Here is a 123,268-nt window from a genome sequence, read left to right on the forward strand (position 1 = left end):
AGACAAGCTTTAAGGAAAACTTAAGAACAGCACAGGAAGTGCATTCCCTATAAAATTTAATATTCGTGTAAGTTAACAAATACAGAACGTTGATCAATTGAGAAAACTGATTGTCTCTCATATAATACCATACGTTGTTTTGCTTGCAATGTCTTGTAGGCCTTCACATACACATGAGTGTTATACTATATGTGAAACATGAATCCTCGTATAAAGGTAACAGGGGTGTTAGTTTCCGACCATATGTGGAACATGGGCATGCTGGCTCGTGGAACGCGCTGCGCTTACTGCATGCGTCAACAATATTAAGAACATAATAACATAGTCATAATATTTGACACCGAAAATATCCCAAAACAATGAGCATAAGCAGTTCAATAAAAAACTTAAACGTATGCTGTATTTCTTCCAATCAGTAGGCACACAGTGCATATAGAATGTCATGATTTATCGTTAGAATTATATTATATCGGGTGATCTCTCTGAAAACAAGAGGTAGACTAGGAGGCAGCTTAGGAGGAAGCCTGCCTCAATGAATGGTCTATCTGATATATAGGTTCTCAGCAAGGACAATAATTACTCTAAATTTTGTGTCATACGTCCAGAAGGAGAAATATTCCCTCTCCAAGAAAACTGCATTTCGAGAATCGTTCAATAAAATGCATTATCTGATAAGAAAATACAGTAAATAAACATATTTATCCTTGATCAGGTACATAACTTTTTTGTACATTTTGTACATTCTTTACTGGTTTCGTACATGCTACAATCTACAATTGACTTTCATCTTACAAACTAAATATCAATAAATGTAAACTTAATGACTGACATTCCGTTACACATCCTAAATTTTTTCAATGATTCGTATTCACAACGTTGTTTTGAAACAGAACGGTATCTCGTAAGATTAATCTTAGCTTCGCCAATACCAGAAAATCCTTCTACAGAAAAGTGATAACTGGGATAAACATTCTATTTGAAAACTTGAAACAGCTAATCAATACATCACTTCAGTACACATCGTTAGGTTTGATGTGCGAGAGAAAATATGCCAGAGAGAAGAAATGCTACGTAACGTGTAATTAATTAGGGCAGAGTCTATCAAAGTAAACTCACATGCATTCTTACATACAATATTCAACAGAATGATTTCTGGCTTTAAATTGTACTCACTACACGCCATTGCAGTCCTACAGGGTCTCTGTACTTCTGCATCATCATTGCTACAGTCTTTCCCGCCATTTCTCGGTGCAGGGCTGTCACACTGTCGATATCTCGTTCGAACCCCCCAGCCACATGACTTGGAGCATGAACTCCACTCAGACCATTTGCTCCAACCTCCGTCTAGTATGAATGGAAGAAGAGAATAAAACCTGCCGATGTATCCTCTCTCCAGCATAATTAAGTTTGACTCCAGCGTAGTCATCAGAGAGGAGATTTGAAAACAGCTTGATAGCCCAAAACGTAAAATAATGTACGTAGTCTTCTATTATTTTGTTCTTAAATTACTCACCTACTACACAGGTTACACTTGCGATATCGTAAGAAGATAGCTTGGATAGCTTGCCCCACTCAGAAAGATGACATGACAGAAGAGATATCTCGTCGCCATCGCAGTGTACGCCACCAACGACAGACGTCAATTTGTCATTAGCTGTGTAGTCTCCAAAAGCTGTCGATTGTAAGCAAAATTTGTCATAGCCCTTTTCATCCAGATAGAACGATAGTGCTTATGAGAACAGCGATATGGAAATTGACATTGGCCCAAGTAAACAATATGTACGTGACAGTTATCACTAATTACATTATTAGCACAGAGCGTAACCGTATACTGCGACAACATAATTCGAGTAACCCGGTGTCACTCAACGTTATATTGCTACTGAAGAAAATGTAGATAAATATAGATTTCACGGTTGTTGCCATCTGTGCGTTCGCTATGATGCTCGTTAAATAAAGATATGGTCACCACAGACAAATTATCTTACTGAATGATAGAATGAATGGAAGTAAAAGTATTAATTGCAAGTGGAGAATCTAACAAGTTTATTAAAAGTCCGTACCTGAGAAAGCTCCGGCAAATCCAATTTGACGACATGACACCGTAGCCGCACTCATATCCCACGATTCGCCATTGATTACTCCCCAGCGTCCAGCAATCACACTGAAAATTTCAATAAACCCTTCTCCTACGCTTGGCGATCCAGATATTCGAACAGGGACTGACGAAAACAAAGCATTAACAACCATATACAATAAAAGAATGTCAGAGGCTTAAAATACGTCAGAGGGGTCTTGAATATCTCTGTAAAGTCAAAATGGCATTTCGTAGATAACTTTAGACTGCGAGAAACATGTGGATCAAATCAGCTCTCTTTTAAAATTGTGTTTGTCGGTTTCTTCTCTTCTCTTCAGTAGGTTAGTATATCATTTAACCAATGGCAATGTATCTATCGATGAGTGTAAAATCCAATATGCTTATCATAAATGCATTGGTATAATAAAATCTCTCTAGTATTCATATTTTAAAGCTCTTCCACTTGCAATAAAGTATGTCAACAATTCCTCAGGTATTACTCGGAACACATAGTGCCGCAGCTACTCATGGAATAGCGTAGTCTTAGGGTTCCTCCTAGAAACCATCACTTTACCCAATTTTCACGCGATCCGTCCACACTTAGAAGTCTAGACATTGACATCAAGATAAGATGTATAACAATTACAAAAAAAGGCAATATCACTCGACAAAACCTATAACTGTTTATCTGATGCGTACAGTTTCTCAGAAGATTACCTGTTTTCAGCTTTAAAGCGAGCTGCTGTTCGCTGTCCCCTTGGCAACCGCTATCTATGTTTTGTGTTCCTCCATATCTGCAGTATCTCTCACGAGATATTACATTTGCCGGTGGTGGTTCAGAATAAACTTCACTCCAAACTGACCATGCTGCAAGTTCAAGCATATGATGACGACAAATAAAGTATATTTCTCAATAGTTTTTTACCGGTTCCATGATGCAGTGCGCGCCAGGGTATACAAATCATACGTTACGCACAGAACTTATTAGCCGTCGGGTACACGCAGGGTATGTTATTTATAGAACTCTATGGATGATTACACACTGGCCAATTTTCGTCACTGATGGTTAGATTACACACGGAGCATTATATGGCATTGCACCTTGTGTCATTCTTCTATGACAATCGGTAGTACAACACAAGTCAGTATGTTTCCGCTGTTTTGAGCATATATACGGTGTTTGATAAAGCCACTGCAATGCATTGTGGAATAACCGGGAAAAATCTATTGGGTAAATACATTTCGAACACAAAAACCGTGTAGCCGTGAAGGTGAGCAGTTCAGTAGTAGTTTGGTGATAATTATCACAACTTTTCATCTTAATTTTGACTTGATGGGCGAGAATTGGCGCATCTTTCGTGATGACATAATTGTTGAAGAGTTTTTGAATAAGACATGCCGTCGGATGAAATCCACGATTTCATGGTTCAAATGGCCTGGTATTTTTTAGTGATGACGAAGAAGAAATACAGGGTTTATTGTACTAATGCGCGCATAGTTACACTGAAAGCGATTAATCCATTGAGCGCCAAAATCAACTTTGTCGCCATTATAAAATATATCTCTGTCAATATTTTTCAGATTTTTGCCACAATTTTGATAAAAAGTGTAGGCAATGAAATGTGATATCCATTTGATCCAAACTTGTTATCAAAATTACAGAAAAATCCATAGAAGTGGAATTGAACACTAATATTTGGTTGGAAAAATTACAGCAATGAAAGGGTTCATATGCCGGAGTGAGACATCTTGCATAGCTGCTATGTGTGGCTTGAATTCGTTCGTAAATCTTATCAATGTATGGTTTTTAAGACACGGCAAAAAACCATCGGTTTGTGTTTCTCATCCTAGGCCTCTTACAACACGAGTAAATGAAGTATACTAGTTTTTTTTTATTATGAAAAGGTTTTCTTGTTATTAATACTTTCCAATTGGCGCAATGGGAACATCAAACCAATAATTTGACACACAACGATAATTCTGACACGCATCAAATTGACGGCGATAACTTCATTATCAAATCTAAGCTTTCGTACATGTGATCAGAGATTTTAACATTTTACATTTTCTTCAGCTCATTGTCATTTTTACAGGAATTTTGTCAAGCAACGCCGAAAGAGGGCTGTCGCAGGCAGTATAGATTTACTCGCACGAGTATTGGCGTCAGATCTGTCGTCAGAATATTTGTCACCAGCGTGAGAAGACCGGACAAGCAGATACTGTACTACATATCTTAAGATATGACAACAATGCATAAACGATTACTACAAAAGCATGCATAACTTACTTGGACAGACACCAACATTGCATTTCAAGTAGTCTCTATCGTGACCTTCACAATGCAAATCGCTATCTGTTGAAGACGATCCTTCGCACAGTCTTTCTCTTTCCTGATATCCGACGCCGCAGGTCACAGGACAGTTGGACCAAGACGTCCATGTACCCCATTCTGGTATGTCTCGTGGTACTTATAAAGAATTAATGGTTAACTTGTGAAATAATTGTGCAATATACATATACATTATTTAAGTTATAATTATATCATATGTACCACAGATTACTTATCTGTTGGCAGAGAAATAAAATTGGTATTTTCATAGACATATATAATATAGTCCCTCTATATTTTTGCATTTTCTCAAAAACTATGAAGCTTTTCAAAGTATTTTAGCTTTTGATTGAGCTTATTATACCTGCATTGAAATATTTTACTCATTCCTTACTTTCAGCAAAATATTTCACATGTTTTGCCAACTGCAAAGCATTTCGAAAACAGGTCACGTACCATTGAATAATGTTTACATAGAAAACCATGGTTAAGAAATTATTTCACGCTAAATTATGCAAATCAGTTATAATCCGGTAGTACATTCTATTGGTTAATGTTGTCGCCGGCTCCTGAGCAACAATAAATATAGAAGTGGATTGTATATATTTGTGGAAAATAAGTATTTCGATTGGAAGAACTGTATTTATTTGGAACATATGGAGTCAGGATTTTTATCCAAGAGAAAATAATATCTCGGCACGGACGAAACAAAAAACTGTGACTACGATGAAAGTGGTACTGGCGAAATCTACGGTAAAGCCGTCCTCTTCTGCAAGATTTGTTTCGACCAAAGACGTCAACACTCCAGTCGGGAAGCAAAACAAAAATCCAAAACTAATCCAACACGTGACGGAGCACATCGACATGCGATAGTGTAGTACCAGTGTCGGCGATGGCACAGACAAATGTCTGTGGCCAGCAACACGAGCGATAGATCCAAAGATCACCCCCCCCGCGGGCCATCTCCACAGATCGGCTCCTGAAAACAGCGCGGCGGTCAGTACTTCGTAACCCTAGCAATGGTGTTGCCAGCAAGTTCAAAAGTAGTTACCCTGGCTATTTTCCAATACTCAAATCATCGGAGGAGTCTTTAGCTTCACAGTCAACATCGCGGCCACAGGAAAAAACTCTTCACCACGTCTTTCTTCGCCAGATGCTGTCCATACACCGCCCGTCTTCCAACCGCCGCATGCGTGCACTTCAGCAGTGCCGCATTCTGAGTCTGATTATGAGATCTAAGACTCAATTATATTTCGCTCTCAATTTTGAATTTTTAGTCATTCGAATATTTATCACACTTGACCTTGTTACTCCCTAATCCCAATTTTGTTCAAATGTATTAAAATATTAAAATATTTCAGATTTCTGTCCTTAAACGTGTTTGCTTGTGTCTGTTTCTGTTGTCTTAGTCGAAATGGAAATATAGTGATAGAGTGAACTCGGTACGCTGCATCAAAATATTTGCATATGAATAGTAGAAAGTTTCCTTTAATTAGCCAAAGATTCAGCTCACAGCTGATGAAAAGTTCATTGGCAGCATATCAATGCGCACAGTAAAGAATCTATATGCAATCAGGCCATGGCGCGAGGAGCTGGGGTTTTTTTTCACGGTGATCGACAAAATTTTGGAACATTTGTAATAATAACAGAACCCCACGGCCTTGAAAGGTGCTCTGTGGCGTCCCGAAGGTATTTCCGTCGGGATACGATGTATTCTTCCAAGACACTTTTCCTCGATTCGCTCGAAAAAGTACTGGCGGTTGAATACCCCTTATCCCTTGGGAAATACCTTAGGAACGCCACAGAGCGCACTCCAAGGCTATTGGGTTCTGTCATATTACAAAGCGCACAATTTGGTATATACAGATCATTAATGTCATCAAAACTGCTATTATCATTTTACCTCTACTCTTCCAATCACACTACCGGATATCCCAATGTATCCAAGACACCTTGAACTACATACTTAACAATGTAATCAACATATCTCTAAATGACGTACCAGGTGTTTCACACGTGTCTCCATAAAAATCCTCTTCTGCACGACATATGCAAGTAAGCTGACTTGGGGTTGATACACACCAGCCATTGTTTTCACAAGGCTCGTTTGAGCACGATTCCATTAAATTGTCCTGAAATATATGTATTCATAAAAGCTTACTTTTAGTGGATTAAAGTTAGTAAGCTTTTGGCTTTAATTACTTTACAAAGGTGTTCAATTTTGTATACAATGCAACATGTACCACTGAACGTGTATTAGCAAAATTCTAACCTATGGAATAATGTAAGATGACGTATCTACAATGTAAGAGCAAAATTAGTTTAGTTCCGGCAGTTTTCATGAATTCATGGAGGACGTTAACATTTCTTTCCTGTCGTGTCCGAGAAAACAGCATGACGGCTTGACCTACGACTTTCAATCGCCGTGGAGTTGTTTCACATCAAGGTCCAAGGAACTAGCCTTGACACAGACGAGCATGGTATCAGTATTATGGGGTCGTGATATTTAATGTCACAGGTATTACATACCTTGGTCGGAAAGACTGTTTCGAAGTCGTCCTTCAATGCAAACATCGAACCTGGGTGATATTCAGTGTCTCGAAGAGTGTTGTGCAAATAACACATACGATAAAATTCGATGTAGCTTACTGCTTTGCACGATTTGTAGTGACGCATACACTGACTAAAACACATCAGGGGATTGTAAGACAGCGACACTCTGTGACCAGACGTCTCGCCAATGTAATTTCTTGTGAAATCACTCCAGTCATATCCGAGTAATGAAAAGGACAGCGCGAATTTAAAGTCCAGAACGAGAAAGAGATGAAGTAAAACACACGTCGACATTACTCCTTATGTAAGAATTACTGGTGGACGAAGACGACATCTAACCGTTGTTTTCAATAGTCAGACTAAAGGGCAAGTATATATTGCATTTATCAAAAGACTTCTTGTACATTTAATAGTAATGTTTACATAATCTAGGGAAAAGTAGAAACGCTTGACTGCAAAGCAATTATAAATAAATTTCGAAAAAAACTAATTAACAGTTAATACACTGGGTAACAATGCAGTAGGTCCCAAGACATTCTCCAATATTTGATTGATGCACATGAATAAGAAATAGGCATAATTGTATGATGGAATATTTTACATATTGTTTACTTGTGCAATTTTCATTATTTGCTCAAAAGTGTCAGCGAGTTTGAGCCACAGGGTTGCCATCAAGAAAGAAAATATTCTGTCAAACTAGTTCTACGACAAACACTTTCTACCTTCTTTAAAACATTTTCTACATATTAGAGCAATGAAAGTGCGATTTGACATGACGAGGCTGTATTAGCACAGACTTCCAGACAAATACTCAAACAAACAGAATTTGATACGAAATAAATTAAGATTATGTTGTTAACCACGCAGTACTGCCCCAAGACCTCAGTAAAAAGGCAAATATATGCTTTGAATTATTCAGTTATTTAAAATATTCAAAATATATTAATGCTTCAATGCCATCAATTTCGTTTTTGTTTGCGGACTTAAGGTTTGACAAAGCAACGTTCTAATCAACTAAGTGTTGGGGATGCGAATCCAAATGTGATCGAACAAGCATAGTAAGAGGTAGACATCTTAGCAGTGCGTCCCAGGGATCTCTTGATCTGTTAGTATTATCTTTCGTGTGCAGAGTACGGTAACTTACATCGATGGTTTTTCCGACAGGATTTACTCCTGTATAACCATTTTTGTAACGTTCGGGCATTTGCGATAATTTATGATCTTTTAGTAAAAGTGACGTATTGACTTGGTTGTTGCATAACATGTGAACCCAGTGACGTCATAATCATTGATCATTGATAAGTATCCGTGTGCGTGTATTGGAGGGATAGTATGAAAAAAAGAGAGTAGATTTCATTCAAACCAGAGCTTTAGTTCTCAGATGCACTTAATCATTAGAACTTCGAGCAATCCACGTTAGATCAGAAGTCAAATCACTCATTTTAAATTTAGAAGAGAGGTTGAAATGATACCAGAAATTTCATATCTACTCTTGACCGTTTATTCTTGAGCTATTTCTGCCCCCCCCCCCCTCTATTTTGTGGCTCAGAGTACTAGACAGCATTTCCTAGAGGAGCCCACCTACTATTGAACAAAGGGGACACAACAACACGGGGCAGTAAATGGTTAATAATCATTGAACTCATCAGCCTACATTCATAACATTGTGTGCGTACTATTTTTCTAACAGATGTGATAAACTAATCTTTAAAAGAACATGATACGCAAAGAAAGTGATAATATAAATCAAGATAATTCTTGTTGATGTTTAGTAAAACACCGAAAATATAAATCTTCATCAAATGTATAGTTTAATCTTATTATAATGTAAATTAACGACAATGTCTGTGTTAATTACAATAAAGTGTTTAAATAAAGATGAGAGGACAATTACAAAAAATTACTACAGTGCAAATCAGGAACAAAAGTCAACTACGAAATTGTAGATGCTGTCTCCATATAGCAGTTGTTTTGGCAGCGATGGATATGAAAATTTAATGGTGTATCAGAAATTTCATTCTCCTAAAATTCTCCTAAGAATATACGATGAAAATCTAGGTGTTTTATGTTAAACGACACCAATTTACATATCTCGTTTAAAGACACTAAAATTTAATGTCCTTTTTAAACACCATGCGCAATCGACCAATGATATCATAGGGAAGAATTTCAAGCGACTTGGTGTCTGAAACCTGTAAGACAAGTGACTTAACATTTTGCAAGCATACTCAGCACTGACTGTATGCACGTTAGACACAAAAGATAGCAGTAGGGGTGAGAAAAATATGAGTAGTGGCCTTGGACGCACTGCTATGAAGTCATACTTGTTATGTCAGAGGTACGATCAGATTTAAATGTAATCATACAGAAAACACAATATTGGTTAGAACAATATATTGCCACACTAAAAATATACTGAAGACAACAACAAAATTTATCGCATTGAAACATTACTTATATAGAAGGGGAAATGATTCGAGTAAAAGTGCTGTACACAGTGAATAATAATAAGTTTATCGGGGATTTTTTCCTTGTGGGCCTTACATATCTGTGTAAACCCTTTTTCGTTAATTTTATGAAATGAGACCATTCCAATCCCAAAGACAACATTTAGACTTAAAAACCAACTAAAGTGGTTATAATTTTCAAGTCGTACAGAGAGAGAGAGAGAGAGAGAGAGAGAGAGAGAGAGAGAGAGAGAGAGAGAGAGAGAATTTCATTCAAATTCAGTCATGAGTTCTCGGATACATTAATAATTAGAACTTCACATCAATCAACGTTAGATCGAAAGAACTGAAAAGCTTGCATTATATACGTTTTCCGTCAGGAGTACATGCTAATACGTGTCAAACAATACCTTGCGAAGTTTTTAAGGCTGTAAATATGAAACTGTCTTCGCGCATTATTTGGTCTTTCTGGGCTCTCATCGGTCCAAAAATGTTTAAGTACAGAAGAAGTCATCGGAACTAGGACAATCTAAGTTATTACTTTACCAGGTACGAAGGTCGCCATCATAGGTCGACAACAGATGTCACATACAGACAAATAAGGTCACCGATGTGCCTAAATGTTTCAAACATACTGAAGTAATTCACCACAATGAGAGTAAATATGGCAGTTTGCATAACATTTATGAGTGTAGAACGTTTTATCACAGAACACTTTTACATTAATGAATGGCATTAAGAGACAATACGCAGAAAACATTTTAAAAGGCGTTTAACAAAATATTTATGCATATGCCAAGTAAAACCTTCAAAAGTTACAAATTTACAGATAATGATGTACTAAATAAGGGTAAGGGCGGACGTACTGCCTGATTTGTGGCTGGGATTATGTTTTAGACTGAATCATGTGATCATGCCCAGCTGATAACAGTTGATATACAGCACAAAGAAAATCGATACTTATGAGAGATCTGTGTTTTTAAAACACGCCTCTAAACAAATCGACGTGTTCAGTAAAAGTAACATTTGTTGCACTAAATTATCACAGAAATGTATATAAAAATGATCGTGGTTTCGAGCCTCATGGAACTCGACTCTCTTGGTCGTTTCACAGAATGGTTCCAGTGTAATTATTTTGACTAGTAATGTAACTGATTGTGTCGCCAAATATATATCTGAGTTTAATAGGGAATTTGTGTCATTTATTATATACTACATCTCCCACATTCAACGTAAACTAGCTAACATACTAGTTAGAGTCCCAAAAATGTAGCTACAGCCATTGGGAAAGGCATTCGATGATTTACAAACAAACGTTGAGTGAAAGAATATAAAATAACAGAGAAAAGATACAAAACTATATTATGAAATGAAGAAATGATTTAAGGAATCTGGCTTACTAAAACCATTGGAAATGCAAATTTAAACTGTGAATGTATCGTAATAAGATGCCTAAGCGTTCAAGGTTATCAAATTAGGAGTTAAGACATATCATGACCAAACCCAAATATGTTGAAAAATGGTGTAAGAGCTGGCTGGAAAAATACAGCACAAGCTACAATGATCAAAATATGTCGTCAAATTTCTTCGATGTCGGTTACTTAACATGTAAGGATAAATACGGATGTCATAAAAATGTATATGAAAGAAACTCACTAAAATGATTCAATTTTTCCATTCCACTAAAATAATGAACAATCTGAATACATGCTTGCCCGAACATAACCTTGATTTGAAACTTTCATCGAAAGTTTGGGCTTGGTGCTTGCCCTAGCACGGGGCAATTTCGCGGTACATTTCACAATACAAACTATGACAAAAAGTGATTGAAGTACTGTAAGTATGCTTTATTCAAATGCTTTATGTAAACAGATTGGCACAGCTTGGACAATGTAACGTTTAGTAAACTTTACACTTATCAAAGTAGTATGCGGAACAGCAAAGGCAATCGGCGAAATTCATTATTGGAGTGCTCTATCCCATGTATTTATAGCTCCGTAGCACAAGCTCCATTCTTGTAACAAAGGTGCAAGAAAAGTGATGTTATATTCCTTACTGGTTCCATGATGCTTTTCGCGCAGTGTCCATTGGCTACTGATAACATTTGTGGCCAGTGGTACCCTGACCGATGTATTCGTCGTCAATCAAAGCACAAGCTATCAAACTTGTTTGGCTCCATGAATTTTGTAACTTGACAGTGTGATACAATGTGTATACAACGACAACACATCTTCAAGCAGAGTTTTAGGTAGAATGCTCTTCGAAGACAGAATATTCGGACTCTCAAACTTTCATAATATTCTTTTGACCTACCACTTCTGGAGGCTCATTTTTACGCTTATGGAGGATGTGAAGTTTTCAGTGGCTTAGTTTTGTGGAATTTCCTTTTTCCTTTTGGAGATAACACGGGGAATAATTTTCATTTAACTTTCATTATCTCGGTAAATATCGGATAATTTTTTCTCAAGTAAAAAAGTTTGCATGTTGACCTTCGATTTTTACTTTTGAAATTGAACGAGAATGGTTGAAAGTTTGCTTGAAGGAAGTTTGAGCAAAAGCTTAGGTCCTTTATATCGAGTCGCATACTACCTAAAAGGGTCCCAGCATTGCATTGTGGGATAAACGGAAGAAGCATACTGCTGAATATTGAAAGGTGATGTTGAAGTATAATTACACGTATGTTTTTTTTCTACTAATTACTCTGCAAAAAAAAATCATGTTTTATTTTAATTTGTTGAACGCTTGGTCGCTCACAGACAAATTCGATTCTTGTTTCACATTCCTTATCATTAAGCCCATAACTTGACATTTCGCCGCAATCTTCATTGCCAAAGGGAGAACCACCATTATTAGGGTTGCCCGATGACCAACTAATTGCACTGGGATTGTACGCACTGCCATCAGCCCACCTATAATCTCCTTCGTTCTGCAAATGATAAAATGAAACCACATTTATTGATCGATACTTTCCCGTTCATTCTTTCAAGAACACGTGTTTTATAGACTATCCTTCATTTGAATTTGAATTCATTGCCATTTGGACAACATTTACAGAAAATTTAATGATAAACCTGCCAGTAAAAAATATCGTAAATTTTTGTAAACTATGCACCACTTTGTACAAACACACAAAACATTCTACGGCCTGGAATAGGATAGCTGAAGTAAAGCTTTAATAAATATGGTTGTTCCCGTTACTTGGTTATATTATTCCCGTAAATTTGAGAGAGGGAAGACTAACAAATCACGAAAAGTAATAATATATGTGTATAATGTGCACATATTTCAATTATAAATACACAAAAATATTTTCTTAAAGATAATTACATACATCGTATCATCTAGTGTTACCGGGATTTGACAAGAGACTCGTGATATTGATACTTAAGGTAGAACGCGCCTCGTTGATCGATATTCGGACTCTCAAACTTTCACAATTTTTTTCTAATCTACCACTTGTGGGGATTCATTTTAAAGCTTTTGGTGAAAGAAACGTTTCAATGGCTTAGTTTTTCGAAATTCGAAAACATAATTTCCTCCATAGATTTAACACCAGGATAGCGGCAATTTTGAATCATTAATATCGGTAAATCTTGGGTTATTTGTTCTCCAATACCAAAATTTGCACGGTGACTCGATTTTTATTATCGATTTTGAAAGAGAATGGTTGAAAGATACTTTACGGAAATTTTGAGCAAAAGTTTAAGTCTTTTACTTTCTAGGCGCATATTACCTTAATCAGGTATATTGTATTCGTACATGACTCAGTTAACATACCGCTTGATCGTTCAGCCCAATCCACACATGGACAAAAACTTCTTGAATGAGTTAAATTCATCGAGATCTTCTATTTCGACGAGATCCGACAGACTACCTCTGTTTCGACAATAATTTTTCGCATCATCCCATGTTTTAGAGGTTTTACTATAGTAGTAGCACTTTGATTGAAAAGCATGGGTATCGCATCGACACTCATAAGATCCCTTTGAGTTGATACACTGCTCTGTGCAGTTATTCAGTCCGCTGTCGGAGCACTCGTCCAGATCTGCGTAAAGGACAAAAACAATTTATCACACATATATCACGACTTACCTCTTAACTCACATGTTATAACCCTTATGCCAACTGAAGGACTCGGCAAGAGATTAAATGTGTAAAAGTGATCCCTTATATCTTCATCGACTAATTGCATAATGTCAAGGCTTTCAAGAGAAAAACATGTTCATACCAGTTAAATTTGATGACTTGTCATGATGCATTTTTTAACGACAGTGACCTTATGTTTTGTCACAGTCCCACAATAGAATGTGGCTTTTGTGATTTGTGCAGCGAACCCGTAGTGTGAGCAGCTGCAAGTTGTTCTGCATCATATCGATGTGTTCTCACCTTGGCATGGGTTCGCAGAACTCCATGTTCCATCGACGCATGTTGATGTCAACACCTTCGATATATAGCCATGATGACATTGGAAAGTTACAACAGACATATGAGTGGTTACATCGTCAAATACGTCTCCATGGGCAATATTGTAAGTAGAGCAATCTACGAAAACAATGCGCAAGACAGGCTTTACGGAAAAGTTGAGAGCAGCACAGGGAGTGCATTCCCTGTAAAATTTAATATTCATGTAACTTAACAAATACTAAAATTGATCAATCGAGAAAACTGATAGTCTCTCATACAATACCATACGTTGTTATGCTTGAAATGTATGGAAGTCCTTTAAATACACGTGAGTGTTATGCTATATGTGAAAACATGAATCCTCGTATAAAGGTAACAGAGTGGTTAGTTTCCCACAATATATAGAACAAGCTAAGGGCATGCTGACTCATGGAGTGCACTGCGCTTAGTGAATGCGTCAACCAATATTAAGAACGTAATTACATAGTTACAATATTTGGCTGTGAAAATTGACAAAATATCCCGACATAATGAGCATAACGAGTTTTGATAAAAGTCAACTAAAACATATGCTGTATTTCTTCCAATCTTAGACATAAAGTAAACATAGGCGGCCATGATTTATCGTTTGAATTATATTATTCCTATAATATCTCTGTTTGTCGCTCGAAACAAGAGGTAGGCTAGGAGGCAGCCTGCCTCCGCATCGCATTACAGTCGATCAACTACCTTCATTAGTCCGGCAATACAAATGAATGGTCTGATATATAGGTTCTTAGCAAGGACAATGATTCCTTTTAGTTTTGTGTCCTCGGACAATAAGGAGAAATATCCTCTCTACAAGAAAATAACATTTCGAAAATCGTTCAATAAATCCATTATCTGATAAGAGAATTCCATAATTACACATATTTATCCTGATCATTGCTTTACTCTTGGTTGTTTATATTCGTCCTACAATCTACAATTGGTTTTCGGCTTACAAACTACAATCTCGATAGATTCAAACTTGGTGACTAACACTACTTCACACATCCAAACTTTTGTCGAGAAGTCGTATTGACAACGTTGTTCTGAAACAGGACGGGTTCCCGTGACGTTAACTTCGCTCATACTAAAAATCCTCTTACAGAAAAGTGATAATTGCGGTAAACAGTCTATTGAAAGCCCAGAAACATATCATTAATGAAGCTCTTCAGCACACATCGTTATGTTTGCTGTGTGAGAGAAAATATTCCAGACAGCAGAAATGCTACGAAATATTTACACTTAAATTAATTGTGACAGATTCCTTTCAAGTAAATTCGCGTGCATTCTTAAATACACTGAAATTCCTACATTCATTTAACAAAAAGATTTCTGGCATTAGATTGTACCCACCACACTCCCTTGTACCGGTAGTCCTGCAGGGTCTGTGTTCCTCTGCATCATCATTGCTACAGTCTTTCCCGCCATTTCTCGGTGCAGGGCTGTCACACTGTCGATATCTCGTTCGAACCCCCCAGCCACATGTCTTGGAGCATGAACTCCACTTAGACCATTTGCTCCAACCTCCGTCTAGTAATAATGGAAACAGAGAGTAAAATCATACCGATGTATTCTATCTCAAGCATCAGTTAGTTAGACTCCAGCATATTCTTAATAGAGAAGAGATCTGAAACAGCTTGATAATCTGGAGAAGATATTTGAAAGCAGCTTGACAATCAATCTGGAAAGTAAGAGCGTATAGTCTTCTTTTATTCCGTTCTTAAACTACCCACCTACCACACAGGTTACACTTGCGATGTCGTCAGACGATAGTATGAACACCTTGCCCCACTCAGAAAGATGACACGACAGAAGAGATCTCTCATCGCCATTGCAGTGTACGCCACCAACGACAGACGTCAGTTCATCATTTGATGTGTAATTTCCAAAAGCTGTCGATTGCAACCAAAATTTGTTATAGCCCTAACCATCCAAATAAAACGAAATTACTTACGAGAACAGCGATATGGAAATTGAAATTCACCTATTCAAGAGTCCGCACGTGGTTACACAAAGTAATCCCTGATTACATAATTAACATAGAGTGTAGCCATGTGTATGTAGTGTCACTTTATATAACACGTAGTGCGACAACACACTTGAGTGATCAGGTGTCACTCAAAGTTATAATGCTACTGAAGCAAATGCAGGTCAACATCGATTTCAGAGTTTTTGTCATCTGTGGGTTCGCGCTATTATGTTTGTTAAAGATATATTCTTAAAATGGTCACCAGTGACAAATTAACTCTCACTAAATAATGGAATGAATAGGAGAAGCTGATGAGGAATGTGAGGACTGTCATCACGAAGAACACAAATAATTGCATTTTCAGATTCTAGCAAGTTTATCAAAAGTCCATACCTGAGAAAGCTCCGGCAAATCCAAGTTGACGGCATGACACATTAGCTGTACTCATATCCCACCAATCACCATTGATTACTCCCCAGCGTCCAGTAATCGCACTGAAAATTTCAATGAAACCTTCTCCTAGGCTTGACGATCCAGATATTCGAACAGGCACTGTCAAAAGGAAAACGTTTAACGACCACATACAGTAGAAAAATAGCAGGTTGCTTAAAATAGCAGGTTGCTTAAAATAGCAGATTGCTTAAAAGGATCTGAATATTTCCTTACAAATAGCATTCAGTAGGTAACTTTGGGCTTTGAGAAACGTTTCATTAAGAGTGCCCGTAGCTCACTTATAAGGTTCCCGGTGTTAGGCTCTTTTCTTTAGAGAAACTGTGAACATATTGAATAGCTTAGAAAATCCTTTTACTAATGATATTGTATCTACCAACGCGTAAATCCTTTTTCCAATGGTATTGTATCTATCGACGGGTATAAGCCAAGATTCGCTCACCGTTAATGCATTGGTACCATGTAATCGCCCTTGTATTCATATTTTAAAGCTCTTCCATTTGCAAAACAGGTGGTCAATAATTCCTTAGGTGTTACATGGAATATATAGTGAGGAAGCTTAGGGTTTCTTGAAACCGACACTTTACGAACATTTCACGCAATCCGTCCATAATTCAGGTCAAGTAATGACGTTGACATCAAGATGACATGTATAATAATTACAAACAAGACAATGTCACTCGACAAAACCTGTGACTGTTTATCTGATGCATACAGTTTCTCAGCAGATTACCTGTTTTCAGCTTTGAAGTGAGCTGCTGTTCGCTGTCCCCTTGGCAACCGCTATCTATGTTTTGTGTTCCTCCATATATGCAGTATCTCTCACGAGATATTACATTTGCCGATTGTGGTTCAAAATAAACTTCACTCCACATTGACCATGCTGCAATTGCAACCATATGATAAAATAAACAACGTTTTACTAAGCGATGACCACAAATGAAGTATATTTCTCAATTGGGTAAATAAATTTCGAACACAAGAAACATACACAGTGAAAGTGCGCAGTTCCATAGTAGTCTAGTGATATTTATCACACCTTTTCATCACACTTAATTTTGATTTGATGAGCGAGGATTGGCGAATCTTTAGTGATGAAATAATCGTTGAAGAGTCTTTTAATAAGACATTTTGTCTTAATGGTTCCGATGGCCCTGTAATTTTTAGTGACGACAAGAAAGGAATAGAGGGTAGACTTTTCGTCGGATGGCATGGAAAATATTCTTTCAAATAGCACAGAGCGATAAATATGTTGGCTTGTAACATATAGTATGATTGCTGTGTATGCTTTGATTTCGTCGGTCAATATTATCAATAAACGGTATTAAAGCCATGACCAAAAGCTAAAGGTTGGTGTTTCTCAATCTAGGTCTGTAACAAAACAACGAAGTGAACTATTGTTGCATTATATGATCGGTTTTCTTGTTTTCACACTGTCCAGCTACCGAATGAAAACATCAAGACAGATGTTTTCGCACAACGATAAAACGTATTAAATTGACTGCGATAATTTTACTGTTCAAATCTACACTGTTCGTAGACGTGGTGAGAGACATTCATAAATAATGTTACATTTACTTCAGCTCATCGTCATTTGTAAAGGAAATTTGTAATGCGAACGCCGGAAAAGGACTGACGCTGACAGTCTATAGGTTCACTCATGCCAGTATGCATGAGGCCCAGTAGTAAAATCAAAATATTTGACACTAGAGTGCATGGACTGAACAAAACAGATACTGTACCTTATATATTTAGATCTCACAACAAAGCATAAATGCTTACTACAGAAGTATACATATCTTACTTGGACAGACGTCGACATTACATTTTCTGTAGTCTCTATTGTGACCATCACAATAGAAATGATTATCTGTTGTAGACAATTCTCCACATACTCTTTCTCTTTCCTGGTATCCCACACCACAGATCACAGGACAGTTTGACCACGACGTCCATGTTCCCCATTCTGGTATATCTCTTGCTACTTGTAAAGAATAAATGGTTCACTTATAATATAATTATGCAATATACATATATTACATATGCAATAATTACAAAACGCACAATTTGATTTATTCAAATATTTAATGTCATCAAAATTGACATTTTCATTTTACCTCCACTCTTTGAATTACACTACAGGTTATTTCCAATTTATCCAAGACACCTTGAAGTATATACTTAATAATGTAATCAACATAATGACAAACCGGATGTTTCACACTTGTCTCCATAAAAATCCTCTTCTGCACGACATACGCAAGTAAATTGACTTGGAGTTGATACACACCAGCCGTTGTTTTTACAAGGTTCCTCTGAGCACGATTCCATTAACTTGTTCTGGAATATTCACAAAAAGCTTACTTTTACTGGATTAAATTAAGTCAGCATAAGGCTTTTTACGTACTTTACAAGAGTGTTTAATTTTGTGAATGATAGAAAGTCTACAACTAAAAATGTATAAGCATAAAATCTAACCAATGGTAATAAGATTAGACGACGTATCCACCATGAATGAATCGATTTATCTGTCTCCAGTTTCCATAAAGTAACGGAGGCTTTATTTTTACATTTCTTTCGTGTTGGTGTTTGAAAAAACAGCATGGCGGCTTGATTTACGACTTTCGATCGCCGTGGAGTTGTTTCATATGAAAGTCCAAGGAACTATGCTTGCCACAGACGAGAATGGTCTAAGAAATATGAAGGCTAGATATTACATACCTTGGTCGGAAAGATTGTTTCAAAGTCATCCTTCAATGCAAACATCGCACCTGGGTGATAATCAGGGTCTCGAAGAGTGTTGTGCAAATGACACATACGATTGAATTCGATGTAGCTTACTGCTTTGCATGATTTGTAGTGACGCATACACTGAGTAAAACACATCAGGGGATTGTACGATAGCGACACTCTGTGCCCAGACGTCTCGCCAATGTAATTTCTCGTGAAACCACTCCATTCATATCCGAGTAATGAAAAGGACAGCGCGAATTTAAAGTCCAGAACGAGAAAGAGATGAAGTAACACACACGTTGACATTACTCCTTATGTAAGAATTACTGGTGGACGAAGACGACACCTAACCATTGTTTTCAATGGTTAGACTAAAGGGCAAATATATATTGCATCAAATTGACTTCTTGTACATTTAATAGTAACGTTTACATAATCTAGGGAATAGTAAAAACGCTTGACTGCAAAGCAATTACATTAAATAATATTTGAAAACTCTAATTAACTGTTAATACACTGGGTAACAATGCAGTAGGTCCCAAGACATTCTCCAATATTTGATTGATGCACATGAATAAGAAATAGGCATAATTGTATGATGGAATATTTTACATATTATTTACTTGTGCAATTTTCATTATTTGCTCAAAAGTGTCAGCGAGTTTGAGCCACAGGGTTGCTATCAAGAAAGAAAATATTCTGTCAAACTAGTTCTACGACAAACACTTTCTACCTTCTTTAAAACATTTTCTACATATTAGAGCAATGAAAGTGCGATTTGACATGACAAGGCTGTATTAGCACAGACTTCCAGACAAATACTCAAACAAACAGAATTTGATACGAAATAAATTAAGATTATGTTGTTAACCACGCAGTACTGCCCAAAGACCTCAGTAAAAAAGGCAAATATATGCTTTGAATTTTTCAGTCATTTAAAATATTCAAAATATATTCATGCTTCAATGCCATCAATTTCGTTTTTGTTTGCAGACTTAAGGTTTGACAAAGCAACGTTCTAATCAACTAAGTGTTGGGGATGCGAATCCAAATGTGATCGACCCAGCATAGTAAGAGGTACACATCTTAGCAGTGCGTCCCAGGGATCTGTTGATCTGTTAGTATTATCTTTCGTGTGCAGAGTATGGTAACTTACATCGATGGTTTTTCCGATAGGCTTTACTCCTGTGTAACCATTTTGTAACGTTCGGGCATTTGCGATAATTTATGATCTTTTAGTAAAAGTGACGTATTGACTTGGTTGCTGTAAAACATGTAAACCCAGTGACGTCATAATTATTGATCATTGATACGTATCCGTGTGCGTGTATTGGAGGGATAGTACCGGTATCACTCATTTTAAATTTAGAAGAGAGGTTAAAATGATACCAGAAATTTCATTTCTACTCTTGACCGTTTATTCTTGAGCTATTTCTGCCCCCCTCTATTTTGTGGCTCAGAGTACTAGACAGTATTTCCTAGAGGAGCCCACCTGCTATTGAACAAAGGGACGCACAACAACACAGGGCAGTAAATGGTTAATAACCATTGAAACTATTTTTCTAACAGATGTGATAAACTAATCTTTAAAAGAACATGATACGCAAAGAAAGTGATAATATAAATCAAGATACTTCATTTTGATATTAAGTAAATCTTCATCAAATGTATAGTTTAATCTTATTTTAATGTTAATTAACGACAATGTCTGTGTTAATTACAATGAAGTGTTTAAATAAAGATGAGAGGACAATTACAAAAATTACTACAGTGCAAATCAGGAACAAAAGTCAACTACGAAATTGTAGGTGCTGTCTCCATATAGCAGTTGTTTTGGCAGCGATGGATATGAAAATTTAATGGTGTATCAGAAATTTCATTCTCCTAAAATTTCTCCTAAGAATATACGATGAAAATCTAGGTGTTTTATGTTAAACGACACCAATTTACATATCTCGTTTAAAGACACTAAAATTTAATGTCCTTTTTAAACACCAGCGCAATCGACCAATGATATCATAGGGAAGAATTTCAAGCGACTTGGTGTCTGAAACCTGTAAGACAAGTGACTTAACATTTTGCAAGCATACTCAGCACTGACTGTATGCACGTTAGACACAAAAGATAGCAGTAGGGGTGAGAAAAATATGAGTAGTGGCCTTGGACGCACTGCTATGAAGTCATACTTGTTATGTCAGAGGTACGATCAGATTTAAATGTAATCATACAGAAAACACAATATTGGTTAGAACAATATATTGCCACACTAAAAATATACTGAAGACAACAACAAAATTTATCGCATTGAAACATTACTTATATAGAAGGGGAAATGATTCGAGTAAGGAGTAAAAGTGCTGTACACAGTGAATAATAATAAGTTTATCGGGGATTTTTCCTTGTGGGCCTTACATATCTGTGTAAACCCTTTTTCGTTAATTTTATGAAATGAGACCATTCCAATCCCAAAGACAACATTTAGACTTAAAACCAACTAAAGTGGTTATAATTTTGAAGTCGTACAGAGAGAGAGAGATGAGAGAGAGAGAGAGAGAGAGAGAGGAGAGAGAGAGAGAGAGGAGAGAGAGAGAGAGAGAGAGAGAGAGAATTCATTCAAATTCAGTCATGAGTTCTCGGATACATTAATAATTAGAACTTCACATCAATCAACGTTAGATCGAAAGAACTGAAAAGCTTGCATTATATACGTTTTCCGTCAGGAGTACATGCTAATACGTGTCAAACAATACCTTGCGAAGTTTTTAAGGCTGTAAATATGAAACTGTCTTCGCGCATTATTTGGTCTTTCTGGGCTCTCATGGTCCAAAAATGTTTAAGTACAGAAGAAGTCATCGGAACTAGGACAATCTAAGTTATTACTTTACCAGGTACGAAGGTCGCCATCATAGGTCGACAACAGATGTCACATACAGACAAATAAGGTCACCGATGTGCCTAAATGTTTCAAACATACTGAAGTAATTCACCACAATGAGAGTAAATATGGCAGTTTGCATAACATTTGTGAGTGTAGAACTTTATATCACAGAACACTTTTACATTAATGAATGGCATTAAGAGACAATACGCAGAAACATTTTAAAAGGCGTTTAACAAAATATTTATGCATATGCCAAGTAAAACCTTCAAAAGTTACAAATTTACAGATAATGATGTACTAAATAAGGGTAAGGGCGGACGTACTGTTTGATTTGTGGCTGTGACTTATATTTTAGACTGAATCATGTGATCATGCCCAGCTGATAACAGTCTATATATAGTAGTTAGAAAAGTGATACTTATGAGAGATCTGTGTTTTTAAAACACGCCTTTCAACAAATCGACGTGTTCAGTAAAATACCATTTGTTGCAAGAAATTATCAAAGAAATGTATATAAAAATGATCGTGGTTTCGAGCCTCATGGAACTCGACTCTCTTGGTCGTTTCACAGAATGGTTCCAGTGTAATTATTTTGACTAGTAATGTAACTGATTGTGTCGCCAAATATATATCTGAGTTTAATAGGGAATTTGTGTCATTTATTATATACTACATCTCCCACATTCAACGTAAACTAGCTAACATACTAGTTAGAGTCCCAAAAATGTAGCTACAGCCATTGGGAAAGGCATTCGATGATTTACAAACAAACGTTGAGTGAAAGAATATAAAATAACAGAGAAAAGATACAAAACTATATTATGAAATGAAGAAATGATTTAAGGAATCTGGCTTACTAAAACCATTGGAAATGCAAATTTAAACTGTGAATGTATCGTAATAAGATGCCTAAGCGTTCAAGGTTATCAAATTAGGAGTTGAGACATATCATGACCAAACCCAAATATGTTGAAAAATGGTGTAAGAGCTGGCTGGAAAAATACAGCACAGGCTACTATGATCAAAATATGTCGTCAAATTTCTTCGATGTCGGTTACTTAACATGTAAGGATAAATACGGATGTCATAAAAATGTATATGAAAGAAACTCACAAAAATGATTCAATTTTTCCATTCCACTAAAATAATGAACAATCTGAATACATGCTTGCCCGAACATAACCTTGATTTGAAACTTTCATCGAAAGTTTGGGCTTGGTGCTTGCCCTAGCACGGGGCAATTTCGCGGTACATTTCACAATACAAACTATGACAAAAAGTGATTGAAGTACTGTAAGTATGCTTTATTCAAATGCTTTATGTAAACAGATTGGCACAGCTTGGACAATGTAACGTTTAGTAAACTTTACACTTATCAAAGTAGTATGCGGAACAGCAAAGGCAATCGGCGAAATTCATTATTGGAGTGCTCTATCCCATGTATTTATAGCTCCATAGCACAAGCTCCATTCTTGTAACAATTGTGCGAGAAAAGTTATGTAATTATAGTCCTTACTGGTTCCATGATGCTTTTCGCGCAGTGTCCGTTGGCAACTGATAACATTTGTGGCCATTTCTACCCTGGCCGATGTATTCGTCGTCAATCAAAGCACAAGCTATCAAACTTGTTTTGGCTCCATGAAGTGCGTAACTTGACAGTGTGATACAATGTGTATACAACGACAAAACATCTTCAAGCACAGTTTTAGGTTGAATGCGTTTCGGAGATAGAATATTCGGACTCTCAAACTTTTATAATATTCTTTTGACCTACCACTTCTGGAGGCTCATTTTTACGCTTATGGAGGATGTGAAGTTTTCAATGGCTTAGTTTTGTGGAATTTTCTCCTTCCTTTTGGAAATAACACGGGGAATAATTTTCATTTAACTTTCATTATCTCGGTAAATATCGGATAATTTTTTCTCAAGTAAAAAAGTTTGCATGTTGACCTTCGATTTTTACTTTTGAAATTGAACGAGAATGGTTGAAAGTTTGCTTGAAGGAAGTTTGAGCAAAAGCTTAGGTCCTTTATATCGAGTCGCATACTACCTAAAAGGGTCCCAGCATTGCATTGTGGGATAAACGGAAGAAGCATACTGCTGAATATTGAAAGGTGATGTTGAAGTATAATTACACGTATGTTTTTTTTCTACTAATTACTCTGCAAAAAAAAATCATGTTTTAATTTTAATTTGTTGAACGCTTGGTCGCTCACAAACAAATTCAATTCTTGTTTCACATTCCTTATCATTAAGCCCATAACTTGACATTTCACCGCAATCTTCATTGCCAAAGGGAGAACCACCATTATTAGGGTTGCCCGATGACCAACTAATTGCACTGGGATTGTACGCACTGCCATCAGCCCACCTATAATCTCCTTCGTTCTGCAAATGATAAAATGAAACCACATTTATTGATCGATACTTTCCCGTTCATTCTTTCAAGAACACGTGTTTTATAGACTATCCTTCATTTGAATTTGAATTCATTGCCATTTGGACAACATTTACAGAAAATTTAATGATAAACCTGCCAGTAAAAAATATCGTAAATTTTTGTAAACTATGCACCACTTTGTACAAACACACAAAAACATTCTACGGCCTGGAATAGGATAGCTGAAGTAAAGCTTTAATAAATATGGTTGTTCCCGTTACTTGGTTATATTATTCCCGTAAATTTGAGAGAGGGAAGACTAACAAATCACGAAAAGTAATAATATATGTGTATAATGTGCACATATTTCAATTATAAATACACAAAAATATTTTCTTAAAGATAATTACATACATCGTATCATCTAGTGTTACCGGGATTTGACAAGAGACTCGTGATATTGATACTTAAGGTAGAACGCGCCTCGTTGATCGATATTCGGACTCTCAAACTTTCACAATTCTTTTCTAATCTACCACTTGTGGGGATTCATTTTAAAGCTTTTGGTGAAAGAAACGTTTCAATGGCTTAGTTTTTCGAAATTCGAAAACATAATTTCCTCCATAGATTTAACACCAGGATAGCGGCAATTTTGAATCATTAATATCGGTAAATCTTGGGTTATTTGTTTCTCCAATACCAAAATTTGCACGGTGACTCGATTTTTATTATCGATTTTTTGAAAGAGAATGGTTGAAAGATACTTTACGGAAATTTTGAGCAAAAGTTTATTTATAAGTCTTTTACTTTCTAGGCGCATATTACCTTAATCAGGTATATTGTATTCGTACATGACTCAGTTAACATACCGCTTGATCGTTCAGCCCAATCCACACATGGACAAAAACTTCTTGAATGAAGTTAAATTCATCGAGATCTTCTATTTCGACGAGATCCGACAGACTACCTCTGTTTCGACAATAATTTTTCGCATCATCCCATGTTTTAGAGGTTTTACTATAGTAGTAGCACTTTGATTGAAAAGCATGGGTATCGCATCGACACTCATAAGATCCCTTTGAGTTGATACACTGCTCTGTGCAGTTATTCAGTCCGCTGTCGGAGCACTCGTCCAGATCTGCGTAAAGGACAAAAACAATTTATCACACATATATCACGACTTACCTCTTAACTCACATGTTATAACCCTTATGCCAACTGAAGGACTCGGCAAGAGATTAAATGTGTAAAAGTGATCCCTTATATCTTCATCGACTAATTGCATAATGTCAAGGCTTTCAAGAGAAAAACATGTTCATACCAGTTAAATTTGATGACTTGTCATGATGCATTTTTTAACGACAGTGACCTTATGTCTTGTCACAGTTCCACAATTATAGAATGTGGCTTTTGTGATTTGTGCAGCGAACCCGTAGTGTGAGCAGCTGCAAGTTGTTCTGCATCATATCGCGATATCGATGTGTTCTCACCTTGGCATGGGTTCGCAGAACTCCATGTTCCATCGACGCATGTTGATGTCAACACCTTCGATATATAGCCATGATGACATTGGAAAGTTACAACAGACATATGAGTGGTTACATCGTCAAATACGTCTCCATGGGCAATATTGTAAGTAGAGCAATCTACGAAAACAATGCGCAAGACAGGCTTTACGGAAAAGTTGAGAGCAGCACAGGGAGTGCATTCCCTGTAAAATTTAATATTCATGTAACTTAACAAATACTAAAATTGATCAATCGAGAAAACTGATAGTCTCTCATACAATACCATACGTTGTTATGCTTGAAATGTATGGAAGTCCTTCAAATACACATGAGTGTTATACTATAAGTGAAAACATGAATCCTCGTATAAAGGTAACAGAGTGGTTAGTTTCCCACAATATATAGAACAAGCTAAGGGCATGCTGACTCATGGAGTGCACTGCGCTTAGTGAATGCGTCAACCAATATTAAGAACGTAATTACATAGTTACAATATTTGGCTGTGAAAATTGACAAAATATCCCAACATAATGAGCATAACGAGTTTTGATAAAAGTCAACTAAAACATATGCTGTATTTCTTCCAATCTTAGACATAAAGTAAACATAGGCGGCCATGATTTATCGTTTGAATTATATTATTCCTATAATATCTCTGTTTGTCGCTCGAAACAAGAGGTAGGCTAGGAGGCAGCCTGCCTCCGCATCGCATTACAGTCGATCAACTACCTTCATTAGTCCGGCAATACAAATGAATGGTGTCTGATATATAGGTTCTTAGCAAGGACAATGATTCCTTTTAGTTTTGTGTCCTCGGACAATAAGGAGAAATATCCTCTCTACAAGAAAATAACATTTCGAAAATCGTTCAATAAATCCATTATCTGATAAGAGAATTCCATAATTACACATATTTATCCTGATCATTGCTTTACTCTTGGTTGTTTATATTCGTCCTACAATCTACAATTGGTTTTCGGCTTACAAACTACAATCTCGATAGATTCAAACTTGGTGACTAACACTACTTCACACATCCAAACTTTTGTCGAGAAGTCGTATTGACAACGTTGTTCTGAAACAGGACGGGTTCCCGTGACGTTAACTTCGCTCATACTAAAAATCCTCTTACAGAAAAGTGATAATTGCGGTAAACAGTCTATTGAAAGCCCAGAAACATATCATTAATGAAGCTCTTCAGCACACATCGTTATGTTTGCTGTGTGAGAGAAAATATTCCAGACAGCAGAAATGCTACGAAATATTTACACTTAAATTAATTGTGACAGATTCCTTTCAAGTAAATTCGCGTGCATTCTTAAATACACTGAAATTCCTACATTCATTTAACAAAAAGATTTCTGGCATTAGATTGTACCCACCACACTCCCTTGTACCGGTAGTCCTGCAGGGTCTGTGTTCCTCTGCATCATCATTGCTACAGTCTTTCCCGCCATTTCTCGGTGCGGGCTGTCACACTGTCGATATCTCGTTCGAACCCCCCAGCCACATGACTTGGAGCATGAACTCCACTCAGACCATTTGCTCCAACCACCATCTAGTAATAATGGAAACAGAGAGTAAAATCATACCGATGTATTCTATCTCAAGCATCAGTTAGTTAGACTCCAGCATATTCTTAATAGAGAAGAGATCTGAAACAGCTTGATAATCTGGAGAAGATATTTGAAAGCAGCTTGACAATCAATCTGGAAAGTAAGAGCGTATAGTCTTCTTTTATTCCGTTCTTAAACTACCCACCTACCACACAGGTTACACTTGCGATGTCGTCAGACGATAGTATGAACACCTTGCCCCACTCAGAAAGATGACACGACAGAAGAGATCTCTCATCGCCATTGCAGTGTACGCCACCAACGACAGACGTCAGTTCATCATTTGATGTGTAATTTCCAAAAGCTGTCGATTGCAACCAAAATTTGTTATAGCCCTAACCATCCAAATAAAACGAAATTACTTACGAGAACAGCGATATGGAAATTGAAATTCACCTATTCAAGAGTCCGCACGTGGTTACACAAAGTAATCCCTGATTACATAATTAACATAGAGTGTAGCCATGTGTATGTAGTGTCACTTTATATAACACGTAGTGCGACAACACACTTTGAGTGATCAGGTGTCACTCAAAGTTATAATGCTACTGAAGCAAATGCAGGTCAACATCGATTTCAGAGTTTTTGTCATCTGTGGGTTCGCGCTATTATGTTTGTTAAAGATATATTCTTAAAATGGTCACCAGTGACAAATTAACTCTCACTAAATAATGGAATGAATAGGAGAAGCTGATGAGGAATGTGAGGACTGTCATCACGAAGAACACAAATAATTGCATTTTCAGATTCTAGCAAGTTTATCAAAAGTCCATACCTGAGAAAGCTCCGGCAAATCCAAGTTGACGGCATGACACATTAGCTGTACTCATATCCCACCAATCACCATTGATTACTCCCCAGCGTCCAGTAATCGCACTGAAAATTTCAATGAAACCTTCTCCTAGGCTTGACGATCCAGATATTCGAACAGGCACTGTCAAAAGGAAAACGTTTAACGACCACATACAGTAGAAAAATAGCAGGTTGCTTAAAATAGCAGGTTGCTTAAAATAGCAGATTGCTTAAAAGGATCTGAATATTTCCTTACAAATAGCATTCAGTAGGTAACTTTGGGCTTTGAGAAACGTTTCATTAAGAGTGCCCGTAGCTCACTTATAAGGTTCCCGGTGTTAGGCTCTTTTCTTTAGAGAAACTGTGAACATATTGAATAGCTTAGAAAATCCTTTTACTAATGATATTGTACGTTTTCCTTAGGTGTTACATGGAATATATAGTGAGGAAGCTTAGGGTTTCTTGAAACCGACACTTTACGAACATTTCACGCAATCCGTCCATAATTCAGGTCAAGTAATGACGTTGACATCAAGATGACATGTATAATAATTACAAACAAGACAATGTCACTCGACAAAACCTGTGACTGTTTATCTGATGCATACAGTTTCTCAGCAGATTACCTGTTTTCAGCTTTGAAGTGAGCTGCTGTTCGCTGTCCCCTTGGCAACCGCTATCTATGTTTTGTGTTCCTCCATATCTGCAGTATCTCTCACGAGATATTACATTTGCCGATTGTGGTTCAGAATAAACTTCACTCCACATTGACCATGCTGCAATTGCAACCATATGATAAAATAAACAACGTTTTACTAAGCGATGACCACAAATGAAGTATATTTCTCAATTGGGTAAATACATTTTCGAACACAAGAAACATGCGCAGTGAAAGTGCGCAGTTCCGTAGTAGTCTGGTGATAATTATCACACCTTTTCATCACACTTAATTTTGACTTGATGAGCGAGGATTGGCGAATCTTTAGTGATGAAATAATCGTTGAAGAGTCTTTTAATAAGACATTTTCTTAGATAACATCCATGTTTTAATGGTTCCGATGGCCCTGTATTTTTAGTGACGACAAGAAAGGAATAGAGGGTAGACTTTTCGTCGGATGGCATGGAAAATATTCTTTCAAATAGCACAGAGCGATAAATATGTTGGCTTGTAACATATAGTATGATTGCTGTGTATGCTTTGATTTCGTCGGTCAATATTATCAATAAACGGTATTAAAGCCATGACCAAAAGCTAAAGGTTGGTGTTTCTCAATCTAGGTCTGTAACAAAACAACGAAGCGAACTATTGTTGCATTATATGATCGGTTTTCTTGTTTTCACACTGTCCAGCTACCGAATGAAAACATCAAGACAGATGTTTTCGCACAACGATAAAACGTATTAAATGACTGCGATAATTTTACTGTTCAAATCTACACTGTTCGTAGACGTGTTGAGAGACATTCATAAATAATGTTACATTTACTTCAGCTCATCGTCATTTGTAAAGGAAATTTGTAATGCGAACGCCGGAAAAGGACTGACGCTGACAGTCTATAGGTTCACTCATGCCAGTATGCATGAGGCCCAGTAGTAAAATCAAAATATTTGACACTAGAGTGCATGGACTGAACAAAACAGAGACTGTACCTTATATATTTAGATCTCACAACAAAGCATAAATGCTTACTACAGAAGTATACATATCTTACTTGGACAGACGTCGACATTACATTTTCTGTAGTCTCTATTGTGACCATCACAATAGAAATCATTATCTGTTGTAGACAATTCTCCACATACTCTTTCTCTTTCCTGGTATCCCACACCACAGATCACAGGACAGTTTGACCACGACGTCCATGTTCCCCATTCTGGTATATCTCTTGCTACTTGTAAAGAATAAATGGTTCACTTATAATATAATTATGCAATATACATATATTACATATGCAATAATTACAAAACGCACAATTTGATTTATTCAAATATTTAATGTCATCAAAATTGACATTTTCATTTTACCTCCACTCTTTGAATTACACTACAGGTTATTTCCAATTTATCCAAGACACCTTGAAGTATATACTTAATAATGTAATCAACATAATGACAAACCGGATGTTTCACACTTGTCTCCATAAAAATCCTCTTCTGCACGACATACGCAAGTAAATTGACTTGGAGTTGATACACACCAGCCGTTGTTTTTACAAGGTTCCTCTGAGCACGATTCCATTAACTTGTTCTGGAATATTCACAAAAAGCTTACTTTTACTGGATTTAATTAAGTCAGCATAAGGCTTTTTACGTACTTTACAAGAGTGTTTAATTTTATGAATGATAGAAAGTCTACAACTGAAAATGTATAAGCATAAAATCTAACCAATGGTAATAAGATAAGACAACGTATCCACCATGAATGAATCGATTTATCTGTCTCTAGTTTCCATAAAGTAACGGAGGCTTTATTTTTACATTTCTTTCGTCTTGGTGTTTGAAAAAACAGCATGGCGGCTTGATTTACGACTTTCGATCGCCGTGGAGTTGTTTCATATGAAAGTCCAAGGAACTATGCTTGACACAGACGAGCATGATATTTGTAATATGAAGGCTAGATATTACATACCTTGGTCGGAAAGACTGTTTCAAAGCCATCTTTCATTGCTACCATCGCACCTGGGTGATATTCAGTGTCTCGAAGAGTGTTGTGCAAATAACACATACTATAGAACTCGATGTAGCTTACTACTTTGCATGATTTGTAGTGACGCATACACTGACTAAAACACATCAGGGGATTGTAAGAGTTTGACGTACTGTGACCAGAAATCTTTCCGATGTAATCTCTCGTGAAATCACTCCAACCATGTCCGATTAATGCAAAAGGCAGCGCGAATTGAAAATTCAGAGCGAATGAGAGATAGAGTAGCGCACGCTTTGACATTGTTCAGTGTGTAAGAATTACTGGTGGACGAAAACAACATGTAGCGTTGTTTTGAACGGTCAGACATAATTACAAATAAAGATTGTATTTATCAAACGGCTTCTTGTACGTTTAATAATAATGTGTACATAGTGTAGGAAAAAGTAGAAACGCTTGACTGCAACGCAATTACTCTAAAATAATTTCGAAAAAACTAATTAGCTGTTAATAGTACAAGGTAACAATGCAGTAGGTCCCAAGACAATCTGCAATATTTGATTGATTACACATGATTAAGAAATGGGCATAATAGTATGGAGAATATTGTACATATTATTTACTTGTGCAATTTTTATTATTTGCTCAAAAGTGTCAGCGAGTTTGAGTAACTGGGTTGTTATCAAGAATGAAAATTTACTGTCAAACTAATACTACGACAAGTACTCTGCACCTTCTATAAAAACATTACTTTCTATATCAACGCAAGTGCAATTTGACATGAAATGGCTGTATAAGCACAGACTTAAAAACAAATACACAAACAAAACAGAATTTGATACTAAATAAATTAAGATAATTTTATTAACTGCACCGTATCCCTCAGTACAAAAGGCAAATATATGCTTATGAATTATTCAATTATCGTACCGAAAACATTGAAAACAATGCTTCGATGCCATCAATTTCGTTGTTGTTTTCAGAAGGTTTTAGTTTTAACCAAGCAACGTTCTAATCAACTAAGTGTTGGGGATGCGAATCCAAATGTGATCGAACCAGCAGAGTAAGAGGTAGACATCTTAGTAGTGCGTCCCAGGGATCTGTTGATCTGTTAGTATTATCTTTCGTGCGCAAAGTATGGTAACTTACATCGATGGTTGTCCGATATGCTTTACTCCTGTATTCTATTTTTTAACGTTTGGGCATTGCGATAATTTATGCTCTTTCAGTAAAAGTGACGTATTGACTTGGTCGTTGAACAACGTGTAAACCCAGTGACGTCACAATCATTGACCATTGATAACTATCGGAGTCCGCCTGTTATGGAGCAAACTGATACATAACAACGTAGGGCAGTAACTGATTATTAAACACTGAAACTCCCCAGCCTGCATTCATAATATTGTGTGCGTACTATTTTTCTCAAAGATCTGATTAATAATTTTCAAAAGAACGTAATACTCAAAGAAAGTGATAATATAAAGATATTACATTTGATGTTTACTAAAACAACGAAAATATTAAGCTTCATTAAAAGTTATAATTAATCTTATGTTAATGTAAATTAACAACAATGTCTGTATTAATCACAATGAAGTGTTAACATAGATATGAGTGGACAATTACAAAAAATTACCAAATAGCAAATGCGGAACAAAAGTCAACGACGAAATTGTAGATGCTGTCTTTATATAGCAGTTGATTGGGCAGCGAAGGATTTGAAAATTAAATGTTGTATCAGGAATTTCATTCTCCTAAAATTGTCTTAACTTAGAATATACGATTAAAATCAAAGTTGCTTTATGCTAAACGACACCTATTTACATGTTTGGTTTAAAAAAACCACCGAAATTTAAAGTCCGTTTCAAACACCATGCGATTGACCAATGAGATCATAAGGAAGAATTGCTAACGACTTGGCAAACATTAAATGTCGATCCGTGCTGATTTTAGGATTTCAATCAGTATTTAAGACAGATATAACATTCGTCCATATAACCCAAATCAAGCTTTTAATATATATTGTATAAAATCATTTCAGTCAGGTGATAATATACAGATGACTGAACACACAATATTACATGACATCAATAAATTGCAGAGGAGTTTGAAACTTACACATATAATCTCAAGCGTAAATTTCAAGTAAGTATGGTAAATCTGACGGACGTTATGATTGGTTCTTGTTACATTACAATTAGATTCTGTAGATTTACTGTAACCATTCGTTGCTCAGGGTATGCTCCAAAAACAGCACAGTGGGTTCACAAAATTTCTGGATTTAATTTTGACTAGATGACATGAAAGCTGTGACATCATTGCTTTAGTTGAATGTAGTGAGAGACTCTCTGTGGAAGTAAATCACACAGGTTTGTACCTAATGCACTCTAGATGCATGTCTTTGCAACGGGTTTTGTCTGCTCTAACACAAGCGGTGCCAGCTACTATAGATTTGCGTTTTCTACCAGACCCTGGGCAGACATGAACTAAATCGACTGCGCTATTTCTGTTTCAAGTAATATTCTTTCGAGTTCACTCGGTTTAACCTGAACAGTTATTACACGTTCAACTCCAGTTGACGGCCATGCAGCTCATAGACTAATCTTTTATCATGTCAATACGGCTAGTTTTCAATCGGGTTCGAACCCACAACATACGGCATCAGTCGCCTAGCGGAGAGGCCACAGAGAGAACCGCTCGGCTAAATCCCCACTCTCAAAAAAGATTGGTTCAATAGCCGGCTAAGTTGTTACATTTTTCTGACTGAGACCGCTCCACACGTTGAAGAGTTCGTGAAGCACTCACTCACGCATGCTCACTATCACACATCGCACATACAAACTTTATCGAGGCGAAGAAACGAATTTCATCGCTTTAACTGGGCGTATGATAACCTCGGGGACAATTCTGTCCACCAGCAGAGCTATCAACCCAGGATAGAAAATACGGCTAGTTTTCAATCGGGTTCGAACCCACAACATACGGCATCAGTCGCCTAGACATGCCTTTAGATATCGTTACCACATCAAAGTTAGTTGAACTGTCAATTGTTTTCCAGATTGTTGATAATGTTTGCTGTTGTTATTGTACGATCCTCGTAAGGTGATTGAAAATAAGTTTCTCCTGTTGGTATTGATGGCTTTGGACTCATTCTCTCATCAGTTTTACTGTTTTTTGAATAGCTGGAGATACCCTTTCTGATCCATTCTCAACGAGTTTGGTCGCAATACCAATGGTCGAATACTAACGCATTCTTGTATAGTCTCCGTTTCAAGAGATGATATTGCAAGAGTAATTTTGGGGGATAATATTGATAAACCTTCAACTTCTGATCACGACGCAACATACTATCATTGTCTGAAGTGATTTTCGAGCATATTATTGTCAATCATATTTTAGATACCACAGTAGTTATTATCATATCAGCTAGAATTTAGTTTAGCGTTCATTCAAAGCTGATTGTCATAGTTTCATCTCGCGCTATGGCAGAGCTTCTTCAGAGCTACATTGATTGTTCTGTGGTACCCATCGCCGACAGACTTTTAGATGACATTATCATTAAACTACTCGTTTTTAAGGATGGGGATTTCGCGGTTTTGACTGTGCTGTCTTCACTAGGTGACTAGGTGCCGTGCCTTGATAGTTCGAATCCTACTACTGAATTGATGCCGTACACTGCTTGAAGTTTGACCTGTTTGAATGTCAACTGTTCCAATAATTTCACTCGTTAGCACGTTGGTTTTGAGAATTGTCGTACTGTCTACTTGTTTTGCATATGGAACAGTTTCCTCTGTTGAGACAAGAAGTTCTTTGATTTAGGTCACAATAGAGGTTTAAGCTTCTTGGTTCATCGTTGGCTCCATGCCTGATGTACTCACAAAACCAGTACTCAAACGTCTACCGAAGTGGTTGCATGACCATGATGACTGTCAACAGTGCTTCCTCTTTTCAATTATTTGATGGACGCAGATGTACCTGAATCTGTTGTGTCAGCTGTCTGAGAAGTCTGATGCTGACTTGTAGCAATTTCAACTTGTATTGATGGTACAACAGCTGTTGTTCGGTCCTCTGTCGATACAAACTCACTTTCATACGAAGGGGTTTGTTCAAGCATTGATGTTTGGCTTTGCGATGTTGGGTTTGGCTTGTGTCTCATAGTTTCGTGGATATTGATTTCAGAAGCAGGTGTATTGCTTATCATTTGTGTATATAACATTGTATATTGTTGTACTTCTGTAGATTTTGATACACTTGTTGAGATTGCTCGCATTGTTGCACTATGCTCTTCAGTGTCAGATACGGTTATACTACTTATTGCTTTTATCAGCCCTATGTTGGCATCCTTTGTGAACGTACGATCTACAATGCTTGTCATTGTTCTTGTTTTCTCTGTATTAGATGAACGTTGTTGACCAATTAAGGAGGCCATTGTAGGCTGATTAGTTACAACATCACTGTCTGTCACAGACACAACAGACACTCTTGTTTGGCTCTCTGTTGATAGCAAATTTCTCTCATCTGCAGGAGTGTCCTGGGTATGCTTTGATGCAATTTGGTGTGTCTGTTCTGTTTTGAGAATATTATCAGATGTTCTAGAACTTAACGTTTCTCCAATCCTATTGTCAGATGCATATGTCTCGGAAAACATTTCACTTGATACCAATGTTTCTTTCTCTTGCTGTGTAGACAGTGATAGACCAGCATTAACTGAATGTATTGTTGCACTGCCAATTCCTGTTCCAAATCCAGATGGTTCTTGAACACTTCCAGTCAAATGACTTTGAGATAGCAGCTGAGAATTAGTTGTACCACTTACGTATACTCGTTCTGAAGATGTCATTGCTGAACTTTGAAATGTCACGTCTGATACATGTGGCATGTCAACTGTAAATGAACTCAATGTTTCTCGTACGTTAACTTCTTAATCGGTTGTCGCCTTCTCTCTTTGACTCAGTGAAAATGTTTCTTGCCCTTGCCCTGTAGATGGTGATGCACTTGTTGTGATTGCAAATATACTTTGAATTTGCTTGTCTGTGTAAGATACAGTTGTATACTCTCTGTGATTTGACACCTCTGTGATGAATATCTTTGTAGAGCTAAGATTTTCTTGGCTAAGATCGTCTGCGGTGGTAATGTCAACAGGTGTTATCCCTGAAGAATCAGTTTCTTCAAATGTCTGAGAACATTTAAACTCTTTCTCCTCTGTTCTCTGAGATATTCCAGGAAAAGTCAGCTTTGTTGCCTGAGTTACCGAAGCTTCTATTGCCGTTGATGATGAATCAGCTTCTGCTGATTTCAAAATATTTGCCTGCATAGACATCCCTTGAGTTGATAATGTTATATGGCTTGGAGATAAAACCACTTCAGACGTTTGCAGAATGTCATTTTTCATTGACAAAACATTTCCATTTGTGTTATTGTGGATGTACTTTCATCAGGAATGTTATCTCTTGTCAACAAAGACTTTGGGTCTTCTTGCGTATGATATTGTGAAGACATCTTCTTTCCTCCTTGAGTTATTGCATGACGTGAGTCAGTGCCAAAAGTCTTTGCTGAGGTAAGAGTTTCCAGGTTTGTTGTGAAAAGACTTTCTAGGCTTTCTGTTGACCTCCTTGTCTTCATGACTGGTGTATTCTCAATAGATGTACCTTCAATAAGATTGTGTGTTCTGGTAATGCCACCAGTTGTTGTCTCTGAAGAATAAATATCTTCAAAAGTCTGGGAGGACCTTAACTCTTTCATCTCTGTTCTCAGGGATGTTCCAGGAAAAGTCAGCTTTGCTGCCTGAGTTGCAGGATTTTCTATTGCTGTTGATGGTGGAACACCTTTTGTTGATTTCAACACGTTTGCCTGCATAGACGTCCCTGAAGTTAATATTGTTATATGGCTTGGAGAGAAAACTATTTCAGGCGTTTGCACATTGTCTTTTATCATTGACAAAACATTTCCATTTGTGTTCATTATGGATATACTTATATCAGGAGTGTCATCTCTTCTCAACAAAGATTGTGTGTCTTCTTGCGTGTCATATAATGAAGACACCTTGTTTTCTCCTAGAGTTATTGCATAGTGAGACTTTGTGCCAAAAGTCTTTGCTGAGGTAAGAGTTTCTTGGTTTGTTGTGGACAGAGTTTTTAGGCTTGTTGTTGACCTCCTCGTCTTCATGACTGGTGTATACTCAAAATATGTACCTTCGATAAGATTGTGTGTGCTTGTAATGCCACCAGATGTTGTCTCTGAAGAAAAAATATCTTCAAAAGTCTGGGAAGATTTTAACTCTTTCATCTTTGTTCTCAGAGATGTTCCAGGAAAAGTCAGCTTTTTTGGCGGAGTTGCAGGAGTTTCTATTGCTATTGATGATGAAACTGACACCTTTTGTTGATTTCAAAACGCTTGCCTGCATAGATGTCCCTGGAGTTGATAATGTTATATGGCTTGGAGATAAAACTACTTCAGATGCTTGCACAATATTTGTCATTAGCAATACATTTCCATTTGTGCTCATTTTAGATTTTCTCACATCAGGATTGTTATCGCTTGTCAACAAAGATTTTGTGTCTTCTTGCATATAATATAATGAAGATAACTTGTTTTCTCCAAGAGTTATTGCATAGTGTGACTCTGTGTCAAACGTCTTTTCTGAGGTAAGAGTTTTCAGGTTTATTGTGGAAAGAATTTCTAGGCTTGTTGTTGACCTCCTCGTCTTCATGAATGGTGTATTCTCAATGGATGTATCTTCGATAAGACTGCCTGTGCTGGTAATACCATCAGATGTTGTCTCTGAAGAATAAATATCTTCAAAAGTCTTGGAATCTCTAAACTCTTTCATCTCTGATGTCGGAGATGTTCCAGGAAAGGTCAGCTTTGTTGCCTGAGTTGCAGGAGCTTTTATTGCCGTTGATGATGAAACACCTTTTGTTGATTTCAAAACGTATGCCTGCTTAGACGTCCCTGGCGCTGATATTGTTATATGGCTTGGGGATAAAACTACTTCGGACGTTAGCACAATGTCATTTGTCATTGACAAAACATTTCTATTTATGTTCATTGAGGATGTACTTATATCAGGAATGTTATCTCTTGTCAACAGAGATTTTGTGTCTTCAAAATATAATGAAGACATCTTGTTTTCTCCAAGAGTTATTGCATGATGTGACCCTGTGCCAAAAGAATAATCTCTTAGATTCGATGTTTTCCCTCTTTCTGGTGTTTTCTCAGTACTCGTACTTTGAAATTCTTCCTTTGTGGTTAAACTAACACCAAATGTTGGTTTCTCCGAAATTCCTGTAAATGCAGGGATGAATGTCGACTCATTTGACTCTGTTATTTCTGTTTCAAAGGGTTTAGCAGTTGGAACTGCAACTGAACTATGTGTGTTTGCAAATCCAACATGTGTTGATGATAAAGTAACTGCAGTCATCTGCTTTTTGCTTGATGTCAAATCATTCTCATACTTTAAAGTCTCTTTGTCTGATGTAGATGATCGATCTGTGGATGACATATCGACGGTTGGTACCATATGATTTGTTACTGAAGTGTTTCTTTGCCTTGTGTCAGAAACAGGAATTGTTACAAATTTTACTGCTGTTGGTGATGAAACAACTGCAACATCTTCTGTTGTTTGTGGTTTTGTTGGTATCAAATCACCTGAATTTGTTATTTGTTCTGCATCAGATGTTCTTAAATCACTTTCAGATAACAGCATTTCAGTCACAGAACTTGACGTTTCACTTTCCTGGAAACTAATCTTGGATGTACGAGCGTCATTAGTAGCTTGAAAAGTTGACAAATTGTGCTGCTCATATGGGCCTGCACTTTTAGACTCTCTTCGATGTGACACGGTGCCAAAAATCTTTGAAGGGGTAAGGGTTTCCAGGTTTGTTGTTGACAGAGTTTCTAGGCTTGTTGTTGACCTCCTCGTCTTCATGACTGGTGTATTCCCAATAACTCCACCTTCGCTGTTTGTACTGGTAATGCCAACATATGCAGTCTCTGAAGAATAAATATTTTCAAAAGTCTGGGAAGACTTTAACTCTTTCATCTCTGTTCTCAGAGACGTTCCATGAACGGCCACCTTTGTTCCCCGATTTGTCGGCAATTCTTCTGCTGTCGACGATAAAACAGGTACATTTGATCTCAAAACACTCGCATACATAGACGTCCCTGTAGTTAATATTGCTTTACGATTTGGAGATATAACCTCTTCCGACATTTGCACAATGTTTGTCGTCATTGACAAAGTATTGTCATTTGTGTTGACTGTGGATGTACTTGTCTCAGGAGTTATATCTCTTGTGACAAAAGTTTTTGTATCTTCTTGCATATGATATGATGAAGACATCTTTTTTTCTCTAAAAGTTATTGCATTGTGTCCTTCTGTTACATTAGCTGTAGTAAATTCCCTTAATTGTGTTGACAGATCAGCGCTGGCATTGTCTATGGCAGAATAATCTCTTAGATTCGATATTGCCTCTCTCTCTTGAGTTTTCTCAGTGTTTGTACCTTGAAATCCTTCGTTTGTGGTCAAAATACCGCCAAATGATGGTTTCTTCAAAATTCCTGTGAATGCAGGGATGGATGTCAACTCATTTGACTCTGTTATTTCTGTTTCAAAAGGTTCAGCAGACGTTGGAATAGCAACTGAACTACATGTGTTTGCAACTCCGCCATCGGTTAATGAGAAAGTATCTGTAGCCATCTGCTTTTTGCTTGATGTCAAATCATTCTCATACTTTAAAGTCTCTTTATCTGATGTAGATGATCGATCTGAGGATGACATATCAGCCGTTGGTACCATATGATTTGTTACTGACGTTTTTCTTTGCTCTATGTAAGATACAGGAATTGTCATATATTTTACGGCTGTTGATGATGAAACAACTACTACATCTTCTGTTGTTTTTGTTTGGGTTGGTATCAAATCACCTGAATTTGTTATTTTTTCTACATCAGATGTTCTTAAATCACTTTCAGATAACAGCATTTCAGCCATAGAACTTGACGTTCCACTTTCCTTGAAACCAATCTTGAATGTAAGAGCGTCATTAGTAGCTTGACCAGCTGACAAATCGTGCTGCTCATATGGGCCTGCACTTTTAGACTCTCTTCGATGTGACACAGTGCCAAAAATCTTTGAAGGGGTAAGGGTTTCCAGGTTTGTTGTTGACAGAGTTTCTAGGCTTGTTGTTGACCTCGTCTTCATGACTGGTGTTCCCTCAATAACTCTACCTTCGATGTCTGTGCTAATAATGCCAACATATACAGTCTCTGAAGAATGAATATCTTCAAAAGTCTTGGAAGATGTTAATTCCTTCATCTCTGTTCTGCGAGATGTTCCTTGAAGAGCCCGATTTGCTGTCACTTCTCCTGCCATTGATGATAAAACAGGTTCATTTGACTTCAAAACATTCCCATACATAGACGTCCTTGGAGTTGATAGCGATATATTGCTTGGAGATAAAGCATTTTCCGACTTTTGCACAATGTTTGTCGTCATTGACAAAGTATTGTCATTTGTGTTCACTGTGGATGTACTTATCTCAGGAGTATTCTCTCCTTTCACCAAAGTTTTTGTGTCTTCTTGCGTATAATGTGATGAAAACATCTTTTTTTCTCCAAGAGTTATTGCGTTGTGTCCTTCTGTAACATGAGCGGTAGACGTTTCTCTTGATTTTGTTGACAGCTCTGCGCTGGCATTGTCTATGGCAGAATAATCTCTTAGATTCGATGTTGCCTCTTTCTCTGATGTTTTCTTAGTACTGATACCATCAGATTCTTCCTCTGTGGTTAAAATGCCACCAAATGCTGGTTTCTCCGGAATTCCTGTGAATGCATGGATGAATGTCAACTCATTTGACTCTGTTATCTCGGTTTCAAGAGTTGTAGCAGTCGGGACAGCAACTACACCATATGTTTTTGCAACTCCACTATCTGTTGCTGGTAAAGTAACTGCCGTCATCTGCTTTTTGCTTGATATCAGCTCATTTTCATATTTTAAAGTATCTTTACTTGATATTGATAGTCGATCTGTGGGTGGCATATCAGTGGTGGGTAACATGTGCGTTGTTAGTAAATTATTCTTTTCTCTGTGTCAGATGCAGGAATTGATACAACTTCCACTTCTGCAGATGAAACAACAGTTTCATCTTCTGATGTTCGTGGTTTGGTTGATATCAAATTATCTTCATTTGTATATTGGTTTACAACAAATGTTGTCAAATCATGTCCAGATGACAGCATTTTAGCCACTACACTTGAAGTTCCATGTTGAGCTGATTGCGTCGTAGGTGAGTTGATTTCAAGAGTTTCAGTTCCAAGCCTTTCAGTTTCATATCCATTATTTAACTCAGATATTTGGGACGGCTCTTTGCTGCCAGTTTCCAGGGCAGTAACATCTATTGGATTTGTCGGATGTCCTTCTGGTATACTCTCAACAGCTTTACTTGCAATTTTCCCCCCTGAACTAGCAATAAAATCAGGCGTATCCTTTATGATATTTACAGTAATTCCTGTGGATTCTTGGATAGACATGAGTCTACTCGAATCTATTGTTTCTGTTCCAAACGATGCAGTGGTGATATCAATAATTGAAGATTGCTTAGTTACACCTTCAACACTTGATGATGAAGTAATAGCTTTTGTTGTTTTCTGTTCGGTAGATGTCATCTCATTTTCGTCTATGGTAGTTTCTACTTCTAATGTTGATCTGCTTTTTGATCCTTCCATATGCAGAACTTCAGCTGAATGTGAACTTTGAATTTGTTGGTGGTTGGCGTTTTCATACGTAGCCATTTGAGTAAATATTTGACTTCTTTGAGCAGTGTTTTGTTCGTATTTTATTGATGATAATGATGATAACGATGATGATGATGATGATGATGATGATGATGATGATGATGATGATGCCATTGAAGTGGTTTCAGCTGAGACTGAGGTATTTTGTTTTTCTGTATCAATTTCTGAGCTCTTCCTGGTAGTGGTTGAAATGTCCATTCTAATACTGTACGTAGAAGCAGCATCATTCGCGTTCATAGACTTGAGGACTGATGAAAGTAAAGAGTCTGTAATCAATGGTGATTTCGTTTGATGAGATTTGTTTGCAGACGATTTCTCCATATTTTTAGTTTCTGTGGGTGATTGAGCATCTGTAAATCGATTGGACTCTGTAATTTCTGTTCCATGATCTGTTGCTGTCAGATCAGTATCTTCATGTAGCGCTGATGATGACATTATCCCCATCGTTACTTGCTCTTCTATGAATGTAAATCCGTCTTTGTATGTAGAGCTTTCTACAACCGAGTTTGTTGATACTGTGTCGGATTGCTCTTCAGAAGCAAGTGCCATATTTTTAACTGATGTTGTGCCTAAAACGTCTCGGATGTTAATCCCCGATGTATGTTGAGCTGTCGGCAATTGACTTGTAGATAACATTTCCTGCTCTTGCGATGTAAACAATGAAGAGGATACATAGGATTCAACCATTTTTGTACTTTGTTCATTTGCATTATATGAAGAAAGGTCCCTTCTTGATGTTGATAGCTGTATTTTTACAGTGTCGATATGTTTTGGAAGAGTTATGGTTTTTGACATTAAGTCACTCTGAATGCTTGTAATTGCAACATTTGACTCAGCTGTATTAATATGAGCACTTGACTCTACACTAGTACCAACTCCAGTGGTCTTGTAAATGGATGAAATTTTACTCAACTCAGTCATCTCTGTTTCAACAGACTTCGCTGACCCAGATACCGTTGATGCCTGAGTTGTGGTAACTTTTTGTGTTACAGCTATTGGTGCGATATTACTGAAGGGGGAATTTTCAATGCCATTGGAACCTACTGTAGATGTGGGTATGCCATTATTCATTTGACCAAAAGACAATGTTCTGCTAGGTAAATTTGTAATGATTTCAAACAACGTTTTACCATTTTCCTCCTTTTCAGATGCTGTTCGTTTTGAAATGTCATTGCTTACTGTCTCTGTTGCAATATCTCCAGGCTTCATTGTAGATATTGTGTTTGTTGAACTTTTGATTCCTGTATTTGCATTCATTTTTTCAGTAGCAGGAACTTGAGCTGTAGTTTCAGATTCAGTGGATGATTTTATCGTTTTGAACTGGCTGGAATCTTCAGTTTCTGTGTCAGAGAATTCGTCCGAAGGAACAAATGTGTTAGTTTGAGTTTCTGATCCCCTTACTTCTTTTGATGGCAAGTTGTCTTCTGTTGTATCGTGTGTAGCAGGTTTCTGAAAGGCAGTCGTTGGATGACTTTTGGGCATTTGCAATTTTGTTGTTTGTGTTGCATCAGCTGTAGTTGAAGTCATTATTTCTGGGGAGGGCATTGCATTTGTTGGTGGTCCAGTTGTCTTTTTATTTGTTGACATGTTTTCGACTTCCTCAAATGGGAAAGCAGTGATTTCCATCCTTATAGAAAGCAGGTCAGTATTGGCAGTCTCTATTTTTGTAACTTCTTCTCGACGCCTCGTCAACTCGGTTTCTGAGTCGCTCTCACCACCAGTATCCACAACTTTCCACTCCGTCGTATATGTAGCATCTATTCCTTTCTCTGAAAATTCAATTGCTTTTGACTGTCGAGGCGATTTGAATTGACTTGACAGTTTTCTTGCTTTTTGCTGAGATGTCGCCATGAAGTTATTTATCGTTGCTGGAGCTGTAAAAATTTTAACTTCTTCTGATGACAAAACTACGGCCGATGAACTCTCCTTTCTTGAGTTAAAATGAGTTTCATATGTAGAAGTTCGTCCAGTAACAATATTTGATGGTTGACTTTTTGATATCAACTTACTTGCCTGTTCACAAATAGGTGTTTTGCCGAATTCGGTTTTCGGGGAATCAGGTGATGCCTCATTTGGGGATATAGTTGTGTGTTTTGTGTTTTGTGGAGATACTAATAAATATGAAGTGATTTCATTCTTATTTGTATTTTGTTCTTGTGTGTTAAGACTAGTGCTTTCCTCTGAGAGAGTTGATGGCCTCGCACTCACAGTCATTCTGGTGGTTATGAATGGTAACCCTGTTCTATATTCTGAATCAGGTGTGATCGGATTTTCTGTAGTAGGTGATATTTCCTTTGTGGCAGTAACAAAAGAAGTGGATTTCTCTGTAGTTTGGGTTGTTATGGCTGAAGGAGGTGTGATGTGACTAGCTTCTATTATCCATGTTTTACGAGAATTGGCACTCTGAGCCACCGTTCTGACTTCAGTTGTTGCTTCTTCAATTCCAGTTGCTGGTGCAATTGTGACAGATGACTCTGAATATAATTTAGTTGTTCCAAGTTCAGTTGACTGCATGGTTTCAGCTCTAGCTGCATTTTCGTTTTCTGGTGTGTAAGTCAAAGGCTTAAGCTTTTGAGTTGTAAAATCACTCGTTGACCAGGTTCCTGGTGCATGTTGACTAAAATCCAAATATGTGATGGTTCTAAGCTTAGCTGTACTCTCTTTTTCTGCTTCAAAATTGGCATGATCATCTATCGGTGTTGCTAACTCCATAGTAGCACCCAGAGACACTCTTGTGGAACCATCTTCCTGAGTGTTTGTGGATTCATTATCTGGTACAGTCTCAACGACCGAATTTGGATCTGCGTTTTCTGTGATAGCAATAGGAACAAATGACTTGCCTCTGGTATGACTTCCCGAGAATAGTTGATTGGATGGAAATGAACTAGACTCATTTGTGTGTCTTCCAAAGGATTCTCCCAAAGGAGTTTGAGCTGTTCCAACACCCCATTCTGTCAATAAAGCACCAACTGATGACAGTGTTCTCTTACTTGATGCCACATAACCGTCATTAGTAGACATTTCGACAGCAGAGTTTGTTAATGGAATTTCAGGGGTCATTTCTGTTTCCTGTACCTTATTTCTTGTCCGTGAAATTAAAATATCGTTGGTGTTAATTTCAGATGCACTTTTCGTGATTACTCTTAAATCTGAGGATGAAATTCCATGGCCTTGCACTTTAGAGGACGACGACGATGTTGATGATAATGATGTACTTTTAAACGTTTCACTATTGTGTCGTTCGAAATTGTGTTCAGTGGTATCTCCTCTTGGTCTTGATTGTTCTATGCCTACCGTCTCCATTGTGGCTATACCCTTTTGGCTATCCGAAGGTAAAATGCTAGAATGACTCTCAATGCCAGTACTTGCATTTCTTTTGTCTGTAAAAGTAATTAATTAATTAATTAATCAATTAAGCAGGTGGAAGCAAATTTGTATGCTAAGGTATCAGTTGCTTTTGAGGGCAGGAGGGCGAATAAAACGAAAAGTTCCTTGTGCAAGAGCATAAAGCTATTGGACATGCCATTCTGCATGCTGACAGTCCCCAACTGTTAGCCATCAATCGTATAGTGCATCCTTGTTCTCCTTGAATATACTCAACTTTTAATAACTGACATGTTTATATTGCACTTACACGACGCCGCTGCTTTTCCACAGGGTTTAATTTCTTCTCTAGCATCATCATTACAACTTTCCCCGCCATTACTTGGTACAGGGTTGTTACAATGCCGATGCCTTGAACGAACTCCCCAGCCACATGACTTTGAACAGGCACTCCAACCAGACCATTTGCCCCAGCCACCATCTACGTATGACACATACAAAAAGTGATATGTGACATAAATATGAGAGAGAGAGAGAGAGAGAGAGAGAGAGAGAGAGAGAGAGAGAGAGAGAGATGGCGCCATCGTACATAACTGTGTCTTTACTATAATTAGGAAAAATACGATGTAAGAAGAAAGCTGCACCAGTTGCACCAAAACAAAGTTTGAATAAAAGCATTTCATTCTATCGTTAGAATATTGCTCACCTACGATGCAAGTTGCACTTGCGATCTCATTGGGTGTTAATACAGATAACTTTCCCCACTCAGATATTTGGCACGACAGAAGAGACATCTCATCACCATTGCAGGTTACGTCACCGAAAACAGGCATCAACACGTCATAAGCTCTGTATTCACCAAAGGCTGTCGGTCAAATTTTTAAAAAAGCTTTGTTGAAATTTGCATATCTTACTGCCTTTGCATGTTATACTAATAGAACATATTCTTGAGAACAAAATGGTATGCACAAGCATATTTAGTTACGTACCTGTAACAGCCCCAACAAATCCAAGTTGACGACAGGACATGTTAGCAGCATTTATGTCCCATGTCTGATTGTTAATTACACCCCAGCGTCCATTTTTCTCTCTGAAAATTTCAATGAAACCTTCAGCCACCTTCCTCGATCCCGACATTCGAACACGTAGAACTGTCGAAAATAAATTCATTGAAAAGATGGTACGAGGTGTTTTCAAACCATACCATGCATACAAATTCTTACAAACAGTATCTTTGAAGATTATTTATGGTATGAAGTACCAACTCTCACTAGAATATGTCATGTGCATTATAGCAGCCAAAGTATTCAGTGTTGTGTCACCTACAGTTAGTGATTTCGAATACTTGTCTATTATAAAAAATTGCTTAAATTTCAGAACACGCCACCCGGTATTAGTCGTTAATATGCGCAACTCTAAATGCTATTCCGTGCAGTTAGTTGTAATCAAATGATTAATGATTATTCCACGTTACCTTTGCAGCTTAGCGTTCTTCCGTGCCTGCATCGTCCGATCTGTGATGTTAAAACGGTGGGAGGTCGCAGGGAAGACTGCTCGTCCCAGCGTGACCAAGCTGAAAATGTACAAAGTGTACAAGCATGTATATACTGAAACACTTGATTTTATATCGGAAGCCCATAATTCAAACTTACCGCCAATCAAATAGATATACCTATTTTGGCATTTGCATCAATTTATAAGCTAGAATACTATTCACATCGTAAACTATATTTATTTCAAATTATGGAGTTTCCTCTCACTATAAAAGTGAATTAGCAACCATGAACTGTTGTAAATTTAATGTTTTTGAAGATTGATATTTCACAAAATTGGTCAAGATTTTCCTATCTACCATTCCTTTCAGTTGGTGTAAAAAGTTTCACATTTCAGATGTAATGCTTCCTTTTCTTTTCAACCATCGTATAGCTGGATTTGTGCTGTGAAACATAAAATTAAAAGTGGTCACATTTGGTATAGGATCGTTGCGACCTACATTGTATTGATTTAATACTTCTAGTGTATCTCATCAATTTTTAGCTCACGTGTTCACACACTTGCGCTAATGTCGTAGCGATGGCTGTCTGTCTGTCCGCGTGTGTGTGTGTGTGTGTGAGTGTGTGTCTGTCTCTCTGTCTGTCTGTCTGTCTCTCTGTCTGTCTGTTTACACGATAACTCAAAAACGCCTAAATGTATTCAAGTCAGATTTTGGTTAATGTGGCTTGCATATTAATGAAGTTATGCAATATCATTTTTTTCTTATAATGGTTTCCTATAGAGACGGTAATGGCAGTGTCGACATATATCGAGAAATACTGCAAAAAATTACATGAAACTTTTGACAGATGACAATCTCAGAACATTATGATGATACTGTGAGTGTAATATCAATTTTTTTGCTCATTTGCATATTTAATGAACTTTTGCTATTAGTGATATAACTCCGAAATTCCTTCACAAAATTTGATGATACCCAATACAAATATTGATCTGATAGATATCTAGCTGAACTGAGAAGCATTGGGCAGTGTTAATATATAGCCGATTTGCATATTTTATGAAGTTTTGTAATAAGTCATATAACTTCGAGATGACTCCACCAACTTTGATGAAATCTGCTGCAGTTACTGATCCGACAAATATCTGACTGTGTTGAGAAGTATTTAGTAGTGTGCTGTTAATTGGGGTTAATTTGCATATTTTATGAACTTTGCAATTAGTGATCTAACCCTGAAATGAAGGCATCAAATTTGATGAAACGTGCTACAGATGTTGGTCTGCTAGATATCTAATTGTCTCATGAAGAATTGAGCAGTGTCAAGTTAATATACAGCTCATTTAAAAATTAAATGAAGTTTTGTAATTAGTGATTTAACTCCGAGAGTACTGTGCGAAAGGTGATGAATTCTGCTATATATAATGATCTTACAGATATATGATTGTTCTGTGAAGCGTACTACTATGTAAGGAACCTGTTGTAAACCACGTGAGCACATTCAGTTCACATCTGGTAGGGGCGTATTGTAGATGAACTATCATGATGAGATTCTCCGTTTAAGAACGTGGATGCGAAATAAAATGCAAGAAAAGGGTTTGGCATCTGAACAAAAATCTGTTGCTTACTTGGACATACTTCTATCTTACATTTCCTGTAGTCTTTACCACGACCTCCACAATGTAAATCATCAACTGCCAAAGACGATTCTTCACAAAGTCTGTATCTTTCCTGGTATCCAACACCACAAGTTACAGAACAATCTGACCAGGACGCCCATGTTCCCCACTCGGGTAGATCATGTGACACTTTTGAAGAAGAGGAAATGGTAAACTCATGTAGACATCCTATGTTTACTGTTGTTTACAGGTTGTGAAATGTGACAGGGACTTGATTCATTTACAGAGTGAAGTAAAATTATCGTTTTTATCTTGGCGTCTACTGGTTCCGCCAACTTGTAAATGTCTTCAATTTTACAAAATCATCACAATACATATTTCGAAGGCTGATATACCGATTTTATGTATTTTTTATCATTACCTAAAATTTGAAGGGAAAGTAGAGCTGTTCGCAAGTGCCCTCTCGGAGAATGCGGAGAATATGTCTTCCCACTGAATTATGGGGCCCACTGCCCTCCAGTATTTACGGTCTGTCCTCTCCCCACTCTCCCAACAACCATTCAAGCTCCCCACTGCCCTCGCCCCGTCGCCCATTGGATGAATGTATTCAGTTCAATCATTTCCCCCTAAGTTTCGAAGCCCCCATTGTAACTCCTACCCCCTAAATAATTTATCGCCCTTTTTAGAAAGCAACCTTTAACCTCATTTCCATAAGTATGCACATCTTTAAGGTAAACGGTTTGTGGCTCTGACCACTTGTAAAATGGCGTCGAAATTTTCTCCCCTTCCACTGTCAACATTGACTTTTTCTCCGAGCCCGCTGATTAGTTTTCAATTTTTCCCCACCCGCTGAAAAACTGCGTACGAACACCTTTTCACGCGAACAGTTTCGTTGGCGGCACATGTGTCTATGGCTTTATGTTGAAGGAAACAAGCAAACATATGACTGTGTTTGATATACCTGGTGTTTCACACGTTTCTCCATAAAACCCTTCTTCTGCCCGACATACACAAGTAAACTGATTCGGGCTTGGAATACACCAACCGTTATGTTTACAGGGTCCATGTGCACATAATCCAATGGCCATGTCCTGAAAACAGTGTAGCAGATTCTTGTCAGGAAAATCTGTGGTGCCGAAAATATGTGTTTGTACTCGATATCAATGTTGAATAGGTGACCTTTATGAAATGAAAGCGGGATACGATGAAGCGGCCATTCTATCAATGAAATTACTTGATCAAAGAGTGATATAACCATTTCTAACACGTATTCATAAATTCATGGTGTCTTTGTTCTTGCAGATGTGTAAATATCCAAGAACCTACCTTACTCAACATAACTGTTTCTCATTGCTCAATGACGTAATTGCTGAATCAATTTTATTGGTTTAAATGAGTGGAGCGAGATACACAGCTAGAATAACCAGAAACAGTTCATGTTTACCCTTTAGTGCTTTAACTTTTCCCGCCAAAATTTCAGTGCAACATTTTACCAATGCGTACAAATTTTTTCGTACCTTTTTAATTTGGGAGCAAATGGACAAAGCATTTCATTAGCTGCAGTTTTTATCAAATATTTGGCAAAAATCAGAAAAGAGTTGACTAGGGTATAATGTATAAAGGCGAGAAAGATTGACTTTGGCGCTCAAAGGGTTAAAATAGTCACATACATACATACCTCATTTTGAAAGAATGTTGCAAAGTCATCCTTCAGTGCTACCATCGCACCTGGACGATATACGATGTCTCCGAGGGTTTCGTGCACGTAGCATATACGGTAGAATTCGATGTAACTGATTGCCATACAAGAGTGGTAGCGATGCATACACTCCCGAAAGCACACCAACGGTAAATAGCAGTTTGAAATGCTGTAAGAGAATGTCTCGCCGATGTGATCTTTGATAAAGGCATTCGATTCATATGCGAAAGGTGAACCATACACTGCACATTGGGAAAAAAGAACGAATGAGAAATGTAAGAATGGATATTTAGGCATGATTCTGTCGTCATAAACTGAGCATGCCCTTGATTCATATGCACCTTCTTAACTACTGTTTGAGAAGTTATCGATAATATTTGATAATTAGGCCAAGTTTGTATAAACAAAGATTGTCCTTTGACAAGACCAAGTGAGTTTACATCGAAGTTCCGTAGCAACGCTAATGTAAATTTTTGAATTTACAACGATGAGGTGCGTTCCAAAGACTGAACTTTCCAGTGACTGAAAGAAAACAAAACTGTCGAGTCCCTAGATATTACTTATTATTATTAATCATCGGAATTAAAAAAACATGTAGATCAAATACAAATGAGGCGAAAAGTATAGAATGCCTGTTTAATGAATTAGAAATGTGAAATCTCTCGTTTCCTGAACCCAACATAAACATTGTTTGTAACAGAAGTAAAGTTCTGATTGGATAAAAATTAATTCAAGACAGAGCAACCCCAAGGGAGCTTTTCCTAACTCAGTTTTACAATATTCTCTGGTCTACTGCCTGTATGGACTAAATTATAAGCTCTTTTAGTAAGCAATAGGTTTGGTCATCTTTGTAGAGTCTGAAGAATATTTTTCACATAGAATAAACACAACGCATAGAGCCATTTGACTTTCAAATACCAGTAAATTTTTACGGAATTTTTTTCTCCTCATCCAAGTTTTTTTCCATTTGACCCCTGATTTTTACTCTTGATAATGAAAGAAAGTGGTTTCCTCAATGAATGTTCACCTCAATGACTGTTTGAAAGAAAGTTTTAATCTTCCTGTTTTGAGACTCGTTTCTCATTCCAACACTTTTACAAACAGCATTATAGTGTTCAAAAGCACAAGTTATTTAAGGTCGTCAGTCACACAGCTGTTTGATTGGATAACCTCAGAAAACTGGTTTATAAAAGAATCGTTTTCTACCCTGTTCAAAGTGATTTCTTGGTATGATTGCATTTCGTGGAAAGTTGGTGGCTGTCTTATGGTCCTCAGAATTGTCAAGGCCCCCTTGGAACACCCACCTTTTTGTGGCTCCCAATTTTCTCTTCCCGTCCCCTGTCCTTCATTGTGCTCTTTTTCTGATAATATTTTAACCCAAAGTGAAAACCAACATTTTGGGCCTAATTTGAAATGCATAACGCGTTTACTCTTGAACTTCACAGAGCATTTCACCATCACCATCATCATTCTATTGTCATATTTTAAACCTTACAGTAACAGTACAACTCGATCAAATTCTGCAAAGTACAATGACAATATGGGGCCAGAAATATAGCTATGCGCTGGTCGAGCCAAGCCCCAGTAACTCTCATGTACATTGCATTATCAAAACCTATTTATTTGCTATTGATCAATGAATGATAGAAGAACTTCTATAGAGAGCGCAAAAGGTTACTGCGACTGTACACAGAGACTCATAAAACTAGGTAATTACTACATCTTGAATTCGTTTGACCTTTGACTTCGATCAGCTACCTCAGCACAGTAATGCAGCGCAAGATATTCTTGTAAGAGGTTTTGTGAATTTACACCTGAATGTTTGATTTTTAAAAGAATTCGGCAATGAGTTCCATAGTTTTGCACCTGTGTAAGAGACTGAAGATTTGCCTGCAGATGTATACATTCTAGGCAATACTAAATTCGTGTCCAACATTTGTTAATTTGATGGCCTGAAAGCATGTTCATCCGACTGTGAAAGAAGATGTCTCTCATATAACATCTTTATATTCTGACATTCAATTTGACGTCATGAATAAATTTCCCCTGTGTTTAGTCACGTGGCACAGGAAAAAGCAAGCAATTAGTAAGTGCATCGTTCTTCTTCTTCGAATACGTCATCCATTCTTCTTTCACCAGTTAATTTGATAGAGCGTTATCTGAGTTTTGTCAGTTACTCAGAACAGAAATTGGCTGACTTTGTATAGGCGTACCTTTAAAGTCAAATTTTCGATTCCTTTATACCGTCTATGAACGTCGTATGGAGCTGACAGTTTCAAATCCAGCGATTTTGCATTTGTAAATTTGAAACAGACAGAAGATAATACCGAACAAAACATGCATAACAAACAATGGTTTACAATGGTTTTTGTAATGTTTGAGCATTTTCGAGATAATAATATTGTTTGTGTTGACATGACGACTGAGCAACATACAATTCTGGTGACGACATAATCATTCGGAATTTCAGAGAGAGAGAGAGAGAGAGAGAGAGAGAGAGAGAGAGAGAGAGAGAGAGAGAGAGAGGTTAATTAGATTAAATTCCGAAAGTTAATTGCTTTTGAAAAAATACTAGTGTGAGTGTAAATAAGATTATGGGAACAAAATCTGCAATTTACATCATTGGAAAAAAATTGACATTCTTTTTATCTCCTGTAAATTAATAAATAAATAAATAGATGAATAAATAAATAAATAAATAAATAAATAATGAAATAATGAAATAAATAAATAAATAAAAATGAGTATTTAGGATTGGACCAATACCGGTCAAGAGAAGGTGCATCGTTGTATTGTACCTGCGCAAGGCCTGAGATAAGTCGAGGTCAGCGGGTGGTAAGGGACGGACCATTAGATTGTGGGAGGTGGGGTGGTCTCAATCAGATTGTGAATATTTTTGTAATATTGTAAATATTTGAATTTTTTTTTAAATGAGTCATGATTGGTAATCTTTTTACAGTAATTTCAGATTTATTATTTTTTGCGTTCTGGTTTTATTTTATTTATTTTGCAAACTAGTCTGAAGGTTTTCCCTAATGGTTTGCTTTAAATTTTTTTCTGTTTTTGACCACCCCTCCCAAGAAGCAATGGTCCATCCCTAAGTACAATGAGGACTCAAGCAAAAAAGATACCTGTGTTATTATATAACAGCATCGTTCGTTATGCCTGTGTTATTATATAACAACATCGTTCGTCAATTGTCGTTCGGTACAAAGTCGAGATTAGCGCAGCAGCCTGACAGCTCCACAAGACACGTACTACAATCATTCCAAGGTTTGTCTTTCGAACTAAAGCTCAAACCTAGCCCCAAGAGTATGGCGAGAGTGGCCGGCTTGGCTACGCCGTCTCCCAACTCCCATACTCGTAGGGCTAGCGCAAACAAGCGCAAAAAAAAAAACTATCTGAAGAAACGCAGCTGTCTGTGGAAGGGTAGCCTGTGTTTATGCGGGTCATCAAAGGTCATCCCCACCACAGATGGCCCGGTTGACCTTTTGATGACCGGTCTGTGGGGTTGACGGTTTGAAGACCCGCATGCACCGCCACAGATAGCTGCGTTTCCAAAGCTTACCCAAAACGAGCTGCTTCAAGACCGCCCAGTCTATAGCCAAGGCCGCAGTGCGGTAAGTACACAATGTTGCAGTATAGGCCTAAAATAATATTTGGGCTTTGGTCAAGAAGTAACTGACGGGTTTAGCGTGCATTGGCTGTGTATCCATAGCTGTGTCGATGGTTTTCTAACCTGGTCTCTGTCTTTCGTGCTGATCATCACTTCGACTTCTTTTTCGCCAATCCACAACAGCAACGGTGGCATAGCCTCAACAAATATAGCCCACGGGCCGTGGGTCGGCATCTTCTGTTGTGTTGGCTGTGTATAAGCGCCGATGCCGCTGAGCTAGTGTGGAACACAGGCGTACGGAATGTTTCCTAGATCGTCGTCGGATGGGAAGTGACGGACACTGCATGCACCGTGAGGCCGAAGGCCGAACCTCGGTACTGTATTGTTATACAGTACCGAGGTTCGGCCTTCGGTCCTCACGGTGCATGCAGTGTCCGTCACTTCCCATCCGACGACGATCTAGGAAACATTCCGTACGCCTGTGGTGTGGAACTACATCGTTGTGGGTTTTGTCGGTGTCAAAGGAGTGATCCAGACATCTGGCCTTGACCATTTCTTCGGTCATTTGAGGGTTACGTTAGTCTTGCTTATGCAATGTGGTGCTGTGGGAGTCAATCACGGTACAAAAGTCTACATGAAGCTTAGCTGTACACTAACAATATCAAGAGCTAGGTGCACATACGTGGTAGCCTACCGTTTCCGTAGTCATAGCGTACAATTTGTGACATAACAAGGTTTCAGTATATACATAAATCACGTCTCAACAGGCCACTTTTTACATGTAGGAGTTTCCCGTCTGTATGATGATGCCTCGATGCGTATGGCTTCCCCGTACAATCTGAACTACAAACTCATCAGATCCTTGTGTAAGCCAAATTGATCTGGTCGTTGTCTGTATTGTTGTTTATGTTTATATCAGTCGTATTGTTGTTGTTGTTGTTGACCAATAAAATTCAACGAACATAACTATTGTGCTGTTGTTGTTTCAAACCACAGGTAGGCCTATAGGGACCGTGTTCAAACGTAAGGTAGACGTCATAAGAAACAGTATTATACTGTGTACTATAAGGGAGCGTTCAGTTATTATGGCCGGGGGTGGGCCGGCAAATTCTTCCTGCGCATCAGTCAAAATAAGTGAACCCCCCTACCCATTGTACCAAAAAATTGATGAACCCCCCCCTTTCAAGATGACAAAAATTTCATGACCCCCCCCCCCCCCCCATTGCTTGAGTAAAGCTGCACACACAAACACCTGGGGGTATGGAGCAATAAAATCCCCCCAAAAAAGAGCTTAGATTTTTTCAAATGACCTTCCTTACAAACTCAAAAGGTGTTAATGCTCAGATTTCCCTTCTAACTTGCTATAATTTGAAATTACCCCTCAAAGGGGTTGGACAGAAATTACTGGTGGATCGCAATATTTTTGCGCAAGCGTGTGTGTACAAATTTTGATATGGCTTTAATTAAAATCAGCTGTTGATAATGTTGATTCACCATACGTGGTATACAATATTTTCTCATACATGTATGAGAAATCTATGTAATACTTTTTCAATGCAAAACTATATCTGTGCATGTATAGATATTTGACAATTTACATAAATGTACTTAAATGAAATAGGGTTGTTACAACTGGCATGTGGACAAAGAGTTTGACCTTAGAATTTCACCAACAATGTTCATCCACTATACATGGGAGTCAATGATAAAATTGTGAATAATTTTTTCAATGAAAAACTTGGTATACTTGTGCATATACAGATGTTCAATAATTAACATAATTTTACTTGATAGAAAATGATGGTTAAAGGTGCATATTATGTGTAAAAGAAATCTGATTATGGAACTTCACTGAAAATGTTCATCCACTATACATGGGAGTCTATGAGGAAAGTATGAATAATTTTTTTCCAATACAAAAATAGGTAAACCCATGTATTTATGTACTCTCGATTATTGATATCAATGTACTTGATTAGATTAGGGTGGTAACAAATGGATGTGTTCGCCAGAAATTGGATTTTGGAATTATACCAAAATGCGGTAGATTCACTGTACATGGGAGTCTATGAGGAAATGAATAATTTTTTTCCAATACAAAACTATCAAAATCTGTGTATTTATAGACATTTGATAATTCATTTTAAAGTACTTAGTTAGCCTAGGATGGTTAAAGGTTGATATGTGTGCAAGAAATTGGATTTGGAATTTCACCGAAATGTTGATTCACTATACATTGGAGTCTATGAGAAAACTAAGAATAATTTTTTTACAATGCTGAACTAAATTAATTTGTGCTTTTATAAGTGTTTGATAATTGATACAAATGTACTTGATTCAAATAGGGTATTTAAAAGTTCAGATGTGGACAACAATTATGATATTGGGATTTCACCTAAAAGTATTATTTAACTTTTCATGGTACCCTCAGTACAGGTAACTGTTAAGTAATTTCCCTGACAAAACTTGCTATACTCTAATATGTAAGTAATAGGAATTGTTCATCGCCCTCAGTGCAGTGAGCTTGATTTACAATAAGACAAGCCTCAGAGTTGTCAAGTCAAGATGTTCATGTGACAGATAATTATACTTTTGTTCAGATTACAGGTGAATAACTTCAGAGAATGAAATCATGCACTAAATCATTTTTATCTCCCAGAATATTTCTTAACACTGAAACTGCTTTTTGACAGGACGGATACTTATGAAAATTAAGTGACCCCCCCCCCCTCTGAGTTGTTTGAAAAATACATGACCCCCCCCCCCTTTGCAGTTTCAAATTTGAGGTGACCCCCCGCCCCCCTGGATTTTGCCGCCCACCCCCGGCCATAATAACTGAACGCTCCCTAAGGATGCCATCATTATTTGACCCGATGCAACTCGCTCCCAGCGTACACTCTTCATTTGCTGCGGATCCGTAGCCCTACCACTCCCTTTGCTGGTTGTGTTAGGGGAGTGGGGACCAGCAAAGGGAGTGGTAGGGCTACGGATCCGCAGCAAACTCTTCATATACTTTACACGCATCACGTGTTCATCGTTCAATTCACGAACATTGCTCAGTGGGAGATTAGGCGGCAGACTCTAGCATGCACCCAAGTGGACTAACTGCAAGTTCAACGGTTTGTTTATCAAAATTTATAACGTTCGAGATATGATAAACTTGACAGAGTGCATAGTCCATATAAAGCCCTTGATTGTAAAACTGGGTATAAACTGAAATGCGGACCTATCATCAAATGTTTGCGTTGGTCTGGCATATGTCAATTTTAGACGATAAATCTGTCACTTCTGATGGTCAAGATATTTAACGTTCCCATGACTACTGTGGTATATATATGCTAGAGTTTGATCTATGTGATAAAGGCGACAGATGATGGTTTCGAGACTTAGCTATGGAAACTTGTGATGGATTCTTTTCTCGACAGTCAAGTTCAAAACTGCTTAGACTCAAGTTTAGTGTGCAGGGGTCATCGGCAAAATGTATATCTTATCTTTGGACTAGAAAAATTAAAAAAAAATTAAAGCTCTTGGAGTAATAAAAAAGTTCACCATCTTAGCTTTTCGAAAATCAAAAATTATCTTTTTCCCTATAGAATTAACACAAGGACTGCGGCCATTTTGAATTTCAAATATCGAGAAATGTTGGGATCTTTGTTTCTCATGTACCAAACTTTGCGAGGTGACCCCTTCATTTTATTCTTGATTTGGCAAGACAATGGTTGAAAGTATAATTTAGGAAAGTTTGAGCAAAAGTGAAAGTCTTTCACTTTGGAGGTGTCGTACGTCAAATCTGCTACATGCTGACTTGGTACGCCTGCGCATCATCTCCATATTGCATGTATTGTGTTGATCTTGACATATTGCCTGGAGGATAATGAGTAGGAAAGAGGTATCAGCAGCTTAGGAGCCGATACTTTGCAATATTAACAAAAAAACAGTGACACAACATCAACAACAACAACAACAATAATATTAATACTCAATAAATATATTCTTTTCCAGCTCCAAGATGTTAAGGTGGGGGATCTTGTCTTGTGCAGGCATAAATAAAAGGTTTATTCCAGAAGTTAAAAAGTGTCCTAGGAGTAAGTTAATCGGCATGGCAAGTCGAAGTCTGGAAAAAGCTCAAGTTGCAGCCAAGGAATGGGATATTCCCAAAGCATATGGAAGTTATGAAGAATTGTTATTAGATAAAGAAATTAATGCAGTGTACATTCCATTGCCCAATTCCATGCATGCAGAGTGGGCGATCAGAGCTGCTCAGAATGGAAAACATTGCTTGGTGGAGAAACCAATCGCTACTAAGGTAGGAAACAACTTTACAAACTTACAGCAACTGCCGTAAGAATTCATATACCAAAGTAAATCCTATCAAAATTACTAAGTCTTCATCAGTAATTAGTATAAGAATAACTTTATCATAAAAAAAATTGAAAATCGTCTCTCTTTCTTCTATATTTGCATTTTTGATTTGAGATTAATTGCTGTCATATTCTTTGACACATCTTGCAGGTTTCTGACGTTGAGAAGCTACAAAAAGTAGCCAAAAACAACAATGTAACAATTGTTGAAGCTTATGTATACCTACATCACCCACAATTCCAAGCAATAAAAGACAAAATCCAATCAGGTAAAGGGTTTACAATACAAATTACCACATCTTAGTTATCATACAATTGCACCAAATATGTAGCCCTACAACTCCCTTGCCTGTACGTTGCACTCCCAATCGACATAGATATAGTCAAAGGAGCAGTCAAAGATTAAAGGGTGAATAGATCCGCCAGAGCAAACAATGGGATATGATGGCGGCCATTTTGAATTTCAAATATCGGCAAATGTTTGGTCATTTGTTTCTCTTGCGCCAATTTTAGCACGGTGATCACTGATCTTTGTTGTTTATTTGGTTAGAGAAAGGTTGAAAGTTTCATTCGGTAAAGTTTTAGAAGTTTAAGTGTTTCACATCCGAGACGCAAACTGTTCAGTGTAATTTCCATTCTGTGATACCATCAGTCGATGGCACATTTACTGCTTCAAAATAAATTTTCCGGGGTATGGAGATGCTAATGGTAAAAACCATTATGTGACAGAACAAATGTGTACGTATTATGCCGTTTCATTGCCGGTCATGGAGGTTAGAGATCGTATGGGATCGAGGAGGTTCACGGAGTTAAATTTAGAAACGTATACCGCAAATATTTTGACTCCCTTATTTGCGAATTGATATCATCAGCAAGTCTTTCTGTGGCATTCAAATACTGAAAGTTTACATTTAGAAATACTGACATTTTGACGTATGATGAAAGAGATAAGAATTTACCGAGTATTTCAAAGAGAACAAAAAATGAGAGCTTAGTTTCCTTTGGGTGACAAATTTTCAGATCGTGGCAACTTAAATCTCAGGGTGGGAGTACACTTCAGACGCATATGACTGAATATGATGAAATTTAGGTATTAGGTCAAAGAACGTTAATGTATACTTTGATAAAATGAACGAAACTTGAGTTTGTAACTTTGTTTTGAAAGTTTGTGTGACAGAAAATTCCTGTATGATTAAATGTGTTATTGCATTTTCACATTACATAGTCTCATCATAAAGTTGAATATTTTCTTTTTATTAGTTGAAAATATGATGCAAGGTGGAGTGAACAACAAACAAATTTTTAATCCATTTATAAATTATCATAACTGTCTATGATGGCATTTATGTATAATGGTTAGTTTAGCAAAGCTGAGCTGGCCACTATATAATGACTGTAAACTAATCTGCATTTTGCTGCCATCATGTTTCAGGCTGCATTGGTGATGTCACACATATGTCTGGTAGCTTTGATATGGATGTCAGACAAATTCCTGATGCTCTTATGCTGAAAGCAAATTTGGAGAGTGGATCTCTGTGGTTATTAGGCTGTTATCCAGTTAGTTTCATGATTGCTCTGATGGGATGTGCACCTCAGACAGTTACTGCCTTCAAACAACAAACCGAAAGGTATAATTGATTATCCTTCTTTATTCTCTCTCTCTTGATCTATCTACCTATCTCTCTATCTATTTATCTATCTATCTGTCTTTCTATCTATCTGCCTATGTCTGTCTGTCTATCTATCTATTTATCTATCTATCTATCTATCTATCTATCTATCTATTGATCTGTCCACCTATTCATCCATCAATCAGTCTATCCGTCCGTCCGTCCATCCATGCTACCCATCCATTACCTATCTATTTACCTATCTATCTATCTCTATCTATCTATCCATCTCTATCTATCTATCTATCTGTGAGATATATATACAGAGCAGAGTTTTGAAAATTGCGATTGCAAGGCTTTATTCACTAGTAAACGTAGTCATCATGATGCGAGCAGAATAATTATCAAACATTGCATGATGAAGTTTTTAGTTGATGTACAGAAAACAGTTTCTATAATTTTGATTGTTATTGTTTGTCAAAATGTGTTTTACTTATGTAAAAACTGACCTAGGTCACATGATTGATATGACCCAATCACGTTCTTGTCGTTTTTGTAGTGGTGTGGATGCAACATTCCATTCTCTGATGCAATTTTCCAATGGAGTACAAGGATGCATATCGTGCAGTGGTGTCACGTCCAACCATTCCCATTTTGAAATTGCTGGAAACCGAGGCAGGCTACGATCCAACAAAGAGCGGTGTTTTCATCCAGACACGGGAGATATAAAAAATTCCTATGAGTTGCAAATCAGTGGCAACAAAGCTGAGGAAATCCACGTGAAAAATGTAAACGCCTTTGAGGCTGAAATTTTGGCATTTGAAGACACCGTTCTGGATGGCAAAGTGCCGATAGTTCCACTTGATTTAAGCAGGAAAATTGTAGCAACTTTGGCAGCAATGCATGAATCGGCTAATCAGAATGGAGCACCGCTTCCTGTAAAATTGTAACCCGGATGAGTTTAAAACTATAGGGTTCCCAATTTTTCGAATTTAGCTCATTCGAAGAAAAATATTAGTTGCTCATTTAAGGATTACAATAGATACATGCATTTTACATTCTGAAGTGAATAAATGTGGTAGGCGAATAAATGTTGTGAATGTCTCTTTGAATTTACGTAAAATAAACTTTCTCAATTTTTGCCAGGTTTGATTAGTTAAATAGGCCAGTATCTGTAAGTTTTGATGATTTTTTTCATGAATTTTGCTTTGTATGTCAACCGCAAGTTTTTTCCCACTTCCCAAGAATGTTTAAACACCATCTCATTCAACTTCTCAACACAGCATGTATATAATGAACGGTTGCTGTTTACATTATTATAAATTATTTTCCAGATCATAATTCACTTGTCAACTATAACAATGTAGTCTATACATACAGGATTACATAGTTGACATGTTGAATACTGTATATCTCAGCATCAGGGTATGACAAGAAACTGGAAAAATTATCAAAGATAAATAGGTCAGATAAGGAACATGTAATTTTAATATTATGCATTGTACACGAAAGTAGGACAGGTGCTGTGCTTCTTAATTTCTTTCCACCCAAGCAAATTGTCAAACAGTACCCGTGATTACTGACGTTGAAATCATTCGGAAACATAAATTTGTACAGATCTTTAAATCTGCTTTTAACATTCCTGCTTTTTCAAGGTTGTTGGACTTCCAAGGTCATGCCATTGAAGGAAAAAATGAACCATGGTAATACTGAAAGGGATGGGGTCGTCTGAACTCAGTTATCAAAGGTCGTATAGGACCCATAAGACCAGTGTCAATACTATATCCAAAGTACATTGACGATTGATGAAAGTTAAAACATGTTTGTCATATTAAATGTACGTTGTAAATTGAAATTTTGAAGCTGTGTTGTCGTGATGCATCTAGATATCGTGCATGAAATTTTAATATAATACATTGTACAATACAAAGTCGCAAAGATGCAGTTCCGACGACACCCTGCCGTTAAACTGTGTGTCACAGAACACAAAGTCCTTGAAAGTTCTAGAGTCACGAAGCCTCCAGGAAGTCCTTGAAAATAAAATGGAAACCTGGAAACTCCAGGAAAATTGACAAGCCGTCCACGATTTTCAAAAGCCATTGAATGATCGGTCATGATATCCTTCGAGACGATAATGTAAAATTATCAAAATGGTAAGGTACCTTGAAAGTGGTATTTTGGATCTCAAAACGTCATTGGAAATTGTTGTAATTTTTGCATATGTGGCAAAAGTCTACCGGTCCAAGAAGAAGCAGCCGGTATTAACTTACGGCCCTGCCGTGCAGAGCTATTAAATCATGTCCGATATATGGGGTGATTTTCTTTTAACATAAGTTATTTTGGTGACAGCCAGTATCCCCTTCAATTTTTTCTGTGCCTTCAAAACTTTAGTCCGAAATAAAGTGAAATAAATAAACTTGGCTTGCTCGTATCTGTCTTGTAGACACGAGACACTTTTTGGGACATGTCGAATTACAGGAACCGCCGTAGTTGACGGGGCTTTTAGTGTAGTGCTGCAAACGCAGTCCTATCTGTGTGAAACGCTGTCAACTACGGCGGTGCCTGTGTGTCGAATATTGTCACAAGCTGTCTGCGAAATGTTCAAGATAACCCATGCAATTTGATTTCACTATGTGGCACCCCCGAGTAGCACCCAGAAAAAAATTATTATTATTATTATTATACTTTATTGTCCTAAAAAGGATAATCACCTTACAGCTCAGAGGATAAAAATAACGACCTGACAGACATAAAAAACAAAAACAAAACAAAACACAGACTAAGTCAGAAAACACACGAAAAAAAATACACTTCAGAGATTGAGTCTCTTAATGGCTGTTGGAACAAAGCTCTTGCTGTACCTTAATTTGTTACACTTCAAGCAGCGAAATCTCCTTCCTGAAGGCAATAATTCAAAAGAGGAATACAAAGGATGGTTTCTTCAGCAGTGATTGATCGTGCTTCGCGCAGTATTGCACTATCCGTAGCACTGAAAGGGACGGGAGTGGGTCTACCAATTACTTAGCAGCAGTTTGCTGTCAAATACAAAATTCACGAACACGTTACATGTGTGTTAATGCTTGGTGAATTCTGAACAAAGATACAGCGTTATCCGGTTTTGGAAACAATCTCCATGTGCGCGTATACTGTAAATATCGGCGATTCAATTAACTCCACCCTTGCGGTCAAAGGTCAACCTCGTCCACCTGACTCAGTCACATGACCTAGTTCATCGAACAGTACCCGGTACCCGAGCCTGAGCAGCCGATCCAACAAGGAGTGCTTGAGAGAGCGAAACTGAAAGCTTTTCACAATGGATGGCGGTACTGACTTTCGGATACTTAATCTGAATTGCTGGTAAGTCCGACCATCGGGGAAAAGCTAGAAAACGGATAAATCCAGTGCTTTTCACCGTGTCCAGTGAGTGAATCACAGCGCGATGTGCATGATCGGACTTTACCAATACGTTTGAGTTCAGGGACGTGAGGAGGCACACAGTTCACACCACCGGTTCATTCAATCACAGTCCGGTGGAGGAACTGTGATTCAATGTAAAATTCATAAACGAGACGTTGATACGACAATGTAGTTTGAGTTGTTTTGATTGAAATGCCTTGTCCTCGCTCTCATGGCAGAGCCCTAGCTGCAAAAACTGTACCTCTAGGGTGAGGCGGTAGGTGAGTTTTGGTTTTTGCGACCTCGCTCACCAGTAGAGCGAGGTCGCAAAAACCAAAACTCACCGACCGCCTCACCCTAGAGCTACAATTTTGCAGCTAGGCAGAGCCCATTTGACCATTGTCTCATTGGAGTCGACTTCATGTGACCATGGAGGTAGAAAGTCTTTCTACCTCCATCATTTGAGTCGAGGCGTTGATTATCACTATCCTGGAATTCACACGTTGTGATTGTTGATATCATGGCAGTAATAGCAAGATCCCCAATCCTGAGGCAAAAGTCAGACGTTATAGTGTTCTTCATTTTCTAGTTTGGGTATTTGCTTCGTCAAACAAAGTGCAAAGATTGTAACATATCTAGCTGTGGGTCCATAGCTGTGGTGGTTACAGACGAGATTCCTGCCTTTTAAGGGCTGGTTTTGACTTTTACGAGTTTATGTATTTATAGGGGCATACCATATTTAAATCTGAGTAAGCTACGGAAGGAGAGGATGTTGGATATTGCTGAAGAATTAGCCAAAGGAGCTTGTGATGTTGTGTGCTTACAAGAGGTAAATATAAATCTATTCTCTCCAATTCCCTGTATTCAAAGAATTATGAGTCCCGAAAAATATATGTGATACACCACAATTGTTGGTGAAATTGTGCCATGAAATTTCCAGAATTTCTGCAACTGATTTCAAATAACCCAGATACATGTATATTGTTTGTAGGGTGTGTAATGAAAAGAATCTGAAATTTACAGAGTTTTCCAATAAGGGATTTTTAGGGGTGGGCTACACCTCTGCTCTTGGAGCAATCTATTCCTATGGTAATAACTGTACAAGAGAATACATTTTCACAACAAACAAATATGCATATTATGTATTGTTATGTAAATTGACTGCCCCTCTATTTTTCCAAGTGGAGCTGTGGAGAACACTGAACAGTGGAACCCAGTGTGATGAACAATTGAATTTCATTTGTTCATTATACGGGATTCCATCAGTGCGATGAGACCTCTACCACATTGCAACAACCGTGATTCAGTAATCGCACTCCAGAATTATCCATATTTCTATTGTAGTAGTTTCATAGAGGTATAATATTCGTTATTATTTCCAGATCTGGAGTGTTTCTGACTTTGAAAGACTGAGAACAGCTTGCATGGGAAAGTACCCGTACAGCCATTATTTTCACAGGTAACTTTACAAATCTTGTAAATTTTGATATTCATGACCTTTGACCTCTTAAAGAACTGCAGACTCTGGCTGCGATGAGCAATATACAGAAAAGTAAGTCATTTAAAATTTTGTTGTACAAACATGTGTAATTAGATTCACTAATACTGCAACATTGAAGCAGGAGAGGAGGCATCATGCCCCTGTGGGTAGGTACAAATTCCTTGATGGCAGGATTGGGAGTTTGAGACCCAGCAATGGCCAGAGCAGTGAATTAACTATCAGAGGATAGGACACAAGATATTGTCTAGCCCATGAGCAAGGCACTTTACTCCTCATTGTTTTATTGAGTAGTTGGTGATGGGTATCTTACCCTATAAATGGGCTGCTAGTGCTACCTATTGGATGGTATAGTGGGTGATGGGTACCTTATTCTGTAAATGGGCTATCACCCATTGTATAGCTATAGTTGGTGATGGGTACCTCATGCCATAAATGGGCTGTTACCCATTGTATGGGTAGAGTGGGTGATGGGTATCCCATCCAATAAATGGTCTTTCGCCCACTGGATGATAGAGTCAATAAAAGTAATGAAAGACTGTATAACTAAATATTGTGAATTTAATACATATTTCTTTCATACGAAAGTATTTTGTATCTTTGTTTGACAGTGGTGTTATAGGCAGTGGTCTGTGTGTTTTTTCGAAATCTCCCATCGTCGGCGCATTTTATCATCATTACTCCGTGAATGGGTATCCACATCGGATCTTTCACGGTGACTGGTTTGGTGGCAAAATGGTGGGACTCTGTCAGATACTGCATCATGGACTCACCATCAATGTTTACGTGACTCATGTAAGTCTGATTCAAGATTCTAAAATGTTACTTTCCTTTCTGTAATGTGATGCAGTTAAGTCCTGTAGACAAAATGCCTTCAAAATGATAACAATATTACAGTATTGTTATTGGTCTGTTATTAGTGCGTCTATACAAGTAAAATGCACTGTTATTGTTTACATTTGAATTCTAATCCGGACCAGAATTCACTCGCCAGCAATAACTGCAGTTTACACATGTACAGGCCGAGTTGAGAAGTTGAATAATATGTATAGGGTAAGGAACTGTAATTTACATTGAGAACACAATTAGTGAAAAAATCATCAAAAGTTACCACTGCTATCCAGTGAATAGATGTGGTAATTTTCCAGATTGAATACAGCAAGGAAAATTACAATGTAAAGCTTTGCCACTTCTTTCTATTACAGAGATTATTTTCATTGTAATGCCAGTCATTTTCTTTGTCAATATGACTTATCATATAAATGTGCTATTGTGAAGTTAGTGAAAGCTGTTCAAATCATTTTTGGCTGCGCTTAACCCCCTCCCCCTTCTCCCCATTGTTTGGTCCGAACCCATTGTTATCCATGGTGATTTTCGACCTGTTTACAGGAGATTGGGGGTCCAATAGTGTAAGCTGTGAAAACACCTTTCACTGTTTTTTGTCTGTCTCTGGTTTGCAAATTATGAAATCATTGTCAAAACGTTGGGCATGTATTCCTCCACACCAATTTATAATCAATGCTTTGATCTTGCTCATAAATTAATGAACTCAAACATCTGTAAACACAATGTTACACAAAAAAAGAAACAATGCACTATAATGGCCATGGACAACACCCTCAATGTGACAAATCTTGCAGTCTGTTGACAGCATTGAACTCCAATTACCATGGCCTAGAGGTGCTGAACATTACAGTACCAGTCCCTTGATTTCATCATAATATTTGCATTTTGTCACCCAGTTCCATGCAGAGTATAACCATACCGACAAACCTTACCATGGCCATCGGTTGGTACAAGCCTTTGAAATGTGTCAGTTCATTGAACACACCGGACAGACAAGCCATGTGAATGTTATAGCTGGAGACTTCAATACAGAACCAGAAGAGATTGGTTACAAATTGATCACAAAATTACTTGAAATGAAAGATTCGTGGACCACACAGACCTGTATACAGGTTGGTAGTCATTCTCTCATGTTGTCAGCAGTGAAAATGCGTTACGAGTTTCTGTGGATACAATTTTGACAACCTTCATGGCCAATCGTTTTTAGCTCCTTTCATTGAGTGCTTTGTACTGCAAGACCAAGTATTTTTTCAGGGCTTTTGACAGCTATCTAGCTGTCTTTCTCAATTTCATTGACTGGCACCATTGTGTACGCGTGATTGTAAAATATCCCAGATTCAAAGCAGTTGATAGAGTCCACCGTTGCACTTCAGCATATACCTGATTGTTCTTACATACTAGTAGCTAGTTCGGTAACTCTTATCTTAAACTTATCTGATTTATGGTCCAAAATATTTGCATTATCTACCATGAAATTTTAAAGAATCTTACATCAGAAAAACAAATCTAACATCGAACTGAAAAGTTAGATTGTATCAACTGCCTTGAATGTGGGACAGTATTGTAACTCCACACATGCCAGGGTATTGTCAATCAACGCCATTGAAATAGATAGCTTTGTAGTCGTCAAAGCTCTGTAGGAGAAAATGAACACTTTGGTAGTGTAGTACAAAGTACTTGGTAACAATAACAGAGGACTATATTCTCACATTCCTGGCCACTGGGAGTGTGGGATCGACGGTGTGGGAAAAATCGATCCCACACTCCAATGTGGGATGGATTTTTCAGAAATCAGAAATCTAAAAAATATTACACAAGCTATGATTGATTGGATGATAAACAGCTTTTTCGTTCCACGGGCAAGATATCATCCAATAGCACGATGAGTAACATACTGACCGGAAGTAAAGTAAGCGGGTCAGAGTATGGAGGCAGACGACAGCATTGTCGCGATTTCAGATAATGTTATACATCATTGGTGACAGGCTCACAAAAAATGGCTAGATTACTCTCCATCATTGTATACTGTGGAGCTATTTGCATCTAAAAGGATGTTGGATCTAATAGGGATATTTTCATTTGAAAACAAGTGATTAAACTCATAGAGTGTTTTTCATTGATAACTCACAGAGCTTGCAGCTGGAAAAGCATATCATGTAAATTATCACAAGTTCAAGTTGTTGGTCTTCCGTTTCAGTGAATGGGAGACTGTGAATGTGCTACTGAACCAAATCAACTTTTTGTAATATTTTTGTTTATCCTCCTACTTAATATCCAATGTTGAAAGTGGTATCGTCTTTCTTGTAACGTTTCTTTAAAATACATCCCATACTGATACCCACAGTCAATATTTAACCCAGACATTATGGGCAGATAGTACAAAGTTGAGGAAAACACAATGTTTTGAAGGAGAAAATCTCCAAGTCAAGCTCCTCACAACTGTGTCTCATTTTAAGTAGGCTATATTATTAAGGTTGTCGCACTGATTTATACTATTCTAAGGAGTAGACAAGGCCCACTGCAGTCAGAAAATACCCATATACTCAAGTTCAGATTATGACAGTGTCACAACTAAACATAAAATCTTGGGAACTTAAAATGTATTTGGATATTTGGAGACCAGCTTTTCCAAAAATATATTTTGTTTATTTTGCAAGTTCCTGGCTGAAGTGCAAAGTAAAATATAATGTTTAAAATATACCACAAAATGACATTGCCACTTCAATATGCAATCAATGTCAATTGTACAGTTTGAAATGGCACTGATTTGTAGAGGGCAATATTTATTCACATTTGACCCTTGACCTTTGACTTTCAGGATGCATGTGATGGCAGCACCAGTGACGTTCCTTCCAATTCTTTTACCAAGCCATCTGCTTCAATACGTTTCCCAAAAGGCAAACGAATTGACTACGTCATGTACCAAGTTAACGATGAATGCGACATTGAATGTCTGGAAAGCAGTGTTACAATGGGCAGGGTACCAGGTAAAGACTACAATTTTTCTGATCACGAAGCCGTGGATGCCAAATTAAAAATTCATAAAAAGGAAAAGAAGCCATTACCAGGTAAGAATAGTCTCTCAGGTTTTTCATCACGTTGATCATAAGATTAGGTTTGTTACTAAGTATAGCATTGCTCACTACCAATGGAAATTCCAACAGATTTGTCTTGTTTTCTCTGCTTATTGATAGAACTTGTAATCATTGTCTGTGCTTGATGCATGATTTTTCCAGTTGCCTCATAAAATTGGTCGTGAAAGAGTACTTTTTACATATATTAATATGAATCTTACTGTAAATCTGTGTCCAAGCCAGGAAATTGACTGAAATTCTCTCTCATATGGGCAATAAATAACAGTTTTAAAAGTACGTATATGATACTTTATAGATAATAATCATTTTTATTTACACAAGATATAATTTTGCAGACAGATAAATTCCTAGGATAAGTAATGAGAGTCTTTTTAATTTTGCAGAATTTGATGAAAAGTCAAGCAGCGAATGTATCCAAGTTTTAGAAGATGTGATTGGTGACATCAAAACTGGACACGATAATTTGAAAACCGTCCAATTATGGACAAGGATAGGTTTGATAATATCCCTGTCATTGTGCCTGCTCTGGTTTATACCACATTTTGATAAGATTAAGCTGGTTGCTTTGGTATTAGCAACGCTGGGGGTATCATACATGTTTGTCATGGCAACAGTGGGAATAAGGATGGAGAGGAAGGCATATACAGAGTGTATTAATAACATGACATTGAAACTTAATAGTTTGAAACGTGAAAGAAAATCTTGATACCTTTAATTACCGTACTTGTGTGACTATAACCCACCTCTATAAGCTTCTCCATAACAATATAGATAACTGTGTTAGTTAAGCTGGGAAGTTGTTGGTGAGTTTTGCGGACTTTTGGCTATCGTTGTCTATCAGTACTAATGTGATTGTGGCATGCCAGTTCATGAGATTGTGAGAATATGAATCTTGTAAGTATATTTCTTGCCTTGTACAATTTCTTTGGATGTAAGTTGATTTTTGAAAGCGATCGAAAAGTTCTGGGGCATTAAGTAATTTTACATAAATTAATCTTGTATGGCAGATAACATGGGTTGCTGGAATATAAGCCCCCCCCCCCAACTACTTAACTGCAGTTTTGTGTTGCCAAACTAGGGGGTTATACTTGGACAAGTAAAATATGCATAAATGAGACACATTATATCGCTTAATTTGCAAATGATAGATGACAAAGACAAGATGCTGAAAATCTTATTTAGTCCACAAGCTTGAAAGTGAATCTACAAAACAGCATATCAACAAAGAGTGTAAATATCTGTCCGAGAGGTACATTCTACCCGACGATAATAGACATTCAAAGTTGATACCATGACAACTCTTTATACTATACTCTTGATTCAAAAAATAATGATTTTCTATTCCTTTTGACCAAAAACCTGTTCATGTCTACTATACAAGACAGGATCAGAAATTTCCTCCCGTCAAAAGTTATGTTGTCAGTGCTAATGTTTCCATTGTATAGTTTCAGTTCAGAGTCGATTTTTCCTAATATAGGAAAAAAGTGTATCTGCAGTAACAGCAATTTACTGAATTATTTTCATGTGATAAATCATAGCTACAAACTCTGAAATCTTTTGTTGAATTTAACTTTTTCATTCATTCATTCATTCATTCATTCAGATAATTTTCAACTTTCTCAGAGAACCAGAGTTTTCAGCTTTGAGTTTATATTGTTAATTTTCATCTGTGTCAAAAGTGACTTATTTTATTGTACTCGTGAAGTGTGCATATAATTCCAATACTGTCATCAGATTATTTATCATTCTATGTTTTCAAGACAAGTGTGAAAGAATTGCCTTTAATAACAGCTTTTCTTAAATATACCAGTAAGCTGAACAAAATAGGTTTGCAATGCTCAATTCATAAGATGTAGGCATTTTAATATAGTTTAATATAAATTATTAATTTCACTATTGATAACAATGTGTGACATTGCGAGCAATTGTATATGTTTCATTCTGAGAATTCTATGTGATTATGCGTGCATTTGATACAGCATTTATTTTGTGTCAAATGATGAAATCATTGAACATGTAAGATTTCTTTGTTTGTCCTTTTTAAAGTAGCTTGACAATATTTTTTATTTCTCATGCAAAAGCCTTTGACCAGATGGGTGTGCCAGAGTAAAGTAAAAAAGTCCTTTAAAAAGCCACATTTCATAGTTGACTGGAATTTGGAACTCTGCAGTGTTAATTACATGTTCAATTCATTTAAGCTTGCATTTTAACCTGCTCAACCCCAATCCCTGCGTACAGGACCACACTCACCCTTCCTGACCTTGGGATTGGGCCAAGCCATGTTAGTGATAGGGTTCAACAAGTATTGCTTGAGTATGAAGCTATTTTGCTGAAAATAACCAGCCTTCCTGTCAACGCTGTTTTGAAAATTAAACGTATAGAGCACTAAAGTATACTCATTCCTGCAGTGAATGATGCTTGCATCTTTTTCTGGACAGAGCCTAAAAGTAAGTCAGCACCATAAGAAACAAAAGAAATAGACTTCTCTAAGTGTTGAACTGAATCAATTAAATGAGAATATTCTGCTGTATGTTTGGTAACATGTGTTTGTTTATATTATGTGTCATTGATTGATTCATTGATTCGTTGATTTCAATGATGCCCTAATTTGGCATTGAACGGGTGTCAATAACGGTGAATATTCAAAATTGTGCTCCAACTTTGATGCGTTTTTATGGGAATTAATAATTTCCCAAACTCCAGTATTTTGTAATTCTGTGCAATATGTGGCTGAGGAATTCAAGTGTAAATCTTTGAAATTCATATAAATAAATGTTATTATCCAAGTGAGGAATTTCAATGAGTCTATTTATTTACTTTTTTCGATTGCCGTGTGAAATCTTCGCATGTGAGCATCATTGTGCTTATTTAGGTAGCATTTCTTCTATTTCTCCACATTGTGAAATGTTGTCTTTTGTACCATGTAGAAGACTTCCATTTGACTCTCTCTCTCTCTCTCTCTCTCTCTCTCTCTCTCTCTCTCTCTCTCGTGTCGTCTTGCTTTGTTGCTTCTCTGAGCTCTTGTTTTCTCTTTGTCGAGAGAAACAAATGTTCCTTCAGTATGGTCAAGAGAGGGCGTATTTCCCTTCGAGGTTCGTTCTTGTTGGCGCTCTCGTTTATTTCGAGATAGGACGAGAATTGCAACGCCATTTTGGAAATCTAGTGTACAACGTGAGTTGCCAAAATGAAAGACGTCGCCGGGTATCTGAGCCAACAGCAAAGCCAAGCTAGTGCTGAAGTCGCTGCAGAGTGGGCTAAAACAGAGGACTTATACAACAAAAAGTGAGTAGGTCGATGTTATCTGGTGGTTGAAATCTGGTCTTTATTCACGGCTATCAGCCTTGACAAAGCTCCAGTCTTGTCTCCAGAATTGCAGACTCCAGTCAATCACTTGTACACACACAGTCAGTAGAGGGACTGTGACTTGTAGTAGTATAAATCTGAAAAGTCACTAAAATAAAGTTACGCTCTGGTAAGCGAAGACGTTTTAAGTGGTTATGGTAGTTTACTGTTTCGTTTAGTTCATTGGCAGCTAAACATAAGTTTCCATTGAAAAGTACGTTACCCCATCGGTCATGTACCGGTATTAATAATACAGTTTAGAGATACATATATATTTGAGGTATCTCTAGAGTTGATACTTGTGTTATATTGAGTGTTGTATTTTGGCGATCATTTGTGTCGGAGCCCCACAATACAACACTAGCATACTGGTACGCATACCTTGTCAAAGCTTACTCTTTTGGTATGTTATGGACCAAAATTTCAAGCTTTCATTGAAATCTACTGGCCACGTATGTCCAAATTGTTATTAAATTCTCCTGCAATGTCTGTCCATGTGAAAGAAGGACTATTAAAATTTGAACATTTCAACACCGTAGTTCGGCGCAAACTAGCTGCAAAATTGTAGCGCTACGGTGAGGTGGTCGGTGATTTTTGGTTTTTGCGACTTCGTCACATAGCGCTACAATGCCGATGGCCTGTAGAGCAGGGTTTCATAAGTTTTGAAGTAGGGGCAAGAACGGAAAAGTAGGCGGCTTGCAGCTGCCATGACCACAAAGTGGTCGTCGTTGGGGGAGGGTCTGGGAGGGGGTGTTCCCCCTTCCGGCCGAAGGCCGGAAACCCTGAAAAATGAGCTAAAATTCACGTTTTACAGCTCGCAGTCACTTGAATTTCTAGTATTTTCAGGAGAATTGTCAGCAGTGTTCCAGGGCAATTTGTGTTCATATCATAAAGCCATTTTCCTGGGAGATTAGGCCTAAATATGATAATTCATAATTAAAAATGATAAAATGTGGTAATGTTGACGATATTTTGAACAAAGAAAACTGAAGTCTTTAGAGCCTCTATGCTTTTAGGAGGTAAACTATAATAATTCACTATTATTAATGATATAAATTTGATATGTAGATGATATTATACTGTGTTACATCTAGACATGGCGATAGGGGATTCCCCCTCTGTTGAAATGTTGGCACCCCCAATTTATTTGTCAAGGGGGACCACTCCCCCCAATGAAATGGTGCCAGTCACACCTTAGAGGTACAAGTAGAACACATGAACTAGTGAAATGCCCCCGAAATTTTCTTGTAAAGGGGAATCCCCCATCCCGTTGTGATGCCATCCTGGATGAAACACTCACATTTTAAGCACAGTAAATGAGAAACTTTTCATTAATGTATAATGTTATGCTTAAAATTAAGAACCATGATGTTTGGTATGAAAATCTGCAGATGAAGAACTTTTATACCACTGGGGAGGTAAAAAGGATAATTTATATAACAATAATGATAAAAATGACAATCATTGCCATATTTTGCAAATAGAATCAAAGACCCTCAAGGTTATTTGACTATATGGGTAAGCAAAGTAAGAACCTTGATATAGGATATGAAAATTTGTACGTTCAGAAACTCACATTTGATTTAAGCTGATGACCATTTTTGAAGTAAATTTAGAAGTTTGATCGTATTTTAACCACTCTGGGCGACATTCTTATTGGCTTCGATAGACCAAAAGCAGTACATATCATACGTCCAGCTGGTTCTATACCTTCACATTTAGGCTACCACCGCTGTGCAACGCACGTCGGCTTATTAAAATTCGAACTGTGATCGGGAAGTTTTTTCGTGAGAAAAAAATCAGGTCATTGCCTTCGAAAACAGTTTAAATCCACGTAATTATCCTTCTCTTGTTTCTTGGTCCATTTCAAAACCAAGGATCGTACAGCGAAGCCTGGCCTTGCGATCGCTTCCGTCTTCATTTGTTCATCGACTATTTTGAGTCGAGCTAACGACGGCCGGCAGGTGTAGTATGCCCGTTTTCATTGGCGTATATAAAAGTCACCACATAGGAATCGGCAAATTCAGGTAGCTAATAGAATCGTCCGTTGCAATTCCGATTTTTATTGCGGCAGTATACGCAAGACCGTGCTCCATCATAGTACAAGGCGATCATAGTAGTCGCTCGTCTTCTAAATTTTGTTTCACATAAAAGCCGTTAACGTTGAAAAGTTTGATTACACAGCTTGTGAAACCTGTGCGTATCATTCCAGAAGGTAAACAATATTTAGCTATGAAAGATTTCAAATTTCCGAAAAAGTAGCTGGCGAAATCGTGAGAGTAACCGGTCAATTTCGCCGGCTGCCGGCTCTTAATGAAACCCCTGTAGAGGTGAAAATAAGCGCACCCCGCTGGACTAGGCGTGTTGATGTGAAATGCTACATGTTTACTGCATTTGGTCGTACCGATTATCACAAATGAAGACTCAACACTATACTACATTAAACCTTGTCATTTATGGGGTTTGGAATTTGTTCAAACATGTCGATCGCGTTCCATACACATTGGGCGTGCGTTGGGCATCGGTGTTTCTCGGAGCCTCCATTACCGGAAATGGTAATCACGTCAACACGCCTTGTGTCCAATGGGGTGCGCTTATTTTCACCTCTACAGGGCCATCGGCATTGTAGCGCTACTGGTGAGCGAAGTCGCAAAAACCAAAAATCACCGACCGCCTCACCGTAGAGCTACAATTTTGCAGCTAGGCGCAAACCAATGTTGTCAATGGTGACACTTGAATATTCATATATTTTTGTAATGAGAGTCGGGAACACCGTAGTAAAGTGTAGTATAATAAACGAGGCAATTCAACCGGTCTTCAATCTTCAAGTGGTCTTTACTTTTAAACCAACATAATTTCAGCTGAACTTAAGTCTTCCTTTTCATCAACTCAGCCTATAGCAGGCTTTTTTTTCCTGCTCTGTCCAAATGTACATCTGGAGAACGAGACTTGTGCATCTCCGAACATAGAGTAAAAATAAATATCACATGAAGATTGGAGACCAGCTGAACTGCCTCGTTTTGTACTACACGTGATACAATATGGTTATGTTTACATGTAATTTTGCCTGAACAGATTAAAGTGTTGATCCTTTTACAGTGAGAGTGTTGGAAAATTGTGTCGCCAAAATCTTAAAAGTGAATCCTCATTATGATTTCATTTCAGATTGTGGCATCAGCTGACACTTCATCTTCTCCAGTTTGTCAAGAATCCATGCTTTGAGCGTGGTGATGGACTTTTACAGGTAAACAATCTCCAGCTTCCAAGAACTACAAATATGTTGCATGTTTCCAGCTGTTTGGTGTTTTTGATGAGGTCTGCAGAACTTCCACAACCCTTTTGCCAGTTGAGACAAAAAAATTTAAAGGGCTACTACAAGGTTAATTTGGCAATCAAACTGGCGAACAAAGGCATTATCAACACCCCGTTGATTCCAACTAATAGCACTGTACAGTGTGTCACTGTTTACGTCCAAGAGACACTGTCTGTCAGGACAATCTATTAAATCCATCATGCAAATTACCCCATCAGACAGTTACCAAAGAAACCTTTTTCAACAAAAAAATCAACCTTATTAGTTGGTATTTTCATGAGTATAATACATTATTAAACTGTTTGTCAATAACATACTGCATACCCACACATTTGTGTATGTACCATTTTTGTTTCCCCAAATGGGAAATATCATTAGGACCTCCAGTAACTTGACTAGGGAACTGAGGTGAATTTTACGGAGGTATCAACCATAACAAAAATGCTGTTATTACTGATTCAACGTCTGACAACCCTTCACTAGATTCATGTTGTATTTAGTTGTACAGTAGAACCATTGCTTTTCCCTGCTACTATCATCATTCATTGACCTATTCTGACTGTAACTTACCATGACAATATTTTTTAAACCTGTTACTGCTGTTGACCCAAATATGTCATCATTGACAGCAAGTAATTCCATAGGCATTTAGCAAATTTTTGCTACACAGGCAACTCGGACTGGACTCTTTGACGGAAACTAATGAAAAAATTTTACCTCCATTTCTCAATATTGAAAGTTTGTCGGACATTTACGCAACATTATTAGTCAATTGATATGTTTGTTCACAGTTCAGTTGTCTATCTTTTAATTTTTAGACAGTGCATCTTTGATTGATATGATTTTTTTCTCAACCCTTATTTTCAGCTGTATGAGAATTTTTTGTCAGATTTTGAACATCGCATCAATCCACTGTCATTGACAGAAATACTCATTCATGTAATCAAACAAATTAAAGGTGAGTAAAACTGCTTATGTATAAATTGACAACAGACTAAGTAGGAAATTCACCCCTTTTGCCACTATGGTTTTGCCCAAAACCCATTGTTATCAATGATGATTGTGGACCTGTTTACAGGGAATTGGGGGTGAACAGGTTAAGTTTTGTGAAATTCCATCAGAAACAGCTCTTGAAAAGATCATTTCAGTTATTTGATAATGCAAATGTTGAAAATTCACTTTGTGAGTTGATGGTGTATGAAAAGAGGATCTCAAAATGAGTTTGTTTTCTGATGGAAAATTGATTGACTTATTTTATCAAGTAATTTTTAGGGTTTCTTACCCAAAGGTTTTGACAATTTACAAGTAATTTACAATGTGTGATGCAATTTGTCAAAATTATTTCATTATTTTTTGTAACTGATGTGAATGTATTGTGTTTTCACAGATACTGATGAAGCAATTGCATTCCTTGAAAAGACAAAGGAAAAGGTGATTAACAATATTTAATTAGAAATTACGATGTGATAATCAGTCTTAAGTTGTAGCAGTGGTAATCTTCTGGAGATGTTTTCAGTGTGTCAGTTTTATGAGAAAATGTCAGTTTCTGTCTCAGTGTATATTGCACTGGTGTCAGGTTTAGATGAAGGGATTGAAATTAATTTTGTGAGTAATAATACCCCAAGCAGTACTTTATAAATTATGTACCCAAAGGAGACATTTTTAACCCTTTGAGCGCTGCAATTTTCTCCCGCCAAAATTTAAATGCAAAATTTTACCAATTTTGATGAGTTTTTCTTAAACTTTTTAATAATTTTGGACCAAATGGACATCACATTTCATTTGCTACAGTTTTTTCTCAAAATTTTGGCAAAAATCTGAGAAAAATTGACTGTTTTTTTCTTTATGAAGGGGACAAAAGTGGACTTTGGCACTCAAAGGGTTGAATGTGTAACATTTCTTAACCATTGAAGTCAATTTAGAAATTGCTGTAAATCTACCCTTTGCTAGTGTGTGCAATATATAAAATTTGTTTGAGTCAGAGAGATTGTTAAATGTCAGTGTTGATGGGATGGAACAGTCATAAGGGTATAGACCAGTTTAGTATAAAAGAGATTTTGCATGCATGTTGCTCTAAATGACTGGTTTCAATTCTCACCACAGGTGAAAAGTAATGCTGTCGCTGCCATACTCTGCATGACAACAGTTGCTAGGATACAACTGACAAAGGGAAGCTTAGATGAATGCAAGGTATGTGATAGTATTGCACCATAATTTTCTGAATGACTGTCTTAGATTTTATATGCGCCTTGAAAGTGAAAGTTTGAGTTTTGCTCAAACTTTCCTCGAGGAAACTTGAAGCATTCCCTTTTCAAAATTGAGAATAAAAGTTAGGGGTTACTATGCAAACTTTCAGACCAGAGAAACCAAGTACCTAAAGTTTACCAATACTTGAAATCTGAAATACCATAACCTTTCTTTTACACCTTTGTAGTTTAACCCTGTCTTCACAATGGTCTGACCGAATCCCGTTGTTTCCTATTGTAAAATCAGACCTCTACACAGAAAAGTAGGGGGTAAAGAAGGAAGGGGCTAAATCACGAAGTTAGCGTATATGATAATAGCTTGAACTGCTTCCTATTGCGTCTCCAACATGTGTTTGCACAGGTGATAATAAAACAAGCTGGTGAGATGCTAGAGGAGCTAGATGGGGTAACTGAAGTCCACAGCAGATACTACGACGTAAGCAGTGATTATTTCAAAGTCATTGGATCACACGCCGATTATTATCGTGATGCACTCCGATTTCTCGGATGTGTCAACATTGAAGAAATTTTATGTGAGTATTGACACTTTTGATTCAGAATGCGGAATGAAAGTGATTTGCTCATACATTTCGACCAATTATTAGGCTTCTAGGAAAATGTGTCTGTTTGAATATTTTCAGCAAAATGAAAGCCCTTCAAATTGATACAGTTTTTGACAGTTTAAACATTTTATAGATGTGAGCTTATGCATGATAAGGCTGTAAACTAAAGCAATCCTGGCTCACTATTTGTAATTTTCATGAAAGGAAACAAAAATCTGAAAATATGTTTTCTTCATAGAACACAAAGATTTGCTGCATTTTAAATTTTAAATCTCAAAAACTTTCAGTTGTATTATTTTGCTTCCCAAATAAAAGAGTATCTATTTAGATTGGGATATTGAAGACAAATGCTACCGTAATGACAATGGCAACATTTCTATGAAAAGGTCTGGAAATCTTTGTTGCCTGACAATAATTCTTCCATTTTGTTGGTCAGAATTTAAGTGTTGTAAAATCCTTAGAATGAATACATGTAAATTACATCTTGTCATTTCACTGCCAGTGGCAACTTAACCTTTGAACTCTAAGCCACTTTCATTGTCAAGTCCAAAGAAAGTGGAATGGACAAAGTACAGGTTAGTAGTTGTCAATGAATGATTAATTTTGTAAATTTTTTTTCACAATTACTAATGAAAACTTGCCTTTGATTGTTTCTCACAGCTGAAGAACAAAAACAAAGAGCATTTAACCTAGGCTTAGCTGCATTACTCGGTGAAGGTGTATATAACTTTGGTGAACTGGTAAGTATTACAGTGAATTATTGTCAGTGAAGTCAGGAAGGCTAGAAAGCTTTCTGCCAGTAATTGAGTTATCAAATCTGCAAGTCCCAAATTTAGACTTACATGTAGATGATAAAGAGGATTCCATTACAGATAAAAATTGTAATTTAAACCCAAATTAAACAGGTGTATATAATCTAAAGTAGTTTTCTATTAGAATCAGATTTCTCACGATTTCATTTTAACATCATTCTTTTCAAGTATAATGATAATCTTAATGTTAACCTGACAAATTAAAATGTTATAAAAGGATCCCAGTGACACAAAATGAAATCACAACCACCTGAATCAAAGAAAATCCCCTGATGGCAATGCTATCGAGTTAAAGAGACCCTAGCTGTAACCTTTGATGAATTCTATTTTCCCTATTTTTTGATGTCAACAACAGTTTTTTATTCCACTCCAAAATGCATGTCAACTCTTCCTGCACAGTGTATAGACACCATTGTCATTGTTGACAAGGGAATTCTGCTCAGGACTAGAATTCAGATCTGAATAACAGTGCATTTTACACATATAGAGGCTATGTTGACAAGCTAGATAATAGGTGTTTCAACATGCTTTGGTGAGAAGAACAAGAACTCACAACTGACATACAAAACAAAAAATAGTTAAAAATTTATCAAAAGTTACAACTTGTTACCTAGTGTAACTTTTACTTTTTATTTCAAATAACCAACAGATATGTTAAAAACGTCAACAAAATCACAACACTATTGTAAGATTGACTTCAGTATATATGGATGATGTAGAAAACATTCATGTCACATTCATTTATTGTTGTTTGCAATGCTGTGTGTGTATCAGAAGGTGTGTTAAACTTCATCTATTGTTTGCATATGTGTACTTTGTATTTTCAGTTAGCGCATCCTATATTGCATTCTCTCAAGGACACAGAAAAGCAGTGGTTAGTCGATTTATTGTATGCATTCAACAGTGGTAACTTACAGAAATATGAATCTTTGAAATCTCAGTGGAAGCAACAGGTATGTGAAATGAGAAATATTCCAGCACTGCTGTGATACAAGGCTTTGTTCACCCTCAAATACTGCAAAACTGAGGACAAAATTCCTAGGAAAATTCTGAATATGGATTGACTTTGAGTGTATGAACCCTGAATATTGTGTGTTTGTGTGTACATCATTGTGCCATTGTCGATTTGAAAAACAGAACTCTAGTGGAATACTTTATCTGCAATACTGTAAATTTGTCTGTTGAAGAGTCATTGTAAAAATGTATAGAGCAAATAATGACTTGTGCTCCTCATCCGCGTTGACCCAAAGTTGGTATTCTTTTATCTTGAATGAAGTGGAATGTCTGTTTTCCATATGTTTGCAAAGAATAACCTGCAAATGCAATACAGTGTAAACAGAACTGTGACCACACACACACATGGCTATGAAGATTTTTAGTAAATAAATTATACGGAGAATTATGAATAGCGCGATGTGTTATTTCATGCAGGGCTTTTGAAATTTCATGTATTATTATTAATGGATATCTCAATATGTTCAAAATACTTAGTCATTCATATAGCTCACATTATACCAAGATAAATTATGAATATTTTGTCAAGAATATCTAAAGTGTGTGACTTAGCATTTATTGTCTCTCTGATACAGTAATCTTTATTGGGTTTTTTTGCCAGCCTGACCTTGCGACCAGCGAGGGCAGTCTTCGTCAGAAGATCTCCCTACTCTGCCTGATGGAAATGACGTTTACCAGACCTGCCAATCACAGAAATTTATCCTTTGAAGCTATTGCTAAAGAAGCAAGACTGCCGATAAATGAGGTCAGACATCTGTCATCTCTCTTCATTCTTTGAATTTAATTGCCAACTTTACAGTGCCCTGGTTTTACACATACAGATGCCCAGTGTTGTATGAGTCCAGAAGTCTACTGCTTGTTATCAAAACCAGCAATATAAATGTGCACCAGTATTCGTCTTAACCCTTTGAGCGCCAAAGTCAACTTTTGTCACCTACATAACATGTACTCCAGTCAAATTTTTTTCAGATTTTGCCAAAATTTTGATGAAAACCTGTAGCCAATGAAATGTGATGTCCGTTTTGTACTAAATAATAAAAAAAATTACAGAAAAATTCCTAAAAATTGTTAAAATGTTGCACTACAATTTTTATGGGAAAAATTACAGCACTCAAAGGGTTGACATGTCAGTCATTTTGATAAGCATAGAGTTGTACAGTACATTTTGTAAAGATAAAAAATGGTACACATGTGCATGTTTATGTCCGCTATTTACGAAATACTCCACTTTGAACAGACAAAATGAGGTATCTTTGTTTCTTCGTATACCAACAGGTTGAACACTTGGTGATGAAGGCATTGTCTCTTGGTTTAGTGAAAGGATCCATTGATGAAGTCGATAAGAAAGTTCACATGACATGGGTGCAACCAAGAGTCTTAGATTTACAACAGGTAAGCTCAGTGACAAATCCAGTATTTAGTGCAAGGATGAACATGCCCCGTTCATGCTTTATGTGACAAGACTGTCAGAACAACCACTTTTCCTGTTGTCCATGATGTTAACCCTGATCCTGCCAAGTTCATATGTCCACTATCAGGTCAAGCTGGTTACAACCAGTGAGGCAACATAGGTCTCATATGTTGTATTTTAACAAAGTTCTGAATATTGGAAGGCCTGCATGAATACATTGCTACTGTAAATATAACTTTTGGTGACCAAACCTGCTGCAAAGTACAATATACCATTCCAAGTAGATGAAAGTTCATATAGATTTGGCTCAATGCTGCTATTTACTGACTGGGCAAACGGGGAAGTGTTACTGTCTGGCAGGATTAGGATTGAGGTAGCATGCATCTTGAAACTGAAAGATTTAAATTTTTGCTCAAACTTTCCTCTAGGAATTTAAGCCATCCTATGTTAAAATCCAGAATTACAATCTGATGACACCCAGGGATGTAGAAAATTTTCGTTACACGTGGTATAGTATAGGGAGTAAGTGGTGTGTGAGCGCACAAAGTTTGTGCAAAATGTCTTGATTTTTGACTGAACATTAATTTTTACAGCTGGAAATTTTAGCAAACAGACGGTTGTTATTGCCGACTGCCGGCTATTTTCTACATCCTGCGTGCCCTGCAAATTTTGGTGCTACAGAAAGAAATGTCCTAAATTTTACCGATATTTGAAATACAAATGGTTGCATAGGAATACTATGTCATTCTGATGGGAAAAAATGAGATTTTCAGCTTTCATCAAAAGCAAAGTGGCAAATACTTTATTTACTCCAAAAATTTCAAAATGTGTCTAGGTAAACAGTAGACCATAAAGTATTGTTATCTGTCCCTGAGGCATATTGTACCTTAAACATTAATGTAAACACATTCCTTTATATTTGTCATCTAACATTGTGACCATTGTATTTTACAAAACCCAAAAAGTAAAAGGTTATTGCCAGGATAGTTGTTGAAAGAATACTTGTGTTCTTGTATGTCCAGTGTAAACTAATCAAGTTGATATTTTCGCCATCCACAGATTGCTAGTATGCAGCAGAGATTAGAACACTGGTGTACAGAAGTGAAGAACATGAAAGTTATGGTTGAGGACAAAGCTCAAGACATTCTCACATAAGGCTTGATGAAAAGACAATGAATAATTCATATAATTTGATGAGTTGCTTTTCACAATGTTCATATTTTGTGAATATAAGAACCAAGAACTTGTGTGACCAACGATGACACAGAACATCTTCAGAGACTTACAAAATGTTTCTAGATTTTCACTTTATCCAAAAAGTTCTGGTCAAGAGAAGATGGAATCATTGATATTCTGAAATAGAAAGTCTGTAGGGTAAATACCTTTATTTCTCGTATCATATTTTTTTCCGTACTCAATTTTTTTTATTCAAGTCCATTCTAATTGTATATTCAACTATTGAATAAATGTCCAAAGCTCTTCAGCATCCTGTTCGTCGTTGATGAATATTTTATGTCAGTGCGTGCTGCAGTTGTGAGCATATGCTGTAAAGAACATGAAATGCAATACATGGTTGCCTGTTGTCTCCAATAGGGAAACCTAGTATTTGAAGTGACCAGTACTGACAAAATCACTTTCAGAAATGGACATTAACGATACATTGTCAGACGACATTTGTTCGGCATATCATCTGTACATCATTTGTCTGAAAGAGTCCTTGCATTTTAAAAGACTTCGGGTAGGGACCCTGTATTCAGTGCTGTTTGATGTCATCATGTACTGTCCAACATCTTTCTGAACATTGCTGAGCAGTGAAAATTTAGAACATCAATAAAATTCACTTGCTCAGCTGTCACATGAAGTTAACAGGCATTTGACAGTGTAAGAAATTTCATTGGAAATGCCAATTTGTACAAAAGGGACAATCCATCCATCCGTCCAACACATTTATATAGCACCTGATATCCAAAGTTGCACAATGTTCAGTGGTGCTCTGAGTGATAATTGAAGAAAGACATAATTTTTAAATGTGTTGACATTGAGAGAGGTTTTCATGCCCAAGGGTAGAGTGTTCCAATGATGAAGTATCTGTGAAAATATTTGGTTGCATCTAAAGAACACAGCCCAATCTCCATTATGAAAACAATTTGTTTCTTAGGGGGCCTTCCCATAGCTTTGTGAAGCATCTGGACCCTTCAGAAATGTGTTGATTCACAATATTACTTTGAGAGAGCCGAGTAATCTTCAGGTTTACACGATAACAAAAAACAGACCACCTTCCCCTGATGGATGTCTTATGAGAAAAATAAGCAAAATTTCCTGGAGAAATGCAATCAGAGAGCCTTGTAAGTGTGATAGGTCAAGTGTACGTCCAAATTCCAGCTGTTTGGTCCAGCTGTTTTAGTGACCCTGTTCATCTATCATCAATATTCGGATCCACAAGACCCTGCTGGTACGTTTATAACTGTATACACATAGCAATTGAACATACTAGAGTAATCAGTTTAGACATGAACTGGCCATCATGACTTACGATTAAATATATTACAGGAGTGTGAGAATTTGAGCCAATATTTGTACGAAATGTTTAAAAGAACACAAAGAATAAAAAGATAGGAAATTAAACTTGAACATTACATGAAGTGGTTATTTTAAAAAAGATAATTTTATTGACAACTACTTGTTAAGAAAAAAATGCTATTGCACTGATTTTGATCATAGATACTTCAATTAAAATTTACAAAAAGGATTTGGTACTGCACTAGTAAATTATATTTGTCATTTACATTATAAAGAGTTACTGATGAATTATTGCATAAGTCACTGAAGTTTGAAAACTTACCATGTTACATATATATACCTTCCAAGCAAAAACTGAAAGGGAAGTATCGAAAAAACTTGCCGCTCTGAAGATCTGTATTATAAAATTTTTAGTATCTCAAATAATTTCTCATCCAAATCATTAGGTATTCATATGCTGATATAAAGCTAAATAAGCAGTAACTTTTGATTAAGTTTATGAAATAACTTTGTTCTGTTTGAAAATACAGTTTCATGCTCCACTTCTGAAATCACACAGAAATGCATGTTGTTCATGTTGACCACACAGACAGCATGTATGTAATGTTCACTGTTATATTGACAACTTAAGGTAGTATGCGCCTCCAAAGTGAGAGACTTAAACTTTTACTCAAACTTTCCTCAAGGAATGTTTCAACCATACTCTTTCAAATCAAGAATAAAAATCAAGGATCACCGAGCAAAATTTGGTACAACAGAAACAATTACCCAAGATTTGAAATTCAAAATGGCCACCATCTCTTTGTTAACTCTGTGGAGAAAAATTAATTTTCGAATTTTGAAAAACTAGGATGGTGAAATTTTGCTTACTCCAAGAGCTGTGAAATGAGCCCTTATAAGTGGTGGATCAGAAAAGAATTGTAAAAATTTGAGAGTCTGTATATCTCCCCCGAGGCACATTCTACCTTAATTTCAGATCAGACTGGAATTCAGTTGTCAATGACCACACTGCATATTGTTCACAAGCCATTGCTTTAAAGGGAACTTTTTTGTTTTTTGACTGACTTCAAAAATACAGACAGACAGAGCAAATAACAACACAAACAAACAAACAAACAAATGCAAGTGGAGAGAAAGAAAACAAAGCTGATTGAAGGGGAAAAAAACAGAACACAAAAATCAAAGCAAGACTGGGCAGAAAAAAGGGGAACTGCAAAAAAATGAAGGCAAATATTTAATGTTTTTCAACATCCTTTAGGGAAAGAACCGAATGTTCTTGTTTTCCAGAATAAAAAATTGTCAATCTTTTATTTAAAAATACAGTTTTGTCCCTTTTAAAAAATACCTGTCTTTCCAAAACAAACAGAAATTTAAGTACAATTACTATTGTTAATACCGACAGCGGTAGTTTGATGCCATTCAAATCCTGACATATTACATACAGTAGTTTGACTGTTCAAAAGCATTTGGTGTATGTGGTTTCACTATGAAAACAGACAAACGAAAATTGCTTGACGCTCAAAACTACAATAAGCAGTGAGAAGAATCAAGTACAAATGAATATTAATATTACAGTATGCTGCTGATTTGAAGTATGTAGCTTTTGGTGCTAACCAACAACAAATTGTGGATATTTTGAAATGCTCAAGGATGAAAGATAAACTACAAGTGGTTTCATTAGATTATTAGACATGCAGTTTTAAATTTCTTCAGGCAAGTACATGTACAGTAATGACAGACTTTGCAAATTCACAACATATCAAGCAATTCTACTACAGCATAGAAAAACTGGTTTATTGTGAACCCCTTTTGATACATATATAATATCATAAAATGATTTAACCCATTCACCCCCATGGTTTGGCCCAAACCTATTGTTATCAATGGTGATTGTGGACCTTTTACAGTGAAAGGGGGTGAACAGGTTAAAGCAGTGAGCGGAACGAAATCTAAAACCTGCAGTCTTGAAATTTATAGACAATGTACAATTTATCGGCACCAAAGTAATTCAACTTTGAAAGGAACTCTGAAAGCGATAAAAAAACTTCACGAAGGGGAGTTGTCTTTTTCGTCAGCACACGAGTTCAAGCTGAATTATCATGAGGGTGTTGAATTTGTATGTGCTATCCCAGAATGCATCGGTCAATCTTTACAGTGACCTTGAAGCCAAGTATTGCTGTAAAGACTTTGTGATATGAATGTGATCACTTTTCAGGCAGTAATGGACTACATCATAGATGCAATATGTATCATAGAGTCTGTCTTTTCTGTTCATGCCCTGAGGTTTGATCCCTGTTTCAACCCTGTTTGACCTAATCCTGCTGGTTTCTATGGTAGTGTTGAACCCCTACACTGGGAATATGGAGGGGAAAAGGGTTAATCTTGGTACTTTTTAGAGTGTTTTACACAGCATGCATCATATGTATGAATATACAAATCAAACAACACTCTGAAGAAAAGTGACTGCATTGCATCACTTGATACTGGCGATGCAGCACAACTCCCACCGTATTCTACACAGACAGAAGTGACTTTAATGGGTTATATGCAACTTCAGAATCAGATATTTTGTGACATAATTTCACATACATTGCCAGTAAAGTTGATACATCCAGGAATTTTATCAAAACTACTGCGACCTTGCATTGTATACAAACTTGCTGCACTCTAGACTTTGAAGGTTGAGAAATACCAGAACTTTGACAGGAAATTAGTTGCATTCTGGGATAGCATGATGGATCAGCTATCTACAGATACATATTCATATTCATGCAGTCCTTCACATTTTTAAGTTCCAGCTCTTTGCAGTTTCTACCTTGGTCTTCCCCAAATAGTCAGGTTTTCTTTCTGACTTCTTGCTTTGAACAGCATCGGCGGTGATACTATGACCGGTTCATCTTTCTTTTTTCGGCCTTTTTTCACCTTTGCTGGTTTTGTTTTTGGAACTGCGATTGGTTGCCATGGCACTGGGTTGTAGTAGTTTGGAATCGGGTATGCTGCCGAGTCATAGTAACCTGAAAGTCATGACAACACACACATAAAAAAATTAGAGTGATGAGCTGGTCACTAATATCTTTTCTTGGATTCTCAGTAATTATACTAGCTTTCTTTTGGTAAGTAAACATAGTCATAGTCCAAAACAGAAGTACTTTTATTGGAGCTGTGTCTGAAATGACATACTCAATAACATTCCTTATCCCCAACAAATGTGTTTTCAGAGATCTACAGCAAAATACAACTGAAATTCAGTTACAGAAAAGTCTGCATGCAAGAAATCAATGATTTCTTAATGTTTTGTGATGAAAGAAATTATACATTGATGCTGTTCAGATACCTACTCGGGTTTGTAGCTGTGGTATTAGGTCAGTGTTTTTTGTAATGTCAGTGAGCCAGCACATGAAATACTGTCATTTTTATTCAAGTCCAACTGGTACCGGTATATCAATGCAATGTCTGGCGAAAGTAGATATGTTACTGATTGACAAGCATAAAGTTAGCTTCATCCTCATCTTCAGAAGTCAGGAGAAATGATTCTGAGTATGTTGCTGCAGCGTCAGCTTCACTGGCGTCAGATTTGACTATTCCCAACTCTGTCAGATGGAAATACATGTAGGCAGTGTTTTTGTTAAGGCCAGTACCCTGGTAAATGTTACCACGGTTCCCCAGTCATTTTACCGGCGTTCCCCTTGGTATATCAATGCAATCAGATTTGGGGACAGCAGAAATGTTACAAGGGTTCCTCAATCATTTACCAATATTCCAAAACCTTAGCAAAAACACTAGCAGATGTGAAAGCTAGTCTAAAAATGTACTATATCACTGAAAATATGCTCCTGATAAAATATTACATGCAAACCAATTTTTACTAATCAACAAACAATTCTGAAAGTTTTGGGCAAATTTCATCATTTATCCTTCATCGGGTAGAGAGGCATCAGTATTCTTCAGACATGACAGTGAAGATGATGCTGAGTAGCGTCATTTTCAGCACCAGCTACAAAGGTCATTTAAAGCTGAGGATGAAGATGACACACTGATCTTTCAAAGTCATAACCCCTAGTTGTGATCTCTGACTTTGGCAAACACGCACAGTCCCTAGCTGTGTTCTCTGACTTTGGCAAGTACACACAGTCCCTAGCCACACTCTCTGGAAACACACAGAGTGTGAATACACAATTACCTGTCAGAGTACCGCCTGTATAGCCAAAACTACTTTTCTGTGGTTTTGGACGACTAGCTGCCTTCTCTTTCCATTCCTTGTATTTTCCTTCAGCTTTCTTCTTCTTTTCTTCTTTTTCCTGTTCCTTCCTTGCCTCTTCTTCTTTTTCCTTCTGTTTTCTCTCCTTCTCCTGCTCTTTCTTCTTGTTAATCCACTCTTCAAATTTTTCCTGGAAGCAAATTCAACAGGACAGCGCTAAGAAATTTCTCTCCTAAAATTCACACATCAAACATAATTTGCAAGTCACTCTACAAATCTTACAAATCGGTATGTAAAATTTAGCTAAAAGGATATGCTCTTTGCTCTATTGCTCTCCTACAAGAGTGCAAAATTGCTGAAAATTTGCTATGTGGTAAATATTAAGGTATAAATGCACCTTGGGTACAGATTTTCAGACTCTCTCACTTTTACAATATTCTTTTGGCCTACCATTGCAGGGGCTCATTCTGAAGCTATATGAAGTGAAGTTTTCAATGGCTTAGTTTTGTGAAAATCAGGATTTTTTCCCCCGTAGAGATAACAAGGAGATAGTGGCCATTTTGAATTTCAAATATTGGTAAATGATGACAGTGACAATCAATTTTTATTGATTTTAAAAGAAAATGGTTAAAAAAAAGCTTGAGCAAAAGATTTTTAAGTCTTGTTTTTTGAGATGTGAACTACCTCACAGTGCTTGAAGAAATTACCCAAAGTTCTTTTTGATTTGTATAATTTAAGGTTACTTTTCTGATATCTTTTTCAGTTCTGCATAAGGAATAATGTAAAGCATCAGAATAATTGTTAAATAATATCTAGTACATGTAACTTGGATATTTCAGTCAAAGATTCCAAATAACCATTAAACAACTATAAAAGCCACATTCTGTAGGTACTACAAATGCCATACTTTTGGCCATCGAGTTATGAGGAACTGAAGGAGTCACTCTCCGAGAAAACCTGGCGTGAAAAGATTTCTTTTGTCATTTCCACTGGAAAAAATCAAATCCTTTTATTTCATAAAACAGGTGCAACTAGTCTCCCTACTTTCCATCACATTATTCTGTATTGGCTGAAGACACAATCAGTTCAAAATTTTACAAAATGTTATCTCCTCGCTTAATCATGCATAATTTTCCAAATCACTTAAAATGAGAATTGATAAGAATGGTTTGCTTAAAAGTACGTTTTCAGATTTTTTACAACTAGTCTATGAATTTGTCTACGCATGGGAGACATGGTAGACTTCTCTGAGGAATCTCTGAGGATACAAATAATAATGAATTATGGGAAATCTACAGTACTGTGTACCTTAAAACACTGGCAATATTTCCTGAATCTGAACATCTGGAACAATTTTAGAAATGACATTCTTACATGGTACAATGTGAATTTGGAACATTATGTTTCAATGATACGTACATTGGGGTTGCATTGTACTACACTGAGACCAAATGGAGCAAATTTGTCATTATATGTGGAGAGCTACATGTAGTATCTTTCAGATCTACAATAGTATAACAAGGAGATCAAACATCTTCAAAATGTAGTGTACTACCACAGGGTACAGGGGAAAGTCCCCTGGGGTGGAGAGGAAGGTGTTTTTTGTGCAACGATTTACCTTATTTGATTCTATTAATTTTGTCTGTGATATTTCAAATAAAGAGTTCCACTACACACCGTCTGACTGCTTTATATATTACCAACAAGTCCTTATCTCCTCTCCAACTTGTGTATGCACCACTGTAATCTTCTGTCTTTCCGCTGCCGCTCGTTTTTTAGTAAAATACGATCATTTAAGGACTTTTACGAATTTTTTTCATCGGTAGTTCGTAAATATACGATTCTATCCAGCAGCGATATTTCGATCGTATTCATGAATCATGGTATTCAACCTCATTCTACGGACATGTTTAACATCGATAAGGAGCTAGAAGGCCCCCCAGCTTCAAAACAATTCTTTCAATAAAAACACGTGCTACGTATTTTTACATTTGTAAAACACGGCCTGTGATTGGTGTATCTTCCATACTGGGATAGTTACTGACCAATAGTATATATCCAAACAAAGTCAGCATAACTCGACCATATTCAAAATGGCGAGCAAACGTCCGTGTGAAGCAGGCGATGGCCTCTTTCGTTTTGGATTTTCTCAAAGCAAAGTGGCAATGTCAAATGTAGAACAGAGCAACGTAACCGAAGAAAAGAAGCAGAAAAACAGTAAAGAGTGCGACCAGAAGAAAATTGACAGGACAAAAGCTGCCTTCAACGAAACATGGAAGGTCAGTTTAATATCCCACACAGTCACTTGACACGACGCAACGCCGGGCCTGTGTGTCACAACCAGAATCTGGTTGCAACCATAGACCCTAAAAACGTTTTTAGGGTCTATGTTGCAACACACAGATCTCGCGTAGCGGCGGCGTGTTGAGTACCCGCGATCGCCGATGCGATGACTTGTGAATTTCAATCGGAGAATGTTTTTGTGTATTATGTATTTATTATTATGTTGTCACGATAGTCAAGGTTGAATCTCGTGGAAATTTGCTAGATTTTACTGTTATTCTGATTGGAATCGAAAATGTTGGGTCACAGATATTTATATTCTTGGGACGCGATCGGGAAGTTTTCAAATAGTACCAGTGGTTAATTGGGGGATATCGATGAAATCCGCACCGGGAGATTGATTGGGCATTTGCCTTGTGATGGCACTGTCTCGCACAAGGTTATCAATCGGAGCTATACTCATTGCATTTGCAGCCAAAATGCATATCGGAAAATGTGCCTTTATTAAATTAATAAGTATTGGATTTATTTCACAATAAACTTCAGCAAAGGAACAAGCATGATTCCATGCATAATTTCTAATTTCAATTTTTTTATTCCAGTGAGTCAGTGTGTTTACATTTGTGATTCTAGTCCATCCGGACTTGTTGAAGGGTAAATACTGAATTTTCTTTGTGGTGTGTCAAGTTACTAAATTGCTTTGCATGAATGCTGTAGTAGTCTAATGTATGCTAGTTTCAACTTGTAACAATCTTGGTGGTGGTAATGCTAGCTAATGTAGTAATGCAGTGGTCAAACTGAATTGTTTCCTTGTTAAATAATCTAACTCCTGTACACCAGTTCTGTTGTAATTTGCTATCTGTAATTCCTGGCATAGTAGTTTAGATGCTCCTCACCTGTATTGTAAATGTATATGTACATAGTTTGAGATGCTGAAATCATTTTTTGTTTTGTTTCAGGCAACCTTTCCATGGTTGGATTATGACAGAGAAAGGTGTGTCATGCTATGTAAATGGTGTCTTCAGAGTGGAAAGTCAAATACCTTCACCTCAGGGTGTTACTACATCACTAAAGACAATTGTAGGAAACACACCAAAATAAAAGATCATCTTGCATCTTGTGAATCCATGGTATACAAACCCATGTTCACTCAAGCTGTTACAGCTACTTACAAGAAGGAGGAGAACTGCATCTGTGCTGCGATGAAAAACGTGTACTATATGGCAAAGAAGGACCATCCGAATGCTGAACTATCAGATTTAAACTTTCTTTGCTTAAGTCAGGGATGTGATGTATTAAAAGGGCTTAGAGTAGACAGACATACAAATTATGAACATTCAGACTCAGTGCAGGCTTTCCAACAAGCAATGAAAGTTGTCGTTGATGAGCAAATAGTAAATGAAGTAAATGATTCATGTTGTTTTGCAGTACTGATTGATGAAATGTCAGATGTTGGAATGGACAAGACTCTCATAATATATTTGCGATACTTGGTAAATGCAAAAGTTGTTGTTCGTTACTTTGAAGTTGTAGGTCTTGAGGGTTGTACCTCAGATGATATTTTTAACTCCCTCATCAATGTGCTACAAAGCAAGGGGGTTGATATAAAAAATATGTATAGTGCCGGGACAGACGGTGCCTCTGTCATGACAGGCAAACACAAGGGTGTAGCAACTCGACTTCAAAAAGAAGTCAATCCATTTCTCATTGCCATTCATTGTTGTGCCCACAGATTAGCTCTTGCGTCTGCACAGGCCGCCCACAGTGTAAAGTTGATTGACAAATTTGAGCAACATCTTGTTCAGATTTTTAACTACTTCCATTATTCAACAAAACACAAAGCCAGGCTCAGAAACATATTTGGCATTTTAGGTCAGCAAGCAAGGTTGTTTGTTCGGCCATGTGATACTCGTTGGCTGTCAGTGACTGGCTCTGTGGAAGCTGTGATAGCTAATCTGAGGGCAATGATGATTTGTTTGGCTAGTGATGCTGACAGTGGTGAGTCAGCAGCAATAGGACTGCTGAAAATAGTGTCTACCTATGAATTTATGGGAACATTACACCTAATGGGTGATGTTCTATCACATATTGCTAAACTGAGTTTGCAGTTCCAAAGAAGCACTACTGATTTCAGCCTTGTATGTGGTAGTGTGAATGCAGTATGTAGGGTCTTGACAGATATGAAAGAAAATCCTGGTGTCAGGCTTAAAACCTTTATTGATAGTATTCCTTACAAAGAGGGTCAGAGTAAGTTTTACATAAAAACTATTGGTAACAATATCTCTGACAACCTTCAGAATGAATTTGTTGTTGAATTGCCTGAAGGGGAAGATGGTATCATTATCTTTGATAGTCAAGAAAAACGAAAAATATTTGAGAGTAGTAGGCGAAAGTTCATTGATAACTTAGTAGCAAATCTTGAGAGCAGGTTTGAACAGGTTGACTTGATTAAGGCCTTTGGCATTTTGTTCCTTGCCAAATGCCACCAGCCTCTTCCCCTGTATTCAAAGAATATGGTGAAGAGGAAATCACCATTCTGTGTAATTTCTATGGAAAGGATAAAAGTGTAAATGGTAAAACTTATCCTGCAATCATAAATCCTAGGGAACTCCATGAAGAATGGGGTTTGTTGAAGCATGTTTTATCTGACAACCACAGATCAATGACATTCCAGGATGTCTGGTGTATGTTAATGAGGCAAAGTTGCCATGAAATTTACCCAAATATTGTAAGATTGGTAAAAAATTGCATTGATTCTCCCACAAATACTGCTGACTGTGAAAGGGGCTTCTCCAGATATAACCGAATCAAAACAAACTCCAGAGCTAGACTCAAAGTTTCTTCAGTGAGCTACTTGATGACTCTCGCATTAGAAACCCCACCACTGAGAAATATTGAGGATTTCAATTTTGGCAGATCTTTCCAAGTGTGGTGTAGTATGAAACAAAGGCGAATTGTTAGTTCAAACAGAAACTTGCCTTCTGCAGCTGCTGATGGTTGCTCTTCTTGTGTGAATTTGTCAAATACTCTGGAGAAGCTCCTTTCAAGTTTGGATAGGCTGCTAAAATGTGACTTCTATTTAAATGAGGTGGACTAATGAGCTCATGAGATAGATAGCACTGCCATGAAAATAAAGAACATTGTAAATGGACTAGTGTGTGTCTGTGTGCTGTTTTAAAAAACCAAACTAAATTGAAAACAATATATGTTAATTATAATAAATCAAAGATAAAAAAGCAGTTAACAGTTGCATTGTAACAGTAATGGCTTTATTTGGGGAACTTTTGCATTTACTAATAAATTTTGAAATTTACTAAAAGTTTTAAAACCCAATTCTTAAATTTGCTAAAATATTTCAGCAGCCAGAGGAAACACAGTAATTGCTCCGAAAACATTGCAAACTTGCTAATCCACTGTCCGTAATAAGGTAAACCGTTGCACAAAAAACACCTTCCTCCCCACCGCAGGGGACTTTCCCCTGTACCCTGTGGTACTACACAATCCAATGGTTTACATAATTTTGTAGATTACAATGTCTAGCACATTAAACCTATCAGAGACGGTACCTTTGATTTTTCCTCAATTTTGCACTTTTCTTCTTCCTTCAGTTGTTTTTTAAGCTTTTCTTTTCTCATCTGATTCCTGCTCCTAATTCTCTGCTGCACATCTTTCTCTTCTGACCATTCTCTGAATTTCTCATCAGCTCTTGCCAGTAGCTCTTCCTTCGCTTTCTTTTTTTCTTCTTCCTCCTGTCTTTTCCGCTCTTCTTCTCTGAGCTGCTTTCGGATGCGTATCCTCTCCTCCTTTTCTTTACGGATGAGCCACAGTTGCCATGGAGACAAAAGTTCATCATGTGTTGAACCAGTACCTTCTGATTTCTCATCATTATCAAATGTCCTATAGATGGAGATAAATAATCCAAATCAGTGTATGAATAAAGATATTTTGGCATTATTTATTTTCTCAACATGTTTGGACCTTTTAGTATTATTTTCTCTGGAAAGATCATTCTTTAATGAAACAAAGGGACTGTGATCAAATTTGACAATTCTGTAACATTTGTGGTCAAATTGACAACGCAGACCTCATTAGTTTATCACGATGAAACCACTTTCCAATTGTAACTCTGCTCTGAAAGATAATTGTGATTATAGTCTCCTACATTTTAGAATCTCTCAGTAGTTTTGGGATGATACCCCAAACTTACATCTAGTACGGAGTTCTTATTTCTGTAGAAGCCATTTGCTAAGCAGCTTATTTTACTGTGAAAGGACTCGAGCCTCAGAAAACTACATACATCATTGAGGCTGTGCTACATACATGTAGGATGGTGTACACTGTATGACCAGCATCCATGAGACTGAGCTCTATGGCATAGTATATATAAGCATGAAGTGTACATGCACTCCAATGGCATTCATACCCAATACACTACAGGGTCTAATTTAGTGATTGAACTTCAACATTATTTTTCTAGGCTGCAGTCACTCCAGAGTCAAATGAAGTTTTACGGCTTTGAGAGAAAACAAGAGCATGGTGCTTGTAAGTTTGGGAGTACATGTAAATGTATCATACCAGAAATATAGGGAGGATCTACACAAAAATTTAACAATTGTCTGGGTCAATTTCAGACTTTTTGGCAATTTCCATTCACCATTCATATACTAGTTTACTCACACACTGTAATCGAAAATTAAATTCAGGTCCCTACTGAAGTTCAGTTGTCATCTGTATATGTACCAATGGCCATCACACAAACACTACACTAGCTTGGTTGGCATTTGTATGGTGACATATAAAATCGTTTTTCATTGAAAAAGAAGAGTCTTTTGTTGATCATTTAATAGCTTAGATCCCAGTACTGGTACCATAACACTCCTATTGATAAAAGTTTATCATACAGCATCATTAGTATGATATATTGGTATAGTTACATGAAGTTGCACAGGCAACTGCTCAATCTTTTGATATTCAAATTTTGGTACAATTTATTTTGCACCAAATTCTTGAATAAGAATATCATAAAACCCTAAGTAAAGTTTTTTTATGGATTTTTGATATTAAAACTCAGTTACCAGTACATGTAGTATGTTTTAATGAGATTTCAACGGTATATTTTGCGGTGTACTGACAACTCTTACTCAATAATTTGCACATTGTACAGTTGATAAGTACATGCACTGAAGAAAAAGTTATAAATGAACTTTTTCAGGATTTTAAAATTGAAAACTTGATGTACACAATTCGTCTTTCAGGGTTGTTGTACGTGTATGAGCTCTGTTGCCTATACTGTTTTCCTTCTCAATGTCAATGTCACCTTGTGAACTTGACTAAGCAAATATATTTACACAATAGAGATAAAATTATAGATAAATTATATTCCATTGTTCTCTTTGACACTTAAAAGATGACTGTATATTAAATAGAGTGATATTTATTTAACTTCTGTTGTAAACACAACCTTTGCATTGTACTTTGCCCTTTGCCCACCCATATGTGTATCTAGAAATTCAGTCTGTCTCTGTTCTATGTGTGTTATAGGACCTTTGCCTTTCACTGGGTATACATTACTGGCATATCCCAGGGTTCAATGAATAAGCTGTACCGGTACTGACACTACCTTGCACAAGAGATGATGTGATGAGTAATGTAAAATGATTTGATGTACAAGTTTCTGATACACATTACCGAGAAAATGTTTCAACCACATTAGGGGTCTGCGGTTAAAGCTGCAATACAGTAAATTGTTTATTTAATCTATTGGCATTTGTTCCAGCTACCACAATATATCTTGGGGTAACACTAATATGTCATATATATATAATATATTGGACTCTTTTCAGCCTCATGTTTTATCTGATACAAGTTCAACTGGTTCGGGTGATTATTGAGGTTAAGCACTGTGTTTTGTTATGGCCAGTACCTGATAAATTATTGTAGCGTTCCTCAGCCGTGTTTCTTGGGTTCCCCTCATAATATGTAGTTGTATTAGAGGATAATAAAAGTGGTACCGGGGTTCAACACTATTTACATATCTCCCTAAATCTTAGCATATTTTGTCTGGTATATCTTACTTTGTTGAGAAAGTTAACATGCAGGAGATTCAAACGTGTTTAAATCATGAAGCTTTACATGTACAGTAGAGATTCACAGATTTTAAAATAATAGAATCAAAAAATAACTTGTGATTTTTACACGGCATGTTATGTATACATGAAGGTTTCATTTAAACTGTCCTTGAGCAAATAAAGGTAGTTCACTCATGTCGTTGAGATGGCAGTTACAGAATTGGACTGCTGCCAGCATTCTCTTGGCGTGTACCCTGTCTGAGACAGAGAATTACTGCCAAAAAATCGTTTTCTTTTAAAGTATCCATTACTCTGGAGAACACCTACATTTACAATCTAAGGATTTCTACCCAAAGTAGAAATAGTAATAGAGAAGGGAAAGTGGGCGTATCATCAAAATGACATTTGGGTATTTAACAAAGGTCAGTTGCAGACTACATAAGAATTTATACTTGCAAGTTGGAGAAATACATGTTTACATGTACGTAGAGGGTTACGTATAATTTGCAAAATAAAAATTCCACACAACAAGCGTGGAGAGTTATCACCGAACAACTAGACACTGATATAAAATGAATCTTCTATATGCCTCAAACCATGGAGGTACTACCTCCATGCTCAAACGAAGTCACTTTGCGGTTACTCAAATCACGGTCCGGCCTCCACTGGTATCTTTTGCTTTTGCTTGGCGCATAGTGTAAACAAAACGTTTAAATGCTTCACAAACTGCCAGCCAGTGCAGTGTCAATCATCCAAATTGCGATTAGATATTTAAAACGCAAGTAGAAAGAAAGGTGACCGAGTTATTACTGCCGTTTACCTGTCGGATGCTTTGTCGGCTTCGTCATCTGTAAGGCTTCCTGAAGAAATGCTTTCCACGCTGCTGTGAGACAAAACGGATAACAGCGACTTTGTCGACTCGCCTGTAGAATCCAGCGAATACGAACGGGGCGACTTTCTTTCCTCGGTCTCTGCCGACTTTCCTCGGGGACGTCTTTCAGACGAACGTCTCTTGGTCTTGCTCGGGCTCGGCGTTGAATGCGGACGCCCATCAAGTTGTTCGTCCATCTTCATTTATCTGGTATGCGGTTTCAACCGTACAATCCGTTGCCAACCAAATTGGCGTCCTTCCAGGCCCTTGTCAACGACCGCCAGAAAGTCGAACTTGACGTAAACCTTGTCACGTTAGCGAAACACAAATCTGAAGCCGATCACTTGACTCCTTTACAGCCTGAGAACACTTCAATTTATCTAGCGATGTGCAACTCTAATGATAACGGCGACAAACGAGTTCATAAAACAAGGCGCGCTGCGGCGCGGCAATGAATGAGGCAGAATCAAACGAAATATTTTAAAATGGCGCCCATTCAGTTCTCGTGAGAATCAAACGAGGTTTCAGTGTTAAGAAGCGAGGCCGTGATTTATTGGTATTTTTGTTACACCTATCACATCGCGGGATAAAAATGTGAAAATTTGATAAGAAATTAAATTAAATCAGACAAATATTTATATATGTAGAGACAAGTGGACGCTTAGACATGGAATCCATACAGAATGACAAATAGGTTTGACCTCTAACCCATGACCTACAAAGCCAACGAACTTACGATGAGAGCCTTCGTCGTCTGTTCATACGACTGCATGCGACAGCTCTCGATGTTGCTGTTTCGATGGCACCCCTCGCTCTGACGTGGGATTGAACGATTACATAATCGTCACAGGCAGCGACAGACGACCATTCACTTGCTTCGTCTGGACGCTTCCTCGCTGCAAGACCGACAACTTACAAGCCAAGTGCATCAGAATTTTTACACGTAGTTTTGAACATTTATGACCTTACTCAGCATTATGATGTGGGTTTTCTTCATTAGCTGTGTTATTCCAGTCTCTCTCACATTTTGGATTATAAGCCTGCGTATGAACACATTATACGGTAAGTTACCAGTATCACGTTTATTATCCACCAGAATCATCGTTGACCAGATAACAAACAATGCCTGTGATGAGAAACGCCCACTCGTTTTCAAAACATTGGTGCAAAATGATGTCAAATGTTCACACACACAACTGACGACTAGAAAAGGATGGGCACCAATTTTTGCTATACCTGTCAGAATAGTGCAACATTACATCATGGCGGTAAAATGATTTCACCACGCTGTTCCAAACAGCATGCGTGACAAACCTGCACACCTGTGCATATATCAAGTTCGCTCTTTTGGGGAAGATGTACTGGTGCAGTGGTGTTGGTATGCGGGCACTTTATGGACACGGGAGGATTTTGCTTGTAGACTCTATTGTCGTGAGTGTCCGTTATCTTTTTTATATTTTTTTTACGTCGGGGAGAATAATTTTAGTATCCTTTTCAACAAAAAGGTTTTCTTATGCATTTCCATGGATTTACTGTGTATGAATTGACGCACCCACATGGTGTCAATCATTCTCAGTGACGTTGTTTGCAAAACTCTCATGTTCAAGGTCAATGCAAAGTGCAAATTAAATCACAGTCACCTGTGGTCTATTCCACTCTAGGCATATGTACACGTCTATGGGTGCATAGACGAAGAGCAGAATAGACCACAAGTGACTGTGATTAAATTCGACTTGATAGCACCTTCCGACAAAGTATTGTCAAAGGCCAAAGTCTAAGTATATCTTTTGTGGTTCAAAATGAACCAACAATTTATAATAAAGTTTGGTAGTACTTTGAAATGTTACAGTATGTTTTCACAATGTTTATTAACTGTATACAATGAGTGTGCACGGTATGAAGCATCGTCTGGATGAATCTTTGATTTTGAAGTATGGTTTATCGAAATCCAACAAATTAATATCTAAGACTTTCACACTGTACTTTAGGAACCACTTACTTCTTATTGTTTCATTATGCTCAAAGTTCTGAAAAATATGTACAAAGACATGTTTCTGTCTATCCTGTGAGAATTGTATGAAGTGAATTGGTCTCAAACGTTTTGCAAAAACATTGGGAAAGTTACAGATTCATCAAAAGTAGGTAGGACTGACGATAATTGGACCCACACTTGACAATATTACAAATGAACATAATCCTAGGGGGTCCAGTTTCTTCAGAAAGCTGTAGGAGGCCCTTCAGCCTAACCCTCATTGTTGTCACAGAGAGTGGACCCAGTGCTCTTCAGATTCTCCCTAAAGAAAACACTGTTTATTTATATCTCGGGTGTCGTGCCAGCAAAATCTTAGGCCCAATTTATTTATCTTCAATAGCAGACAGCCATTGTAAATGAGTATATACAATATTAACAGTATACTGAGATGGTGACAATTTCAGAAATTAGCCTATTCCTTATTATCAGTGTGCTGTTTTGCAAATTGTGTGACTTATGTTTATTATTTTCTACTTCTTTCACACAGCAAATGCTTATCCAATATCACCATGGCGATATCTTGTAGCCTTATTACTGCCTATTTACCTTGCCAAACATGGTATGGACAGAAAAAGTCTTGACAAGACTGGGGCACTTGCTGGTAAGATCAGTGCACATCAATTTGCTTTTCACAGGACAAATTGTTCCGTACTTGTATATGACCTAGATAGATTATAGAAAACGGGTCAACTGATTATTTTAGAGAACATTCTACTGGTCATGCATCTTATCGCCGTCAGTTCCTTAAATGTACAGTCAAATGAATTCAGACCACGAGTGTCTTTAGGATGTCAATGTATGAAATATTGATTGTAAACAGAATAAGCAGAGCAACTTTTTCTTAAATCTGTGATGTATCTCCTCTGGATATCAAATGTTCTTTAACCCCTTGAGTGCCAAAGTCAATTTTTGTTGCCCTTATAAAATATGCCTCAGTCAATTTTTGTCAGATTTTTGCCAAAATTTCGATGAAAAACTGTGGCCAATGAAATGTTGTGTTCATTTGGTCCAAAATTATCAGAAAAATTAGAGAAAAGTTTATGAAAATTGGTAAAATGTTGCACTAAAATTTTGGTGGGAAAAATACAGCACTCAAAGGGTCAATGTCTGCACATGTAAAGAATAATAGCAATTTTCTAGCTTTTACTTTAAAGATATGGAATTCATTTAGTCTGAACAACGATTATTTATCAGTGCATTTTCAAAATATCGGTACATTGCTTGGTTGTAAGCATTAATGGTAGTACTTTATCCATCTAGACAGTGTCATGTTTATCCAGGTACCAGGCATATCACTTTGCTGTTTAACAAGCATGCATGGTTGAAAAATGTCTGTGCCTTTGTAGTCAGTCATAATAATGTTCATAAATTACAAACAACAGTGAAAAATTACATAACATAATGAATGTACGATTGGAGATTTATGAACTTTTTATTTTAAATAATTTGTACTTATTGATTTTTTTCAAAGTTGTAAATTTACTAACAGATGGGAAAGACCAGGGTAGCACAGCATGTGCAACTGAAAGCTACAGCAGAGCAGTGAAAATGTAGTACAAGTTATTCAAAGCAAGTGAATGTATGTTGGTTTTTGTGTGTTTTCATTCACCCAATAATCCGAAAAGCAAAAGCCTAGATACAGCAAAAGTTACCAATTTCACCCACCACCAAATGAAGCAAGGTGTAAAAGTGTTTTACTATGCTTGAGTCTCAAGCTCACAATCCTGTGATAGTGACTCCAGCACCCTCACCCACTAAGACATGATTCCTAATAGTTTTCATAACAAAGTTATTCATAATATTAATTTTATATCCTTATTTCAGCTCTTGTGGTTGGCTTTGTGATGACCATGAGTAACTATTGTTTCTGTGTGGCATTGTTGACCTTTTTTCTCACGGGGTCAAAGATCACAAAGTTCAAAGCTGAGAAGAAGAAATTAATAGACACTGAATACAAAGAAGGTGAGCAACTTGTGTGTAATTTAGACATTTCAGGTACACAACATAAGGATAAACTCAAGAGATTTGTTTCACAATTAAGCTCAGTAAAAATTATATACCATCTGGTGACATGGTGCCAGAAAACTAAGTACTATACACCACAATAAGCCAATTTCTTCATGATGCCGAAAATATTTGATTCTGATGCAGTGTTGCAACCAGCGACAATGTCCCCAAAACAGAGCCAGCTGTCCCACATTCTCACGTCTTGTGGGTCACCTTGGACCCACTCATAAGTCGACTTTATTTGGTGCCGTCTGCATATAATACTTGTCATGTGTCTGTCACTGACGATGACCTTTGATCCGCTTGGATGATTATGTTGAGGCTTATATTCACATACTCTTAGAGCTGTGATTAGAAGTAATTAAAACGCTGCACTTGCTTCTAGTCCAACTGGGCTCGATCTGATGAGAAGCAGATATGGTATACTGTTACAATTGCTTGAAATTCAGCACAGCAACATGGTCCTGGTACTTGAATTTTGTTTAGTGAAACTAATTTGTTACAAAGTTTGATTGACAACTGATGTACATTATCCCCCAAATTTGCAAAATGTCCCAAAAAATAAACTGTAGACGGACATAATATCCCCTGGTTTAAAATTCCTGGCTGCAACACTGCTGATGAAATCAATGATGATAATGACGCTGATGAAACTGGTGATCCTGATTTTGCTTGTGATGATGATAACAATGATGATAATCATTAAGTCAAGAATTATGAAATAAATTATTATACATGTAATTATAAAATCAAATTTATAATAATGATATTAATAAACAAACAGTAGTAATGAAAATGTAGTTGTGGTGTTTTTGTTGTTGTCAGTATCTTATTTGAAAAGAAATCTTAATATGGTATTGAAAAAAGTTTAGACCTGTTACTTATGAAAAAAAAGTCATAATTCTACTTATTTTATATTCTGTTCTGTCTGTTTGTTTCTTCAGGAGGACAGCGGGATTGGCGCCAAGTTGTGTGTAATGGTGGCATAGCTACAGAGTTAGCCATTATCTTTATGCTTGACAATGGAAGTCGGGAACAGCTATTGGACTTCCAAAATCAATACACAAGTACATGGCTCTGCTTGGCAGTTCTCAGTACCATTGCTTGTAACTGTGGAGATACGTGGGCGTCAGAGATAGGAAGTGTTTTTGGATCTGGCCAACCAAGACATATACTCACTCTGGAAAAAGTGCCCGTCGGTTAGCAGTCTCCATAATTACTTTACAACTGACATCACACATGATCTACTGATTGAAATTACAAACAATCTAATATGTAACACTTGTTTCAGTAAATAACTGCATTCATTCATTCATTCATTCATTCATTCATAAATGGAAAATATATTCATTAATTGTTCTCATAAGCAAATCAAGTGGTAATGAGTCAAATACAGAGTACTCATAATATTTATCAAGAGGTGTTATAAAGATTAGATTTGATAACCACCAAGATCAGGAGTACTGTGTATCAAATTGTCTTCAATTTAGTTTTCATCATATTGGTGCTGTCTACCAGTATTCACTGGCACCAAAGACTATGAGAAACACACATTCATAAAGCTCGTAGAGCAATTCGTCCTAGTGCCCCGCTGAACAAATGGCTTTTTACTGTACTGGTATACCCCGAGAAATTAATTTCGAATAAACTCAACGACAGAGAAATGCTGTTATATATTTATTTGATTTTTTATTTATTATTTATTTATTTATTTATTTATTTAGAAGTTAGTCATTTTGGTATCTAGTTATTTATTTATTTACTTATTTACTTTCTTACTGTCTTACTTACTCACAGGGACCAATGGTGGTATATCTCTAGCTGGTACAGTTGCTAGTTTTATCGGTGGTTTGTGTGTAGGCCTGACATACTATATAACATTGGTGTTCACTCATACCTACCGTGAGTTAGAATACGCTCAAGCACAGTGGCCAGTTGTCATAGCTGGTGGAATGGCTGGACTCATAGGGAGTCTTATTGATTCGCTACTTGGAGCCACATTGCAATATTCAGGTAAGTTAGGTATGCCACTGTTTAAACCTTGAGCCAGACCGAACAAACTATAATGTAAGGTTTGTGTAACATAACATTTAACCCTTTCACCCCCAGTTCCCTGTATACAGGTCCAACTTTACCATAGAAAACAATGGATTTGGGACAAACCATGGTGGTGAAAGGGTTAAGGTAGAGTGCATCTTGGGGACAAATACTCAGACTCTTAATTTTTTCAATACTTTTCTGGTCTACCTCTTTTGAGGGCTCATTTTAAAGCTCTTGGAGTAAGAAAGATTTTAGTCCTAGTTGTTTTCAAAAATACAAGAAGTTTTTCCTCACAGATTTAACATAGGGATGGCAGCAGTTTTTCAATTTTTTATTATTGTTTGGGAAATCTAAGATGATTTGTTTCTCTAGAATCGAACTTTGCACGACGACCCCTGATTTTCCCTATTTATTTTAAGTTTCATTGAGGAAAGTTTGAGTAAAAGTTAAAGTCTTTCACTTGCGAGGCACACACTGCCTTTGGCCTTGAAAAGCTGTTGTGGTAAAACTTATGAAGGCTTTAGAAAAAAGATGAGAAACAAAGAAACACATTGAAAAGGAAGACAACTGAGCAGAAAAAAATGTGACAAAAAAGTCACTATTGTGAGCAGTGCATTTCAGTGTATTATACATTTCTAAACCAGCAAAGTGCATACAATTTATTTACACAAAGTTTCATCTAGCTAGGAAATTCCGTTATTTTCAAGGACTTATGGAAAATGGTCTAGGCCTTTGAAGCTAAAGTAGTGTTCTAGAAGTTCAAACCACCCTAAGTTTTTCAGGCAAAGTGAGCATGCTTTATTTCTCTGACAAATAAAGGGCTAACAAAAGTGATGTTTAATTTTATTGATAGGATATTGCAGTGAGAAGAAAGGTATAGTTGATGTACCATCATCCACTACTAGGAAGATAAGTGGTATACCTATGTTAGACAACAATGGTGTCAACCTGTTTTCAGGACTTATCACAGCCCTCATTATGCCAGACTTTTGCTTTTCCTATTGGCCCAAAGCCTAATGTGCTTATTGCAATGTCATAACTGCATTCAGGTTACAAGTTTCCAAATGTGTAATATGTTTATTTTCATACATGTCCTGAGAAACAATTGATGTACTCTCAGTTTGGTAAACATGGTAACTGTTTCTCAAACCGTCAAGATGCCACCAACTGTCAGGAAAGTACTTGCTTGATAGACACATTGCATCTGGCGCTAGGGGATGTTGAAACGCATTGTAGGCGAGTGGTCAACTTCTGTTGGCAGCCATCTTAACTATCCTTGTGTAGTGCAATTCACTACTTGATACATTCCATAAGAATAGTTTCAGTTAAAAACTATTGCAGACCGTTGAAATTTGAGTTTGTCAATGAATCTTCTCTTTGGCTGTGGTTAGAATGTGAAACGTTTTATGAAAAGAGCATTGTGTGCTTAAATCACATTACAAATTGATGCCAAAGACCACTGTGACATGCTGTGGTTATCTAGGAAGATGTCTAGGACCACCGTGATCAATGACCATTGAGGGCGCTATTTCCATGGTTCATTTCTGTTACAAAGTCATCATGGGCACTACTTCCCCAACTGTTTCAACATTTCAATAAACTGCCTTCATGAAAATTTAGTTAGTGCTCTAACTGATGATGGAATTACACTAGTCCATTTAATGCCTGTCAAAGGGATATTTGACTTTGGATATTCTATAAATTTATAAATAAAGAGTTCAATATGTACTGTCATCCCCAGTGGAGGATAAATTGCAGTTCCCTAACTTTATTTATCTGTAGATCATTACAGCCAACCTTCGAAATAATTTGCACAGTAGGTTGTTGAAATATGTAAATCCTGACTCAAATGTTCATATCTATCTATGGATGTTCAGTGTTGGATAAAATGGATGTTCTGTTGCAAATGCACCTAGCAGTGTATTTCACCAGGGAGGAGGGAGCTGCTGGCCAAGCTGGGGAAATTGATATTCCAAGCTATGTTGAATTGCCCACCACAGGCTACAAACATGTGAAATACTCAAGGGTGAGGGAAAATAGAAACTACATATAGATAATTTAGGACTTGATATCAGTCAAAATTCTGGACAGGTGGGTATTGTGGCAATCCAATTCCCCTATTCCGGGATACGATTTGCAATCAATTTCCTCTGCCGCCCCATACTCCCCCTGGTGGAAAACATTAATAGGTGTATTAAATGGCCCTATTGGGTCAAAGGTTTTGCTGATAGGTGGAAGACGTAAATCACAAATGAGAATTTGTGTAAAAACATCTGCTGTACATAATTAAAATTTGTCCACTGACATTTTCTTCATATAGTTATGATATCCATACACTATGGTCACCTGATAGGATTTTTTATGGCTGACCTTTGGGGTCAAAGGTTACTGTAGCTATTAGACAATTACAGTGTTTTCTGTTATTTATGTTACTGTTGGTAATGAAACACATCAAAATTGTTGAAATTGCCAACTTGAATATCGAAGTGCGGATGTAATATCTTTGTGATGCAGGTGATATATTCATCAAATAACGGATTGAGGTATTTCATGAATAACTTATTTTATTAAATATGCCGTATTTCACCACTGTATACTAGATTTGTAACAGTGGTTCCAATTTGAAATCAGTTTTGTCAATTTCATGTGAAATATATAGTGTGCTTTTTTAAGAGAGAAAATTGCCCAGTAATAGGATCGAATGGTTTGACTTTCCTAAAGTATTCGTTTTTCACTAATCTGAAGAAGCATAATTTCCATATTCAGTTTTGTACCATTTCATCTTTAGAAAACAAGTGAAAGCTTCTGTCACAGCGTATTGTGTGGTGTCTATAAACCGAAAATTTTATGAAGCTTTTTGAAGGATATACATGTAGCTAAGGACCGAACTTAATTAAAGCCAAGAACTCTTGTCATAGGTCCTGTTTGTACATGTAACTCAGGAATATATTTGTTACAATGAGGTCTCACTTTGTCAGTGCAACCAGTTTTGAAATTCTTTTCCAGAATTATTTTTTAAATCATTGACAGATGTTTATCCAGATCACAACTCTGGACAATATTACCTTTCTGTTGACTTTAGAATACTGAGCTTCATGATATGTACTTCCCATTTACATAGGACTAGCCTAATCTCTTGGGGCAGCAAGACAGACAAGCACCAAGAATTTGTATATCTGCCTGAATTATTTTTTGACATATCAGAAAGAAAACGCCTTCAATCTGTTCACCCCAGTTCCCTGTAGAGAGGTCCACACTCACCATTCATAACAATGGGTTTGGGGTAAACCATTGTGGTGAAAGGGTAAAGTGTTATCTTGGTCTGCAGTGTACAGCAAAGGGGGGGGGGGAAGAAGACTTATGACAAGTTTTCTATTTGTTTTAAGTGAGTCAGCAAATTCTGTTTTTCAAGTTTTCTTGGGATTGTCTTTTTGTAACATTTACACATTTCATGTGAGGCTAACCAGTCCACACTTAAAATGATGTGTGGATCATGCCAAATTGCAAAGAAGGAATGGTTTCAAGGCCTGGCCCTCAGAATCTGACATCTCAGTACCTTTCCGATGTTGAGCAAACCCACTCAATAAGTTATAAAGTTCATTGCTAGTATTGTAGGTATTCCATTAGAAGCAAGGAGTGCGCCACCGAAGTTTTGCTGCTGATGTGCAGCCTGCTCTGAAGGTTATTTCTGATTGGTCGATTGTCAATATTAACAGTAACTTACAAAGTATAGTTGTATTATTTAATTATAACAGTAAAATTCAGCCAACCAACTAGATAACAGCTTCCAAGACGCTGCACATCAGCCCAAGTTTTGCCAAGTCATACACTTTAATACTTTTTTAATACCTTCTCGTGTCTATTTATAGACAGAGAAGGTATTAGAGTTGAAAACCAGTATGCTGGTGTCAACTACTTCCGTCTGTCAATACTTCCGTCTGTCAAGATCCGTTGACGTCATGCCATTGTGATGGGTCATATCATAAATTGGTGGGGGTGTTCATGGTTCAGGTTGAGGTGCAGGAGAACGATTTTGAGCTGTGACAAAAATCAAAAGGGACTTAGCATGCTTAGCGGCATAGCCACAGTGTTAAGCCTTTCTCCAAGGTTCTTAGTTGACTACGATCTATTACAGACTACTGAGCTGACGTTATGGGTACTCACTTTGTGTTTGCTCACTCTTTGTGCGCTAGTGTTTGGTACTGAGTTGCGTGGATATCCCCTCATGGCCTCACGTGATATGGGCCTGTTGCATAATCTGCAGATGGTCATATCATATGCCTCTGAGTACTCGAGTCTGAAAACGGTCATTGTGTTTAGCCTGTCGGCATTTTCCTTGCATTTTTTCTCATTAAATTTTGCAAAATATCGGCGAGTACCTCAATATTTCAAGATAACTCTTTCTTCCCAATCGTTTTCTGGAGTTTCAGAGTCATATGAACGAAAATGAGTGAAAGTTTTAGACAGGAAAATCGGACGTCGGCCATGTTCAATGTTTACAGTACAATCAGAAGTTTATGTGGAGGAAATAACTAACAAACACTATTCATGATGCCCGCCCTCTAGAGGCAGACCTTCCTATATGAAGTACCACATTTGATGCTTGTGGAAAGCTTGACCACACAAAGGAGCATTTTAACTTTTAGAAAATGACAAATTGAGTAAGAAGGTATTCTGAAAATGTCAAATACTGAGGAAAAATGCGCAAATATTCAAAATAAACAGGTTAACTGACTGGTCAGCTATAAAAAACAATGAAAATGTTTATGATCAAAAGTTTTTGAGATGCGCACATTTTAACAAATACAGAAATTATTAACATTATAATATAAGACCAAACTATTTTTTCAGGGATGGGACAGGTTGGAAATGAGGGGTGAGAGACAAAGGCACTCCTATTGCTGCATGTGGATGCAGCCACACCATTTCATTTACAGCATACTTATTCACTGTGTTGTGTTCAAGTTCCATATTGTACTGACTGTCATACAATGATAACATAAGCAAAGCAAATCAAATTAGAAAAGGATCAATGCTGTTGTGTGTATTTTGCTGAACATGGCTGATTTTAATATTTCGCCCTATATATTTGGTATCCAGCAAAGGCATATTTTGATGTTAAGTCAAAATTAACACTACATTGCGGACAATATATGTTACCGTTTCTGCATGAACTTTTCTTTTTTAAATTATAGTATAGTAGTACTTTGAACAGATTAACAATTATCGTGATGTCAACCCATAATTTTACATCACAAAGACTGTAATTCTGCCAATTTTTTTTATTTTTCAGTCATTTTATAAATTTTGCACTGAACAAGATGATTGAACAAATTGCAATGTTTGAATTTGTAAACTCAAAGAATAAAAATCCTTTGGTCACAGATTAAATTATTTTTTGAAAAGAAATTTACTCTTAAACACTTTTAGCATATATTCTTTACACGGTCATGTATTTCAAGGAAAATATGCCTATTAAAAACAGTAATTTCTTCACTTTCAATTTTTTTTCAATACTGTGACAATTATCAGCCATGAGGTTTTACAAACACAAGACCAGATAAGCGTTTTTCATCATTTCCACAGGACTCTTTGGAAATCCATTAAAAACAGTTAAAAGTAACTTAAAATGATCACTTGGTATACATTTAATTTACAGATGCCAGGTTGTGTATTTCACATGCACTCACGTCAGTAGGGAAGTGCGTCATTACTATTTTGGACTGTTAATTCTTATTTCTGAATTATTTAACTTTTTTTTCCACATTGAACTATCTTTAGGCAGTTTTATACTGTAGCTTAGAATTTTTTTGATTGATGTATTTAATCATCTTTTGGGTTCTTTGGGTCCATATCCCACTTCATGCCCCTACATCATCAACTATTTACCAGCAACTCCATGCCAACAACCAATTACCTGACCTGGCCACACATTAGAGAAGGTACAGCGTCATTGACGGTATTTTTTAATACTTTAATACTGTGTTTAAAATGTGTCTGTACTCTGTAGCCAAGTGCACAAGATTGCCACTGACAAACATTCAGTTTTTGGAAGTTTAAATACAGGGGGCTTTGGATATTCAAATTGATCAACACATATGTGCCAGGTCAAATGTAGACTACTGGTATTAACCGTTTGAGTGCTGTAATTTTTCCCCACCAAAATTTTAGTGCAGCATTTTACCAATCTTTATGACTTTTTCTGTCTTTGTTTTGATAATTTTGGAGCAAATGGACATCACATTCAATTAGCTGCAGTTTTTGATCAAAATTTTGGCAAAAATCTGACAAAATTTAATTGAGGTATAATTTGTAAAGGCGACAAAAATTGACTTTGGTGCTCAAAGGGTTTAAGGTAGAATGTGCCTCAGAGACAGATATTCAGATTCTAGAACTCTTCCAAATATTCTTTTGGCCTACCACTTGTGGGGGCTCATTTTGAAGCTTATGGAGTAAATAAAGTTTTCACCGGCTTAGTTTTTTGTGAAACTTAGGAATTCACAGGTAGTAAAAGAGGCAGCCATAAACATTGCTTTCGCATATTATCTGTAGAGTGGTTGTTCTCACTAAAATGAATGGTGATAATTTTTGATGAAAAGGTTATGCACTCTGTGAAAGTATAAAATCCTTGGATGACTGATGTTTTGTTTGTTTAAACAACACATAAAGGAAAATGGTGAAAAAGAAGCATGGCTGTCCTTTTTTTCTCCAAGTATTCACAATATCTGGCAATGTACAGCAGTCCAGAATATTACATCTGATTTGTATGATGTTGTTATATTGCAACTTAGAGTCTGAAACTAGGGTTAGTCTCTACTGATTGGCTGTTTTGACGCAATTCAGGGAGGACAATAAGTTTAGCCAACCAAATGACTTAAAGTTTCCAAGACGCTACACATTAGCCAACTAATGTTTTGTCTATATCATTGTTATTTTATCCTGAGGTCATATGAAAACCAATCTTTACTATTGCTGACCTTTGTGAAGACTAGTATAAAATGGTGTATTTTTGTTCATTTTCAAAATTATATCCTTTACTTTGTGTCATTTTCCATTCCGTTCAGTATCTTGCATATAGCTTCACTGTATGACCAAATCATATTGTGTATATTGTGTAATATTTAAAAAACTTGAGAATGAGAAAAAATGAATAACATTTTTTAGATTTCTTTTTTTTTTTTGGCTCAGGACAAGAAAGACAAGTTCTTTAATACTACTTGCATACTATAACTATGCCTACCTGTAGGAAAAATGTATGCATGAAAAATACATTGGTACATGACTTTGATTAATAAAATTCCTCATTTGACAAAAAATTATGGTTTTGTGTGACTTGTTTACTTTCACTGTGATCATCAATTGTGATCTCCATGTAAACTGACATACTGGGAACAGAACATACTCCCTGGGACTGGCTTCACTCCTAAGAAGTCCTTGCTAAGACCTGACAACTTGGCACAAAGAAAATTTGACCATCGACAGTCGTTTGTGCCATTTTCATTGCTGCAGTAACACTGCACTTGACAAGGCTGGGTCAAGCGCAGGTGTCTGGTGTGCCTTTGGGACTCTCAGTTATATTTTTGGCATTCCCAACTTCAATGCTATGATGCTTGCAAACCCCACACCTAACCCAACGCTATGTGCAAGAGACTATACCAATAATAGAAAAGAAAAGGCACAAGGGACTGTCGAGAGTTTGAAAGAAAATGTACCGTGGCCTGCATATGTCCCCAGTTTGCTCAGCAAGTCCAATTGAATTCAGTGCGCTCAGTTATGATATACGGCGTAATTGGTGAAAAGTCATTAAATATACAAATGAGCTTATTATCAACACGCCACACCCATCAAACTTTCAGCATAAATATGAGCCATTCACCTCAGTACAGTAAAATACTGTGTATCTAGTTTTGACTTGTTGTCCAATCATAGTTATTCATTAAATATGCAAATGTAGGCCTACTATCATATGTCATGCTCATCAAACTGTTAGCAAAAACTAAATCTAAGTATGACAAATGTACCTCAGAACTTCGATCAAATTCAAGGCAGTCAGCTTTGATATTTGGCCAGTAGTGGAAATGCCTTGTGTTTTGCAGCTTAGTTTTTGACATAAATGTCCAGACTGAGAGGACATTAAATTAGTGTCGTTGTATGAAAGTACAAGTATTCAACGGATTGCCCGAAAACCACTTTGTAAAAGAAACCTACTTTTTCAGCACATAATATCCGATTTGAAAAGGCTATGTGGATATCGTGAACTGAAGGTATGCAAACATGACTATACAGTGATTTGTCGATGGATTACTGGTCTGTGAAAACTAACGTCCTAGCCACAGGGGCGAAGTGAACTGGGTAGTTTCGATAGCATGAAATGTGTAGAGTGTTACCTACAGGCAAGACAACTTCTAGTCAAAAGTAAAGGGATCGTTGTGACGTTCACTTTAATATTAGTGCATTTTCCTCGTACCAAGCTTGAATGACATCGGTCAAGGCATGTCTGAATAATTGGCTTAAAGATACAAAAATGCTGGCTAGCGGCCATATAGGATTTCATAGCAAAAGAAAACGGTCATAATTATATTATCCTTGAGTCGCGTTACGTTTGAAAGAGTTATGTTTTCACCTGCCAGAGAGGGCGCTGGACGCAGTGAAGAATGTATTGACAGACGGAGACTTCGAGAAGAATGCACCTTGAATGCATTCATATGATGATCTTTGTAATTAAACAGCTATTTTTATAGTTTTTTTTTCAGACAAGTTGCATTGTAATTTTAACGCATTTACATTATGTAGACTTGTTTTATTTGCGACCATGTTGAAATAAATTTATCTTTTTCAAAAAAAAGACAGACGGAGCCTAAACTGTGGAGACTGGTGAGCAAGCCCGTACACATATTGACACGAACCGTAAAAAAAATTGCCGGAAAGAGAGTACATGTTCACGTGAATGCATGTTTTCCGACCCAAGGGAACGCGTTTTTGTAAAGTGAAGTGATTGATCGAAAAAGTGACTCCATACTTGGATACTGCTCTCATTATAACCAGCGGCTTCATACACAACAGTTGCTTATTCAGATATATTCTGATATAAGTTTCACACGGAGACACGACATTTCAATATAGTACTAGTGTAACACAACACCGTTGAAAACGCCACTTCTCAATTCTATTTATTTCAGTGATAAAGATACCATTTTTAAAGTACGACTAACAAAGAAATACCAGCTGTTAGTTTAAGTTTATCAATATATATAATAGCTCATCTACATGCATTGGAGATATCTAATGGCCGCCACAATCAAATTTTAATATTATATCGTCATCATGGAAAGAAATTGCACAGTATTTAATTCGCTTCTATTACGACAATAAATGGAGTCGAAATAATGTTCTGCATTATAACCACTATAAATGTAATATTTCACTTGAAACAAACGTAAGCTTATATGAAGAAAAAAATGACTATTTTATTTTGCATTATCTATCCTTATCCTAAAATGGCTTGGGTTGAAAGATTGACTCTCAAAAAAGTGATTAAAAACATGATTAGCAAACTTAAAATGCCTGTTATTCAAAATTTAAGAACATTGCCAAACAAAATAGTGGTTTTGTTATATAGCATTTAAAGAACATAATGAGTAAATTTCAGAAAATTTGACCCAGCCAGAGTGTAGTTAAATTCTTTGGAAATTTTGAAATTGGGAGAAAAGAGAAGCCAGAAAATCGGGTGATTTGCATACATTTGCATAAATTAAAACTTCTTTATCTAGCAACTCACGACTGCTGGACAAGCTAAAAGGTGAACAAAATCAATATTTTAATCTTGGGTTAAGAAATTAATTAAAGTTGAATGAATATTTGCAAAAAAGTGATTTTGAGCAAAATACGCTGTGTTGGGTGCAGTGCCCTCTTAATCCAGCCACTACGCCGATTTCACAGAGAAGTTTCACATCGCATCTGTCGCTCTCCCATAAGTCGCACGCTGACAAATTCTTCCGGTCATTGGAGTTATACAGCCGCATCTAATGACGATAAGAGAGATTTTCACATATTAGAGAGCATGTTTTTTTGAAAGAAGGTGCAGTCATCTAAAGTTGCGAACAGATAATTGTAAGAATTGTGTAATATAAACTCAACTATCATATCGAAAAATGAATAACTTACACTGACCTCTTCAACGAGGTTTTCCGAAAACTTGCAGTTCACACAAATATATAGCTCTCGTTTCGCCTGTCTTCATAATTGTAACGTATCTACCAATGGCAGAATCCGATGAGCATTGGCTGATTATTTCTCCTCCACTCCAGTAAACATTTCTCTGATAATTAACACACTCTGTATCGCTTTCAGTGGAGTCACCCGTGCCGACGAGAATTCTTGTGGTTCTGTAGACACCTTCAATAAGGATAGGAAACACTGCGATGTAAATAATGCCTATTATAATCGACCAGACTGACTGTGTTCGAATTCACGCTGTGCACACAACAGCATCTTTCAGGTAGAATGCGCCTCGGTGACAGATATTTGGTCTCTCAAACTTTTACAATTCTTTTTTGATCCACCCACTTGTTGGGGTTCATTTTGAAGCTCTTTGAATAAGAAAAACTTTCCACCGTCTTAGTTTTTCGAAAATCGAATATTTTATTTTCTGTGTAGACAGCACAGGGATGGTGGCCATTTTGAATTTCAAATATCGGTAAATCTTTGATAATTTGTTTCTGTGGTACGAAAATGATCCCCGATTTTTATTCTTGATTTTGAAAGTGAACGATTGAAATATTCCTTGAGAAAAGTCTAAGCAAAAGTTTAAGTCTTTCACTTTCGATACGCATACTACCTTAAAGGGCGGTGGTCGTCGCGCTGCGCATGCTGAGCTGAAAGTCGGTCAGTCTCGTCATCACTCACAAATTCTCATCTACAGCCAAAATTTGATGTGAAATAATTAATAGTCTTCCACCGATATGAATATGAAAAAACATAGAGTAGAACCACACATCTCACAATTTCATTGAATTAGACGTTTAAACAGTGAGCAAGGGTATTAGGCAGCGGATGTAAGACCTCAAATGGATGTGAGCACATCTGATTCAGCGCAAAGAATCGCTTCTACGCTTGGTGATTATTTCACGTCAAAATTTTCCCCGAGAGCTCTCAGTTCTCTACCAAACACCTAGCCACAACATTTATAACCTCATTATAGTATTGACAAAATATGGTGAACCTGCGATTTCAAAGGTTTAACAGGGGGAACATATTATGCAGATGTAGGGGCCAATGTTTTAACACACATATTAGTATTATTACTGGTACTCGAACTCGTGCAAGCACTCTTTACCGCGTATACTGTATGCTGAGCGCTCAATAGCAATTCTCGGTGTCCTATCGGCGGAGGGACCGCTTTTCTGTTGCTATATCACCGAATTGACCAGCTCTATACTGCAAATTTACCAGAGTCTTCGGTGTTTTTCACTTTGTTAGTAACAAAATCAGCGAGGAGAACGCAAACATTTTGGCAGACGACATTTTTGGTATTTATGCCACAACCAATCCGATGCTCTCAAGGTCTCCAAATTTAATTATTATTCACCGTTCAGGGCCCGAGTCTTCCAGTTCAGACTGTTTTCCCTGGCTTTAGCTTATCGGAAGGCTGGATGAAGACTAGACAAATTATAATGCTGAATGTAATACTTACATCCAGCCCAGCTGATTGTACGGGAGCATCTAGATTTGGAGGCAAACACAAGTTTTACACTTGTGACAAGGTAATTTCGGCCTAGGTCAATCTTGAAAGCTGGTTCTTTGACAACACGTCCTGAATCAGTACACGTGTTTGGATCTCCATCCACAAGGTAAGGGTAGGTTTCCTCATCACCCGTTTCTAATCCAATCCCGATTACAGATCGATTAAAGGCGATGTTATCTGCAATGTTACATTTGAAATTCATTAATGATTATACATTAAAGAGCAGTAGAATTCGATACTTGTCACTTCTGAGATAGGCTGCGATGTCACACGTTAACGGTAATGTTCAAAAGTGTCATGAGTGTCATTGTATTGGAAGAGCAAGGCTGTTTGTTTCCTTTTATCGTATAATTATTATGCAACGTAACATAGTTAAAGGGACAAAGTCGGCCATTTTTCATGAATTTTGTTTGATACGAGATACTACTTATATTGTTTGACATGTTGAAAGATACTGAATAAATGGGTGACCATGCATATATTCGACCTAGGTTTTTAGACAAATTAAATGAAACCATCGCAAAAATGAATTAATGGTTATGACCATTAATTCGTTTTCGCAGTGGTTCCATGTATCGTCTTTAAAACCAAGGTCGAATATATGCATGGTCAGCCATTCATTCAGTATCTTTCAACATGTCAAACAATATAAGTAGTATCTCGTATCAAACAAAATTCATGAAAAATGGCCGACTTTGTCCCTTTAGAGTCAAATCCATATTTATGGCTCAATTCAACATCTTATAAGATACTATGTGTATAAATCAAATGACAAAGATGTTTTGCAAGGATATCTGAAGATAGTGTCTCCTCTTTAAAATATTATATAAATTATCTTCTATACTGCTTTTCTAATGATATTTCTCAAAGGTTGCCTGCAATTTTATGAGACAATAAACGTAACAAAGTGTCTTTTTCAAATTTATTGGGATTAAATCACTTGATATATGTGAAACCTGATGTTCATCTTCAAGAGACGGTATTCGAACATTTTCAAACTAAATCAAGAATAAAAACCAGCGATCACCCCGCAAAGTGTGGCACTAGAGAAACGAATTAATTTATCAAAAATTTATCGAAATTTGAAATTTGAAATGGCCGCCACTAGTGTGCTAACGCGGCGGAGAAAAAGATAAATTTTCTATTTTCGAAAAAACTCAAAAAGCGACAGATCAGAAAAGAATTATAAAAATTTCGAGTCCAAATATTTGTCCCACGGGCGCATTCTACCCTAATACGATATTTTGACTATTTCATATTGACCGTCCAACGTAGTCGGCGAACTGATCTCGGCTGAGTCAAAATAATTTTCCTATTTTAAACATAAAAAGTACAGGCACAGTAGGTCAACTTGTCTTACCTTCCATCACAGCTTCTGCGGAAACTTGAAATTCACACAGATATATGGCCCTCAAATCTCCCGTCTTTATAAGAGTAACATATCTACCAAGGACAGAATCCGACGAACATTCGCTTGTGACTGTTCCTCCACTCTCGAAAATATTTGTTGGAAAACTCACACATTCCGTGGCACTTTCAGTGGAGTTGTCCGTGCCAACGAGAATTCTAGCATCAGTGTAGGAACCTGTAATAGAAAAACTTTAATATAAGTGACGCCTCTTACAAAGGACAGACAAGGAAAACTACTAGAGGTCAATATCGATCGGACATACCATCAATTGTAAATTTCCCTTTAATAACGCTAGAATTCGGTATAAACCAATTCAGTTTCCCCGACATGCAAATCGTTTCATGCTGCGAGGGCACATAAACTGATGTATTCAGGCAATAATATTTTTATCACACGCCTCTTCACAGTTCACGCCGTATGACACAGGGCATTCTACAACAATTTTACATCGTTCACACTGCCCGCTAAGTCCCCGGATGTTCCTATTCAAATCAATGCACTGGTTTGCACTCATCGAGGCATGTAATAAATCTCATTATTTCATTTAAAGAGAGGGATCGTCCCATCTGCGTCTGCGTGACTTTCTTGTTGATAAACATTGCCTCTTCCCAGAAAATGGCTGGTAATGGCGAGCAAATGCGAAGCAAAGTCAGCATTTGATGCATATTCACAGTTCACAGCTTTCGTAGCTCTCCAATCATGCAAGAGTTTGCCAAATAAGCTTAAACATTTATTGCGTCCCTTCGTTTGCATGAAATTGCTTCGACTGCTGTCACCAATTTCGTTACAGCAGCCATTTTAAAATTTTGGTAATTTGCAGGAGATATTGGGGATATGTTGTGCATACCAACAGGCCCGTTGTATGAGCCCCCCATACGCACAGCCGACTCTCCCCTTTAACAAGAGGTCAGTGAACAGCAAGGGAAGACATTTGGTGAAAAAAGACCTCAAGGAGTGTTAGCATATTTGATTTCATCTGATTTCAAGCACCTGAGGCATGTCATAAATTCACTTGATGAGTGGTCAATTTTGAAACACTTACACCCAACCTGGCTGATTGTGTCGGAACATCCTGACGAAAACACAAGTTTTACACTTTTAACTAGATAATTTCCACCTAGATCGATCTGGAAAGCTGGATCCTCGACTGCTGGTCCTGAATCAGCACACGTCTTTGGATCCTCATCCACAAGGTAAGGGTAGGTGTCTTCACCACCCGTTTCCAATCCTATCCCAATTACAGATCGATTAAAGGTGACACTGTCTGAAATTTTATAATCATAGTTAATACAACAAAAACATGTCAAAAGTTACAGTTAATGAGGGATACCAATGGAAAATACACTACCATGAGATACACGATTTACCCATTATCAAATTGTCATGTTGAAAGAAATAATAGACACTGGCGTTCGTGAGCTGGGTAGCCTGCTTGATCGATCGATCGTCGCTCGCCCTATAGATTTCTCCGCCCTCTACCATAACTTAATATATTTTTACTAAAATATTTTAGTTGCGGTAGAGGGAAGAGCAACGGGCATGTGATCAATAGATCGAGCAGACGATCGATCGATCAAGCAGACTACCCAGCTCACGAACGCCTGTGATAACAAAATCGTGACCAGTTTTACTTACAAGGTTCTCCGTACACTTCCAACTCACACAGATAAGTTGCCCTCTTTCCCGTCCCCCACTTCGCAATTGTGACAAATCTGCCCACAGTAGAATCCGATGAACAATCCCGACTGATGTCTCGTGCCTTCCTGAAAACATTGGTGGTGAACGTAACACATTCTGTGTCATTTTCCATTGATATACCGTCGCCGACTCGAATTCCTGAATTCCGATAGCTACCTTCAAGACATTAAGATTTAATATATATTAATAACATGTCGGTTTTGATAATATTTTATAATTTGCATATTGAGATGGGTTAGCACGGTTCATAATAACTGCACATACTTCAAGGAAATTGTTACTCACAACAAAACATCTGTCTATTTACCCAATTCTATAAGCCTACCGCAACAGAAGATGAATTTTCTGACGACCAAAGTCAATTCTATGCACGCTGGAAAAGTATCGATAAGTTTATGAATATGTTTTCAATGATAACTCTTGGACACTTCAGGTGCAGCCAACGGAGCTATTCATCGAAAAAGCTATTCCAGGAGCAATATTTGAGGGCAGGGGAAATTGTAATTTTGCTTGGGCAGGGGACATATTTTTAGGTGGCAGGGGAGCAAATTTTAGTTTTTTGTCGGGCAGGGCAGATATCGGTTGGTTGTCCCAGGGAGAGGGCTTTGCGAAAAACGAGGAGAGGGGGAGCTACTTTTAAAAAGGGTCAGGGGAAGTTGAGCCATGGTGTTTCCAGGGGAATTTTTTTCTCAGGGCAGGGGAAAATCGACAGTTTTTTTCATCACAGGGTAGGGTAGCTCCATGTCTGCTGGGGAAACGGAATGACAAAATTTTGGGGGAATTTTTTGCAGGGCAGGAGAAATAGACAAGTTTTTTCCGCCACAGGGCAGGGGGGCTTCAAAAATTGACAGTGGGGAGGGGAACTGGCAACAATAAGTGGGGAGAGGGTAAAAATGAAGTGTGAGTGCGGGAGGGCAAGTCGAAACGTTTTCAGTGGGATGGCAAATTATGAACAGCTAATTAATTACCCTCATGACTTAAAATTAGTCAGTTCACATTACTTTTCATGCACAATATATCTTGTCATAGTAAAGACCCCTTTAAAAGTGCATTGTTCGTTGGCTGCACCTGACACTTACAACCTAACTTGCTGATTGTACGAGAGCAATCATTTGGAAACACAAGCCGTACGCCGGAAACGATAAAATCTTGTCCCAGATCAATCTTCAAAGCCGGATTTGGGGCAGTTGGCCCGGTATCGGCGCACGTGGTCGTATCTCCATCTACGAGGAAAGGGAATGTATCTTCGCCTCCCGGTAACAATCTGATCCCACTGACTGGTCGATTGAGGGCGACATTTCCTGAAATATGGCATAGGATCAGTAGACAACCTTGTTATGATCGCCGGCAAGTAATACAGGTGGCCGAGATAGTGGCTTATTATTAGTCTGGTATTAGGTTTACGTTTGCAAGTAGGAAGACAGATGAACGTCACTTTAATCGTTTTTCTATAGTAAAGGGGAAATGTCATTGAAAATTGTATCTGTATATTTTCATTGTAAGGGACTTTCAGTTTCTTTGGGCTGGGGTGAGGGCGGTGGATTCATGAGGGGGTTGTCATCCTGTTTTTGATTATGGTGATGGGGTCACCATGTTTTTTAAATGCTCAATTTGAGGGAGGGGGTCAGTGCGTTTTCGAATTCAGATACAGTCTTATAATTGCATTATGCACCATTACTGCCAAGAATTGCATCATTTAGTTGCAGTTTTCTGCTAGCCCTTTGGGCGCGTAACTTTGATATTCATTAAAGTTATCTGGATGTTTGCAAATTGAATACTGTTTTTCAAAGCGTAAGAACCATTGTAAAATCTGCAATTTATTTACAAAGGCATTGACAAAACCCGATCCTTTACCGTTTTTCTCTAAGACTGTGAGAGCTCGGTATGAGAAAGCAACATGAACTTATATTTCATAATACATTGATACAGCCTACGGTGAAATATTGTACAGAGGGGAAAATGACATGTTAGCTTTCGTTCTCATTGATGCATCTGAAATGGAAATTATTTTTCTCTCTGTGTCAGGTTTTCATATGTGTTTTCACGAGTAAAGTGGTGGTTAACCAAAGGTGGTTTTTATCATAACTGTGTAAAAGTGAAGGTCCTCTCAGACACCGTGCGTATCAGATTTAGCTACAACATACAAAACTAGCTCCCCAGGGCTTCTTAGGAGATGTAATAGGAACCAGCGAAAAGCAAATGTGTTTTTACTTCAGTCCATGGTTTTGGTAACGGGGTGACTCTACTTCATTAACACTACCGTTAGTGATAGTTTTTTTATAAAGTTTCTGAACCTGTCATTGAGAAGGTAAAGGGGAAAACCAAGATAGAAAAGTTCTGTAACCTTTAGAAGCTATTGCAAGGGCAACTTTGAAAATGCATAGTTATACGGAAAAGAAACTTTTCTACCTAAATTATCATGAAAAGATAGAATTTGCTGGTCTTGTCTTAGTTGTCCTTTAAGGGAGAATAGCTGCCGTTTATGACAATATAACTTCTTTTTTATTTCATGTTTTGTTATATCAAACACAGTGTCTTGTAGACTCTTATCCGTTTCACCCCATGTCCCCTTGTAGAGATCCACCATGATGGTGAAAGGGCTGAAATTATATTGCTATACGCAATGTTAGGTTTGTTGGAATAACATGTATATGTATAAGCTACAAGTTTAGTTTTGTGAAAATCGTGAATTTTATTTCCCCCATTGAGCTCACGAAGCTAGTGGTAGCAGCCATTTTGAATTTCAAATGTCAGTAAACATTAGACAATTTGTTTTTCTTGTACCAAGATTTGAAAGATGATCCCAGACTTTTATTGATGTCGAAAGACAATCATTAAACGTTTGCTCAAGGAAAATTTGAACAAACGTTTAAGCCATTCATTTTCGACGCACGAACTGCCTTACTTCCTCGATTTATGCTAAAAGAGTGTTCCTTCTGTTATTTAACAAACCAGACATAATATTATCACGGTGGAACTTCATCAAGGTTGACTCCTCACGATAATGGGTTCATCTAAGGGTCCCCCCTCCCCCTGGCTAATGTGTTGTAAGCTTACGTCACATCTATAAGAATGTTACCTGGCTAAATTCTCAAAGAAGACTCGATAAGTTTGTTGAGTCAATAATGAGACAGTTTTCGAGTGAAGCCTGGTTAAGCGCAGACTGGCCACACGTCGCTTAGCATTTCTTGGCAGCAGTTACTGGCTGGCCAAGCAGCTATAGGCGTTCACTCCACGATCTACACAACAGCCTACCATTTGACGGGACAGTCCGCTTAAGTATATTCCTTCAATTTATTCTCTTTAAATATTTATTTGCCCACAGACTTGGAAGAAGTCTAGGTTAAGCGTTCAATTCAATTCAAATACTTTATTGTCCGTTAAAAACATGTAGAAATTTGCCTTCAGGATTATCAAATACAGATTAAAAGAGTACAAATTGGACGCTATTATACAGTGAAAAGGTTAAAAACACGCACACAGAAAGCATAGTTAAGTAAGACTTTGTTTTCATTGGTAATCTTTGATTTTTTACTCATGGGTGCCACCAAAACTGTGAATATTTGAAATATTTCTCCCATATTTTGGAATATCCAAATTTGTGATGGTGGTGGAGTGGCTTTATATCTCTCATTTTGCAATATATTACTTAAAATGTATATTTAATCGTCAACTAGATGTGATTGAAAAATGTGAAAACACAGAGAGCACAACTCACCTGTTGAAGAGGCGTTGCAAAGAGCTACTGATAGAATCAATATCAGCGCCTTCATTTTCCCTCAGCTATCCAGGGTCTAGCTGTAGTGACTGACAGTGTATAAATCCCAACCAAACGAAAGCGAATAATTCCAACCGCTGAAAGTAACCCTGTGTAGTCCCCAGAGCTGTTCAAGTGGCATATATGTTGAGTTTACATGTGATTTAATGTACAGGGAGTGCAGTTTCTAAGAATGCTACAAGGATATCGAATTTACGCTGCTCAGCATGAAGGGAAAAAGGGAGTGAGTTCACTTGTACTGTAGAAAAACTGAAAACACGATGAATCATGACAAAATGATCGTATCCGACAAAATAGTGAATTATTCTCGCAAAAATATTTGTGTTTACAGTGTATTCCTTCCTGTCCAGAAGACTAAAACGACTTCAAGTTCAACTGATTTTCTTACCATGGCTGGAAGTGAAACCAGTGCGTGGAAGAAACGTATGTGCTAAAGATTGGCTCATATTTCTGCATCTGGTGTCTGGAATTATTTGATAGTTTAATATGGCGAAAACCAAACGAAATGAAGCAATTGCATGTGCGATTCAAAGTGCAACTTTACACTTGTTGTTATTAAAAGTTCACAACCTCTGACTTTAAAGATCAAATGGTTCTCACGGTTGATGGTTACATACATACATACATACATACATACATACATATGTATATATACAATAGGCATACTAATAAGTAATTTGACTAATGCTGGTGAGAAAGATTCTTGTCTGGATCAAACGATTAAGAACTGCGGAAGACTGAAGAGAATTTCGTAATGTTAAAGAGAGTTAATTAAAATGAAGAGATTAAAAAACAAGTACAGAGAGAATCTTGGTGACATAATTACTCGGAAACTAAAGTGGTCAACTCTGACACCTAAATATTCTAAAGGTAAACCGAGGGAACAATTCAGGAAACTGAAGCCAGGCAACGGAAAGTTCAAGAACAGACATAAGCTAACTTAATATTATATGATTCGAATATATGAAGAGGCAAGTGCTTCGGTGTAAATCAAAAACCCTGAATGCTGTACATGAGAAGGTAAATCAATCTACAGAAAAGAAAGAATCAAAGGAAGAGAAAGGCGCCTGAATATTGAAATTGTGGCAAATCGGATAAAACAACTAGGTAGGCCATACACTGTTCGGAAAATTATAAATTAAAGTCGGGAGAAAACACGTCTAACCTATCGAAAGATAAACACGTGATTGCTTTCTATGGTGGCAGGTAAATGATAGCATGAAGCAGTTGTACAGTGACGACCGTTAAGGTAGAATGCGCCTCAGAGACAGATATTTGGACTCTCAAACTTTTACAATTCTTTTATGATATACCACTTGTGGGGGTTCATTTTAAAGCTCTTGGTGTGAAAAAACTTTCACCTGCTTAGTGTTTCGAAATTCGAAAATTTTATTTTTTTTTCCATAGAGTTAGCACAGGGATGGCGGCCATTTTGAATTTATATATCGGTAAATTTTGAGTCATTTATTTCTCTGGTACCAAAATTTGTGCGGGCACCCCCGATTTTTATTATTGGTTTTGAAAGAGAATGGTTGAAAGATTCCTCAAGGAAAGTTTGTGCAAAAGTTTAAGTCTTTCACTTTCGAGGCGCATACTACCTTAAGGTAAAAATGTGACTGTGGAAAGGTTGTTCTTAGGAATCCATTGAATATTGATGTAGGTAGACTGGCAAGTAAGTCGCCAAAATCAGAATTATCAGGTTTAGAGCATGGGGAACCTAACACATTACACATGTGATGGAGCTCGTACAAGTTTTTA

The 123,268-nt window shown here is 37.2% G+C and overlaps 12 protein-coding genes and 2 long non-coding RNA genes across 17 annotated transcripts in view; 5 read left to right on the forward strand and 9 right to left on the reverse strand.

Moving 5' to 3' along the window:
- LOC139124392 (uncharacterized) overlaps positions 1-2,960 on the reverse strand; it is a 6,986-nt gene extending 4,026 nt beyond the window's left edge. Inside the window, exons 1-4 of the mRNA XM_070690527.1 lie at positions 2,795-2,960; positions 2,064-2,222; positions 1,514-1,672; positions 1,174-1,344 (exon numbers count right to left, since the gene is read on the reverse strand). Of these exons, the coding sequence (XP_070546628.1) occupies positions 1,174-1,344; positions 1,514-1,672; positions 2,064-2,222; positions 2,795-2,960 (655 nt within the window). The remainder of the gene's footprint in view (positions 1-1,173; positions 1,345-1,513; positions 1,673-2,063; positions 2,223-2,794) is intronic.
- A 12,251-nt stretch (positions 2,961-15,211) lies between these two features.
- Positions 15,212-16,358, reverse strand: LOC139114263 (uncharacterized). Its single transcript, XR_011547837.1, has 3 exons — positions 16,200-16,358; positions 15,571-15,729; positions 15,212-15,367 (listed from the first exon to the last, which is right to left on the reverse strand). It is a non-coding gene; the product is annotated as an uncharacterized lncRNA (long non-coding RNA).
- Positions 16,359-20,648: 4,290 nt separating this feature from the next.
- On the reverse strand, positions 20,649-31,132 carry LOC139114269 (uncharacterized). Of its 2 annotated transcripts, XM_070675867.1 has the most exons (8): positions 30,796-31,132; positions 30,285-30,414; positions 29,879-30,055; positions 28,793-28,942; positions 28,150-28,308; positions 27,520-27,678; positions 25,120-25,388; positions 20,649-24,258 (listed from the first exon to the last, which is right to left on the reverse strand). In XM_070675867.1, the coding sequence occupies exons 1-8, from the start codon at positions 31,111-31,113 to the stop codon at positions 24,046-24,048; spliced, it is 1,575 nt and encodes a 524-aa protein (XP_070531968.1). In that variant the 5' UTR covers positions 31,114-31,132; the 3' UTR covers positions 20,649-24,045. The 2 variants fall into 2 exon arrangements, 1 of the variants encoding a protein (XP_070531968.1); XR_011547839.1 differs by lacking the exons at positions 20,649-24,258; positions 27,520-27,678; positions 28,150-28,308; ... (2 more) ...; positions 30,285-30,414; positions 30,796-31,132 and adding an exon at positions 25,741-25,820 and having other exon boundaries at positions 25,305-25,388.
- A 3,630-nt stretch (positions 31,133-34,762) lies between these two features.
- Positions 34,763-35,650, reverse strand: LOC139124401 (uncharacterized). The gene has a single exon (XM_070690538.1). The coding sequence runs from the start codon at positions 35,648-35,650 to the stop codon at positions 34,763-34,765; it is 888 nt and encodes a 295-aa protein (XP_070546639.1).
- Positions 35,651-37,063: 1,413 nt separating this feature from the next.
- On the reverse strand, positions 37,064-40,867 carry LOC139148943 (serine-rich adhesin for platelets-like). Its single transcript, XM_070720410.1, has one exon. The coding sequence runs from the start codon at positions 40,865-40,867 to the stop codon at positions 37,064-37,066; it is 3,804 nt and encodes a 1,267-aa protein (XP_070576511.1).
- An 8-nt stretch (positions 40,868-40,875) lies between these two features.
- LOC139114278 (serine-rich adhesin for platelets-like) lies at positions 40,876-46,075 on the reverse strand. Its single transcript, XM_070675883.1, has 4 exons — positions 45,918-46,075; positions 45,635-45,793; positions 45,239-45,409; positions 40,876-44,984 (listed from the first exon to the last, which is right to left on the reverse strand). The coding sequence occupies exons 1-4, from the start codon at positions 46,063-46,065 to the stop codon at positions 40,876-40,878; spliced, it is 4,587 nt and encodes a 1,528-aa protein (XP_070531984.1). The 5' UTR covers positions 46,066-46,075.
- A 334-nt stretch (positions 46,076-46,409) lies between these two features.
- On the reverse strand, positions 46,410-50,074 carry LOC139147179 (uncharacterized). Its single transcript, XR_011555664.1, has 4 exons — positions 49,718-50,074; positions 49,001-49,130; positions 48,049-48,228; positions 46,410-46,501 (listed from the first exon to the last, which is right to left on the reverse strand). It is a non-coding gene; the product is annotated as an uncharacterized lncRNA (long non-coding RNA).
- Positions 50,075-52,913: 2,839 nt separating this feature from the next.
- LOC139114286 (uncharacterized oxidoreductase ORF334-like) lies at positions 52,914-61,180 on the forward strand. 2 transcript variants are annotated; one of them, XM_070675904.1, is made up of 5 exons: positions 52,914-53,011; positions 57,357-57,660; positions 57,867-57,984; positions 59,148-59,343; positions 59,885-61,180. In XM_070675904.1, exons 2-5 carry the CDS (start codon positions 57,364-57,366, stop codon positions 60,273-60,275), a joined length of 1,002 nt encoding a protein of 333 aa, XP_070532005.1. In that variant the 5' UTR covers positions 52,914-53,011; positions 57,357-57,363; the 3' UTR covers positions 60,276-61,180. The 2 variants fall into 2 exon arrangements, with proteins under 2 accessions (XP_070532005.1, XP_070531996.1); XM_070675895.1 differs by lacking the exon at positions 52,914-53,011 and adding an exon at positions 53,039-53,358.
- A 1,358-nt stretch (positions 61,181-62,538) lies between these two features.
- LOC139114298 (putative neutral sphingomyelinase) lies at positions 62,539-70,950 on the forward strand. The gene is made up of 7 exons (XM_070675918.1): positions 62,539-62,682; positions 63,448-63,550; positions 64,104-64,180; positions 64,831-65,014; positions 65,962-66,177; positions 67,884-68,133; positions 68,544-70,950. Exons 1-7 carry the CDS (start codon positions 62,639-62,641, stop codon positions 68,864-68,866), a joined length of 1,197 nt encoding a protein of 398 aa, XP_070532019.1. The 5' UTR covers positions 62,539-62,638; the 3' UTR covers positions 68,867-70,950.
- A 322-nt stretch (positions 70,951-71,272) lies between these two features.
- LOC139114301 (26S proteasome non-ATPase regulatory subunit 13-like) lies at positions 71,273-82,347 on the forward strand. The gene is made up of 11 exons (XM_070675931.1): positions 71,273-71,442; positions 74,668-74,746; positions 75,683-75,773; positions 76,203-76,246; positions 76,919-77,005; positions 77,423-77,594; positions 78,285-78,364; positions 79,264-79,389; positions 80,052-80,195; positions 80,726-80,842; positions 81,921-82,347. Exons 1-11 carry the CDS (start codon positions 71,345-71,347, stop codon positions 82,014-82,016), a joined length of 1,134 nt encoding a protein of 377 aa, XP_070532032.1. The 5' UTR covers positions 71,273-71,344; the 3' UTR covers positions 82,017-82,347.
- Positions 82,348-83,507: 1,160 nt separating this feature from the next.
- On the reverse strand, positions 83,508-97,294 carry LOC139114318 (coiled-coil domain-containing protein 34-like). The gene is made up of 4 exons (XM_070675965.1): positions 96,751-97,294; positions 93,429-93,759; positions 87,562-87,769; positions 83,508-86,395 (listed from the first exon to the last, which is right to left on the reverse strand). The coding sequence occupies exons 1-4, from the start codon at positions 97,002-97,004 to the stop codon at positions 86,193-86,195; spliced, it is 996 nt and encodes a 331-aa protein (XP_070532066.1). The 5' UTR covers positions 97,005-97,294; the 3' UTR covers positions 83,508-86,192.
- On the forward strand, positions 89,435-92,597 carry LOC139114309 (zinc finger protein 862-like). 2 transcript variants are annotated; one of them, XM_070675941.1, is made up of 3 exons: positions 89,435-89,858; positions 90,465-90,516; positions 90,822-92,597. In XM_070675941.1, exon 3 carries the CDS (start codon positions 90,864-90,866, stop codon positions 92,430-92,432), a length of 1,569 nt encoding a protein of 522 aa, XP_070532042.1. In that variant the 5' UTR covers positions 89,435-89,858; positions 90,465-90,516; positions 90,822-90,863; the 3' UTR covers positions 92,433-92,597. The 2 variants fall into 2 exon arrangements, with proteins under 2 accessions (XP_070532042.1, XP_070532051.1); XM_070675950.1 differs by lacking the exon at positions 89,435-89,858 and having other exon boundaries at positions 89,988-90,516.
- A 212-nt stretch (positions 97,295-97,506) lies between the features above and the next one.
- LOC139114324 (transmembrane protein 19-like) lies at positions 97,507-108,271 on the forward strand. Its single transcript, XM_070675976.1, has 6 exons — positions 97,507-97,863; positions 99,321-99,434; positions 100,658-100,795; positions 101,785-102,039; positions 102,638-102,853; positions 103,734-108,271. The coding sequence occupies exons 1-6, from the start codon at positions 97,761-97,763 to the stop codon at positions 103,895-103,897; spliced, it is 990 nt and encodes a 329-aa protein (XP_070532077.1). The 5' UTR covers positions 97,507-97,760; the 3' UTR covers positions 103,898-108,271.
- A 4,411-nt stretch (positions 108,272-112,682) lies between these two features.
- On the reverse strand, positions 112,683-121,634 carry LOC139114331 (uncharacterized). The gene is made up of 8 exons (XM_070675990.1): positions 121,451-121,634; positions 118,812-119,033; positions 117,670-117,888; positions 117,077-117,298; positions 115,984-116,208; positions 114,573-114,800; positions 113,045-113,275; positions 112,683-112,902 (listed from the first exon to the last, which is right to left on the reverse strand). Exons 1-7 carry the CDS (start codon positions 121,503-121,505, stop codon positions 113,055-113,057), a joined length of 1,392 nt encoding a protein of 463 aa, XP_070532091.1. The 5' UTR covers positions 121,506-121,634; the 3' UTR covers positions 112,683-112,902; positions 113,045-113,054.
- Positions 121,635-123,268: the final 1,634 nt, after the last annotated feature.

The sequence above is a fragment of the Ptychodera flava genome, chromosome 2 (genome assembly GCF_041260155.1).
Source record: "Ptychodera flava strain L36383 chromosome 2, AS_Pfla_20210202, whole genome shotgun sequence".
In the NCBI taxonomy this organism is placed as follows: domain Eukaryota; kingdom Metazoa; phylum Hemichordata; class Enteropneusta; family Ptychoderidae; genus Ptychodera; species Ptychodera flava.

Excerpts from the sequence above, each read along its gene's own strand:
- LOC139114269 (XM_070675867.1), bottom strand. The coding sequence starts at position 31,113 with ATGTCAAAGCGTGCGCTACTCTATCTCTCATTCGCTCTGAATTTTCAA. Across the intron at positions 30,056-30,284 it reads AGACAAGTGTGAAACATCCG|CAAGAGATATACCAGAATGG; the intron begins GTTTGTCATTAT and ends CTTTACAAGTAG. Across the intron at positions 27,679-28,149 it reads ATTTGCCGGAGCTTTCTCAG|CTTTTGGAAATTACACATCA; the intron begins GTATGGACTTTT and ends TGCAATCGACAG.
- LOC139124401 (XM_070690538.1), bottom strand. The coding sequence starts at position 35,650 with ATGACATCTTCAGAACGAGTATACGTAAGTGGTACAACTAATTCTCAG.
- LOC139148943 (XM_070720410.1), bottom strand. The coding sequence starts at position 40,867 with ATGTTACCCACCACTGATATGCCACCCACAGATCGACTATCAATATCA.
- LOC139114278 (XM_070675883.1), bottom strand. The coding sequence starts at position 46,065 with ATGTCGGGATCGAGGAAGGTGGCTGAAGGTTTCATTGAAATTTTCAGA. Across the intron at positions 45,794-45,917 it reads ATTTGTTGGGGCTGTTACAG|CCTTTGGTGAATACAGAGCT; the intron begins GTACGTAACTAA and ends TTTGACCGACAG. Across the intron at positions 45,410-45,634 it reads AAGTGCAACTTGCATCGTAG|ATGGTGGCTGGGGCAAATGG; the intron begins GTGAGCAATATT and ends TGTCATACGTAG.
- LOC139114286 (XM_070675904.1), top strand. The coding sequence starts at position 57,364 with ATGTTAAGGTGGGGGATCTTGTCTTGTGCAGGCATAAATAAAAGGTTT. Across the intron at positions 57,661-57,866 it reads AGAAACCAATCGCTACTAAG|GTTTCTGACGTTGAGAAGCT; the intron begins GTAGGAAACAAC and ends CACATCTTGCAG. Across the intron at positions 59,344-59,884 it reads TTCAAACAACAAACCGAAAG|TGGTGTGGATGCAACATTCC; the intron begins GTATAATTGATT and ends TCGTTTTTGTAG.
- LOC139114298 (XM_070675918.1), top strand. The coding sequence starts at position 62,639 with ATGGATGGCGGTACTGACTTTCGGATACTTAATCTGAATTGCTG. Across the intron at positions 62,683-63,447 it reads ATACTTAATCTGAATTGCTG|GGGCATACCATATTTAAATC; the intron begins GTAAGTCCGACC and ends ATGTATTTATAG. Across the intron at positions 64,181-64,830 it reads TACAGCCATTATTTTCACAG|TGGTGTTATAGGCAGTGGTC; the intron begins GTAACTTTACAA and ends TTTGTTTGACAG.
- LOC139114301 (XM_070675931.1), top strand. The coding sequence starts at position 71,345 with ATGAAAGACGTCGCCGGGTATCTGAGCCAACAGCAAAGCCAAGCTAGT. Across the intron at positions 77,006-77,422 it reads GAAGCTTAGATGAATGCAAG|GTGATAATAAAACAAGCTGG; the intron begins GTATGTGATAGT and ends GTGTTTGCACAG. Across the intron at positions 80,196-80,725 it reads CAAGACTGCCGATAAATGAG|GTTGAACACTTGGTGATGAA; the intron begins GTCAGACATCTG and ends GTATACCAACAG.
- LOC139114309 (XM_070675941.1), top strand. The coding sequence starts at position 90,864 with ATGCTATGTAAATGGTGTCTTCAGAGTGGAAAGTCAAATACCTTCACC.
- LOC139114318 (XM_070675965.1), bottom strand. The coding sequence starts at position 97,004 with ATGAAGATGGACGAACAACTTGATGGGCGTCCGCATTCAACGCCGAGC. Across the intron at positions 93,760-96,750 it reads GCCGACAAAGCATCCGACAG|GACATTTGATAATGATGAGA; the intron begins GTAAACGGCAGT and ends CTCCATCTATAG. Across the intron at positions 87,770-93,428 it reads AAATTGAGGAAAAATCAAAG|GAAAAATTTGAAGAGTGGAT; the intron begins GTACCGTCTCTG and ends ATTTGCTTCCAG.
- LOC139114324 (XM_070675976.1), top strand. The coding sequence starts at position 97,761 with ATGACCTTACTCAGCATTATGATGTGGGTTTTCTTCATTAGCTGTGTT. Across the intron at positions 99,435-100,657 it reads CAAGACTGGGGCACTTGCTG|CTCTTGTGGTTGGCTTTGTG; the intron begins GTAAGATCAGTG and ends TCCTTATTTCAG. Across the intron at positions 102,854-103,733 it reads AGCCACATTGCAATATTCAG|GATATTGCAGTGAGAAGAAA; the intron begins GTAAGTTAGGTA and ends TTTTATTGATAG.
- LOC139114331 (XM_070675990.1), bottom strand. The coding sequence starts at position 121,505 with ATGAAGGCGCTGATATTGATTCTATCAGTAGCTCTTTGCAACGCCTCT. Across the intron at positions 119,034-121,450 it reads TTGCAACGCCTCTTCAACAG|GAAATGTCGCCCTCAATCGA; the intron begins GTGAGTTGTGCT and ends GCCATATTTCAG. Across the intron at positions 113,276-114,572 it reads TACAATCAGCTGGGCTGGAT|GTGTCTACAGAACCACAAGA; the intron begins GTAAGTATTACA and ends TCCTTATTGAAG.